Here is a 144179-nt window from a genome sequence, read left to right as displayed (position 1 = left end):
CAAGAGAGAAAACAAACAGGCCAGAGGCCTTTACTTGCTACACCTGTGCCCTCTGCAACGCCATCCCGGTGGCCTTCCAGAGCACATCAATGCTGCTGCAGAGCTGGGAAAAACGTAACCTTACTTTCAGTTCATGCCTAGGTGCCACCTAGTCTCCCTGTGTTCCTGCTTCACAGGTCACCCCCCCTGGCTGGAACATCTGTGCCATGCTTTGCAACCCCCATTTCCTCATATGTTCACCTCCGGGCCATGTACAACGTGCCCTTGTCTCCCAGATAAGTCTACATGCAAAGCCAGAATATGCCCAAGCACTGTGCCCATGTTCCAGCATGTGCCATTTTATCGCCAAGTAGTGCCATTATGGCAGTGCCCGGAACATGTGGCAGAATATGCCCAAGCACTGTGCCCATGTTCCAGCTTTTGCAATCTTATCGCCAAGTAGTGCCATTATGCCAGTGCCAGGAACATGTGGCAGAATATGGCCAAGCACTGTGCCCATGTTCCAGCTTTTGCCATCTTATCGCCAAGTAGTGCCATTATGGCAGTGCCCGGAACATGTGGCAGAATATGCCCAAGCACTGTGCCCATGTTCCAGCTTTTGTCATCTTATCGCCAAGTAGTGCCATTATGGCAGTGCCCGGGAACATGTGGCAGAATATGCCCAAGCACTGTGGCCATGTTCCAGCTTTTGCCATCTTATCGCCAAGTAGTGCCATTATGGCAGTGCTTGGAACATGTGGCAGAATATGCCCCAGCACTGTGCCCATGTTCCAGCTTTTTCCATTTTATCGCCAAGTAGTGCCATTATGGCAGTGCCCGGAACATGTGGCAGAATATGCCAAAGCACTGTGCCCATGTTCCAGCATGTGCCATCTTATCGCCAAGTAGTGCCATTATGCCAGTGCTTGGAACATGTGGCAGAATATGCCCAAGCACTGTGCCCATGTTCCAGCTTTTGCCATCTTATCGCCAAGTAGTGCCATTATGGCAGTGCCCGGAACATGTGGCAGAATATGCCCAAGCACTGTGCCCATGTTCCAGCTTTTGCCATTGTATCGCCAAGTAGTGCCATTATGGCAGTGCCCGCAACATGTGCCAGAATATGCCTAAGCACTGTGCCCATGTCCGGGCTTTTGCCATTTTATAGCCAAGTAGTGCCATTATGGCAGTGCTCGGAACATGTGGCAGAATATGCCCAAGCACTGTGCCCATGTTCCAGCTTTTGCCATTTTATCGCCAAGTAGTGCCATTATGGCAGTGCCCGGAACATGTGGCAGAATATGCCCAAGCACTGTGCCCATGTTCCAGCTTTTGCCATCTTATCGCCAAGTAGTGCCATTATGGCAGTGCCCGGAACATGTGGCAGAATATGCCCAAGCACTGTGCCCATGTTCCAGCATGTGCCATCTTATCGCCAAGTAGTGCCATTATGGCAGTGCCCGGAACATGTGGCAGAATATGCCCAAGCACCGTGCCCATGTTCCAGCTTTTACCATTTTATAGCCAAGTAGTGCCATTATGGCAGTGCCCGGAACATGTGGCAGAATATGCCCAAGCACTGTGCCCATGTTCCAGCATGTGCCATCTTATCGCCAAGTAGTGCCATTATGCCAATGCTTGGAACACGTGGCAGAATATGCCCAAGCACTGTGCCCATGTTCCAGCATGTGCCATCTTATCGCCAAGTAGTGCCATTATGCCAGTGCTTGGATAATGTGGCAGAATATGCCCAAGCACTGTGCCCATGTTCCAGCTTTTGCCATCTTATCGCCAAGTAATGCCATTATGGCAGTGCTCGGAACATGTGGCAGAATATGCCCAAGCACTGTGCCCGTGTTCCAGCTTTTGCCATCTTATCGCCAAGTAGTGCCATTATGCCAGTGCTCGGAACACGTGGCAGAATATGCCCAAGCACTGTGCCCATGTTCCAGCATGTGCCATCTTATCGCCAAGTAGTGCCATTATGCCAGTGCTTGGAACACGTGGCAGAATATGCCCAAGCACTGTGCCCATGTTCCAGCATGTGCCATCTTGTCGCCAAGTAGTGCCATTATGCCAGTGCTTGGAACACGTGGCAGAATATGCCCAAACACTGTGCCCATGTCCCAGCTTTTGCCATCTTATCGCCAAGTAGTGCCATTATGGCAGTGCCCGGAACATGTGGCAGAATATGCCCAAGCACTGTGCCCATGTTCCAGCTTTTGCCATCTTATCGCCAAGTAGTGCCATTATGCCATTTCTTGGAACATGTGGCAGAATATGCCCAAGTACTGTGGCCATGTTCCAGCATGTGCCATCTTATCGCCAAGTAGTGCAATTATGCCAGTGCTTGGAACACGTGGCAGAATATGCCCAAGCAATGTGCCCATGTTCCAGCTTTTGCCATCTTATCGCCAAGTAGTGCCATTATGGCAGTGCCCGCAACATGTGGCAGAATATGCCCAAGCACTGTGCCCATGTTCCAGCATGTGCCATTTTATCGCCAAGTAGTGCCATTATGGCAGTGCCCAGAACATGTGGCAGAATATGCCCAAGCACTGTGCCCATGTTCCAGCATGTGCCATTTTATCGCCAAGTAGTGCCATTATGGCAGTGCCCGGAACACGTGGCAGAATATGCCCAAGCACTGTGCCCATGTTCCAGCTTTTGCCATCTTATCTCCAAGTAGTGCCATTATGGCAGTGCCCGCAACATGTGGCAGAATATGCCCAAGCACTGTGCCCATGTTCCAGCTTTTGCCATCTTATCGCCAAGTAGTGCCATTATGGCAGTGCCCGCAACATGTGGCAGAATATGCCCAAGCACTGTGCCCATGTTCCAGCTTTTGCCATTTTATCGCCAAGTAGTGCCATTATGGCAGTGCCCGCAACATGTGGCAGAATATGCCCAAGCACTGTGCCCATGTTCCAGCATGTGCCATTTTATCGCCAAGTAGTGCCATTATGGCAGTGCCCGGAACATGTGGCAGAATATGCCCAAGCACGGTGCCCATGTTCCAGCATGTGCCATCTTATCGCCAAGTAGTGCCATTATGGCAGTGCCTGGAACACGTGGCAGAATATGCACAAGCACTGTGCCCATGTTCCAGCTTTTGCCATCTTATCGCCAAGTAGTGCCATTATGGCAGTGCCCGCAACATGTGGCAGAATATGCCCAAGCACTGTGCCCATGTTCCAGCATGTGCCATTTTATCGCCAAGTAGTGCCATTATGGCAGTGCCCGCAACACGTGGCAGAATATGCCCAAGCAAGTAGTGCCATTATAGCAGTGCCCGGAACATGTGGCAGAATATGCCCAAGCACTGTGCCCATGTTCCAGCTTTTGCCATCTTATCGCCAAGTAGTGCCATTATGGCAGTGCCCGCAACATGTGGCAGAATATGCCCAAGCACTGTGCCCATGTTCCAGCATGTGCCATTTTATCGCCAAGTAGTGCCATTATGGCAGTGCCCGCAACACGTGGCAGAATATGCCCAAGCAAGTAGTGCCATTATAGCAGTGCCCGGAACACGTGGCAGAATATGCCCAAGCACTGTGCCCATGTTCCAGCTTTTGCCATCTTATCGCCAAGTAGTGCCATTATGGCAGTGCCCGGAACATGTGGCAGAATATGCCCAAGCACTGTGCCCATGTTCCAGCTTTCGCCATCTTACCGCCAAGTAGTGCCATTATGGCAGTGCCCGCAACATGTGGCAGAATATGCCCAAGCACTGTGCCCATGTTCCAGCTTTTGCCATCGTATCGCCAAGTAGTGCCATTATGGCAGTGCCCGGAACATGTGGCAGAATATGCCCAAGCACCGTGCCCATGTTCCAGCTTTTGCCATCTTATCGCCAAGTAGTGCCATTATGCCAGTGCCCAGAACATGTGGCAGAATATGCCCAAGCACTGTGCCCATGTTCCAGCATGTGCCATCTTATCGCCAAGTAGTGCCATTATGGCAGTGCCCAGAACATGTGGCAGAATATGCCCAAGCACCGTGCCCATGTTCCAGCATGTGCCATCTTATCGCCAAGTAGTGCCATTATGGCAGTGCCCGGAACATGTGGCAGAATATGCCCAAGCACTGTGCCCATGTTCCAGTATGTGCCATCTTATCGCCAAGTAGTGCCATTATGGCAGTGCCCGCAACATGTGGCAGAATATGCCCAAGCACTGTGCCCATGTTCCAGCATGTGCCATCTTATCGCCAAATAGTGCCACTATGGCAGTGCCCGGAACATGTGGCAGAATATGCCCAAGCACTGTGCCCATGTTCCAGCTTTTTCCATTTTATCGCCAAGTAGTGCCATTATGGCAGTGCCTGGAACATGTGGCAGAATATGCCCAAGCACTGTGCCCATGTTCCAGCATGTGCCATCGTATCGCCAAGTAGTGCCATTATGGCAGTGCCCGGAACACGTGGCAGAATATGCCCAAGCACTGTGCCCATGTTCCAGCATGTGCCATCTTATCGCCAAATAGTGCCATTATGGCAGTGCCCGGAACATGTGGCAGAATATGCCCAAGCACTGTGCCCATGTTCCAGCATGTGTCATCTTATCGCCAAGTAGTGCCATTATGGCAGTGCCCGGAACATGTGGCAGAATATGCCCAAGCACTGTGCCCATGTTCCAGCATGTGCCATCTTATCGCCAAGTAGTGCCATTATGGCAGTGCCCGGAACATGTGGCAGAATATGCCCAAGCACTGTGCCCATGTTCCAGCATGTGCCATCTTATCGCCAAGTAGTGCCATTATGGCAGTGCCCGGAACATGTGGCAGAATATGCCCAAGCACTGTGCCCATGTTCCAGCATGTGCCATCTTATCGCCAAGTAGTGCCATTATGGCAGTGCCCGGAACATGTGGCAGAATATGCCCAAGCACTGTGCCCATGTTCCAGCATGTGCCATCTTATCGCCAAGTAGTGCCATTATGGCAGTGCCCGGAACATGTGGCAGAATATGCCCAAGCACTTTGCCCATGTTCCAGCTTTTGCCATCTTATCGCCAAGTAGTGCCATTATGGCAGTGCCCGGAACATGTGGCAGAATATGCCCAAGCACTGTGCCCATGTTCCAGCATTTGCCATCTTATCGCTAAGTAGTGCCATTATGCCAGTGCTTGGAACATGTGGCAGAATATGCCCAAGCACTGTGCCCATGTTCCAGCATGTGCCATCTTATCGCCAAGTAGTGCCATTATGCCAGTGCTTTGAACATGCGGCAGAATATGCCCAAGCACTGTGCCCATGTTCCAGCTTTTGCCATCTTATCGCCAAGTAGTGCCATTATGGCAGTGCCCGGAACATGTGGCAGAATATGCCCAAGCACTGTGCCCATGTTCCAGCTTTCACCATCTTATCGCCAAGTAGTGCCATTATGGCAGTGCCCGGAACATGTGGCAGAATATGCCCAAGCACTGTGCCCATGTTCCAGCTTTTGCCATCGTATCGCCAAGTAGTGCCATTATGGCAGTGCCCGGAACATGTGGCAGAATATGCCCAAGCACCGTGCCCATGTTCCAGCTTTTGCCATCTTATCGCCAAGTAGTGCCATTATGCCAGTGCCCAGAACATGTGGCAGAATATGCCCAAGCACTGTGCCCATGTTCCAGCATGTGCCATCTTATCGCCAAGTAGTGCCATTATGGCAGTGCCCAGAACATGTGGCAGAATATGCCCAAGCACCGTGCCCATGTTCCGGCATGTGCCATCTTATCGCCAAGTAGTGCCATTATGGCAGTGCCCAGAACATGTGCCAGAATATGCCCAAGCACCGTGCCCATGTTCCAGCATATGCCATCTTATCGCCAAGTAGTGCCATTATGCCAGTGCTTGGAACATGTGGCAGAATATGCCCAAGCACTGTGCCCATGTTCCAGCATGTGCCATCTTATCGCCAAATAGTGCCATTATGGCAGTGCCCGGAACATGTGGCAGAATATGCCCAAGCACTGTGCCCATGTTCCAGCTTTTTCCATTTTATCGCCAAGTAGTGCCATTATGGCAGTGCCCGGAACATGTGGCAGAATATGCCCAAGCACTGTGCCCATGTTCCAGCATGTGCCATCTTATCGCCAAGTAGTGCCATTATGGCAGTGCCCGCAACATGGGGCAGAATATGCCCAAGCACTGTGCCCATGTTCCAGCATGTGCCATCTTATCGCCAAATAGTGCCACTATGGCAGTGCCCGGAACATGTGGCAGAATATGCCCAAGCACTGTGCCCATGTTCCAGCTTTTTCCATTTTATCGCCAAGTAGTGCCATTATAGCAGTGCCCGGAACATGTGGCAGAATATGCCCAAGCACTGTGCCCATGTTCCAGCATGTGCCATCGTATCGCCAAGTAGTGCCATTATGGCAGTGCCCGGAACACGTGGCAGAATATGCCCAAGCACTGTGCCCATGTTCCAGCATGTGCCATCTTATCGCCAAATAGTGCCATTATGGCAGTGCCGGAACTTGTGGCAGAATATGCCCAAGCACTGTGCCCATGTTCCAGCATGTGTCATCTTATCGCCAAGTAGTGACATTATGGGAGTGCCCGGAACATGTGGCAGAATATTCCCAAGCACTGTGCCCATGTTCCAGCATGTGCCATCTTATCGCCAAGTAGTGCCATTATGGCAGTGCCCGGAACATGTGGCAGAATATGCCCAAGCACTGTGCCCATGTTCCAGCATGTGCCATCTTATCGCCAAGTAGTGCCATTATGGCAGTGCCCGGAACATGTGGCAGAATATGCCCCAGCACTGTGCCCATGTTCCAGCATGTGCCATCTTATTGCCAAGTAGTGCCATTATGGCAGTGCCCGGAACATGTGGCAGAATATGCCCAAGCACTGTGCCCATGTTCCAGCTTTTGCCATCTTATCGCCAAGTAGTGCCATTATGGCAGTGCCCGGAACATGTGGCAGAATATGCCCAAGCACTGTGCCCATGTTCCAGCATGTGCCATCTTATCGCCAAGTAGTGCCATTATGCCAGTGCTTGGAACATGTGGCAGAATATGCCCAAGCACTGTGCCCATGTTCCAGCATGTGCCATCTTATCGCCAAGTAGTGCCATTATGCCAGTGCTTGGAACATGTGGCAGAATATGCCCAAGCACTGTGCCCATGTTCCAGCATGTGCCATTTTATCGCCAAGTAGTGCCATTATGGCAGTACCCGGAACATGTGGCAGAATATGCCCAAGCACTGTGCCCATGTTCCAGCTTTTGCCATCTTATCGCCAAGTAGTGCCATTATGGCAGTGCCCGGAACATGTGGCAGAATATGCCCAAGCACTGTGCCCATGTTCCAGCTTTTGCCATCTTATCGCCAAGTAGTGCCATTATGGCAGTGCCCGGAACATGTGGCAGAATATGCCCCAGCACTGTGCCCATGTTCCAGCATGTGCCATCTTATTGCCAAGTAGTGCCATTATGGCAGTGCCCGGAACATGTGGCAGAATATGCCCAAGCACTGTGCCCATGTTCCAGCTTTTGCCATCTTATCGCCAAGTAGTGCCATTATGGCAGTGCCCGGAACATGTGGCAGAATATGCCCAAGCACTGTGCCCATGTTCCAGCATGTGCCATCTTATCGCCAAGTAGTGCCATTATGCCAGTGCTTGGAACATGTGGCAGAATATGCCCAAGCACTGTGCCCATGTTCCAGCATGTGCCATCTTATCGCCAAGTAGTGCCATTATGCCAGTGCTTGGAACATGTGGCAGAATATGCCCAAGCACTGTGCCCATGTTCCAGCATGTGCCATTTTATCGCCAAGTAGTGCCATTATGGCAGTACCCGGAACATGTGGCAGAATATGCCCAAGCACTGTGCCCATGTTCCAGCTTTTGCCATCTTATCGCCAAGTAGTGCCATTATGGCAGTGCCCGGAACATGTGGCAGAATATGCCCAAGCACTGTGCCCATGTTCCAGCATGTGCCATCTTATCGCCAAGTAGTGCCATTATGCCAGTGCTTGGAACATGTGGCAGAATATGCCCAAGCACTGTGCCCATGTTCCAGCATGTGCCATTTTATCGCCAAGTAGTGCCATTATGGCAGTACCCGGAACATGTGGCAGAATATGCCCAAGCACTGTGCCCATGTTCCAGCTTTTGCCATCTTATCGCCAAGTAGTGCCATTATGGCAGTGCCCGGAACATGTGGCAGAATATGCCCAAGCACTGTGCCCATGTTCCAGCTTTTGCCATCTTATCGCCAAGTAGTGCCATTATGGCAGTGCCCGGAACATGTGGCAGAATATGCCCAAGCACTGTGCCCATGTTCCAGCATTTGCCATCTTATCGCCAAGTAGTGCCATTATGCCAGTGCCCGGAACATGTGGCAGAATATGCCCAAGCACTGTGCCCATGTTCCAGCATGTGCCATTTTATCTCCAAATAGTGCCATTATGGAAGTGCCCGGAACATGTGGCAGAATATGCCCAAGCACTGTGCCCATGTTCCAGCTTTTGCCATCGTATCGCCAAGTAGTGCCATTAGGGCAGTGCCCGGAACATGTGGCAGAATATGCCCAAGCACTGTGCCCATGTTCCAGCTTTTGCCATTTTATCGCCAAGTAGTGCCATTATGGCAGTGCCCGGAACACGTGGCAGAATATGCCCAAGCACTGTGCCCATGTTCCAGCATGTGCCATCTTATCGCCAAGTAGTGCCATTATGGCAGTGCCCGGAACACGTGGCAGAATATGCCCAAGCACTGTGCCCATGTTCCAGCATGTGCCATCTTATCGCCAAGTAGTGCCATTATGGAAGTGCCCGCAACATGTGGCAGAATATGCCCCAGCACTGTGCCCATGTTCCAGCTTTTTCCATTTTATCGCCAAGTAGTGCCATTATGGCAGTGCCCGGAACATGTGGCAGAATATGCCAAAGCACTGTGCCCATGTTCCAGCATGTGCCATCTTATCGCCAAGTAGTGCCATTATGCCAGTGCTTGGAACATGTGGCAGAATATGCCCAAGCACTGTGCCCATGTTCCAGCTTTTGCCATCTTATCGCCAAGTAGTGCCATTATGGCAGTGCCCGGAACATGTGGCAGAATATGCCCAAGCACTGTGCCCATGTTCCAGCTTTTGCCATTGTATCGCCAAGTAGTGCCATTATGGCAGTGCCCGCAACATGTGCCAGAATATGCCTAAGCACTGTGCCCATGTCCGGGCTTTTGCCATTTTATAGCCAAGTAGTGCCATTATGGCAGTGCTCGGAACATGTGGCAGAATATGCCCAAGCACTGTGCCCATGTTCCAGCTTTTGCCATTTTATCGCCAAGTAGTGCCATTATGGCAGTGCCCGGAACATGTGGCAGAATATGCCCAAGCACTGTGCCCATGTTCCAGCTTTTGCCATCTTATCGCCAAGTAGTGCCATTATGGCAGTGCCCGGAACATGTGGCAGAATATGCCCAAGCACTGTGCCCATGTTCCAGCATGTGCCATCTTATCGCCAAGTAGTGCCATTATGGCAGTGCCCGGAACATGTGGCAGAATATGCCCAAGCACCGTGCCCATGTTCCAGCTTTTACCATTTTATAGCCAAGTAGTGCCATTATGGCAGTGCCCGGAACATGTGGCAGAATATGCCCAAGCACTGTGCCCATGTTCCAGCATGTGCCATCTTATCGCCAAGTAGTGCCATTATGCCAATGCTTGGAACACGTGGCAGAATATGCCCAAGCACTGTGCCCATGTTCCAGCATGTGCCATCTTATCGCCAAGTAGTGCCATTATGCCAGTGCTTGGATAATGTGGCAGAATATGCCCAAGCACTGTGCCCATGTTCCAGCTTTTGCCATCTTATCGCCAAGTAATGCCATTATGGCAGTGCTCGGAACATGTGGCAGAATATGCCCAAGCACTGTGCCCGTGTTCCAGCTTTTGCCATCTTATCGCCAAGTAGTGCCATTATGCCAGTGCTCGGAACACGTGGCAGAATATGCCCAAGCACTGTGCCCATGTTCCAGCATGTGCCATCTTATCGCCAAGTAGTGCCATTATGCCAGTGCTTGGAACACGTGGCAGAATATGCCCAAGCACTGTGCCCATGTTCCAGCATGTGCCATCTTGTCGCCAAGTAGTGCCATTATGCCAGTGCTTGGAACACGTGGCAGAATATGCCCAAACACTGTGCCCATGTCCCAGCTTTTGCCATCTTATCGCCAAGTAGTGCCATTATGGCAGTGCCCGGAACATGTGGCAGAATATGCCCAAGCACTGTGCCCATGTTCCAGCTTTTGCCATCTTATCGCCAAGTAGTGCCATTATGCCATTTCTTGGAACATGTGGCAGAATATGCCCAAGTACTGTGGCCATGTTCCAGCATGTGCCATCTTATCGCCAAGTAGTGCAATTATGCCAGTGCTTGGAACACGTGGCAGAATATGCCCAAGCAATGTGCCCATGTTCCAGCTTTTGCCATCTTATCGCCAAGTAGTGCCATTATGGCAGTGCCCGCAACATGTGGCAGAATATGCCCAAGCACTGTGCCCATGTTCCAGCATGTGCCATTTTATCGCCAAGTAGTGCCATTATGGCAGTGCCCAGAACATGTGGCAGAATATGCCCAAGCACTGTGCCCATGTTCCAGCATGTGCCATTTTATCGCCAAGTAGTGCCATTATGGCAGTGCCCGGAACACGTGGCAGAATATGCCCAAGCACTGTGCCCATGTTCCAGCTTTTGCCATCTTATCTCCAAGTAGTGCCATTATGGCAGTGCCCGCAACATGTGGCAGAATATGCCCAAGCACTGTGCCCATGTTCCAGCTTTTGCCATCTTATCGCCAAGTAGTGCCATTATGGCAGTGCCCGCAACATGTGGCAGAATATGCCCAAGCACTGTGCCCATGTTCCAGCTTTTGCCATTTTATCGCCAAGTAGTGCCATTATGGCAGTGCCCGCAACATGTGGCAGAATATGCCCAAGCACTGTGCCCATGTTCCAGCATGTGCCATTTTATCGCCAAGTAGTGCCATTATGGCAGTGCCCGGAACATGTGGCAGAATATGCCCAAGCACGGTGCCCATGTTCCAGCATGTGCCATCTTATCGCCAAGTAGTGCCATTATGGCAGTGCCTGGAACACGTGGCAGAATATGCACAAGCACTGTGCCCATGTTCCAGCTTTTGCCATCTTATCGCCAAGTAGTGCCATTATGGCAGTGCCCGCAACATGTGGCAGAATATGCCCAAGCACTGTGCCCATGTTCCAGCATGTGCCATTTTATCGCCAAGTAGTGCCATTATGGCAGTGCCCGCAACACGTGGCAGAATATGCCCAAGCAAGTAGTGCCATTATAGCAGTGCCCGGAACATGTGGCAGAATATGCCCAAGCACTGTGCCCATGTTCCAGCTTTTGCCATCTTATCGCCAAGTAGTGCCATTATGGCAGTGCCCGCAACATGTGGCAGAATATGCCCAAGCACTGTGCCCATGTTCCAGCATGTGCCATTTTATCGCCAAGTAGTGCCATTATGGCAGTGCCCGCAACACGTGGCAGAATATGCCCAAGCAAGTAGTGCCATTATAGCAGTGCCCGGAACACGTGGCAGAATATGCCCAAGCACTGTGCCCATGTTCCAGCTTTTGCCATCTTATCGCCAAGTAGTGCCATTATGGCAGTGCCCGGAACATGTGGCAGAATATGCCCAAGCACTGTGCCCATGTTCCAGCTTTCGCCATCTTACCGCCAAGTAGTGCCATTATGGCAGTGCCCGCAACATGTGGCAGAATATGCCCAAGCACTGTGCCCATGTTCCAGCTTTTGCCATCGTATCGCCAAGTAGTGCCATTATGGCAGTGCCCGGAACATGTGGCAGAATATGCCCAAGCACCGTGCCCATGTTCCAGCTTTTGCCATCTTATCGCCAAGTAGTGCCATTATGCCAGTGCCCAGAACATGTGGCAGAATATGCCCAAGCACTGTGCCCATGTTCCAGCATGTGCCATCTTATCGCCAAGTAGTGCCATTATGGCAGTGCCCAGAACATGTGGCAGAATATGCCCAAGCACCGTGCCCATGTTCCAGCATGTGCCATCTTATCGCCAAGTAGTGCCATTATGGCAGTGCCCGGAACATGTGGCAGAATATGCCCAAGCACTGTGCCCATGTTCCAGTATGTGCCATCTTATCGCCAAGTAGTGCCATTATGGCAGTGCCCGCAACATGTGGCAGAATATGCCCAAGCACTGTGCCCATGTTCCAGCATGTGCCATCTTATCGCCAAATAGTGCCACTATGGCAGTGCCCGGAACATGTGGCAGAATATGCCCAAGCACTGTGCCCATGTTCCAGCTTTTTCCATTTTATCGCCAAGTAGTGCCATTATGGCAGTGCCTGGAACATGTGGCAGAATATGCCCAAGCACTGTGCCCATGTTCCAGCATGTGCCATCGTATCGCCAAGTAGTGCCATTATGGCAGTGCCCGGAACACGTGGCAGAATATGCCCAAGCACTGTGCCCATGTTCCAGCATGTGCCATCTTATCGCCAAATAGTGCCATTATGGCAGTGCCCGGAACATGTGGCAGAATATGCCCAAGCACTGTGCCCATGTTCCAGCATGTGTCATCTTATCGCCAAGTAGTGCCATTATGGCAGTGCCCGGAACATGTGGCAGAATATGCCCAAGCACTGTGCCCATGTTCCAGCATGTGCCATCTTATCGCCAAGTAGTGCCATTATGGCAGTGCCCGGAACATGTGGCAGAATATGCCCAAGCACTGTGCCCATGTTCCAGCATGTGCCATCTTATCGCCAAGTAGTGCCATTATGGCAGTGCCCGGAACATGTGGCAGAATATGCCCAAGCACTGTGCCCATGTTCCAGCATGTGCCATCTTATCGCCAAGTAGTGCCATTATGGCAGTGCCCGGAACATGTGGCAGAATATGCCCAAGCACTGTGCCCATGTTCCAGCATGTGCCATCTTATCGCCAAGTAGTGCCATTATGGCAGTGCCCGGAACATGTGGCAGAATATGCCCAAGCACTTTGCCCATGTTCCAGCTTTTGCCATCTTATCGCCAAGTAGTGCCATTATGGCAGTGCCCGGAACATGTGGCAGAATATGCCCAAGCACTGTGCCCATGTTCCAGCATTTGCCATCTTATCGCTAAGTAGTGCCATTATGCCAGTGCTTGGAACATGTGGCAGAATATGCCCAAGCACTGTGCCCATGTTCCAGCATGTGCCATCTTATCGCCAAGTAGTGCCATTATGCCAGTGCTTTGAACATGCGGCAGAATATGCCCAAGCACTGTGCCCATGTTCCAGCTTTTGCCATCTTATCGCCAAGTAGTGCCATTATGGCAGTGCCCGGAACATGTGGCAGAATATGCCCAAGCACTGTGCCCATGTTCCAGCTTTCACCATCTTATCGCCAAGTAGTGCCATTATGGCAGTGCCCGGAACATGTGGCAGAATATGCCCAAGCACTGTGCCCATGTTCCAGCTTTTGCCATCGTATCGCCAAGTAGTGCCATTATGGCAGTGCCCGGAACATGTGGCAGAATATGCCCAAGCACCGTGCCCATGTTCCAGCTTTTGCCATCTTATCGCCAAGTAGTGCCATTATGCCAGTGCCCAGAACATGTGGCAGAATATGCCCAAGCACTGTGCCCATGTTCCAGCATGTGCCATCTTATCGCCAAGTAGTGCCATTATGGCAGTGCCCAGAACATGTGGCAGAATATGCCCAAGCACCGTGCCCATGTTCCGGCATGTGCCATCTTATCGCCAAGTAGTGCCATTATGGCAGTGCCCAGAACATGTGCCAGAATATGCCCAAGCACCGTGCCCATGTTCCAGCATATGCCATCTTATCGCCAAGTAGTGCCATTATGCCAGTGCTTGGAACATGTGGCAGAATATGCCCAAGCACTGTGCCCATGTTCCAGCATGTGCCATCTTATCGCCAAATAGTGCCATTATGGCAGTGCCCGGAACATGTGGCAGAATATGCCCAAGCACTGTGCCCATGTTCCAGCTTTTTCCATTTTATCGCCAAGTAGTGCCATTATGGCAGTGCCCGGAACATGTGGCAGAATATGCCCAAGCACTGTGCCCATGTTCCAGCATGTGCCATCTTATCGCCAAGTAGTGCCATTATGGCAGTGCCCGCAACATGGGGCAGAATATGCCCAAGCACTGTGCCCATGTTCCAGCATGTGCCATCTTATCGCCAAATAGTGCCACTATGGCAGTGCCCGGAACATGTGGCAGAATATGCCCAAGCACTGTGCCCATGTTCCAGCTTTTTCCATTTTATCGCCAAGTAGTGCCATTATAGCAGTGCCCGGAACATGTGGCAGAATATGCCCAAGCACTGTGCCCATGTTCCAGCATGGGCCATCGTATCGCCAAGTAGTGCCATTATGGCAGTGCCCGGAACACGTGGCAGAATATGCCCAAGCACTGTGCCCATGTTCCAGCATGTGCCATCTTATCGCCAAATAGTGCCATTATGGCAGTGCCGGAACTTGTGGCAGAATATGCCCAAGCACTGTGCCCATGTTCCAGCATGTGTCATCTTATCGCCAAGTAGTGACATTATGGGAGTGCCCGGAACATGTGGCAGAATATTCCCAAGCACTGTGCCCATGTTCCAGCATGTGCCATCTTATCGCCAAGTAGTGCCATTATGGCAGTGCCCGGAACATGTGGCAGAATATGCCCAAGCACTGTGCCCATGTTCCAGCATGTGCCATCTTATCGCCAAGTAGTGCCATTATGGCAGTGCCCGGAACATGTGGCAGAATATGCCCCAGCACTGTGCCCATGTTCCAGCATGTGCCATCTTATTGCCAAGTAGTGCCATTATGGCAGTGCCCGGAACATGTGGCAGAATATGCCCAAGCACTGTGCCCATGTTCCAGCTTTTGCCATCTTATCGCCAAGTAGTGCCATTATGGCAGTGCCCGGAACATGTGGCAGAATATGCCCAAGCACTGTGCCCATGTTCCAGCATGTGCCATCTTATCGCCAAGTAGTGCCATTATGCCAGTGCTTGGAACATGTGGCAGAATATGCCCAAGCACTGTGCCCATGTTCCAGCATGTGCCATCTTATCGCCAAGTAGTGCCATTATGCCAGTGCTTGGAACATGTGGCAGAATATGCCCAAGCACTGTGCCCATGTTCCAGCATGTGCCATTTTATCGCCAAGTAGTGCCATTATGGCAGTACCCGGAACATGTGGCAGAATATGCCCAAGCACTGTGCCCATGTTCCAGCTTTTGCCATCTTATCGCCAAGTAGTGCCATTATGGCAGTGCCCGGAACATGTGGCAGAATATGCCCAAGCACTGTGCCCATGTTCCAGCTTTTGCCATCTTATCGCCAAGTAGTGCCATTATGGCAGTGCCCGGAACATGTGGCAGAATATGCCCCAGCACTGTGCCCATGTTCCAGCATGTGCCATCTTATTGCCAAGTAGTGCCATTATGGCAGTGCCCGGAACATGTGGCAGAATATGCCCAAGCACTGTGCCCATGTTCCAGCTTTTGCCATCTTATCGCCAAGTAGTGCCATTATGGCAGTGCCCGGAACATGTGGCAGAATATGCCCAAGCACTGTGCCCATGTTCCAGCATGTGCCATCTTATCGCCAAGTAGTGCCATTATGCCAGTGCTTGGAACATGTGGCAGAATATGCCCAAGCACTGTGCCCATGTTCCAGCATGTGCCATCTTATCGCCAAGTAGTGCCATTATGCCAGTGCTTGGAACATGTGGCAGAATATGCCCAAGCACTGTGCCCATGTTCCAGCATGTGCCATTTTATCGCCAAGTAGTGCCATTATGGCAGTACCCGGAACATGTGGCAGAATATGCCCAAGCACTGTGCCCATGTTCCAGCTTTTGCCATCTTATCGCCAAGTAGTGCCATTATGGCAGTGCCCGGAACATGTGGCAGAATATGCCCAAGCACTGTGCCCATGTTCCAGCATGTGCCATCTTATCGCCAAGTAGTGCCATTATGCCAGTGCTTGGAACATGTGGCAGAATATGCCCAAGCACTGTGCCCATGTTCCAGCATGTGCCATTTTATCGCCAAGTAGTGCCATTATGGCAGTACCCGGAACATGTGGCAGAATATGCCCAAGCACTGTGCCCATGTTCCAGCTTTTGCCATCTTATCGCCAAGTAGTGCCATTATGGCAGTGCCCGGAACATGTGGCAGAATATGCCCAAGCACTGTGCCCATGTTCCAGCTTTTGCCATCTTATCGCCAAGTAGTGCCATTATGGCAGTGCCCGGAACATGTGGCAGAATATGCCCAAGCACTGTGCCCATGTTCCAGCATTTGCCATCTTATCGCCAAGTAGTGCCATTATGCCAGTGCCCGGAACATGTGGCAGAATATGCCCAAGCACTGTGCCCATGTTCCAGCATGTGCCATCTTATCTCCAAATAGTGCCATTATGGAAGTGCCCGGAACATGTGGCAGAATATGCCCAAGCACTGTGCCCATGTTCCAGCTTTTGCCATCGTATCGCCAAGTAGTGCCATTAGGGCAGTGCCCGGAACATGTGGCAGAATATGCCCAAGCACTGTGCCCATGTTCCAGCTTTTGCCATTTTATCGCCAAGTAGTGCCATTATGGCAGTGCCCGGAACACGTGGCAGAATATGCCCAAGCACTGTGCCCATGTTCCAGCATGTGCCATCTTATCGCCAAGTAGTGCCATTATGGCAGTGCCCGGAACACGTGGCAGAATATGCCCAAGCACTGTGCCCATGTTCCAGCATGTGCCATCTTATCGCCAAGTAGTGCCATTATGGAAGTGCCCGCAACATGTGGCAGAATATGCCCAAGCACTGTGCCCATGTTCCAGCATGTGCCATCTTATCGTAAAGTAGTGCCATTATGGCAGTGCCCGCAACATGTGGCAGAATATGCCCAAGCACTGTGCCCATGTTCCAGCATGTGCCATCTTATCGCCAAGCAGTGCCATTATGGCAGTGCCCGGAACATGTGGCAGAATATGCCCAAGCACTGTGCCCATGTTCCAGCTTTTGCCATCGTATCGCCATGTAGTGCCATTATGCCAGTGCCCGGAACATGTGGCAGAATATGCCCAAGCACTGTGCCCATGTTCCAGCATGTGCCATCTTATCGCCAAGTAGTGCCATTATGGCAGTGCCCGGAACATGTGGCAGAATATGCCCAAACACTGTGCCCGTGTTCCAGCATGTGCCATCTTATCGCCAAGTAGTGCCATTATGGCAGTGCCCGGAACATGTGGCAGAATATGCCCAAGCACTGTGCCCATGTTCCAGCTTTTGCCATTTTATCGCCAAGTAGTGCCATTATGGCAGTGCCCGGAACATGTGGCAGAATATGCCCAAGCACTGTGCCCATGTTCCAGCTTTTGCCATCTTATCGCCAAGTAGTGCCATTATGGCAGTGCCCGGAACATGTGGCAGAATATGCCCAAGCACTGTGCCCATGTTCCAGCATGTGCCATCTTATCACCAAGTAGTGCCATTATGCCAGTGCCCGGAACATGTGGCAGAATATGCCCAAGCACTGTGCCCATGTTCCAGCATGTGCCATCTTATCGCCAAATAGTGCCATTATGGCAGTGCCCAGAACATGTGGCAGAATATGCCCAAGCACTGTGCCCATGTTCCAGCTTTTGCCATTTTATCGCCAAGTAGTGCCATTATGGCAGTGCTTGGAACATGTGGCAGAATATGCCCAAGCACCGTGCCCATGTTCCAGCATGTGCCATCTTATCGCCAAGTAGTGCCATTATGGCAGTGCCCGGAACATGTGGCAGAATATGCCCAAGCACTGTGCCCATGTTCCAGCATGTGCCATCTTATCGCCAAGTAGTGCCATTATGGCAGTGCCCGCAACATGTGGCAGAATATGCCCAAGCACTGTGCCCATGTTCTAGCTTTTGCCATCGTATCGCCAAGTAGTGCCATTATGGCAGTGCCCGGAACATGTGGCAGAATATGCCCAAGCACTGTGCCCATGTTCCAGCTTTTGCCATTTTATCGCCAAGTAGTGCCATTATGGCAGTGCCCGGAAAACGTGGCAGAATATGCCCAAGCACTGTGCCCATGTTCCAGCATGTGCCATCTTATCGCCAAGTAGTGCCATTATGGCAGTGCCCGGAACATGTGGCAGAATATGCCCAAGCACTGTGCCCATGTTCCAGCATGTGCCATCTTATCGCCAAGTAGTGCCATTATGGCAGTGCCCGCAACATGTGGCAGAATATGCCCAAGCACTGTGCCCATGTTCCAGCATGTGCCATCTTATCGCAAAGTAGTGCCATTATGGCAGTGACCGCAACATGTGGCAGAATATGCCCAAGCAATGTGCCCATGTTCCAGCATGTGCCATCTTATCGCCAAGTAGTGCCATTATGGCAGTGCTCGGAACATGTGGCAGAATATGCCCAAGCACTGTGCCCATGTTCCAGCATGTGCCATCTTATCGCCAAGTAGTGCCATTATGCCAGTGCTTGGAACATGTGGCAGAATATGCCCAAGCACTGTGCCCATGTTCCAGCTTTTGCCATCTTATCGCCAAGTAGTGCCATTATGGCAGTGCCCGGAACATGTGGCAGAATATGCCCAAGCACTGTGCCCATGTTCCAGCATGTGCCATCTTATCGCCAAGTAGTGCCATTATGTCAGTGCCCGGAACATGTGGCAGAATATGCCCAAGCACTGTGCCCATGTTCCAGCATGTGCCATCTTATCGTCAAGTAGTGCCATTATGGCAGTGCCCGGAACACGTGGCAGAATATGCCCAAGCACTGTGCCCATGTTCCAGCTTTTGCCATTTTATAGCCAAGTAGTGCCATTATGGCAGTGCCCGCAACATGTGGCAGAATCTGCCCAAGCACTGTGCTCATGTTCCAGCTTTTGCCATCATATCGCCAAGTAGTGCCATTATGCCAGTGCCCAGAACATGTGGCAGAATATGCCAAAGCACTGTGCCCATGTCCCAGCTTTTGCCATTTTATCGCCAAGTAGTGCCATTATGGCAGTGCCCGCAACATGTGGCAGAATATGCCCAAGCACTGTGCCCATGTTCCAGCATGTGCCATCTTATCGCCAAGTAGTGCCATTATGGCAGTGCCCAGAACATGTGGCAGAATATGCCCAAGCACTGTGCTCATGTTCCAGCATGTGCCATCTTATAGCCAAGTAGTGCCATTATGGCCGTGCCCGCAACATGTGGCAGAATATACCCAAGCACTGTGCCCATGTCCCAGCTTTTTGCCATTTTATTGCCAAGTAGTGCCATTATGGCAGTGCTTGGAACATGTTGCAGAATATGCCCAAGCACTGTGCCCATGTCCCATTTTTTGCCATTTTATCGCCAAGTAGTGCCATTATGCCAATGCCCGGAACATGTGGTAGAATATGCCCAAGCACTGTGCCCATGTTCCAGCATGTGCCATCTTATCGCCAAGTAGTGCCATTATGGCAGTGCCCGCAACATGTGGCAGAATATGCCCAAGCACTGTGCCCATGTTCCAGCTTTTGCCATTTTATAGCCAAGTAGTGCCATTATGCCAGTGCCCGGAACATGTGGCAGAATATGCCCAAGCACTGTGCCCATGTCCCAGCTTTTGCCATTTTATCGCCAAGTAGTGCCATTATGCTAGTGCCCGGAACATGTGGCAGAATATGCCCAAGCACTGTGCCCATGTCCCAGCTTTTGCCATTTTATCGCCAAGTAGTGCCATTATGCCAGTGTCCGGAACATGTGGCAGAATATGCCCAAGCACTGTGCCCATGTTCCAGCATGTGCCATCTTATCGCCAAGTAGTGCCATTATGGCAGTGCCCGCAACATGTGGCAGAATATGCCCAAGCACTGTGCCCATGTCCCAGCTTTTGCCATTTTATAGCCAAGTAGTGCCATTATGGCAGTGCCCACAACATGTGGCAGAATATGCCCAAGCACTGTGCCCATGTTCCAGGTTTTGCCATTTTATAGCCAAGTAGTGCCATTATGCCAGTGCTTGGAACATGTGGCAGAATATGCCCAAGCACCGTGCCCATGTTCCAGCTTTTGCCACCTTATCGCCAAGTAGTGCCATTATGCCAGTGCTTGGAACATGTGGCAGAATATGCCCAAGCACTGTGCCCATGTTCCAGCATGTGCCATCTTATCGCCAAGTAGTGCCATTATGTCAGTGCCCGGAACATGTGGCACAATATGCCCAAGAACTGTGCCCATGTTCCAGCTTTTGCCATTTTATAGCCAAGTAGTGCCATTATGGCAGTGCCCGCAACATGTGGCAGAATATGCCCAAGCACTGTGCCCATGTTCCAGCTTTTGCCATCGTATCGCCATGTAGTGCCATTATGCCAGTGCCCGGAACATGTGGCAGAATATGCCCAAGCACTGTGCCCATGTTCCAGCATGTGCCATCTTATCGCCAAGTAGTGCCATTATGGCAGTGCCCGGAACATGTGGCAGAATATGCCCAAACACTGTGCCCGTGTTCCAGCATGTGCCATCTTATCGCCAAGTAGTGCCATTATGGCAGTGCCCGGAACATGTGGCAGAATATGCCCAAGCACTGTGCCCATGTTCCAGCTTTTGCCATTTTATCGCCAAGTAGTGCCATTATGGCAGTGCCCGGAACATGTGGCAGAATATGCCCAAGCACTGTGCCCATGTTCCAGCTTTTGCCATCTTATCGCCAAGTAGTGCCATTATGGCAGTGCCCGGAACATGTGGCAGAATATGCCCAAGCACTGTGCCCATGTTCCAGCATGTGCCATCTTATCACCAAGTAGTGCCATTATGCCAGTGCCCGGAACATGTGGCAGAATATGCCCAAGCACTGTGCCCATGTTCCAGCATGTGCCATCTTATCGCCAAATAGTGCCATTATGGCAGTGCCCAGAACATGTGGCAGAATATGCCCAAGCACTGTGCCCATGTTCCAGCTTTTGCCATTTTATCGCCAAGTAGTGCCATTATGGCAGTGCTTGGAACATGTGGCAGAATATGCCCAAGCACCGTGCCCATGTTCCAGCATGTGCCATCTTATCGCCAAGTAGTGCCATTATGGCAGTGCCCGGAACATGTGGCAGAATATGCCCAAGCACCGTGCCCATGTTCCAGCATGTGCCATCTTATCGCCAAGTAGTGCCATTATGGCAGTTACCGCAACATGTGGCAGAATATGCCCAAGCACTGTGCCCATGTTCTAGCTTTTGCCATCGTATCGCCAAGTAGTGCCATTATGGCAGTGCCCGGAACATGTGGCAGAATATGCCCAAGCACTGTGCCCATGTTCCAGCTTTTGCCATTTTATCGCCAAGTAGTGCCATTATGGCAGTGCCCGGAAAACGTGGCAGAATATGCCCAAGCACCGTGCCCATGTTCCAGCATGTGCCATCTTATCGCCAAGTAGTGCCAATATGGCAGTGCCCGGAACATGTGGCAGAATATGCCCAAGCACTGTGCCCATGTTCCAGCATGTGCCATCTTATCGCCAAGTAGTGCCATTATGGCAGTGCCCGGAACATGTGGCAGAATATGCCCAAGCACTGTGCCCATGTTCCAGCATGTGCCATCTTATCGCCAAGTAGTGCCATTATGGCAGTGCCCGGAACATGTGGCAGAATATGCCCAAGCACTGTGCCCATGTTCCAGCATGTGCCATCTTATCGCAAAGTAGTGCCATTATGGCAGTGACCGCAACATGTGGCAGAATATGCCCAAGCACTGTGCCCATGTTCCAGCATGTGCCATCTTATCGCCAAGTAGTGCCATTATGGCAGTGCCCGGAACATGTGGCAGAATATGCCCAAGCACTGTGCCCATTTTCCAGCATGTGCCATCTTATCGCCAAGTAGTGCCATTATGCCAGTGCTTGGAACATGTGGCAGAATATGCCCAAGCACTGTGCCCATGTTCCAGCTTTTGCCATCTTATCGCCAAGTAGTGCCATTATGGCAGTGCCCGGAACATGTGGCAGAATATGCCCAAGCACTGTGCCCATGTTCCAGCATGTGCCATCTTATCGCCAAGTAGTGCCATTATGTCAGTGCCCGGAACATGTGGCAGAATATGCCCAAGCACTGTGCCCATGTTCCAGCATGTGCCATCTTATTGTCAAGTAGTGCCATTATGGCAGTGCCCGGAACACGTGGCAGAATATGCCCAAGCACTGTGCCCATGTTCCAGCTTTTGCCATTTTATAGCCAAGTAGTGCCATTATGGCAGTGCCCGCAACATGTGGCAGAATCTGCCCAAGCACTGTGCTCATGTTCCAGCTTTTGCCATCATATCGCCAAGTAGTGCCATTATGCCAGTGCCCAGAACATGTGGCAGAATATGCCAAAGCACTGTGCCCATGTCCCAGCTTTTGCCATTTTATCGCCAAGTAGTGCCATTATGGCATTGCCCGGAACATGTGGCAGAATATGCCCAAGCACTGTGCCCATGTTCCAGCATGTGCCATCTTATCGCCAAGTAGTGCCATTATGGCAGTGCCCAGAACATGTGGCAGAATATGCCCAAGCACTGTGCTCATGTTCCAGCATGTGCCATCTTATAGCCAAGTAGTGCCATTATGGCCGTGCCCGCAACATGTGGCAGAATATACCCAAGCACTGTGCCCATGTCCCAGCTTTTGCCATTTTATTGCCAAGTAGTGCCATTATGGCAGTGCTTGGAACATGTTGCAGAATATGCCCAAGCACTGTGCCCATGTCCCATTTTTTGCCATTTTATCGCCAAGTAGTGCCATTATGCCAATGCCCGGAACATGTGGTAGAATATGCCCAAGCACTGTGCCCATGTTCCAGCATGTGCCATCTTATCGCCAAGTAGTGCCATTATGGCAGTGCCCGCAACATGTGGCAGAATATGCCCAAGCACTGTGCCCATGTTCCAGCTTTTGCCATTTTATAGCCAAGTAGTGTCATTATGCCAGTGCCCGGAACATGTGGCAGAATATGCCCAAGCACTGTGCCCATGTCCCAGCTTTTGCCATTTTATCGCCAAGTAGTGCCATTATGCCAGTGCCCGGAACATGTGGCAGAATATGCCCAAGCACTGTGCCCATGTCCCAGCTTTTGCCATTTTATCGCCAAGTAGTGCCATTATGCCAGAGTCCGGAACATGTGGCAGAATATGCCCAAGCACTGTGCCCATGTTCCAGCATGTGCCATCTTATCGCCAAGTAGTGCCATTATGGCAGTGCCCGCAACATGTGGCAGAATATGCCCAAGCACTGTGCCCATGTCCCAGCTTTTGCCATTTTATAGCCAAGTAGTGCCATTATGGCAGTGCCCACAACATGTGGCAGAATATGCCCAAGCACTGTGCCCATGTTCCAGGTTTTGCCATTTTATAGCCAAGTAGTGCCATTATGCCAGTGCTTGGAACATGTGGCAGAATATGCCCAAGCACCGTGCCCATGTTCCAGCTTTTGCCACCTTATCGCCAAGTAGTGCCATTATGCCAGTGCTTGGAACATGTGGCAGAATATGCCCAAGCACTGTGCCCATGTTCCAGCATGTGCCATCTTATCGCCAAGTAGTGCCATTATGCCAGTGCTTGGAACATGTGGCAGAATATGCCCAAGCACTGTGCCCATGTTCCAGCATGTGCCATCTTATCGCCAAGTAGTGCCATTATGCCAGTGCTTGAAACATGTGGCAGAATATCCCCAAGCACTGTGCCCATGTTCCAGCATGTGCCATCTTATCGCCAAGTAGTGCCATTATGCCAGTGCTTGGAACATGTGGCAGAATATGCCCAAGCACTGTGCCCATGTTCCAGCATGTGCCATCTTATCGCCAGGTAGTGCCATTATGCCAGTGCTTGGAACATGTGGCAGAATATGCCCAAGCACTGTGCCCATGTCCCAGCTTTTTACATTTTATCGCCAAGTAGTGCCATTATGGCAGTGCACGGAACATGTGGCAGAATATGCCCAAGCACTGTGCCCATGTTCCAGCATGTGCCATCTTATCGCCAAGTAGTGCCATTATGCCAGTGCTTGGAACATGTGGCAGAATATGCCCAAGCTCTGTGCCCATGTTCCAGCTTTTGCTATCTTATCGCCAAGTAGTGCCATTATGGCAGTGCCCGGAACACGGGGCAGAATATGCCCAAGCACTGTGCCCATGTTCCAGCTTTTGCCATTTTATCGCCAAGTAGTGCCATTATGCCAGTGCTTGGAACATGTGGCAGAATATGTCCAAGCACCGTGCCCATGTTCCAGCATGTGCCATCTTATCGCCAAGTAGTGCCATTATGGCAGTGCCTGGAACATGTGGCAGAATATGCCCAAGCACTGTGCCCATGTTCCAGCATGTGCCATCTTATCGCCAAGTAGTGCCATTATGGCAGTGCCCGCAACATGTGGCAGAATATGCCCAAGCACTGTGCCCATGTTCCAGCTTTTGCCATTGTATCGCCAAGTAGTGCCATTATGGCAGTGCCTGGAACATGTGGCAGAATATGCCCAAGCACTGTGCCCATGTCCCAGCTTTTGCCATTTTATCGCCAAGTAGTGCCATTATGGCAGTGCCCGGAACACGTGGCAGAATATGCCCAAGCACTGTGCCCATATTCCAGCATGTGCCATCTTATCGCCAAAGAGTGCCATTATGGCAGTGCCCGGAACAAGTGGCAGAATATGCCCAAGCACTGTGCCCATGTTCCAGCATGTGCCATCTTATCGCAAAGTAGTGCCATTATGGCAGTGCCCGGAACATGTGGCAGAATATGCCCAAGCACTGTGCCCATGTTCCAGCATGTGCCATCTTATCGCCAAGTAGTGCCATTATGGCAGTGCCCGGAACATGTGGCAGAATATGTCCAAGCACTGTGCCCATGTTCCAGCATGTGCCATCTTATCGCCAAGTAGTGCCATTATGCCAGTGCTTGGAACATGTGGCAGAATATGCCCAAGCACTGTGCCCATGTTCCAGCATGTGCCATCTTATCGCCAAATAGTGCCATTATGGCAGTGCCCAGAACATGTGGCAGAATATGCCCAAGCACTGTGCCCATGTTCCAGCTTTTGCCATTTTATCGCCAAGTAGTGCCATTATGGCAGTGCTTGGAACATGTGGCAGAATATGCCCAAGCACCGTGCCCATGTTCCAGCATGTGCCATCTTATCGCCAAGTAGTGCCATTATGGCAGTGCCCGGAACATGTGGCAGAATATGCCCAAGCACTGTGCCCATGTTCCAGCATGTGCCATCTTATCGCCAAGTAGTGCCATTATGGCAGTGCCCGCAACATGTGGCAGAATATGCCCAAGCACTGTGCCCATGTTCTAGCTTTTGCCATCATATCGCCAAGTAGTGCCATTATGGCAGTGCCCGGAACATGTGGCAGAATATGCCCAAGCACTGTGCCCATGTTCCAGCTTTTGCCATTTTATCGCCAAGTAGTGCCATTATGGCAGTGCCCGGAATACGTGGCAGAATATGCCCAAGCACTGTGCCCATGTTCCAGCATGTGCCATCTTATCGCCAAGTAGTGCCATAATGGCAGTGCCCGGAACATGTGGCAGAATATGCCCAAGCACTGTGCCCATGTTCCAGCATGTGCCATCTTATCGCCAAGTAGTGCCATTATGGCAGTGCCCGCAACATGTGGCAGAATATGCCCAAGCACTGTGCCCATGTTCCAGCATGTGCCATCTTATCGCAAAGTAGTGCCATTATGGCAGTGACCGCAACATGTGGCAGAATATGTCCAAGCACTGTGCCCATGTTCCAGCATGTGCCATCTTATCGCCAAGTAGTGCCATTATGGCAGTGCCCGGAACATGTGGCAGAATATGCCCAAGCACTGTGCCCATGTTCCAGCATGTGCCATCTTATCGCCAAGTAGTGCCATTATGCCAGTGCTTGGAACATGTGGCAGAATATGCCCAAGCACTGTGCCCATGTTCCAGCTTTTGCCATCTTATCGCCAAGTAGTGCCATTATGGCAGTGCCCGGAACATGTGGCAGAATATGCCCAAGCACTGTGCCCATGTTCCAGCATGTGCCATCTTATCCCCAAGTAGTGCCATTATGTCAGTGCCCGGAACATGTGGCAGAATATGCCCAAGCACTGTGCCCATGTTCCAGCATGTGCCATCTTATCGTCAAGTAGTGCCATTATGGCAGTGCCCGGAACACGTGGCAGAATATGCCCAAGCACTGTGCCCATGTTCCAGCTTTTGCCATTTTATAGCCAAGTAGTGCCATTATGGCAGTGCCCGCAACATGTGGCAGAATCTGCCCAAGCACTGTGCTCATGTTCCAGCTTTTGCCATCATATCGCCAAGTAGTGCCATTATGCCAGTGCCCAGAACATGTGGCAGAATATGCCAAAGCACTGTGCCCATGTCCCAGCTTTTGCCATTTTATCGCCAAGTAGTGCCATTATGGCAGTGCCCGGAACATGTGGCAGAATATGCCCAAGCACTGTGCCCATGTTCCAGCATGTGCCATCTTATCGCCAAGTAGTGCCATTATGGCAGTGCCCAGAACATGTGGCAGAATATGCCCAAGCACTGTGCTCATGTTCCAGCATGTGCCATCTTATAGCCAAGTAGTGCCATTATGGCCGTGCCCGCAACATGTGGCAGAATATACCCAAGCACTGTGCCCATGTCCCAGCTTTTGCCATTTTATTGCCAAGTAGTGCCATTATGGCAGTGCTTGGAACATGTTGCAGAATATGCCCAAGCACTGTGCCCATGTCCCATTTTTTGCCATTTTATCGCCAAGTAGTGCCATTATGCCAATGCCCGGAACATGTGGTAGAATATGCCCAAGCACTGTGCCCATGTTCCAGCATGTGCCATCTTATCGCCAAGTAGTGCCATTATGGCAGTGCCCGCAACATGTGGCAGAATATGCCCAAGCACTGTGCCCATGTTCCAGCTTTTGCCATTTTATAGCCAAGTAGTGCCATTATGCCAGTGCCCGGAACATGTGGCAGAATATGCCCAAGCACTGTGCCCATGTCCCAGCTTTTGCCATTTTATCGCCAAGTAGTGCCATTATGCCAGTGCCCGGAACATGTGGCAGAATATGCCCAAGCACTGTGCCCATGTCCCAGCTTTTGCCATTTTATCGCCAAGTAGTGCCATTATGCCAGTGTCCGGAACATGTGGCAGAATATGCCCAAGCACTGTGCCCATGTTCCAGCATGTGCCATCTTATCGCCAAGTAGTGCCATTATGGCAGTGCCCGCAACATGTGGCAGAATATGCCCAAGCACTGTGCCCATGTCCCAGCTTTTGCCATTTTATAGCCAAGTAGTGCCATTATGGCAGTGCCCACAACATGTGGCAGAATATGCCCAAGCACTGTGCCCATGTTCCAGGTTTTGCCATTTTATAGCCAAGTAGTGCCATTATGCCAGTGCTTGGAACATGTGGCAGAATATGCCCAAGCACCGTGCCCATGTTCCAGCTTTTGCCACCTTATCGCCAAGTAGTGCCATTATGCCAGTGCTTGGAACATGTGGCAGAATATGCCCAAGCACTGTGCCCATGTTCCAGCATGTGCCATCTTATCGCCAAGTAGTGCCATTATGCCAGTGCTTGGAACATGTGGCAGAATATGCCCAAGCACTGTGCCCATGTTCCAGCATGTGCCATCTTATCGCCAAGTAGTGCCATTATGCCAGTGCTTGGAACATGTGGCAGAATATGCCCAAGCACTGTGCCCATGTTCCAGCATGTGCCATCTTATCGCCAGGTAGTGCCATTATGCCAGTGCTTGGAACATGCGGCAGAATATGCCCAAGCACTGTGCCATGTCCCAGCTTTTTACATTTTATCGCCAAGTAGTGCCATTATGGCAGTGCACGGAACATGTGGCAGAATATGCCCAAGCACTGTGCCCATGTTCCAGCATGTGCCATCTTATCGCCAAGTAGTGCCATTATGCCAGTGCTTGGAACATGTGGCAGAATATGCCCAAGCACTGTGCCCATGTTCCAGCTTTTGCTATCTTATCGCCAAGTAGTGCCATTATGGCAGTGCCCGGAACACGTGGCAGAATATGCCCAAGCACTGTGCCCATGTTCCAGCTTTTGCCATTTTATCGCCAAGTAGTGCCATTATGCCAGTGCTTGGAACATGTGGCAGAATATGTCCAAGCACCGTGCCCATGTTCCAGCATGTGCCATCTTATCGCCAAGTAGTGTCATTATGGCAGTGCCTGGAACATGTGGCAGAATATGCCCAAGCACTGTGCCCATGTTCCAGCATGTGCCATCTTATCGCCAAGTAGTGCCATTATGGCAGTGCCCGCAACATGTGGCAGAATATGCCCAAGCACTGTGCCCATGTTCCAGCTTTTGCCATTGTATCGCCAAGTAGTGCCATTATGGCAGTGCACGGAACATGTGGCAGAATATGCCCAAGCACTGTGCCCATGTTCCAGCATGTGCCATCTTATCGCCAAGTAGTGCCATTATGCCAGTGCTTGGAACATGTGGCAGAATATGCCGAAGCACTGTGCCCATGTTCCAGCATGTGCCATCTTATCGCAAAGTAGTGCCATTATGGCAGTGACCGCAACATGTGGCAGAATATGCCCAAGCACTGTGCCCATGTTCCAGCATGTGCCATCTTATCGCCAAGTAGTGCCATTATGCCAGTGCTTGGAACATGTGGCAGAATATGCCCAAGCACTGTGCCCATGTTCCAGCTTTTGCCATCTTATCGCCAAGTAGTGCCATTATGGCAGTGCCCGGAACATGTGGCAGAATATGCCCAAGCACTGTGCCCATGTTCCAGCATGTGCCATCTTATCGCCAAGTAGTGCCATTATGTCCGTGCCCGGAACATGTGGCAGAATATGCCCAAGCACTGTGCCCATGTTCCAGCATGTGCCATCTTATCGTCAAGTAGTGCCATTATGGCAGTGCCCGGAACACGTGGCAGAATATGCCCAAGCACTGTGCCCATGTTCCAGCTTTTGCCATTTTATAGCCAAGTAGTGCCATTATGGCAGTGCCCGCAACATGTGGCAGAATCTGCCCAAGCACTGTGCTCATGTTCCAGCTTTTGCCATCATATCGCCAAGTAGTGCCATTATGCCAGTGCCCAGAACATGTGGCAGAATATGCCAAAGCACTGTGCCCATGTCCCAGCTTTTGCCATTTTATCGCCAAGTAGTGCCATTATGGCAGTGCCCGGAACATGTGGCAGAATATGCCCAAGCACTGTGCCCATGTTCCAGCATGTGCCATCTTATCGCCAAGTAGTGCCATTATGGCAGTGCCCAGAACATGTGGCAGAATATGCCCAAGCACTGTGCTCATGTTCCAGCATGTGCCATCTTATAGCCAAGTAGTGCCATTATGGCCGTGCCCGCAACATGTGGCAGAATATACCCAAGCACTGTGCCCATGTCCCAGCATGTGCCATCTTATCGCCAAGTAGTGCCATTATGCCAGTGCTTGGAACATGTGGCAGAATATGCCCAAGCACTGTGCCCATGTTCCAGCATGTGCCATCTTATCGCCAAATAGTGCCATTATGGCAGTGCCCAGGACATGTGGCAGAATATGCCCAAGCACTGTGCCCATGTTCCAGATTTTGCCATTTTATCGCCAAGTAGTGCCATTATGGCAGTGCTTGGAACATGTGGCAGAATATGCCCAAGCACCGTGCCCATGTTCCAGCATGTGCCATCTTATCGCCAAGTAGTGCCATTATGGCAGTGCCCGGAACATGTGGCAGAATATGCCCAAGCACTGTGCCCATGTTCCAGCATGTGCCATCTTATCGCCAAGTAGTGCCATTATGGCAGTGCCCGCAACATGTGGCAGAATATGCCCAAGCACTGTGCCCATGTTCTAGCTTTTGCCATCGTATCGCCAAGTAGTGCCATTATGGCAGTGCCCGGAACATGTGGCAGAATATGCCCAAGCACTGTGCCCATGTTCCAGCTTTTGCCATTTTATCGCCAAGTAGTGCCATTATGGCAGTGCCCGGAATACGTGGCAGAATATGCCCAAGCACTGTGCCCATGTTCCAGCATGTGCCATCTTATCGCCAAGTAGTGCCATTATGGCAGTGCCTGGAACATGTGGCAGAATATGCCCAAGCACTGTGCCCATGTTCCAGCATGTGCCATCTTATCGCCAAGTAGTGCCATTATGGCAGTGCCCGCAACATGTGGCAGAATATGCCCAAGCACTGTGCCCATGTTCCAGCATGTGCCATCTTATCGCAAAGTAGTGCCATTATGGCAGTGACCGCAACATGTGGCAGAATATGCCCAAGCACTGTGCCCATGTTCCAGCATGTGCCATCTTATCGCCAAGTAGTGCCATTATGGCAGTGCCCGGAACATGTGGCAGAATATGCCCAAGCACTGTGCCCATGTTCCAGCATGTGCCATCTTATCGCCAAGTAGTGCCATTATGCCAGTGCTTGGAACATGTGGCAGAATATGCCCAAGCACTGTGCCCATGTTCCAGCTTTTGCCATCTTATCGCCAAGTAGTGCCATTATGGCAGTGCCCGGAACATGTGGCAGAATATGCCCAAGCACTGTGCCCATGTTCCAGCATGTGCCATCTTATCGCCAAGTAGTGCCATTATGTCAGTGCCCGGAACATGTGGCAGAATATGCCCAAGCACTGTGCCCATGTTCCAGCATGTGCCATCTTATCGTCAAGTAGTGCCATTATGGCAGTGCCCGGAACACGTGGCAGAATATGCCCAAGCACTGTGCCCATGTTCCAGCTTTTGCCATTTTATAGCCAAGTAGTGCCATTATGGCAGTGCCCGCAACATGTGGCAGAATCTGCCCAAGCACTGTGCTCATGTTCCAGCTTTTGCCATCATATCGCCAAGTAGTGCCATTATGCCAGTGCCCAGAACATGTGGCAGAATATGCCAAAGCACTGTGCCCATGTCCCAGCTTTTGCCATTTTATCGCCAAGTAGTGCCATTATGGCAGTGCCCGGAACATGTGGCAGAATATGCCCAAGCACTGTGCCCATGTTCCAGCATGTGCCATCTTATCGCCAAGTAGTGCCATTATGGCAGTGCCCAGAACATGTGGCAGAATATGCCCAAGCACTGTGCTCATGTTCCAGCATGTGCCATCTTATAGCCAAGTAGTGCCATTATGGCCGTGCCCGCAACATGTGGCAGAATATACCCAAGCACTGTGCCCATGTCCCAGCTTTTGCCATTTTATTGCCAAGTAGTGCCATTATGGCAGTGCTTGGAACATGTTGCAGAATATGCCCAAGCACTGTGCCCATGTCCCATTTTTTGCCATTTTATCGCCAAGTAGTGCCATTATGCCAATGCCCGGAACATGTGGTAGTATATGCCCAAGCACTGTGCCCATGTTCCAGCATGTGCCATCTTATCGCCAAGTAGTGCCATTATGGCAGTGCCCGCAACATGTGGCAGAATATGCCCAAGCACTGTGCCCATGTTCCAGCTTTTGCCATTTTATAGCCAAGTAGTGCCATTATGCCAGTGCCCGGAACATGTGGCAGAATATGCCCAACCACTGTGCCCATGTCCCAGCTTTTGCCATTTTATCGCCAAGTAGTGCCATTATGCCAGTGCCCGGAACATGTGGCAGAATATGCCCAAGCACTGTGCCCATGTCCCAGCTTTTGCCATTTTATCGCCAAGTAGTGCCATTATGCCAGTGTCCGGAACATGTGGCAGAATATGCCCAAGCACTGTGCCCATGTTCCAGCATGTGCCATCTTATCGCCAAGTAGTGCCATTATGGCAGTGCCCGCAACATGTGGCAGAATATGCCCAAGCACTGTGCCCATGTCCCAGCTTTTGCCATTTTATAGCCAAGTAGTGCCATTATGGCAGTGCTCACAACATGTGGCAGAATATGCCCAAGCACTGTGCCCATGTTCCAGGTTTTGCCATTTTATAGCCAAGTAGTGCCATTATGCCAGTGCTTGGAACATGTGGCAGAATATGCCCAAGCACCGTGCCCATGTTCCAGCTTTTGCCACCTTATCGCCAAGTAGTGCCATTATGCCAGTGCTTGGAACATGTGGCAGAATATGCCCAAGCACTGTGCCCATGTTCCAGCATGTGCCATCTTATCGCCAAGTAGTGCCATTATGCCAGTGCTTGGAACATGTGGCAGAATATGCCCAAGCACTGTGCCCATGTTCCAGCATGTGCCATCTTATCGCCAAGTAGTGCCATTATGCCAGTGCTTGAAACATGTGGCAGAATATCCCCAAGCACTGTGCCCATGTTCCAGCATGTGCCATCTTATCGCCAAGTAGTGCCATTATGCCAGTGCTTGGAACATGTGGCAGAATATGCCCAAGCACTGTGCCCATGTTCCAGCATGTGCCATCTTATCGCCAGGTAGTGCCATTATGCCAGTGCTTGGAACATGTGGCAGAATATGCCCAAGCACTGTGCCCATGTTCCAGCTTTTGCTATCTTATCGCCAAGTAGTGCCATTATGGCAGTGCCCGGAACACGTGGCAGAATATGCCCAAGCACTGTGCCCATGTTCCAGCTTTTGCCATTTTATCGCCAAGTAGTGCCATTATGCCAGTGCTTGGAACATGTGGCAGAATATGTCCAAGCACCGTGCCCATGTTCCAGCATGTGCCATCTTATCGCCAAGTAGTGCCATTATGGCAGTGCCTGGAACATGTGGCAGAATATGCCCAAGCACTGTGCCCATGTTCCAGCATGTGCCATCTTATCGCCAAGTAGTGCCATTATGGCAGTGCCCGCAACATGTGGCAGAATATGCCCAAGCACTGTGCCCATGTTCCAGCTTTTGCCATTGTATCGCCAAGTAGTGCCATTATGGCAGTGCACGGAACATGTGGCAGAATATGCCCAAGCACTGTGCCCATGTTCCAGCATGTGCCATCTTATCGCCAAGTAGTGCCATTATGTCAGTGCTTGGAACATGTGGCAGAATATGCCCAAGCACTGTGCCCATGTTCCAGCTTTTGCTATCTTATCGCCAAGTAGTGCCATTATGGCAGTGCCCGGAACACGTGGCAGAATATGCCCAAGCACTGTGCCCATGTTCCAGCTTTTGCCATTTTATCGCCAAGTAGTGCCATTATGCCAGTGCTTGGAACATGTGGCAGAATATGTCCAAGCACCGTGCCCATGTTCCAGCATGTGCCATCTTATCGCCAAGTAGTGCCATTATGGCAGTGCCTGGAACATGTGGCAGAATATGCCCAAGCACTGTGCCCATGTTCCAGCATGTGCCATCTTATCGCCAAGTAGTGCCATTATGGCAGTGCCCGCAACATGTGGCAGAATATGCCCAAGCACTGTGCCCATGTTCCAGCTTTTGCCATTGTATCGCCAAGTAGTGCTATTATGGCAGTGCCTGGAACATGTGACAGAATATGCCCAAGCACTGTGCCCATGTCCCAGCTTTTGCCATTTTATCGCCAAGTAGTGCCATTATGGCAGTGCCCGGAACACGTGGCAGAATATGCCCAAGCACTGTGCCCATATTCCAGCATGTGCCATCTTATCGCCAAAGAGTGCCATTATGGCAGTGCCCGGAACAAGTGGCAGAATATGCCCAAGCACTGTGCCCATGTTCCAGCATGTGCCATCTTATCGCAAAGTAGTGCCATTATGGCAGTGCCCGGAACATGTGGCAGAATATGCCCAAGCACTGTGCCCATGTTCCAGCATGTGCCATCTTATCGCCAAGTAGTGCCATTATGGCAGTGCCCGGAACATGTGGCAGAATATGTCCAAGCACTGTGCCCATGTTCCAGCATGTGCCATCTTATCGCCAAGTAGTGCCATTATGCCAGTGCTTGGAACATGTGGCAGAATATGCCCAAGCACTGTGCCCATGTTCCAGCATGTGCCATCTTATCGCCAAATAGTGCCATTATGGCAGTGCCCAGAACATGTGGCAGAATATGCCCAAGCACTGTGCCCATGTTCCAGCTTTTGCCATTTTATCGCCAAGTAGTGCCATTATGGCAGTGCTTGGAACATGTGGCAGAATATGCCCAAGCACCGTGCCCATGTTCCAGCATGTGCCATCTTATCGCCAAGTAGTGCCATTATGGCAGTGCCCGGAACATGTGGCAGAATATGCCCAAGCACTGTGCCCATGTTCCAGCATGTGCCATCTTATCGCCAAGTAGTGCCATTATGGCAGTGCCCGCAACATGTGGCAGAATATGCCCAAGCACTGTGTCCATGTTCTAGCTTTTGCCATCGTATCGCCAAGTAGTGCCATTATGGCAGTGCCCGGAACATGTGGCAGAATATGCCCAAGCACTGTGCCCATGTTCCAGCTTTTGCCATTTTATCGCCAAGTAGTGCCATTATGGCAGTGCCCGGAATACGTGGCAGAATATGCCCAAGCACTGTGCCCATGTTCCAGCATGTGCCATCTTATCGCCAAGTAGTGCCATTATGGCAGTGCCCGGAACATGTGGCAGAAAATGCCCAAGCACTGTGCCCATGTTCCAGCATGTGCCATCTTATCGCCAAGTAGTGCCATTATGGCAGTGCCCAGAACATGTGGCAGAATATGCCAAAGCACTGTGCCCATGTCCCAGCTTTTGCCATTTTATCGCCAAGTAGTGCCATTATGGCAGTGCCCGGAACATGTGGCAGAATATGCCCAAGCACTGTGCCCATGTTCCAGCATGTGCCATCTTATCGCCAAGTAGTGCCATTATGGCAGTGCCCAGAACATGTGGCAGAATATGCCCAAGCACTGTGCTCATGTTCCAGCATGTGCCATCTTATAGCCAAGTAGTGCCATTATGGCCGTGCCCGCAACATGTGGCAGAATATACCCAAGCACTGTGCCCATGTCCCAGCTTTTGCCATTTTATTGCCAAGTAGTGCCATTATGGCAGTGCTTGGAACATGTTGCAGAATATGCCCAAGCACTGTGCCCATGTCCCATTTTTTGCCATTTTATCGCCAAGTAGTGCCATTATGCCAATGCCCGGAACATGTGGTAGAATATGCCCAAGCACTGTGCCCATGTTCCAGCATGTGCCATCTTATCGCCAAGTAGTGCCATTATGGCAGTGCCCGCAACATGTGGCAGAATATGCCCAAGCACTGTGCCCATGTTCCAGCTTTTGCCATTTTATAGCCAAGTAGTGCCATTATGCCAGTGCCCGGAACATGTGGCAGAATATGCCCAAGCACTGTGCCCATGTCCCAGCTTTTGCCATTTTATCGCCAAGTAGTGCCATTATGCCAGTGCCCGGAACATGTGGCAGAATATGCCCAAGCACTGTGCCCATGTCCCAGCTTTTGCCATTTTATTGCCAAGTAGTGCCATTATGCCAGTGTCCGGAACATGTGGCAGAATATGCCCAAGCACTGTGCCCATGTTCCAGCATGTGCCATCTTATCGCCAAGTAGTGCCATTATGGCAGTGCCCGCAACATGTGGCAGAATATGCCCAAGCACTGTGCCCATGTCCCAGCTTTTGCCATTTTATAGCCAAGTAGTGCCATTATGGCAGTGCCCACAACATGTGGCAGAATATGCCCAAGCACTGTGCCCATGTTCCAGGTTTTGCCATTTTATAGCCAAGTAGTGCCATTATGCCAGTGCTTGGAACATGTGGCAGAATATGCCCAAGCACCGTGCCCATGTTCCAGCTTTTGCCACCTTATCGCCAAGTAGTGCCATTATGCCAGTGCTTGGAACATGTGGCAGAATATGCCCAAGCACTGTGCCCATGTTCCAGCATGTGCCATCTTATCGCCAAGTAGTGCCATTATGCCAGTGCTTGGAAAATGTGGCAGAATATGCCCAAGCACTGTGCCCATGTTCCAGCATGTGCCATCTTATCGCCAAGTAGTGCCATTATGCCAGTGCTTGAAACATGTGGCAGAATATCCCCAAGCACTGTGCCCATGTTCCAGCATGTGCCATCTTATCGCCAAGTAGTGCCATTATGCCAGTGCTTGGAACATGTGGCAGAATATGCCCAAGCACTGTGCCCATGTTCCAGCATGTGCCATCTTATCGCCAGGTAGTGCCATTATGCCAGTGCTTGGAACATGTGGCAGAATATGCCCAAGCACTGTGCCCATGTCCGAGCTTTTTACATTTTATCGCCAAGTAGTGCCATTATGGCAGTGCACGGAACATGTGGCAGAATATGCCCAAGCACTGTGCCCATGTTCCAGCATGTGCCATCTTATCGCCAAGTAGTGCCATTATGCCAGTGCTTGGAACATGTGGCAGAATATGCCCAAGCACTGTGCCCATGTTGCAGCTTTTGCTATCTTATCGCCAAGTAGTGCCATTATGGCAGTGCCCGGAACACGTGGCAGAATATGCCCAAGCACTGTGCCCATGTTCCAGCTTTTGCCATTTTATCGCCAAGTAGTGCCATTATGCCAGTGCTTGGAACATGTGGCAGAATATGTCCAAGCACCGTGCCCATGTTCCAGCATGTGCCATCTTATCGCCAAGTAGTGCCATTATGGCAGTGCCTGGAACATGTGGCAGAATATGCCCAAGCACTGTGCCCATGTTCCAGCATGTGCCATCTTATCGCCAAGTAGTGCCATTATGGCAGTGCCCGCAACATGTGGCAGAATATGCCCAAGCACTGTGCCCATGTTCCAGCTTTTGCCATTGTATCGCCAAGTAGTGCCTTTATGGCAGTGCACGGAACATGTGGCAGAATATGCCCAAGCACTGTGCCCATGTTCCAGCATGTGCCATCTTATCGCCAAGTAGTGCCATTATGTCAGTGCTTGGAACATGTGGCAGAATATGCCCAAGCACTGTGCCCATGTTCCAGCTTTTGCTATCTTATCGCCAAGTAGTGCCATTATGGCAGTGCCCGGAAAACGTGGCAGAATATGCCCAAGCACTGTGCCCATGTTCCAGCTTTTGCCATTTTATCGCCAAGTAGTGCCATTATGCCAGTGCTTGGAACATGTGGCAGAATATGTCCAAGCACCGTGCCCATGTTCCAGCATGTGCCATCTTATCGCCAAGTAGTGCCATTATGGCAGTGCCTGGAACATGTGGCAGAATATGCCCAAGCACTGTGCCCATGTTCCAGCATGTGCCATCTTATCGCCAAGTAGTGCCATTATGGCAGTGCCCGCAACATGTGGCAGAATATGCCCAAGCACTGTGCCCATGTTCCAGCTTTTGCCATTGTATCGCCAAGTAGTGCCATTATGGCAGTGCCTGGAACATGTGGCAGAATATGCCCAAGCACTGTGCCCATGTCCCAGCTTTTGCCATTTTATCGCCAAGTAGTGCCATTATGGCAGTGCCCGGAACACGTGGCAGAATATGCCCAAGCACTGTGCCCATATTCCAGCATGTGCCATCTTATCGCCAAAGAGTGCCATTATGGCAGTGCCCGGAACAAGTGGCAGAATATGCCCAAGCACTGTGCCCATGTTCCAGCATGTGCCATCTTATCGCAAAGTAGTGCCATTATGGCAGTGCCCGGAACATGTGGCAGAATATGCCCAAGCACTGTGCCCATGTTCCAGCATGTGCCATCTTATCGCCAAGTAGTGCCATTATGGCAGTGCCCGGAACATGTGGCAGAATATGTCCAAGCACTGTGCCCATGTTCCAGCATGTGCCATCTTATCGCAAAGTAGTGCCATTATGCCAGTGCTTGGAACATGTGGCAGAATATGCCCAAGCACTGTGCCCATGTTCCAGCATGTGCCATCTTATCGCCAAATAGTGCCATTATGGCAGTGCCCAGAACATGTGGCAGAATATGCCCAAGCACTGTGCCCATGTTCCAGCTTTTGCCATTTTATCGCCAAGTAGTGCCATTATGGCAGTGCTTGGAACATGTGGCAGAATATGCCCAAGCACCGTGCCCATGTTCCAGCATGTGCCATCTTATCGCCAAGTAGTGCCATTATGGCAGTGCCCGGAACATGTGGCAGAATATGCCCAAGCACTGTGCCCATGTTCCAGCATGTGCCATCTTATCGCCAAGTAGTGCCATTATGGCAGTGCCCGCAACATGTGGCAGAATATGCCCAAGCACTGTGCCCATGTTCTAGCTTTTGCCATCGTATCGCCAAGTAGTGCCATTATGGCAGTGCCCGGAACATGTGGCAGAATATGCCCAAGCACTGTGCCCATGTTCCAGCTTTTGCCATTTTATCGCCAAGTAGTGCCATTATGGCAGTGCCCGGAATACGTGGCAGAATATGCCCAAGCACTGTGCCCATGTTCCAGCATGTGCCATCTTATCGCCAAGTAGTGCCATTATGGCAGTGCCCGGAACATGTGGCAGAATATGCCCAAGCACTGTGCCCATGTTCCAGCATGTGCCATCTTATCGCCAAGTAGTGCCATTATGGCAGTGCCCGCAACATGTGGCAGAATATGCCCAAGCACTGTGCCCATGTTCCAGCATGTGCCATCTTATCGCAAAGTAGTGCCATTATGGCAGTGACCGCAACATGTGGCAGAATATGCCCAAGCACTGTGCCCATGTTCCAGCATGTGCCATCTTATCGCCAAGTAGTGCCATTATGGTAGTGCCTGGAACATGTGGCAGAATATGCCCAAGCACTGTGCCCATGTTCCAGCATGTGCCATCTTATCGCCAAGTAGTGCCATTATGCCAGTGCTTGGAACATGTGGCAGAATATGCCCAAGCACTGTGCCCATGTTCCAGCTTTTGCCATCTTATCGCCAAGTAGTGCCATTATGGCAGTGCCCGGAACATGTGGCAGAATATGCCCAAGCACTGTGCCCATGTTCCAGCATGTGCCATCTTATCGCCAAGTAGTGCCATTATGTCAGTGCCCGGAACATGTGGCAGAATATGCCCAAGCACTGTGCCCATGTTCCAGCATGTGCCATCTTATCGTCAAGTAGTGCCATTATGGCAGTGCCCGGAACACGTGGCAGAATATGCCCAAGCACTGTGCCCATGTTCCAGCTTTTGCCATTTTATAGCCAAGTAGTGCCATTATGGCAGTGCCCGCAACATGTGGCAGAATCTGCCCAAGCACTGTGCTCATGTTCCAGCTTTTGCCATCATATCGCCAAGTAGTGCCACTATGCCAGTGCCCAGAACATGTGGCAGAATATGCCAAAGCACTGTGCCCATGTCCCAGCTTTTGCCATTTTATCGCCAAGTAGTGCCATTATGGCAGTGCCCGGAACATGTGGCAGAATATGCCCAAGCACTGTGCTCATGTTCCAGCATGTGCCATCTTATCGCCAAGTAGTGCCATTATGGCAGTGCCCAGAACATGTGGCAGAATATGCCCGAGCACTGTGCTCATGTTCCAGCATGTGCCATCTTATAGCCAAGTAGTGCCATTATGGCCGTGCCCGCAACATGTGGCAGAATATACCCAAGCACTGTGCCCATGTCCCAGCTTTTGCCATTTTATTGCCAAGTAGTGCCATTATGGCAGTGCTTGGAACATGTTGCAGAATATGCCCAAGCACTGTGCCCATGTCCCATTTTTTGCCATTTTATCGCCAAGTAGTGCCATTATGCCAATGCCCGGAACATGTGGTAGAATATGCCCAAGCACTGTGCCCATGTTCCAGCATGTGCCATCTTATCGCCAAGTAGTGCCATTATGGCAGTGCCCGCAACATGTGGCAGAATATGCCCAAGCACTGTGCCCATGTTCCAGCTTTTGCCATTTTATAGCCAAGTAGTGCCATTATGCCAGTGCCCGGAACATGTGGCAGAATATGCCCAAGCACTGTGCCCATGTCCCAGCTTTTGCCATTTTATCGCCAAGTAGTGCCATTATGCCAGTGCCCGGAACATGTGGCAGAATATGCCCAAGCACTGTGCCCATGTCCCAGCTTTTGCCATTTTATCGCCAAGTAGTGCCATTATGCCAGTGTCCGGAACATGTGGCAGAATATGCCCAAGCACTGTGCCCATGTTCCAGCATGTGCCATCTTATCGCCAAGTAGTGCCATTATGGCAGTGCCCGCAACATGTGGCAGAATATGCCCAAGCACTGTGCCCATGTCCCAGCTTTTGCCATTTTATAGCCAAGTAGTGCCATTATGCCAGTGCTTGGAACATGTGGCAGAATATGCCCAAGCACCGTGCCCATGTTCCAGCTTTTGCCACCTTATCGCCAAGTAGTGCCATTATGCCAGTGCTTGGAACATGTGGCAGAATATGCCCAAGCACTGTGCCCATGTTCCAGCATGTGCCATCTTATCGCCAAGTAGTGCCTCTATGCCAGTGCTTGGAACATGTGGCAGAATATGCCCAAGCACTGTGCCCATGTTCCAGCATATGCCATCTTATCGCCAAGTAGTGCCATTATGCCAGTGCTTGAAACATGTGGCAGAATATCCCCAAGCACTGTGCCCATGTTCCAGCATGTGCCATCTTATCGCCAAGTAGTGCCATTATGCCAGTGCTTGGAACATGTGGCAGAATATGCCCAAGCACTGTGCCCATGTTCCAGCTTTTGCCATCTTATCGCCAAGTAGTGCCATTATGGCAGTGCCCGGAACATGTGGCAGAATATGCCCAAGCACTGTGCCCATGTTCCAGCATGTGCCATCTTATCGCCAAGTAGTGCCATTATGTCAGTGCCCGGAACATGTGGCAGAATATGCCCAAGCACTGTGCCCATGTTCCAGCATGTGCCATCTTATCGTCAAGTAGTGCCATTATGGCAGTGCCCGGAACACGTGGCAGAATATGCCCAAGCACTGTGCCCATGTTCCAGCTTTTGCCATTTTATAGCCAAGTAGTGCCATTATGGCAGTGCCCGCAACATGTGGCAGAATCTGCCCAAGCACTGTGCTCATGTTCCAGCTTTTGCCATCATATCGCCAAGTAGTGCCATTATGCCAGTGCCCAGAACATGTGGCAGAATATGCCCAAGCACTGTGCTCATGTTCCAGCATGTGCCATCTTATCGCCAAGTAGTGCCATTATGGCAGTGCCCAGAACATGTGGCAGAATATGCCCGAGCACTGTGCTCATGTTCCAGCATGTGCCATCTTATAGCCAAGTAGTGCCATTATGGCCGTGCCCGCAACATGTGGCAGAATATACCCAAGCACTGTGCCCATGTCCCAGCTTTTGCCATTTTATTGCCAAGTAGTGCCATTATGGCAGTGCTTGGAACATGTTGCAGAATATGCCCAAGCACTGTGCCCATGTCCCATTTTTTGCCATTTTATCGCCAAGTAGTGCCATTATGCCAATGCCCGGAACATGTGGTAGAATATGCCCAAGCACTGTGCCCATGTTCCAGCATGTGCCATCTTATCGCCAAGTAGTGCCATTATGGCAGTGCCCGCAACATGTGGCAGAATATGCCCAAGCACTGTGCCCATGTTCCAGCTTTTGCCATTTTATAGCCAAGTAGTGCCATTATGCCAGTGCCCGGAACATGTGGCAGAATATGCCCAAGCACTGTGCCCATGTCCCAGCTTTTGCCATTTTATCGCCAAGTAGTGCCATTATGCCAGTGCCCGGAACATGTGGCAGAATATGCCCAAGCACTGTGCCCATGTCCCAGCTTTTGCCATTTTATCGCCAAGTAGTGCCATTATGCCAGTGTCCGGAACATGTGGCAGAATATGCCCAAGCACTGTGCCCATGTTCCAGCATGTGCCATCTTATCGCAAAGTAGTGCCATTATGGCAGTGCCCGGAACAAGTGGCAGAATATGCCCAAGCACTGTGCCCATGTTCCAGCATGTGCCATCTTATCGCAAAGTAGTGCCATTATGGCAGTGCCCGGAACATGTGGCAGAATATGCCCAAGCACTGTGCCCATGTTCCACTATGTGCCATCTTATCGCCAAGTAGTGCCATTATGGCAGTGCCCGGAACATGTGGCAGAATATGTCCAAGCACTGTGCCCATGTTCCAGCATGTGCCATCTTATCGCAAAGTAGTGCCATTATGCCAGTGCTTGGAACATGTGGCAGAATATGCCCAAGCACTGTGCCCATGTTCCAGCATGTGCCATCTTATCGCCAAATAGTGCCATTATGGCAGTGCCCAGAACATGTGGCAGAATATGCCCAAGCACTGTGCCCATGTTCCAGCTTTTGCCATTTTATCGCCAAGTAGTGCCATTATGGCAGTGCTTGGAACATGTGGCAGAATATGCCCAAGCACCGTGCCCATGTTCCAGCATGTGCCATCTTATCGCCAAGTAGTGCCATTATGGCAGTGCCCGGAACATGTGGCAGAATATGCCCAAGCACTGTGCCCATGTTCCAGCATGTGCCATCTTATCGCCAAGTAGTGCCATTATGGCAGTGCCCGCAACATGTGGCAGAATATGCCCAAGCACTGTGCCCATGTTCCAGCATGTGCCATCTTATCGCCAAGTAGTGCCATTATGGCAGTGCCCGCAACATGTGGCAGAATATGCCCAAGCACTGTGCCCATGTTCCAGCTTTTGCCATTGTATCGCCAAGTAGTGCCATTATGGCAGTGCCTGGAACATGTGGCAGAATATGCCCAAGCACTGTGCCCATGTCCCAGCTTTTGCCATTTTATCGCCAAGTAGTGCCATTATGGCAGTGCCCGGAACACGTGGCAGAATATGCCCAAGCACTGTGCCCATATTCCAGCATGTGCCATCTTATCGCCAAAGAGTGCCATTATGGCAGTGCCCGGAACAAGTGGCAGAATATGCCCAAGCACTGTGCCCATGTTCCAGCATGTGCCATCTTATCGCAAAGTAGTGCCATTATGGCAGTGCCCGGAACATGTGGCAGAATATGCCCAAGCACTGTGCCCATGTTCCACTATGTGCCATCTTATCGCCAAGTAGTGCCATTATGGCAGTGCCCGGAACATGTGGCAGAATATGTCCAAGCACTGTGCCCATGTTCCAGCATGTGCCATCTTATCGCAAAGTAGTGCCATTATGCCAGTGCTTGGAACATGTGGCAGAATATGCCCAAGCACTGTGCCCATGTTCCAGCATGTGCCATCTTATCGCCAAATAGTGCCATTATGGCAGTGCCCAGAACATGTGGCAGAATATGCCCAAGCACTGTGCCCATGTTCCAGCTTTTGCCATTTTATCGCCAAGTAGTGCCATTATGGCAGTGCTTGGAACATGTGGCAGAATATGCCCAAGCACCGTGCCCATGTTCCAGCATGTGCCATCTTATCGCCAAGTAGTGCCATTATGGCAGTGCCCGGAACATGTGGCAGAATATGCCCAAGCACTGTGCCCATGTTCCAGCATGTGCCATCTTATCGCCAAGTAGTGCCATTATGGCAGTGCCCGCAACATGTGGCAGAATATGCCCAAGCACTGTGCCCATGTTCTAGCTTTTGCCATCGTATCGCCAAGTAGTGCCATTATGGCAGTGCCCGGAACATGTGGCAGAATATGCCCAAGCACTGTGCCCATGTTCCAGCTTTTGCCATTTTATCGCCAAGTAGTGCCATTATGGCAGTGCCCGGAATACGTGGCAGAATATGCCCAAGCACTGTGCCCATGTTCCAGCATGTGCCATCTTATCGCCAAGTAGTGCCATTATGGCAGTGCCCGGAACATGTGGCAGAATATGCCCAAGCACTGTGCCCATGTTCCAGCATGTGCCATCTTATCGCCATGTAGTGCCATTATGGCAGTGCCCGCAACATGTGGCAGAATATGCCCAAGCACTGTGCCCATGTTCCAGCATGTGCCATCTTATCGCAAAGTAGTGCCATTATGGCAGTGACCGCAACATGTGGCAGAATATGCCCAAGCACTGTGCCCATGTTCCAGCATGTGCCATCTTATCGGCAAGTAGTGCCATTATGGCAGTGCCCGGAACATGTGGCAGAATATGCCCAAGCACTGTGCCCATGTTCCAGCATGTGCCATCTTATCGCCAAGTAGTGCCATTATGCCAGTGCTTGGAACATGTGGCAGAATATGCCCAAGCACTGTGCCCATGTTCCAGCTTTTGCCATCTTATCGCCAAGTAGTGCCATTATGGCAGTGCCCGGAACATGTGGCAGAATATGCCCAAGCACTGTGCCCATGTTCCAGCATGTGCCATCTTATCGCCAAGTAGTGCCATTATGTCAGTGCCCGGAACATGTGGCAGAATATGCCCAAGCACTGTGCCCATGTTCCAGCATGTGCCATCTTATCGTCAAGTAGTGCCATTATGGCAGTGCCCGGAACACGTGGCAGAATATGCCCAAGCACTGTGCCCATGTTCCAGCTTTTGCCATTTTATAGCCAAGTAGTGCCATTATGGCAGTGCCCGCAACATGTGGCAGAATCTGCCCAAGCACTGTGCTCATGTTCCAGCTTTTGCCATCATATCGCCAAGTAGTGCCATTATGCCAGTGCCCAGAACATGTGGCAGAATATGCCCAAGCACTGTGCTCATGTTCCAGCATGTGCCATCTTATCGCCAAGTAGTGCCATTATGGCAGTGCCCAGAACATGTGGCAGAATATGCCCGAGCACTGTGCTCATGTTCCAGCATGTGCCATCTTATAGCCAAGTAGTGCCATTATGGCCGTGCCCGCAACATGTGGCAGAATATACCCAAGCACTGTGCCCATGTCCCAGCTTTTGCCATTTTATTGCCAAGTAGTGCCATTATGGCAGTGCTTGGAACATGTTGCAGAATATGCCCAAGCACTGTGCCCATGTCCCATTTTTTGCCATTTTATCGCCAAGTAGTGCCATTATGCCAATGCCCGGAACATGTGGTAGAATATGCCCAAGCACTGTGCCCATGTTCCAGCATGTGCCATCTTATCGCCAAGTAGTGCCATTATGGCAGTGCCCGCAACATGTGGCAGAATATGCCCAAGCACTGTGCCCATGTTCCAGCTTTTGCCATTTTATAGCCAAGTAGTGCCATTATGCCAGTGCCCGGAACATGTGGCAGAATATGCCCAAGCACTGTGCCCATGTCCCAGCTTTTGCCATTTTATCGCCAAGTAGTGCCATTATGCCAGTGCCCGGAACATGTGGCAGAATATGCCCAAGCACTGTGCCCATGTCCCAGCTTTTGCCATTTTATCGCCAAGTAGTGCCATTATGCCAGTGTCCGGAACATGTGGCAGAATATGCCCAAGCACTGTGCCCATGTTCCAGCATGTGCCATCTTATCGCAAAGTAGTGCCATTATGGCAGTGCCCGGAACAAGTGGCAGAATATGCCCAAGCACTGTGCCCATGTTCCAGCATGTGCCATCTTATCGCAAAGTAGTGCCATTATGGCAGTGCCCGGAACATGTGGCAGAATATGCCCAAGCACTGTGCCCATGTTCCACTATGTGCCATCTTATCGCCAAGTAGTGCCATTATGGCAGTGCCCGGAACATGTGGCAGAATATGTCCAAGCACTGTGCCCATGTTCCAGCATGTGCCATCTTATCGCAAAGTAGTGCCATTATGCCAGTGCTTGGAACATGTGGCAGAATATGCCCAAGCACTGTGCCCATGTTCCAGCATGTGCCATCTTATCGCCAAATAGTGCCATTATGGCAGTGCCCAGAACATGTGGCAGAATATGCCCAAGCACTGTGCCCATGTTCCAGCTTTTGCCATTTTATCGCCAAGTAGTGCCATTATGGCAGTGCTTGGAACATGTGGCAGAATATGCCCAAGCACCGTGCCCATGTTCCAGCATGTGCCATCTTATCGCCAAGTAGTGCCATTATGGCAGTGCCCGGAACATGTGGCAGAATATGCCCAAGCACTGTGCCCATGTTCCAGCATGTGCCATCTTATCGCCAAGTAGTGCCATTATGGCAGTGCCCGCAACATGTGGCAGAATATGCCCAAGCACTGTGCCCATGTTCTAGCTTTTGCCATCGTATCGCCAAGTAGTGCCATTATGGCAGTGCCCGGAACATGTGGCAGAATATGCCCAAGCACTGTGCCCATGTTCCAGCTTTTGCCATTTTATCGCCAAGTAGTGCCATTATGGCAGTGCCCGGAATACGTGGCAGAATATGCCCAAGCACTGTGCCCATGTTCCAGCATGTGCCATCTTATCGCCAAGTAGTGCCATTATGGCAGTGCCCGGAACATGTGGCAGAATATGCCCAAGCACTGTGCCCATGTTCCAGCATGTGCCATCTTATCGCCAAGTAGTGCCATTATGGCAGTGCCCGCAACATGTGGCAGAATATGCCCAAGCACTGTGCCCATGTTCCAGCATGTGCCATCTTATCGCAAAGTAGTGCCATTATGGCAGTGACCGCAACATGTAGCAGAATATGCCCAAGCACTGTGCCCATGTTCCAGCATGTGCCATCTTATCGGCAAGTAGTGCCATTATGGCAGTGCCCGGAACATGTGGCAGAATATGCCCAAGCACTGTGCCCATGTTCCAGCATGTGCCATCTTATCGCCAAGTAGTGCCATTATGCCAGTGCTTGGAACATGTGGCAGAATATGCCCAAGCACTGTGCCCATGTTCCAGCTTTTGCCATCTTATCGCCAAGTAGTGCCATTATGGCAGTGCCCGGAACATGTGGCAGAATATGCCCAAGCACTGTGCCCATGTTCCAGCATGTGCCATCTTATCGCCAAGTAGTGCCATTATGTCAGTGCCCGGAACATGTGGCAGAATATGCCCAAGCACTGTGCCCATGTTCCAGCATGTGCCATCTTATCGTCAAGTAGTGCCATTATGGCAGTGCCCGGAACACGTGGCAGAATATGCCCAAGCACTGTGCCCATGTTCCAGCTTTTGCCATTTTATAGCCAAGTAGTGCCATTATGGCAGTGCCCGCAACATGTGGCAGAATCTGCCCAAGCACTGTGCTCATGTTCCAGCTTTTGCCATCATATCGCCAAGTAGAGCCATTATGCCAGTGCCCAGAACATGTGGCAGAATATGCCCAAGCACTGTGCTCATGTTCCAGCATGTGCCATCTTATCGCCAAGTAGTGCCATTATGGCAGTGCCCAGAACATGTGGCAGAATATGCCCGAGCACTGTGCTCATGTTCCAGCATGTGCCATCTTATAGCCAAGTAGTGCCATTATGGCCGTGCCCGCAACATGTGGCAGAATATACCCAAGCACTGTGCCCATGTCCCAGCTTTTGCCATTTTATTGCCAAGTAGTGCCATTATGGCAGTGCTTGGAACATGTTGCAGAATATGCCCAAGCACTGTGCCCATGTCCCATTTTTTGCCATTTTATCGCCAAGTAGTGCCATTATGCCAATGCCCGGAACATGTGGTAGAATATGCCCAAGCACTGTGCCCATGTTCCAGCATGTGCCATCTTATCGCCAAGTAGTGCCATTATGGCAGTGCCCGCAACATGTGGCAGAATATGCCCAAGCACTGTGCCCATGTTCCAGCTTTTGCCATTTTATAGCCAAGTAGTGCCATTATGCCAGTGCCCGGAACATGTGGCAGAATATGCCCAAGCACTGTGCCCATGTCCCAGCTTTTGCCATTTTATCGCCAAGTAGTGCCATTATGCCAGTGCCCGGAACATGTGGCAGAATATGCCCAAGCACTGTGCCCATGTCCCAGCTTTTGCCATTTTATCGCCAAGTAGTGCCATTATGCCAGTGTCCGGAACATGTGGCAGAATATGCCCAAGCACTGTGCCCATGTTCCAGCATGTGCCATCTTATCGCCAAGTAGTGCCATTATGGCAGTGCCCGCAACATGTGGCAGAATATGCCCAAGCACTGTGCCCATGTCCCAGCTTTTGCCATTTTATAGCCAAGTAGTGCCATTATGGCAGTGCCCACAACATGTGGCAGAATATGCCCAAGCACTGTGCCCATGTTCCAGGTTTTGCCATTTTATAGCCAAGTAGTGCCATTATGCCAGTGCTTGGAACATGTGGCAGAATATGCCCAAGCACCGTGCCCATGTTCCAGCTTTTGCCACCTTATCGCCAAGTAGTGCCATTATGCCAGTGCTTGGAACATGTGGCAGAATATGCCCAAGCACTGTGCCCATGTTCCAGCATGTGCCATCTTATCGCCAAGTAGTGCCTCTATGCCAGTGCTTGGAACATGTGGCAGAATATGCCCAAGCACTGTGCCCATGTTCCAGCATATGCCATCTTATCGCCAAGTAGTGCCATTATGCCAGTGCTTGAAACATGTGGCAGAATATCCCCAAGCACTGTGCCCATGTTCCAGCATGTGCCATCTTATCGCCAAGTAGTGCCATTATGCCAGTGCTTGGAACATGTGGCAGAATATGCCCAAGCACTGTGCCCATGTTCCAGCATGTGCCATCTTATCGCCAGGTAGTGCCATTATGCCAGTGCTTGGAACATGTGGCAGAATATGCCCAAGCACTGTGCCCATGTCCCAGCTTTTTACATTTTATCGCCAAGTAGTGCCATTATGGCAGTGCACGGAACATGTGGCAGAATATGCCCAAGCACTGTGCCCATGTTCCAGCATGTGCCATCTTATCGCCAAGTAGTGCCATTATGCCAGTGCTTGGAACATGTGGCAGAATATGCCCAAGCACTGTGCCCATGTTCCAGCTTTTGCTATCTTATCGCCAAGTAGTGCCATTATGGCAGTGCCCGGAACACGTGGCAGAATATGCCCAAGCACTGTGCCCATGTTCCAGCTTTTGCCATTTTATCGCCAAGTAGTGCCATTATGCCAGTGCTTGGAACATGTGGCAGAATATGTCCAAGCACCGTGCCCATGTTCCAGCATGTGCCATCTTATCGCCAAGTTGTGCCATTATGGCAGTGCCTGGAACATGTGGCAGAATATGCCCAAGCACTGTGCCCATGTTCCAGCATGTGCCATCTTATCGCCAAGTAGTGCCATTATGGCAGTGCCCGCAACATGTGGCAGAATATGCCCAAGCACTGTGCCCATGTTCCAGCTTTTGCCATTGTATCGCCAAGTAGTGCCATTATGGCAGTGCCTGGAACATGTGGCAGAATATGCCCAAGCACTGTGCCCATGTCCCAGCTTTTGCCATTTTATCGCCAAGTAGTGCCATTATGGCAGTGCCCGGAACACGTGGCAGAATATGCCCAAGAACTGTGCCCATATTCCAGCATGTGCCATCTTATCGCCAAAGAGTGCCATTATGGCAGTGCCCGGAACAAGTGGCAGAATATGCCCAAGCACTGTGCCCATGTTCCAGCATGTGCCATCTTATCGCCAAGTAGTGCCATTATGGCAGTGCCCGGAACATGTGGCAGAATATGCCCAAGCACTGTGCCCATGTTCCAGCATGTGCCATCTTATCGCCAAGTAGTGCCATTATGGCAGTGCCCGGAACATGTGGCAGAATATGTCCAAGCACTGTGCCCATGTTCCAGCATGTGCCATCTTATCGCCAAGTAGTGCCATTATGCCAGTGCTTGGAACATGTGGCGGAATATGCCCAAGCACTGTGCCCATGTTCCAGCTTTTGCCATCTTATCGCCAAGTAGTGCCATTATGGCAGTGCCCGGAACATTTGGCAGAATATGCCCAAGCACTGTGCCCATGTTCCAGCATGTGCCATCTTATCGCCAAGTAGTGCCATTATGTCAGTGCCCGGACCATGTGGCAGAATATGCCAAGCACTGTGCCCATGTTCCAGCATGTGCCATCTTATCGTCAAGTAGTGCCATTATGGCAGTGCCCGGAACACGTGGCAGAATATGCCCAAGTACTGTGCCCATGTTCCAGCTTTTGCCATTTTATAGCCAAGTAGTGCCATTATGGCAGTGCCCGCAACATGTGACAGAATATGCCCAAGCACTGTGCCCATGTTCCAGCTTTTGCCATCGTATCGCCAAGTAGTGCCATTATGCCAGTGCCCGGAACATGTGGCAGAATATGCCCAAGCACTGTGCCCATGTCCCAGCTTTTGCCATTTTATCGCCAAGTAGTGCCATTATGGCAGTGCCGGGAACATGTGGCAGAATATGCCCAAGCACTGTGCCCATGTTCCAGCATGTGCCATCTTATCGCCAAGTAGTGCCATTATGGCAGTGCCCGGAACATGTGGCAGAATATGCCCAAGCACTGTGCCCATGTTCCAGCATGTGCCATCTTATAGCCAAGTAGTGCCATTATGGCAGTGCCCGCAACATGTGGCAGAATATGCCCAAGCACTGTGCCCATGTCCCAGCTTTTGCCATTTTAACGCCAAGTAGTGCCATTATGCCAGTGCCCGGAACATGTGGTAGAATATGCCCAAGCACTGTGCCCCTGTTCCAGCTTTTGCCATTTTATAGCCAAGTAGTACCATTATGGCAGTGCCCGCAACATGTGGCAGAATATGCCCAAGCACTGTGCCCATGTTCCAGATTTTGCCATTTTATTGCCAACTAGTGCCATTATGCCAGTGCCCGGAACATGTGGCAGAATATGCCCAAGCACTGTGCCCATGTTCCAGCTTTTGCCATTTTATAGCCAAGTAGTGCCATTATGGCAGTGCCCGCAACATGTGGCAGAATATGCCCAAGCACTGTGCCCATGTTCCAGCTTTTGCCATTTTATAGCCAAGTAGTGCCATTATGCCAGTGCCCGGAACATGTGGCAGAATATGCCCAAGCACTGTGCCCATGTCCCAGCTTTTGCCATTTTATCGCCAAGTAGTGCCATTATGCCAGTGCCCGGAAGATGTGGCAGAATATGCCCAAGCACTGTGCCCATGTTCCAGCATATGCCATCTTATCGCCAAGTAGTGCCATTATGGCAGTGCCCGCAACATGTGGCAGAATATGCCCAAGCACTGTGCCCATGTCCCAGCTTTTGCCATTTTATAGCCAAGTAGTGCCATTATGGCAGTGCCCGCAACATGTGGCAGAATATGCCCAAGCACTGTGCCCATGTTCCAGCTTTTGCCATTTTATAGCCAAGTAGTGCCATTATGCCAGTGCCCGGAACATGTGGCAGAATATGCCCAAGCACCGTGCCCATGTTCCAGCTTTTGCCATTTTTTCGCCAAGTAGTGCCATTATGGCAGTGCCAGGAACACGTGGCAGAATATGCCCAAGCACTGTGCCCATGCCCCAGCTTTTGCCATTGTATCGCCAAGTAGTGCCATTATGCCAGTGCTTGGAACATGTAGCAGAATATGCCCAAGCACCGTGCCCATGTTCCAGCATGTGCCATTGTATCGCCAAGTAGTGCCATTATGCCAGTGCTTGGAACATGTGGCAGAATATGCCCAAGCACTGTGCCCATGTTGCAGCATGTGCCATCTTATCGCCAAGTAGTGCCATTATGCCAGTGCTTGGAACATGTGGCAGAATATGCCCAAGCACTGTGCCCATGTTCCAGCATGTGCCATCTTATCGCCAAGTAGTGCCATTATGGCAGTGCCCGCAACATGTGGCAGAATATGCCCAAGCACTGTGCCCATGTTCCAGCATGTGCCATCTTATCGCCAAGTAGTGCCATTATGGCAGTGCCCGGAACACGTGGCAGAATATGCCCAAGCACTGTGCCCATGTTCCAGCTTGTGCCATCTTATCGCCAAGTAGTGCCATCATGGCAGTGCCCGCAACATGTGGCAGAATATGCCCAAGCACTGTGCACATGTTCCAGCATGTGCCATCTTATCGCCAAGTAGTGCCTCTATGCCAGTGCTTGGAACATGTGGCAGAATATGCCCAAGCACTGTGCCCATGTTCCAGCATATGCCATCTTATCGCCAAGTAGTGCCATTATGCCAGTGCTTGAAACATGTGGCAGAATATCCCCAAGCACTGTGCCCATGTTCCAGCATGTGCCATCTTATCGCCAAGTAGTGCCATTATGCCAGTGCTTGGAACATGTGGCAGAATATGCCCAAGCACTGTGCCCATGTTCCAGCATGTGCCATCTTATCGCCAGGTAGTGCCATTATGCCAGTGCTTGGAACATGTGGCAGAATATGCCCAAGCACTGTGCCCATGTCCCAGCTTTTTACATTTTATCGCCAAGTAGTGCCATTATGGCAGTGCACGGAACATGTGGCAGAATATGCCCAAGCACTGTGCCCATGTTCCAGCATGTGCCATCTTATTGCCAAGTAGTGCCATTATGCCAGTGCTTGGAACATGTGGCAGAATATGCCCAAGCACTGTGCCCATGTTCCAGCTTTTGCTATCTTATCGCCAAGTAGTGCCATTATGGCAGTGCCCGGAACACGTGGCAGAATATGCCCAAGCACTGTGCCCATGTTCCAGCTTTTGCCATTTTATCGCCAAGTAGTGCCATTATGCCAGTGCTTGGAACATGTGGCAGAATATGTCCAAGCACCGTGCCCATGTTCCAGCATGTGCCATCTTATCGCCAAGTTGTGCCATTATGGCAGTGCCTGGAACATGTGGCAGAATATGCCCAAGCACTGTGCCCATGTTCCAGCATGTGCCATCTTATCGCCAAGTAGTGCCATTATGGCAGTGCCCGCAACATGTGGCAGAATATGCCCAAGCACTGTGCCCATGTTCCAGCTTTTGCCATTGTATCGCCAAGTAGTGCCATTATGGCAGTGCCTGGAACATGTGGCAGAATATGCCCAAGCACTGTGCCCATGTCCCAGCTTTTGCCATTTTATCACCAAGTAGTGCCATTATGGCAGTGCCCGGAACACGTGGCAGAATATGCCCAAGAACTGTGCCCATATTCCAGCATGTGCCATCTTATCGCCAAAGAGTGCCATTATGGCAGTGCCCGGAACAAGTGGCAGAATATGCCCAAGCACTGTGCCCATGTTCCAGCATGTGCCATCTTATCGCCAAGTAGTGCCATTATGGCAGTGCCCGGAACATGTGGCAGAATATGCCCAAGCACTGTGCCCATGTTCCAGCATGTGCCATCTTATCGCCAAGTAGTGCCATTATGGCAGTGCCCGGAACATGTGGCAGAATATGTCCAAGCACTGTGCCCATGTTCCAGCATGTGCCATCTTATCGCCAAGTAGTGCCATTATGCCAGTGCTTGGAACATGTGGCGGAATATGCCCAAGCACTGTGCCCATGTTCCAGCTTTTGCCATCTTATCGCCAAGTAGTGCCATTATGGCAGTGCCCGGAACATTTGGCAGAATATGCCCAAGCACTGTGCCCATGTTCCAGCATGTGCCATCTTATCGCCAAGTAGTGCCATTATGTCAGTGCCCGGACCATGTGGCAGAATATGCCAAGCACTGTGCCCATGTTCCAGCATGTGCCATCTTATCGTCAAGTAGTGCCATTATGGCAGTGCCCGGAACACGTGGCAGAATATGCCCAAGCACTGTGCCCATGTTCCAGCTTTTGCCATTTTATAGCCAAGTAGTGCCATTATGGCAGTGCCCGCAACATGTGACAGAATATGCCCAAGCACTGTGCCCATGTTCCAGCTTTTGCCATCGTATCGCCAAGTAGTGCCATTATGCCAGTGCCCGGAACATGTGGCAGAATATGCCCAAGCACTGTGCCCATGTCCCAGCTTTTGCCATTTTATCGCCAAGTAGTGCCATTATGGCAGTGCCGGGAACATGTGGCAGAATATGCCCAAGCACTGTGCCCATGTTCCAGCATGTGCCATCTTATCGCCAAGTAGTGCCATTATGGCAGTGCCCGGAACATGTGGCAGAATATGCCCAAGCACTGTGCCCATGTTCCAGCATGTGCCATCTTATAGCCAAGTAGTGCCATTATGGCAGTGCCCGCAACATGTGGCAGAATATGCCCAAGCACTGTGCCCATGTCCCAGCTTTTGCCATTTTAACGCCAAGTAGTGCCATTATGCCAGTGCCCGGAACATGTGGTAGAATATGCCCAAGCACTGTGCCCCTGTTCCAGCTTTTGCCATTTTATAGCCAAGTAGTACCATTATGGCAGTGCCCGCAACATGTGGCAGAATATGCCCAAGCACTGTGCCCATGTTCCAGATTTTGCCATTTTATTGCCAACTAGTGCCATTATGCCAGTGCCCGGAACATGTGACAGAATATGCCCAAGCACTGTGCCCATGTTCCAGCTTTTGCCATTTTATAGCCAAGTAGTGCCATTATGGCAGTGCCCGCAACATGTGGCAGAATATGCCCAAGCACTGTGCCCATGTTCCAGCTTTTGCCATTTTATAGCCAAGTAGTGCCATTATGCCAGTGCCCGGAACATGTGGCAGAATATGCCCAAGCACTGTGCCCATGTCCCAGCTTTTGCCATTTTATCGCCAAGTAGTGCCATTATGCCAGTGCCCGGAAGATGTGGCAGAATATGCCCAAGCACTGTGCCCATGTTCCAGCATATGCCATCTTATCGCCAAGTAGTGCCATTATGGCAGTGCCCGCAACATGTGGCAGAATATGCCCAAGCACTGTGCCCATGTCCCAGCTTTTGCCATTTTATAGCCAAGTAGTGCCATTATGGCAGTGCCCGCAACATGTGGCAGAATATGCCCAAGCACTGTGCCCATGTTCCAGCTTTTGCCATTTTATAGCCAAGTAGTGCCATTATGCCAGTGCCCGGAACATGTGGCAGAATATGCCCAAGCACCGTGCCCATGTTCCAGCTTTTGCCATTTTTTCGCCAAGTAGTGCCATTATGGCAGTGCCAGGAACACGTGGCAGAATATGCCCAAGCACTGTGCCCATGCCCCAGCTTTTGCCATTGTATCGCCAAGTAGTGCCATTATGCCAGTGCTTGGAACATGTAGCAGAATATGCCCAAGCACCGTGCCCATGTTCCAGCATGTGCCATTGTATCGCCAAGTAGTGCCATTATGCCAGTGCTTGGAACATGTGGCAGAATATGCCCAAGCACTGTGCCCATGTTGCAGCATGTGCCATCTTATCGCCAAGTAGTGCCATTATGCCAGTGCTTGGAACATGTGGCAGAATATGCCCAAGCACTGTGCCCATGTTCCAGCATGTGCCATCTTATCGCCAAGTAGTGCCATTATGGCAGTGCCCGCAACATGTGGCAGAATATGCCCAAGCACTGTGCCCATGTTCCAGCATGTGCCATCTTATCGCCAAGTAGTGCCATTATGGCAGTGCCCGGAACACGTGGCAGAATATGCCCAAGCACTGTGCCCATGTTCCAGCTTGTGCCATCTTATCGCCAAGTAGTGCCATCATGGCAGTGCCCGCAACATGTGGCAGAATATGCCCAAGCACTGTGCACATGTTCCAGCATGTGCCATCTTATCGCCAAGTAGTGCCATTATGGCAGTGCCCGGAACACGTGGCAGAATATGCCCAAGCACTATGCCCATGTTCCAAATTTTTGCCATTTTATCGCCAAGTAGTGCCATTATGGCACTGCCCGGAACATGTGGCAGAATATGCCCAAGCACTGTGCCCATGTCCCAGCTTCTGCTATTTTATCACCAAGTAGTGCCATTATGGCAGTGCCCGCAACACGTGGCAGAATATGCCCAAGCACCGTGCCCATGTTCCAGCTTTTGCCATCTTATCGCCAAGTAGTGCCATTATGGCAGTGCCCGGAACATGTGGCAGAATATGCCCAAGCACTGTGCCCATGTTCCAGCTTTTTCCATTTTATCGCCAAGTAGTGCCATTATGGCAGTGCCCGGAACATGTGGAAGAATATGCCCAAGCACTGTGCCCATGTTCCAGCTTTTTCTATTTTATCGCCAAGTAGTGCCATTATGCCAGTGCTTGGAACATGTGGCAGAATATGCCCAAGCACTGTGCCCATGTTCCAGCATGTGCCACCTTATCGCCAAGTAGTGCCATTATGGCAGTGCTCGGAACATGTGGCAGAATATGCCCAAGCACTGTGCCCATGTTCCAGCTTTTTCCATTTTATCGCCAAGTAGTGCCATTATGGCAGTGCCCGGAACACGTGGCAGAATATGCCCAAGCACTGTGCCCATGTTCCAGCATGTGCCATCGTATCGCCAAGTAGTGCCATTATGCCAGTGCTTGGAACATGTGGCAGAATATGCCCAAGCACTGTGCCCATGTTCCAGCTTTTGCCATTTTATCGCCAAGTAGTGCCATTATGCCAGTGCTTTGAACATGTGGCAGAATATGCCCAAGCACTGTGCCCATGTTCCAGCTTTTTCCATTTTATCGCCAAGTAGTGCCATTATGGCAGTGCCCGGAACATGTGGCAGAATATGCCCAAGCACTGTGCCCATGTTCCAGCATGTGCCATCTTATCGCCAAATAGTGCCATTATGGCAGTGCCCGGAACATGTGGCAGAATATGCCCAAGCACCGTGCCCATGTTCCAGCATGTGCCATTTTATCGCCAAGTAGTGCCATTATGGCAGTGCCCGGAACATGTGGCAGAATATGCCCAAGCACTGTGCCCATGTTCCAGCTTTTTCCATTTTATCGCCAAGTAGCGCCATTATTGCAGTTCCCGGAACACGTGGCAGAATATGCCCAAGCACTGTGCCCATGTTCCAGCATGTGCCATCTTATCGCCAAGTAGTGCCATTATGGCAGTGCCCGGAACATGTGGCAGAATATGCCACATGTTCCAGCTTTTGCCATCGTATCGCCAAGTAGTGCCATTATGCCAGTGCTTGGAACACGTGGCAGAATATGCCCAAGCACTGTGCCCATGTTCCAGCTTTCGCCATCTTATCGCCAAGTAGTGCCATTATGCCAGTGCTTGGAACACGTGGCAGAATATGCCCAAGCACTGTGCCCATGTTCCAGCTTTTGCCATCTTATCGCCAAGTAGTGCCATTATGCCAGTGCTTGGAACACGTGGCAGAATATGCCCAAGCACTGTGCCCATGTTCCAGCTTTTGCCATTTTATCGCCAAGTAGTGCCATTATGGCAGTGCCCGGAACATGTGGCAGAATATGCCCAAGCACTGTGCCCATGTTCCAGCTTTTGCCATTTTATAGCCAAGTAGTGCCATTATGGCAGTGCCCGCAACATGTGGCAGAATATGCCCAAGCACTGTGCCCATGTTCCAGCTTTTGCCATTTTATAGCCAAGTAGTGCCATTATGCCAGTGCCCGGAACATGTGGCAGAATATGCCCAAGCACTGTGCCCATGTCCCAGCTTTTGGCATTTTATCACCAAGTAGTGCCATTATGCCAGTGCCCGGAACATGTGGCAGAATATGCCCAAGCACTGTGCCCATGTTCCAGCATGTGCCATCTTATCGCCAAGTAGTGCCATTATGCCAGTGCCCGGAACATGTGGCAGAATATGCCCAAGCACTGTGCCCATGTTCCAGCTTTTGCCATTTTATCGCCAAGTAGTGCCATTATGGCAGTGCCCGGAACATGTGGCAGAATATGCCCAAACACTGTGCCCATGTTCCAGCATGTGCCATTTTATCGCCAAGTAGTGCCATTATGGCAGTGCCCGGAACATGTGGCAGAATATGCCCAAGCACTGTGCCCATGTTCCAGCTTTTGCCATTTTATCGCCAAGTAGTGCCATTATGGCAGTGCCCGGAACATGTGGCAGAATATGCCCAAGCACTGTGCCCATGTTCCAGCTTTTGCCATCTTATCGCCAAGTAGTGCCATTATGGCAGTGCCCGGAACATGTGGCAGAATATGCCCAAGCACTGTGCCCATGTTCCAGCATGTGCCATCTTATCACCAAGTAGTGCCATTATGCCAGTGCCCGGAACATGTGGCAGAATATGCCCAAGCACTGTGCCCATGTTCCAGCATGTGCCATCTTATCGCCAAATAGTGCCATTATGGCAGTGCCCAGAACATGTGGCAGAATATGCCCAAGCACTGTGCCCATGTTCCAGCTTTTGCCATTTTATCGCCAAGTAGTGCCATTATGGGGGGCGTGGCTTGGTAGCCATGTGAAAGGACGTGCTTGTACGGGAGCTCCCGCTGATCCGTACATAATCCGACTGATACCGCGCAAGGACCGCTGTGATTTGGCGAAAATTGGAAGACTGTGTACATGAAGTCCGGCTGCACGCGAGGACACATTTTTATATGGGTCCGTAGTGCGCACGGACATTTAAGAGCCGAATGAAGCACTGGCGGCCAAACCTCGGCGGATGACAAAATGGCCGCCGCCGCTTGAAGAGGGGACAAAGGAGCGGTAGATCGGGACCACAACATACGAGCGCCCTCTCAGCGGTACGAAGGGGGCAGCGCGACCCTGCCCACCTGGGGGGAGCGCCGGATAACAGCGGTGCCTGAGACTGCTGGGCGAGCTGAGACTCTCAACAGAGTCGTGGTGTATGGGCACAGTGCCTCCCTGGTTGGGACCGGGGCGCGACCGGAGGGACGCTCCTGACTGGAGACATGTCGAACAAGCCTCTGAGGGCGAAGAATAAACAGCCCACGCTCGACGAATACGCCAAGACGTCGCCTGGCCTGGAGGGCGCCAGGAGCAAGGATAAGGCTCAGACCAAGGAGATGGCCGCCGGTGGTGCGAACCAGGAGGTTCTCGCTGCGATCGCGGATCTGAAGGCGACGTGGGAGACCAGGCTTCAACTTGCTGTGGTCGAATTGAAAACCGCGTTGGAACTACAGGTTGGAGCGGTGCAGGAGGACGTGAACCTCCTGAGGCAGGATGTGCGAGCCCTGGCTGAGCGCACGGAAACTTTGGAAAAGGAGATGAGCCCTACTGTAGCGGACTGCACTGCACATAAACGCGATATCCATGCCCTGGTGCAGCGGGTGGGCAACTTGGAAAGTAGGGCTGAAGAGGCGGAAGGACGTGCCCGGAGAAACAACGTTCGCATCGTGGGCCTGCCGGAGGGGGCTGAAGGCCGGAATCCCACGGAGTTTATTGAGAACTTGCTGCTGCAGGAGATCACTGGGGGAGCCCTGTCGCAGGGGTTTGCGGTGGAGAGGGCGCACAGGGCCTTGAGTAGAAGACCACCGCCGGGGAACCCACCTAGGCCTGTGATCGCCAAGATCCTCAATTATCGGGATCGGGAAAGGATCCTTGAGCACTTTCGTAAGGGGGGCACCATACGGCGAGGAGAGGCGACCATTACTGCTTACCCCGATTACACCTTGCAAGTGCAGCGCAGTCGCATGAACTTTGGGGCGGTCAAGAGGCGATTGCGGGCAGCAGGGTACAAGTATATGCTGCTTTACCCGGCCAGATTGAAGGTTTTCTTCAAGACTAAGATGCTGTTCTTTGACACTCCGGAAGAGGCCATGGAATGGCTCGATGCACAAAACTGTCCTCAGGAGCCAGATGAGCGGACGGCGGATGGAACGGGAAGAGATAAGTGATGCTGCGGGCCCGGTTGGGCTATGAACATTGGGACTGGAATATAGTCGGGATGACTCTGTTTGGTAGTGTATGCGTTAGGACTTTGAAACATGGTCCGTGTGCGCGGATACGGAAGTGCGGGAGGGGAGCCTCCGAGGGCTGGCCCTTGTACCCCAGTTTGAGTTTAGTTTAGTCACTGCGTGTGGGGTGACACCCTGTCGGGTTCTCTACTTGGGTCCCAGAGAGAACCGAACACAGGGATGCCTGAGATCCAGGGATGGAGCTGGGCAGTTGGTTGGGTTAAGGGGGTTAGGGGGGTGGGGTGGGTCAGTTTTTATATGAGCCTGAGAGAGAAACTGGTGATGGGGGCCCTTGCGGTAGGGGGGAGGCGAGTGGTCCTGGGAGAGGGATGGGAGCTACGGATGCGTCATGGGGGACCTTAGGATACTAACGTGGAACGTTAGAGGTCTTAACAGCTATCTTAAGCGTAACAAGGTCATGTTGTACCTAAAAAGACAAAGGATAGATATCACCCTGTTACAGGAGACACATCTGACACGGGATAAGTTGGAACTGGTGGGGAGAAAGTGGAGAGGGACTGTAGTTGGATCCACATATTCTGCCTATGCTAGAGGTGTGCTGATTTGGGTTGCACCACATGTCCCGTTTAAGCTACTTGGGGAGGTTGTGGAGGCTGATGGGAGGCTGGTCATGGTAAGGGGGCTTGTGGAAAATAAAGTAGTGTGCGTTATAAATACCTATGCCCCCAACCGTGACACGGCGACATATTTCAGGACACTGACCACTAGACTGGGCGAGGGGATGGGGGGGCCTGTGATTTGGGGAGGGGACTTTAATTGTGTACTAGACCCCAAGGAGGACAGGTCAGACGACAGGGTGGACAGGCCCAGCCCGGCGGCTAGGGTACTGCAGGCGCTGTTGGTAGACCTTGGCCTGGCAGATGTGTGGAGGACGAGACACCCTGGCGTGAGGCAATATTCACATTACTCGGCCCCGCACCAGTTGCACACAAGGCTGGATTACTTTTTCGCCACTCCGGACATTGTCGCGGAGTGTGACCAGATAGACTACAGGGCGAGAGTCCTTTCGGACCACTCGCCCCTGGTCATGCGTTGGCAGCTTTGTCCCCCACGTGCGCGTATTCCAACATGGCGCCTCAGGGCAGAGGCGCTCAGGGATCCAGTCTTCAGAGAAGAAGTGAGGGAGGAGATTGTTGCTTATTTTGAAACGAACACAGGCAGCGTCAAGTCGGCTGGTACTTTGTGGGAGGCCTTTAAGGTTGTAATGAGGGGGGTTGCCATTGCTAAATCCAAAGGACTAATGGGAGGAGTCCTGGCAGATCTGCGTAGAGCCGAGACTGAGTTGGAGAGAGAGCTGGGGGAGGGGGGGACGGACATGGAGGAGGTCATTAAACTGCAACAGAGGTGCGCAGAACATTGGGACAGGCTTTGTAACCTGAATTACAAGAAGTACGTTGAGAGGTTGCATGCCGGGGGAGACAAGACGGGCAGACTTCTTGCTTGGCTGTATAAGAGCGAGACCCCAAGACCCCCGATCCGGTCAGTTATCACTGAAAAGGGAGTGGAACAGAACACCCAGGAAGGGGTGAATGGAGCGTTCGCAGAATATTATCAAGCATTATATGAGGATCGAGAGGGGGGAAGCCGGGAGGATATAGAAGTAGTACTTGAAGACATAGGCCTGCCCAAGATAAGTGACGAAGAGCGAGAGGAGATGGATGCTCCGATCACTCTGGAGGAGCTGCAGGAGATTGTGCGGCAGCTACCCACTTGCAAGGCCCCAGGAGCGGATGGGTTCCCCAGTGAATTTTATAAAGCATATGGGGAGGAGGTGCTCCCGCCCATGCTGGAGATGTTTCATGAAGCATTCGAGGTGGGGCGGTTGCCGGAAACACTCAGGGAGGCGATTATAGTACCGCTCCCCAAACCCAATAAACCGGGACATGATTGTGGCTCCTACCGACCCCTGTCGATGCTGAACCAGGACAGCAAGATCCTAACAGCTGTCCTGGCGGCCAGAATGCGGAGGGTAATAGGCAAGCTGATCCATCCTGACCAGACGGGCTATGTCCCGAACAGGAATATTACCCACAACCACAGGCGCCTTCACAGGGTGGTGGAAAAGGGGGGCAGTGACGACAGCGAAATGGCAATAGTGGCGCTGGACGCGGTTAAAGCGTTCGACTCCGTCCGATGGCCATGGCTCCTGGCGGCTTTGGGGCGGTTCGGACTGGGACCATGCTACATGAGGTGGGCCGAGCTATTATATAGTGCGCCTTTGGCTAGGGTCCGTACGGGTGCAGTAGTGTCAGACAGATGGCAGTTAGGCAGAGGTACCAGGCAGGGATGTCCTTGGTCTCCAATGTTGTACATACTGGCCCTTGAACCCTTAGCAGTTTACCTCCGGCAGCAGTATGATCCGGTGGGCATAGAGGTGGGAGGAGAGTGTCATCTTATATCCCTGTACGCAGACGATATGCTGTTATACCTGAAACACCCGGAAGAGAACTTGCAGTATATCTTGGAGGTATTGGAGAGGTACGCCTGGTTGTCTGGCATAGCGGTTAACCCTCAGAAATCCGTAATATTCCCACTGGGCAGTTATGTGGGGATACCGGCGGAGAGGTTGCCGGTGCTGCGGATTCCGTGGGCAACGAGCTCCTTCCGGTACTTGGGCATTGACGTGTATCACACGACCGACGAAGAACACAAGTATAATACCGAACTAGCTGTGGGAAAGATTGAGAGGTGCATGAGGTTCTGGGAAAGATTGCCTTTAGCAATGATGGGTCGCGGAGCTCTGCTTAAAATGGTGGTGTTGCCCAGACTCCTGCATTATTTTAATAACATCCCGCATATGATACCTAGGAAGTTTTTCGCCAGGTTGCATAGCGTGTGTAGGAATTTCCTGTGGCACGGCACGCGCAACAGGGTTGCATTATGGAAATTGCAGAACTCTTACGAGAAAGGTGGCGTGAAGCTGCCGAACTTTGAGGCCTATTATATCGCGGCGCAACTGCAATATGTGGCCAGGTGGCTTTCAGATGAAGAGACCCCCGAACATAGGCTGCTAGGGAAAGACTGTTCCCCCTTCTATCTGCGGGAGGTGATTTGGGTGACTGGCTCATGGATGAGAGAGCGTCCTAAGATGCTGGCCCTTGGTAGAAACATATGGCGGCGTGCCTGTCGGATGATGGGTGACCCCGCGCCGTGTATGCCGCAGTTTCCTCTGATCGCCCTGGCAAAGGAGGACGGGCAGCTGAGAACTATTATCCGGACGTATTGGGAGTCAGTGGGATTGATTACAATGGGCGACATCTGGCAGGAGGGGACCCTGATGGAGTTCGATGAACTGGAGGCAGGGTCGGGACTACACAGGGGTCAATATGTAACATATCACAGGGTGACCCGGGAGGTCCGGAGCACGTGGCCCGAAACTACTTTGGCCAATGAACCGGATGCCACGCTGGAGACGATGTATGACGCATCAGAGGGCGGACACGAGGTCTCTAGGTTGTACGAGATGTTGATGACAAAGGTTGGGAAGGATTTAGGGTACCTGAGACTGGAGTGGGATGCAGAGGTGGGGGCTCCGATGTCGGATGGGATGTGGGAAAGCGCCCTGGGGTACCATAAAAGGGTATCGAGGAACGCCAGGTTCAAGCAGATACAGCTCTATATTACGCACAGGGCATATATGACCCCCCTCAGAATTTCCAAATTCCTGGGTAGTGGGCGCCAGGCGTGCCCCAAGTGTAACGAAGAGAATGCGGACATGATACATATGTTCTGGGCGTGCCCGGTGATCGCAACTTATTGGGGTGAAGTGGCGCAGAGGCTGGCAGGAAGGGGTATTACACTTAAGGTAGATTCGGTGTGGGCTTGTCTGCTGGGAGGGTATCCCAGGGCGCGTAAGCTTCGGCATATTGATAAACTTAAAGATCTGGCCTATGTGCTTGCAAAACGTAGGATAGCCATGGAGTGGAAGAAATGTCACAAGCCGCGAGTGGAGGTCTGGTGGCGGGATCTCCAAAAATGGGCGGATGCTGAAACGACAGCGTGGCAAGATGGCAGTATGGCAGGCGATGGGGAAGAAATAGGCTCTCTCATGGCATGGAAGTTGTTGTTAGCCGAACTGTTTTGTGCGGGATCGGCCTCGGCTGGACTTGAGAGCGATGAGGCCCCACCGCACGGAACGGACACTGATGGTGAACACTCTACAGGCTCATAGGGGGGAGGGATGGGGATTGCAGTGCCTTACTTTTTGTTCGTATGGCTTTGTTGTTTGAAGTGTTTTATTCATGTTTCGTTGTAATGTTGTTTGGTTGAGATAAAATAAAAATACATTTAAAAAAAAAAAAAAGTAGTGCCATTATGGCAGTGCTTGGAACATGTGGCAGAATATGCCCAAGCACCGTGCCCATGTTCCAGCATGTGCCATCTTATCGCCAAGTAGTGCCATTATGGCAGTGCCCGAAACATGTGGCAGAATATGCCCAAGCACTGTGCCCATGTTCCAGCATGTGCCATCTTATCGCCAAATAGTGCCATTATGGCAGTGCCCGCAACATGTGGCAGAATATGCCCAAGCACTGTGCCCATGTTCCAGCTTTTGCCATCGTATCGCCAAGTAGTGCCATTATGGCAGTGCCCGGAACATGTGGCAGAATATGCCCAAGCACTGTGCCCATGTTCCAGCTTTTGCCATTTTATCGCCAAGTAGTGCCATTATGGCAGTGCCCGGAAAACGTGGCAGAATATGCCCAAGCACTGTGCCCATGTTCCAGCATGTGCCATCTTATCGCCAAGTAGTGCCATTATGGCAGTGCCCGGAACATGTGGCAGAATATGCCCAAGCACTGTGCCCATGTTGCAGCATGTGCCATCTTATCGCCAAGTAGTGCCATTATGGCAGTGCCCGCAACATGTGGCAGAATATGCCCAAGCACTGTGCCCATGTTCCAGCATGTGCCATCTTATCGCAAAGTAGTGCCATTATGGCAGTGACCGCAACATGTGGCAGAATATGCCCAAGCACTGTGCCCATGTTCCAGCATGTGCCATCTTATCGCCAAGTAGTGCCATTATGGCAGTGCCCGGAACATGTGGCAGAATATGCCCAAGCACTGGGCCCATGTTCCAGCATGTGCCATCTTATCGCCAAGTAGTGCCATTATGCCAGTGCTTGGAACATGTGGCAGAATATGCCCAAGCACTGTGCCCATGTTCCAGCTTTTGCCATCTTATCGCCAAGTAGTGCCATTATGGCAGTGCCCGGAACATGTGGCAGAATATGCTCAAGCACTGTGCCCATGTTCCAGCATGTGCCATCTTATCGCCAAGTAGTGCCATTATGTCAGTGCCCGGAACATGTGGCAGAATATGCCCAAGCACTGTGCCCATGTTCCAGCATGTGCCATCTTATCGTCAAGTAGTGCCATTATGGCAGTGCCCGGAACACGTGGCAGAATATGCCCAAGCACTGTGCCCATTTTCCAGCTTTTGCCATTTTATAGCCAAGTAGTGCCATTATGGCAGTGCCCGCAACACGTGGCAGAATCTGCCCAAGCACTGTGCTCATGTTCCAGCTTTTGCCATCGTATCGCCAAGTAGTGCCATTATGCCAGTGCCCAGAACATGTGGCAGAATATGCCAAAGCACTGTGCCCATGTCCCAGCTTTTGCCATTTTATCGCCAAGTAGTGCCATTATGGCAGTGCCCGGAACATGTGGCAGAATATGCCCAAGCACTGTGCCCATGTTCCAGCATGTGCCATCTTATCGCCAAGTAGTGCCATTATGGCAGTGCCCAGAACATGTGGCAGAATATGCCCAAGCACTGTGCTCATGTTCCAGCATGTGCCATCTTATAGCCAAGTAGTGCCATTATGGCCGTGCCCGCAACATGTGGCAGAATATACCCAAGCACTGTGCCCATGTCCCAGCTTTTGCCATTTTATTGCCAAGTAGTGCCATTATGGCAGTGCTTGGAACATGTGGCAGAATATGCCCAAGCACTGTGCCCATGTCCCAGCTTTTGCCATTTTATCGCCAAGTAGTGCCATTATGCCAGTGCCCGGAACATGTGGTAGAATATGCCCAAGCACTGTGCCCATGTTCCAGCATGTGCCATCTTATCGCCAAGTAGTGCCATTATGGCAGTGCCCGCAACATGTGGCAGAATATGCCCAAGCACTGTGCCCATGTTCCAGCTTTTGCCATTTTATAGCGAAGTAGTGCCATTATGGCAGTGCCCGCAACATGTGGCAGAATATGCCCAAGCACTGTGCCCATTTTCCAGATTTTGCCATTTTATTGCCAAGTAGTGCCATTATGCCAGTGCCCGGAACATGTGGCAGAATATGCCCAAGCACTGTGCCCATGTTCCAGCTTTTGCCATTTTATAGCCAAGTAGTGCCATTATGCCAGTGCCCGGAACATGTGGCAGAATATGCCCAAGCACTGTGCCCATGTCCCAGCTTTTGCCATTTTATCGCCAAGTAGTGCCATTATGCCAGTGCCCGGAACATGTGGCAGAATATGCCCAAGCACTGTGCCCATGTCCCAGCTTTTGCCATTTTATCGCCAAGTAGTGCCATTATGCCAGTGTCCGGAACATGTGGCAGAATATGCCCAAGCACTGTGCCCATGTTCCAGCATGTGCCATCTTATCGCCCAGTAGTGCCATTATGGCAGTGCCCGCAACATGTGGCAGAATATGCCCAAGCACTGTGCCCATGTCCCAGCTTTTGCCATTTTATAGCCAAGTAGTGCCATTATGGCAGTGCCCGCAACATGTGGCAGAATATGCCCAAGCACTGTGCCCATGTTCCAGGTTTTGCCATTTTATAGCCAAGTAGTGCCATTATGCCAGTGCTTGGAACATGTGGCAGAATATGCCCAAGCACCGTGCCCATGTTCCAGCTTTTGCCACCTTATCGCCAAGTAGTGCCATTATGCCAGTGCTTGGAACATTTGGCAGAATATGCCCAAGCACTGTGCCCATGTTCCAGCATGTGCCATCTTTTCGCCAAGTAGTTCCATTATGCCAGTGCTTGGAACATGGGGCAGAATATGCCCAAGCACTGTGCCCATGTTCCAGCATGTGCCATCTTATCGCCAAGTAGTGCCATTATGCCAGTGCTTGAAACATGTGGCAGAATATCCCCAAGCACTGTGCCCATGTTCCAGCATGTGCCATCTTATCGCCAAGTAGTGCCATTATGCCAGTGCTTGGAACATGTGGCAGAATATGCCCAAGCACTGTGCCCATGTTCCAGCATGTGCCATCTTATCGCCAGGTAGTGCCATTATGCCAGTGCTTGGAACATGTGGCAGAATATGCCCAAGCACTGTGCCCATGTCCCAGCTTTTTCCATTTTATCGCCAAGTAGTGCCATTATGGCAGTGCCCGGAACATGTGGCAGAATATGCCCAAGCACTGTGCCCATGTTCCAGCATGTGCCATCTTATCGCCAAGTAGTGCCATTATGCCAGTGCTTGGAACATGTGGCAGAATATGCCCAAGCACTGTGCCCATGTTCCAGCTTTTGCTATCTTATCGCCAAGTAGTGCCATTATGGCAGTGCCCGGAACACGTGGCAGAATATGCCCAAGCACTGTGCCCATGTTCCAGCTTTTGCCATTTTATCGCCAAGTAGTGCCATTATGCCAGTGCTTGGAACATGTGGCAGAATATGCCCAAGCACCGTGCCCATGTTCCAGCATGTGCCATCTTATCGCCAAGTAGTGCCATTATGGCAGTGCCTGGAACATGTGGCAGAATATGCCCAAGCACTGTGCCCATGTTCCAGCATGTGCCATCTTATCGCCAAGTAGTGCCATTATGGCAGTGCCCGCAACATGTGGCAGAATATGCCCAAGCACTGTGCCCATGTTCCAGCTTTTGCCATCGTATCGCCAAGTAGTGCCATTATGGCAGTGCCTGGAACATGTGGCAGAATATGCCCAAGCACTGTGCCCATGTCCCAGCTTTTGCCATTTTATCGCCAAGTAGTGCCATTATGGCAGTGCCCGGAACACGTGGCAGAATATGCCCAAGCACTGTGCCCATGTTCCAGCATGTGCCATCTTATCGCCAAAGAGTGCCATTATGGCAGTGCCCGGAACAAGTGGCAGAATATGCCCAAGCACTGTGCCCATGTTCCAGCATGTGCCATCTTATCGCCAAGTAGTGCCATTATGGCAGTGCCCGGAACATGTGGCAGAATATGCCCAAGCACTGTGCCCATGTTCCAGCATGTGCCATCTTATCGCCAAGTAGTGCCATTATGGCAGTGCCCGGAACATGTGGCAGAATATGTCCAAGCACTGTGCCCATGTTCCAGCATGTGCCATCTTATCGCCAAGTAGTGCCATTATGCCAGTGCTTGGAACATGTGGCAGAATATGCCCAAGCACGGTGCCCATGTTCCAGCTTTTGCCATCTTATCGCCAAGTAGTGCCATTATGGCAGTGCCCGGAACATTTGGCAGAATATGCCCAAGCACTGTGCCCATGTTCCAGCATGTGCCATCTTATCGCCAAGTAGAGCCATTATGTCAGTGCCCGGAACATGTGGCAGAATATGCCAAGCACTGTGCCCATGTTCCAGCATGTGCCATCTTATCGTCAAGTAGTGCCATTATGGCAGTGCCCGGAACACGTGGCAGAATATGCCCAAGCACTGTGCCCATGTTCCAGCTTTTGCCATTTTATAGCCAAGTAGTGCCATTATGGCAGTGCCCGCAACATGTGACAGAATATGCCCAAGCACTGTGCCCATGTTCCAGCTTTTGCCATCGTATCGCCAAGTAGTGCCATTATGCCAGTGCCCGGAACATGTGGCAGAATATGCCCAAGCACTGTGCCCATGTCCCAGCTTTTGCCATTTTATTGCCAAGTAGTGCCATTATGGCAGTGCCCGGAACATGTCACAGAATATGCCCAAGCACTGTGCCCATGTTCCAGTATGTGCCATCTTATCGCCAAGTAGTGCCATTATGGCAGTGCCCGGAACATGTGGCAGAATATGCCCAAGCACTGTGCCCATGTTCCAGCATGTGCCATCTTATAGCCAAGTAGTGCCATTATGGCAGTGCCCGCAACATGTGGCAGAATATGCCCAAGCACTGTGCCCATGTCCCAGCTTTTGCTATTTTATTGCCAAGTAGTGCCATTATGCCAGTGCTTGGAACATGTGGCAGAATATGCCCAAGCACTGTGCCCATGTCCCAGCTTTTGCCATTTTATCGCCAAGTAGTGCCATTATGCCAGTGCCCGGAACATGTGGTAGAATATGCCCAAGCACTGTGCCCATGTTCCAGCATGTGCCATCTTATCGCCAAGTAGTGCCATTATGGCAGTGCCCGCAACATGTGGCAGAATATGTCCAAGCACTGTGCCCCTGTTCCAGCTTTTGCCATTTTATAGCCAAGTAGTACCATTATGGCAGTGCCCGCAACATGTGGCAGAATATGCCCAAGCACTGTGCCCATGTTCCAGATTTTGCCATTTTATTGCCAAGTAGTGCCATTATGCCAGTGCCCGGAACATGTGGCAGAATATGCCCAAGCACTGTGCCCATGTTCCAGCTTTTGCCATTTTATAGCCAAGTAGTGCCATTATGGCAGTGCCCGCAACATGTGGCAGAATATGCCCAAGCACTGTGCCCATGTTCCAGCTTTTGCCATTTTATAGCCAAGTAGTGCCATTATGCCAGTGCCCGGAACATGTGGCAGAATATGCCCAAGCACTGTGCCCATGTCCCAGCTTTTGCCATTTTATCGCCAAGTAGTGCCATTATGCCAGTGCCCAGAACATGTGGCAGAATATGCCCAAGCACTGTGCCCATGTTCCAGCATATGCCATCTTATCGCCAAGTAGTGCCATTATGGCAGTGCCCGCAACATGTGGCAGAATATGCCCAAGCACTGTGCCCATGTCCCAGCTTTTGCCATTTTATAGCCAAGTAGTGCCATTATGGCAGTGCCCGCAACATGTGGCAGAATATGCCCAAGCACTGTGCCCATGTTCCAGCTTTTGCCATTTTATAGCCAAGTAGTGCCATTATGCCAGTGCCCGGAACATGTGGCAGAATATGCCCAAGCACCGTGCCCATGTTCCAGCTTTTGCCATTTTATCGCCAAGTAGTGCCATTATGGCAGTGCCCGGAACACGTCGCAGAATATGCCCAAGCACTGTGCCCATGCCCCAGCTTTTGCCATTGTATCGCCAAGTAGTGCCATTATGCCAGTGCTTGGAACATGTAGCAGAATATGCCCAAGCACCGTGCCCATGTTCCAGCATGTGCCATTGTATCGCCAAGTAGTGCCATTATGCCAGTGCTTGGAACATGTGGCAGAATATGCCCAAGCACTGTGCCCATGTTGCAGCATGTGCCATCTTATCGCCAAGTAGTGCCATTATGGCAGTGCCCGGAACACGTGGCAGAATATGCCCAAGCACTGTGCCCATGTTCCAGCTTGTGCCATCTTATCGCCAAGTAGTGCCATCATGGCAGTGCCCGCAACATGTGGCAGAATATGCCCAAGCACTGTGCCCATGTTCCAGCATGTGCCATCTTATCGCCAAGTAGTGCCATTATGGCAGTGCCCGGAACACGTGGCAGAATATGCCCAAGCACTATGCCCATGTTCCAGCTTTTGCCATTTTATCGCCAAGTAGTGCCATTATGGCACTGCCCGGAACATGTGGCAGAATATGCCCAAGCACTGTGCCCATGTCCCAGCTTTTGCTATTTTATCACCAAGTAGTGCCATTATGGCAGTGCCCGCAACACGTGGCAGAATATGCCCAAGCACCGTGCCCATGTTCCAGCTTTTGCCATCTTATCGCCAAGTAGTGCCATTATGGCAGTGCCCGGAACATGTGGCAGAATATGCCCAAGCACTGTGCCCATGTTCCAGCTTTTTCCATTTTATCGCCAAGTAGTGCCATTATGGCAGTGCCCGGAACATGTGGCAGAATATTCCCAAGCACTGTGCCCATGTTCCAGCTTTTTCCATTTTATCGCCAAGTAGTGCCATTATGCCAGTGCTTGGAACATGTGGCAGAATATGCCCAAGCACTGTGCCCATGTTCCAGCATGTGCCACCTTATCGCCAAGTAGTGCCATTATGGCAGTGCCCGGAACATGTGGCAGAATATGCCCAAGCACTGTGCCCATGTTCCAGCTTTTTCCATTTTATCGCCAAGTAGTGCCATTATGGCAGTGCCCGGAACACGTGGCAGAATATGCCCAAGCACTGTGCCCATGTTCCAGCATGTGCCATCGTATCGCCAAGTAGTGACATTATGCCAGTGCTTGGAACATGTGGCAGAATATGCCCAAGCACTGTGCCCATGTTCCAGCTTTTGCCATTTTATCGCCAAGTAGTGCCATTATGCCAGTGCTTTGAACATGTGGCAGAATATGCCCAAGCACTGTGCCCATGTTCCAGCTTTTTCAATTTTATCGCCAAGTAGTGCCATTATGGCAGTGCCCGGAACATGTGGCAGAATATGCCCAAGCACTGTGCCCATGTTCCAGCATGTGCCATCTTATCGCCAAATAGTGCCATTATGGCAGTGCCCGGAACATGTGGCAGAATATGCCCAAGCACCGTGCCCATGTTCCAGCATGTGCCATCTTATCGCCAAGTAGTGCCATTATGGCAGTGCCCGGAACATGTGGCAGAATATGCCCAAGCACTGTGCCCATGTTCCAGCTTTTTCCATTTTATCGCCAAGTAGTGCCATTATGGCAGTGCCCGGAACACGTGGCAGAATATGCCCAAGCACTGTGCCCATGTTCCAGCATGTGCCATCTTATCGCCAAGTAGTGCCATTATGGCAGTGCCCGGAACATGTGGCAGAATATGCCACATGTTCCAGCTTTTGCCATCGTATCGCCAAGTAGTGCCATTATGCCAGTGCTTGGAACACGTGGCAGAATATGCCCAAGCACTGTGCCCATGTTCCAGCTTTTGCCATCTTATCGCCAAGTAGTGCCATTATACCAGTGCTTGGAACATGTGGCAGAATATGCCCAAGCACTGTGCCCATGTTCCAGCTTTTGCCATCTTATCGCCAAGTAGTGCCATTATGCCAGTGCTTGGAACATGTGGCAGAATATGCCCAAGCACTGTGCCCATGTTCCAGCTTTTGCCATTTTATCGCCAAGTAGTGCCATTATGGCAGTGCCCGGAACATGTGGCAGAATATGCCCAAGCACTGTGCCCATGTTCCAGCTTTTGCCATTTTATAGCCAAGTAGTGCCATTATGGCAGTGCCCGCAACATGTGGCAGAATATGCCCAAGCACTGTGCCCATGTTCCAGCTTTTGCCATTTTATAGCCAAGTAGTGCCATTATGCCAGTGCCCGGAACATGTGGCAGAATATGCCCAAGCACTGTGCCCATGTCCCAGCTTTTGGCATTTTATCGCCAAGTAGTGCCATTATGCCAGTGCCCGGAACATGTGGCAGAATATGCCCAAGCACTGTGCCCATGTTCCAGCATGTGCCATCTTATCGCCAAGTAGTGCCATTATGCCAGTGCCCGGAACATGTGGCAGAATATGCCCAAGCACTGTGCCCATGTTCCAGCTTTTGCCATTTTATCGCCAAGTAGTGCCATTATGGCAGTGCCCGGAACATGTGGCAGAATATGCCCAAGCACTGTGCCCCTGTTCCAGCTTTTGCCATTTTATAGCCAAGTAGTGCCATTATGCCAGTGCCCGGAACATGTGGCAGAATATGCCCAAGCACTGTGCCCATGTTCCAGCTTTTGCCATTTTATAGCCAAGTAGTGCCATTATGGCAGTGCCCGCAACATGTGGCAGAATATGCCCAAGCACTGTGCCCATGTTCCAACTTTTGCCATTTTATAGCCAAGTAGTGCCATTATGCCAGTGCCCGGAACATGTGGCAGAATATGCCCAAGCACTGTGCCCATGTCCCAGCTTTTGCCATTTTATCGCCAAGTAGTGCCATTATGCCAGTGCCCGGAACATGTGGCAGAATATGCCCAAGCACTGTGCCCATGTTCCAGCATGTGCCATCTTATCGCCAAGTAGTGCCATTATGGCAGTGCCCGCAACATGTGGCAGAATATGCCCAAGCACTGTGCCCATGTTCCAGCATGTGCCATCTTATCGCCAAGTAGTGCCATTATGGCAGAGCCCGGAACACGTGGCAGAATATGCCCAAGCACTGTGCCCATGTTCCAGCTTGTGCCATCTTATCGCCAAGTAGTGCCATCATGGCAGTGCCCGCAACATGTGGCAGAATATGCCCAAGCACTGTGCCCATGTTCCAGCATGTGCCATCTTATCGCCAAGTAGTGCCATTATGGCAGTGCCCGGAACACGTGGCAGAATATGCCCAAGCACTATGCCCATGTTCCAGCTTTTGCCATTTTATAGCCAAGTAGTGCCATTATGGCAGTGCCCGCAACATGTGGCAGAATATGCCCAAGCACTGTGCCCATGTTCCAGCTTTTGCCATTTTATAGCCAAGTAGTGCCATTATGCCAGTGCCCGGAACATGTGGCAGAATATGCCCAAGCACTGTGCCCATGTCCCAGCTTTTGGCATTTTATCGCCAAGTAGTGCCATTATGCCAGTGCCCGGAACATGTGGCAGAATATGCCCAAGCACTGTGCCCATGTTCCAGCATGTGCCATCTTATCGCCAAGTAGTGCCATTATGCCAGTGCCCGGAACATGTGGCAGAATATGCCCAAGCACTGTGCCCATGTTCCAGCTTTTGCCATTTTATCGCCAAGTAGTGCCATTATGGCAGTGCCCGGAACATGTGGCAGAATATGCCCAAGCACTGTGCCCCTGTTCCAGCTTTTGCCATTTTATAGCCAAGTAGTGCCATTATGCCAGTGCCCGGAACATGTGGCAGAATATGCCCAAGCACTGTGCCCATGTTCCAGCTTTTGCCATTTTATAGCCAAGTAGTGCCATTATGGCAGTGCCCGCAACATGTGGCAGAATATGCCCAAGCACTGTGCCCATGTTCCAACTTTTGCCATTTTATAGCCAAGTAGTGCCATTATGCCAGTGCCCGGAACATGTGGCAGAATATGCCCAAGCACTGTGCCCATGTCCCAGCTTTTGCCATTTTATCGCCAAGTAGTGCCATTATGCCAGTGCCCGGAACATGTGGCAGAATATGCCCAAGCACTGTGCCCATGTTCCAGCATGTGCCATCTTATCGCCAAGTAGTGCCATTATGGCAGTGCCCGCAACATGTGGCAGAATATGCCCAAGCACTGTGCCCATGTTCCAGCATGTGCCATCTTATCGCCAAATAGTGCCACTATGGCAGTGCCCGGAACATGTGGCAGAATATGCCCAAGCACTGTGCCCATGTTCCAGCTTTTGCCATTTTATAGCCAAGTAGTGCCATTATGGCAGTGCCCGGAACATGTGGCAGAATATGCCCAAGCACCGTGCCCATGTCCCAGCTTTTGCCATTTTATAGCCAAGTAGTGCCATTATGCCAGTGCCCGCAACATGTGGCAGAATATGCCCAAGCACTGTGCCCATGTTCCAGCTTTTGCCATTTTATAGCCAAGTAGTGCCATTATGCCAGTGCCCGGAACATGTGGCAGAATATGCCCAAGCACCGTGCCCATGTTCCAGCTTTTGCCATTTTATCGCCAAGTAGTGCCATTATGGCAGTGCCCGGAACACGTGGCAGAATATGCCCAAGCACTGTGCCCATGCCCCAGCTTTTGCCATTGTATCGCCAAGTAGTGCCATTATGCCAGTGCTTGGAACATGTAGCAGAATATGCCCAAGCACCGTGCCCATGTTCCAGCATGTGCCATTGTATCGCCAAGTAGTGCCATTATGCCAGTGCTTGGAACATGTGGCAGAATATGCCCAAGCACCGTGCCCATGTTGCAGCATGTGCCATCTTATCGCCAAGTAGTGCCATTATACCAGTGCTTGGAACATGTGGCAGAATATGCCCAAGCACTGTGCCCATGTTCCAGCATGTGCCATCTTATCGCCAAGTAGTGCCATTATGGCAGTGCCCGCAACATGTGGCAGAATATGCCCAAGCACTGTGCCCATGTTCCAGCATGTGCCATCTTATCGCCAAGTAGTGCCATTATGGCAGTGCCCGGAACACGTTGCAGAATATGCCCAAGCACTGTGCCCATGTTCCAGCATGTGCCATCTTATCGCCAAGTAGTGCCATCATGGCAGTGCCCGCAACATGTGGCAGAATATGCCCAAGCACTGTGCCCATGTTCCAGCATGTGCCATCTTATCGCCAAGTAGTGCCATTATGGCAGTGCCCGGAACACGTGGCAGAATATGCCCAAGCACTGTGCCCATGTTCCAGCATGTGCCATCTTATCGCCAAGTAGTGCCATTATGCCAGTGCCCGGAACATGTGGCAGAATATGCCCAAGCACTGTGCCCATGTCCCAGCTTTTGCCATTTTATCGCCAAGTAGTGCCATTATGCCAGTGCCCGGAACATGTGGCAGAATATGCCCAAGCACTGTGCCCATGTTCCAGCATGTGCCATCTTATCGCCAAGTAGTGCCATTATGGCAGTGCCCGCAACATGTGGCAGAATATGCCCAAGCACTGTGCCCATGTTCCAGCATGTGCCATCTTATCGCCAAATAGTGCCACTATGGCAGTGCCCGGAACATGTGGCAGAATATGCCCAAGCACTGTGCCCATGTTCCAGCTTTTGCCATTTTATAGCCAAGTAGTGCCATTATGGCAGTGCCCGGAACATGTGGCAGAATATGCCCAAGCACCGTGCCCATGTCCCAGCTTTTGCCATTTTATAGCCAAGTAGTGCCATTATGCCAGTGCCCGCAACATGTGGCAGAATATGCCCAAGCACTGTGCCCATGTTCCAGCTTTTGCCATTTTATAGCCAAGTAGTGCCATTATGCCAGTGCCCGGAACATGTGGCAGAATATGCCCAAGCACCGTGCCCATGTTCCAGCTTTTGCCATTTTATCGCCAAGTAGTGCCATTATGGCAGTGCCCGGAACACGTGGCAGAATATGCCCAAGCACTGTGCCCATGCCCCAGCTTTTGCCATTGTATCGCCAAGTAGTGCCATTATGCCAGTGCTTGGAACATGTAGCAGAATATGCCCAAGCACCGTGCCCATGTTCCAGCATGTGCCATTGTATCGCCAAGTAGTGCCATTATGCCAGTGCTTGGAACATGTGGCAGAATATGCCCAAGCACCGTGCCCATGTTGCAGCATGTGCCATCTTATCGCCAAGTAGTGCCATTATACCAGTGCTTGGAACATGTGGCAGAATATGCCCAAGCACTGTGCCCATGTTCCAGCATGTGCCATCTTATCGCCAAGTAGTGCCATTATGGCAGTGCCCGCAACATGTGGCAGAATATGCCCAAGCACTGTGCCCATGTTCCAGCATGTGCCATCTTATCGCCAAGTAGTGCCATTATGGCAGTGCCCGGAACACGTTGCAGAATATGCCCAAGCACTGTGCCCATGTTCCAGCATGTGCCATCTTATCGCCAAGTAGTGCCATCATGGCAGTGCCCGCAACATGTGGCAGAATATGCCCAAGCACTGTGCCCATGTTCCAGCATGTGCCATCTTATCGCCAAGTAGTGCCATTATGGCAGTGCCCGGAACACGTGGCAGAATATGCCCAAGCACTATGCCCATGTTCCAGCTTTTGCCATTTTATCGCCAAGTAGTGCCATTATGGCAGTGCCCGGAACATGTGGCAGAATATGCCCAAGCACTGTGCCCATGTCCCAGCTTTTGCTATTTTATCACCAAGTAGTGCCATTATGGCAGTGCCCGCAACACATGGCAGAATATGCCCAAGCACCGTGCCCATGTTCCAGCTTTTGCCATCTTATCGCCAAGTAGTGCCATTATGGCAGTGCCCAGAACATGTGGCAGAATATGCCCAAGCACTGTGCCCATGTTCCAGCTTTTTCCATTTTATCGCCAAGTAGTGCCATTATGGCAGTGCCCGGAACATGTGGCAGAATATGCCCAAGCACTGTGCCCATGTTCCAGCTTTTTCCATTTTATCGCCAAGTAGTGCCATTATGCCAGTGCTTGGAACATGTGGCAGAATATGCCCAAGCACTGTGCCCATGTTCCAGCATGTGCCACCTTATCGCCAAGTAGTGCCATTATGGCAGTGCCCGGAACATGTGGCAGAATATGCCCAAGCACTGTGCCCATGTTCCAGCTTTTTCCATTTTATCGCCAAGTAGTGCCATTATGGCAGTGCCCGGAACACGTGGCAGAATATGCCCAAGCACTGTGCCCATGTTCCAGCATGTGCCATCGTATCGCCAAGTAGTACCATTATGGCAGTGCCCGCAACATGTGGCAGAATATGCCCAAGCACTGTGCCCATGTTCCAGATTTTGCCATTTTATTGCCAAGTAGTGCCATTATGCCAGTGCCCGGAACATGTGGCAGAATATGCCCAAGCACTGTGCCCATGTTCCAGCTTTTGCCATTTTATAGCCAAGTAGTGCCATTATGGCAGTGCCCGCAACATGTGGCAGAATATGCCCAAGCACTGTGCCCATGTTCCAGCTTTTGCCATTTTATAGCCAAGTAGTGCCATTATGCCAGTGCCCGGAACATGTGGCAGAATATGCCCAAGCACTGTGCCCATGTCCCAGCTTTTGCCATTTTATCTCCAAGTAGTGCCATTATGCCAGTGCCCGGAACATGTGGCAGAATATGCCCAAGCACTGTGCCCATGTTCCAGCATATGCCATCTTATCGCCAAGTAGTGCCATTATGGCAGTGCCCGCAACATGTGGCAGAATATGCCCAAGCACTGTGCCCATGTCCCAGCTTTTGCCATTTTATAGCCAAGTAGTGCCATTATGGCAGTGCCCGCAACATGTGGCAGAATATGCCCAAGCACTGTGCCCATGTTCCAGCTTTTGCCATTTTATAGCCAAGTAGTGCCATTATGCCAGTGCCCGGAACATGTGGCAGAATATGCCCAAGCACCGTGCCCATGTTCCAGCTTTTGCCATTTTATCGCCAAGTAGTGCCATTATGGCAGTGCCCGGAACACGTCGCAGAATATGCCCAAGCACTGTGCCCATGCCCCAGCTTTTGCCATTGTATCGCCAAGTAGTGCCATTATGCCAGTGCTTGGAACATGTAGCAGAATATGCCCAAGCACCGTGCCCATGTTCCAGCATGTGCCATTGTATCGCCAAGTAGTGCCATTATGCCAGTGCTTGGAACATGTGGCAGAATATGCCCAAGCACTGTGCCCATGTTGCAGCATGTGCCATCTTATCGCCAAGTAGTGCCATTATGCCAGTGCTTGGAACATGTGGCAGAATATGCCCAAGCACTGTGCCCATGTTCCAGCATGTGCCATCTTATCGCCAAGTAGTGCCATTATGGCAGTGCCCGCAACATGTGGCAGAATATGCCCAAGCACTGTGCCCATGTTCCAGCATGTGCCATCTTATCGCCAAGTAGTGCCATTATGGCAGTGCCCGGAACACGTGGCAGAATATGCCCAAGCACTGTGCCCATGTTCCAGCTTGTGCCATCTTATCGCCAAGTAGTGCCATCATGGCAGTGCCCGCAACATGTGGCAGAATATGCCCAAGCACTGTGCCCATGTTCCAGCATGTGCCATCTTATCGGCAAGTAGTGCCATTATGGCAGTGCCCGGAACACGTGGCAGAATATGCCCAAGCACTATGCCCATGTTCCAGCTTTTGCCATTTTATCGCCAAGTAGTGCCATTATGGTGCTGCCCGGAACATGTGGCAGAATATGCCCAAGCACTGTGCCCATGTCCCAGCTTTTGCTATTTTATCACCAAGTAGTGCCATTATTGCAGTGCCCGCAACACGTGGCAGAATATGCCCAAGCACCGTGCCCATGTTCCAGCTTTTGCCATCTTATCGCCAAGTAGTGCCATTATGGCAGTGCCCGGAACATGTGGCAGAATATGCCCAAGCACTGTGCCCATGTTCCAGCTTTTTCCATTTTATCGCCAAGTAGTGCCATTATGGCAGTGCCCGGAACATGTGGCAGAATATGCCCAAGCACTGTGCCCATGTTCCAGCTTTTTCCATTTTATCGCCAAGTAGTGCCATTATGGCAGTGCCCGGAACACGTGGCAGAATATGCCCAAGCACTGTGCCCATGTTCCAGCATGTGCCATCGTATCGCCAAGTAGTGACATTATGCCAGTGCTTGGAACATGTGGCAGAATATGCCCAAGCACTGTGCCCATGTTCCAGCTTTTGCCATTTTATCGCCAAGTAGTGCCATTATGCCAGTGCTTTGAACATGTGGCAGAATATGCCCAAGCACTGTGCCCATGTTCCAGCTTTTTCAATTTTATCGCCAAGTAGTGCCATTATGGCAGTGCCCGGAACATGTGGCAGAATATGCCCAAGCACTGTGCCCATGTTCCAGCATGTGCCATCTTATCGCCAAATAGTGCCATTATGGCAGTGCCCGGAACATGTGGCAGAATATGCCCAAGCACCGTGCCCATGTTCCAGCATGTGCCATCTTATCGCCAAGTAGTGCCATTATGGCAGTGCCCGGAACATGTGGCAGAATATGCCCAAGCACTGTGCCCATGTTCCAGCTTTTTCCATTTTATCGCCAAGTAGTGCCATTATGGCAGTGCCCGGAACACGTGGCAGAATATGCCCAAGCACTGTGCCCATGTTCCAGCATGTGCCATCTTATCGCCAAGTAGTGCCATTATGGCAGTGCCCGGAACATGTGGCAGAATATGCCACATGTTCCAGCTTTTGCCATCGTATCGCCAAGTAGTGCCATTATGCCAGTGCTTGGAACACGTGGCAGAATATGCCCAAGCACTGTGCCCATGTTCCAGCTTTTGCCATCTTATCGCCAAGTAGTGCCATTATACCAGTGCTTGGAACATGTGGCAGAATATGCCCAAGCACTGTGCCCATGTTCCAGCTTTTGCCATCTTATCGCCAAGTAGTGCCATTATGCCAGTGCTTGGAACATGTGGCAGAATATGCCCAAGCACTGTGCCCATGTTCCAGCTTTTGCCATTTTATCGCCAAGTAGTGCCATTATGGCAGTGCCCGGAACATGTGGCAGAATATGCCCAAGCACTGTGCCCATGTTCCAGCTTTTGCCATTTTATAGCCAAGTAGTGCCATTATGGCAGTGCCCGCAACATGTGGCAGAATATGCCCAAGCACTGTGCCCATGTTCCAGCTTTTGCCATTTTATAGCCAAGTAGTGCCATTATGCCAGTGCCCGGAACATGTGGCAGAATATGCCCAAGCACTGTGCCCATGTCCCAGCTTTTGGCATTTTATCGCCAAGTAGTGCCATTATGCCAGTGCCCGGAACATGTGGCAGAATATGCCCAAGCACTGTGCCCATGTTCCAGCATGTGCCATCTTATCGCCAAGTAGTGCCATTATGCCAGTGCCCGGAACATGTGGCAGAATATGCCCAAGCACTGTGCCCATGTTCCAGCTTTTGCCATTTTATCGCCAAGTAGTGCCATTATGGCAGTGCCCGGAACATGTGGCAGAATATGCCCAAGCACTGTGCCCCTGTTCCAGCTTTTGCCATTTTATAGCCAAGTAGTGCCATTATGCCAGTGCCCGGAACATGGGGCAGAATATGCCCAAGCACTGTGCCCATGTTCCAGCTTTTGCCATTTTATAGCCAAGTAGTGCCATTATGGCAGTGCCCGCAACATGTGGCAGAATATGCCCAAGCACTGTGCCCATGTTCCAACTTTTGCCATTTTATAGCCAAGTAGTGCCATTATGCCAGTGCCCGGAACATGTGGCAGAATATGCCCAAGCACTGTGCCCATGTCCCAGCTTTTGCCATTTTATCGCCAAGTAGTGCCATTATGCCAGTGCCCGGAACATGTGGCAGAATATGCCCAAGCACTGTGCCCATGTTCCAGCATGTGCCATCTTATCGCCAAGTAGTGCCATTATGGCAGTGCCCGCGACATGTGGCAGAATATGCCCAAGCACTGTGCCCATGTTCCAGCATGTGCCATCTTATCGCCAAATAGTGCCACTATGGCAGTGCCCGGAACATGTGGCAGAATATGCCCAAGCACTGTGCCCATGTTCCAGCTTTTGCCATTTTATAGCCAAGTAGTGCCATTATGGCAGTGCCCGGAACATGTGGCAGAATATGCCCAAGCACCGTGCCCATGTCCCAGCTTTTGCCATTTTATAGCCAAGTAGTGCCATTATGCCAGTGCCCGCAACATGTGGCAGAATATGCCCAAGCACTGTGCCCATGTTCCAGCTTTTGCCATTTTATAGCCAAGTAGTGCCATTATGCCAGTGCCCGGAACATGTGGCAGAATATGCCCAAGCACCGTGCCCATGTTCCAGCTTTTGCCATTTTATCGCCAAGTAGTGCCATTATGGCAGTGCCCGGAACACGTGGCAGAATATGCCCAAGCACTGTGCCCATGCCCCAGCTTTTGCCATTGTATCGCCAAGTAGTGCCATTATGCCAGTGCTTGGAACATGTAGCAGAATATGCCCAAGCACCGTGCCCATGTTCCAGCATGTGCCATTGTATCGCCATGTAGTGCCATTATGCCAGTGCTTGGAACATGTGGCAGAATATGCCCAAGCACCGTGCCCATGTTGCAGCATGTGCCATCTTATCGCCAAGTAGTGCCATTATACCAGTGCTTGGAACATGTGGCAGAATATGCCCAAGCACTGTGCCCATGTTCCAGCATGTGCCATCTTATCGCCAAGTAGTGCCATTATGGCAGTGCCCGCAACATGTGGCAGAATATGCCCAAGCACTGTGCCCATGTTCCAGCATGTGCCATCTTATCGCCAAGTAGTGCCATTATGGCAGTGCCCGGAACACGTTGCAGAATATGCCCAAGCACTGTGCCCATGTTCCAGCATGTGCCATCTTATCGCCAAGTAGTGCCATCATGGCAGTGCCCGCAACATGTGGCAGAATATGCCCAAGCACTGTGCCCATGTTCCAGCATGTGCCATCTTATCGCCAAGTAGTGCCATTATGGCAGTGCCCGGAACACGTGGCAGAATATGCCCAAGCACTGTGCCCATGTTCCAGCATGTGCCATCTTATCGCCAAGTAGTGCCATTATGCCAGTGCCCGGAACATGTGGCAGAATATGCCCAAGCACTGTGCCCATGTCCCAGCTTTTGCCATTTTATCGCCAAGTAGTGCCATTATGCCAGTGCCCGGAACATGTGGCAGAATATGCCCAAGCACTGTGCCCATGTTCCAGCATGTGCCATCTTATCGCCAAGTAGTGCCATTATGGCAGTGCCCGCAACATGTGGCAGAATATGCCCAAGCACTGTGCCCATGTTCCAGCATGTGCCATCTTATCGCCAAATAGTGCCACTATGGCAGTGCCCGGAACATGTGGCAGAATATGCCCAAGCACTGTGCCCATGTTCCAGCTTTTGCCATTTTATAGCCAAGTAGTGCCATTATGGCAGTGCCCGGAACATGTGGCAGAATATGCCCAAGCACCGTGCCCATGTCCCAGCTTTTGCCATTTTATAGCCAAGTAGTGCCATTATGCCAGTGCCCGCAACATGTGGCAGAATATGCCCAAGCACTGTGCCCATGTTCCAGCTTTTGCCATTTTATAGCCAAGTAGTGCCATTATGCCAGTGCCCGGAACATGTGGCAGAATATGCCCAAGCACCGTGCCCATGTTCCAGCTTTTGCCATTTTATCGCCAAGTAGTGCCATTATGGCAGTGCCCGGAACACGTGGCAGAATATGCCCAAGCACTGTGCCCATGCCCCAGCTTTTGCCATTGTATCGCCAAGTAGTGCCATTATGCCAGTGCTTGGAACATGTAGCAGAATATGCCCAAGCACCGTGCCCATGTTCCAGCATGTGCCATTGTATCGCCAAGTAGTGCCATTATGCCAGTGCTTGGAACATGTGGCAGAATATGCCCAAGCACCGTGCCCATGTTGCAGCATGTGCCATCTTATCGCCAAGTAGTGCCATTATACCAGTGCTTGGAACATGTGGCAGAATATGCCCAAGCACTGTGCCCATGTTCCAGCATGTGCCATCTTATCGCCAAGTAGTGCCATTATGGCAGTGCCCGCAACATGTGGCAGAATATGCCCAAGCACTGTGCCCATGTTCCAGCATGTGCCATCTTATCGCCAAGTAGTGCCATTATGGCAGTGCCCGGAACACGTTGCAGAATATGCCCAAGCACTGTGCCCATGTTCCAGCATGTGCCATCTTATCGCCAAGTAGTGCCATCATGGCAGTGCCCGCAACATGTGGCAGAATATGCCCAAGCACTGTGCCCATGTTCCAGCATGTGCCATCTTATCGCCAAGTAGTGCCATTATGGCAGTGCCCGGAACACGTGGCAGAATATGCCCAAGCACTATGCCCATGTTCCAGCTTTTGCCATTTTATCGCCAAGTAGTGCCATTATGGCAGTGCCCGGAACATGTGGCAGAATATGCCCAAGCACTGTGCCCATGTCCCAGCTTTTGCTATTTTATCACCAAGTAGTGCCATTATGGCAGTGCCCGCAACACATGGCAGAATATGCCCAAGCACCGTGCCCATGTTCCAGCTTTTGCCATCTTATCGCCAAGTAGTGCCATTATGGCAGTGCCCAGAACATGTGGCAGAATATGCCCAAGCACTGTGCCCATGTTCCAGCTTTTTCCATTTTATCGCCAAGTAGTGCCATTATGGCAGTGCCCGGAACATGTGGCAGAATATGCCCAAGCACTGTGCCCATGTTCCAGCTTTTTCCATTTTATCGCCAAGTAGTGCCATTATGCCAGTGCTTGGAACATGTGGCAGAATATGCCCAAGCACTGTGCCCATGTTCCAGCATGTGCCACCTTATCGCCAAGTAGTGCCATTATGGCAGTGCCCGGAACATGTGGCAGAATATGCCCATGCACTGTGCCCATGTTCCAGCTTTTTCCATTTTATCGCCAAGTAGTGCCATTATGGCAGTGCCCGGAACACGTGGCAGAATATGCCCAAGCACTGTGCCCATGTTCCAGCATGTGCCATCGTATCGCCAAGTAGTACCATTATGGCAGTGCCCGCAACATGTGGCAGAATATGCCCAAGCACTGTGCCCATGTTCCAGATTTTGCCATTTTATTGCCAAGTAGTGCCATTATGCCAGTGCCCGGAACATGTGGCAGAATATGCCCAAGCACTGTGCCCATGTTCCAGCTTTTGCCATTTTATAGCCAAGTAGTGCCATTATGGCAGTGCCCGCAACATGTGGCAGAATATGCCCAAGCACTGTGCCCATGTTCCAGCTTTTGCCATTTTATAGCCAAGTAGTGCCATTATGCCAGTGCCCGGAACATGTGGCAGAATATGCCCAAGCACTGTGCCCATGTCCCAGCTTTTGCCATTTTATCTCCAAGTAGTGCCATTATGCCAGTGCCCGGAACATGTGGCAGAATATGCCCAAGCACTGTGCCCATGTTCCAGCATATGCCATCTTATCGCCAAGTAGTGCCATTATGGCAGTGCCCGCAACATGTGGCAGAATATGCCCAAGCACTGTGCCCATGTCCCAGCTTTTGCCATTTTATAGCCAAGTAGTGCCATTATGGCAGTGCCCGCAACATGTGGCAGAATATGCCCAAGCACTGTGCCCATGTTCCAGCTTTTGCCATTTTATAGCCAAGTAGTGCCATTATGCCAGTGCCCGGAACATGTGGCAGAATATGCCCAAGCACCGTGCCCATGTTCCAGCTTTTGCCATTTTATCGCCAAGTAGTGCCATTATGGCAGTGCCCGGAACACGTCGCAGAATATGCCCAAGCAATGTGCCCATGCCCCAGCTTTTGCCATTGTATCGCCAAGTAGTGCCATTATGCCAGTGCCCGGAACATGTGGCAGAATATGCCCAAGCACTGTGCCCATGTTCCAGCATGTGCCATCTTATCGCCAAGTAGTGCCATTATGGCAGTGCCCGCAACATGTGGCAGAATATGCCCAAGCACTGTGCCCATGTTCCAGCATGTGCCATCTTATCGCCAAATAGTGCCACTATGGCAGTGCCCGGAACATGTGGCAGAATATGCCCAAGCACTGTGCCCATGTTCCAGCTTTTGCCATTTTATAGCCAAGTAGTGCCATTATGGCAGTGCCCGGAACATGTGGCAGAATATGCCCAAGCACCGTGCCCATGTCCCAGCTTTTGCCATTTTATAGCCAAGTAGTGCCATTATGCCAGTGCCCGCAACATGTGGCAGAATATGCCCAAGCACTGTGCCCATGTTCCAGCTTTTGCCATTTTATAGCCAAGTAGTGCCATTATGCCAGTGCCCGGAACATGTGGCAGAATATGCCCAAGCACCGTGCCCATGTTCCAGCTTTTGCCATTTTATCGCCAAGTAGTGCCATTATGGCAGTGCCCGGAACACGTGGCAGAATATGCCCAAGCACTGTGCCCATGCCCCAGCTTTTGCCATTGTATCGCCAAGTAGTGCCATTATGCCAGTGCTTGGAACATGTAGCAGAATATGCCCAAGCACCGTGCCCATGTTCCAGCATGTGCCATTGTATCGCCAAGTAGTGCCATTATGCCAGTGCTTGGAACATGTGGCAGAATATGCCCAAGCACCGTGCCCATGTTGCAGCATGTGCCATCTTATCGCCAAGTAGTGCCATTATACCAGTGCTTGGAACATGTGGCAGAATATGCCCAAGCACTGTGCCCATGTTCCAGCATGTGCCATCTTATCGCCAAGTAGTGCCATTATGGCAGTGCCCGCAACATGTGGCAGAATATGCCCAAGCACTGTGCCCATGTTCCAGCATGTGCCATCTTATCGCCAAGTAGTGCCATTATGGCAGTGCCCGGAACACGTTGCAGAATATGCCCAAGCACTGTGCCCATGTTCCAGCATGTGCCATCTTATCGCCAAGTAGTGCCATCATGGCAGTGCCCGCAACATGTGGCAGAATATGCCCAAGCACTGTGCCCATGTTCCAGCATGTGCCATCTTATCGCCAAGTAGTGCCATTATGGCAGTGCCCGGAACACGTGGCAGAATATGCCCAAGCACTATGCCCATGTTCCAGCTTTTGCCATTTTATCGCCAAGTAGTGCCATTATGGCAGTGCCCGGAACATGTGGCAGAATATGCCCAAGCACTGTGCCCATGTCCCAGCTTTTGCTATTTTATCACCAAGTAGTGCCATTATGGCAGTGCCCGCAACACATGGCAGAATATGCCCAAGCACCGTGCCCATGTTCCAGCTTTTGCCATCTTATCGCCAAGTAGTGCCATTATGGCAGTGCCCAGAACATGTGGCAGAATATGCCCAAGCACTGTGCCCATGTTCCAGCTTTTTCCATTTTATCGCCAAGTAGTGCCATTATGGCAGTGCCCGGAACATGTGGCAGAATATGCCCAAGCACTGTGCCCATGTTCCAGCTTTTTCCATTTTATCGCCAAGTAGTGCCATTATGCCAGTGCTTGGAACATGTGGCAGAATATGCCCAAGCACTGTGCCCATGTTCCAGCATGTGCCACCTTATCGCCAAGTAGTGCCATTATGGCAGTGCCCGGAACATGTGGCAGAATATGCCCAAGCACTGTGCCCATGTTCCAGCTTTTTCCATTTTATCGCCAAGTAGTGCCATTATGGCAGTGCCCGGAACACGTGGCAGAATATGCCCAAGCACTGTGCCCATGTTCCAGCATGTGCCATCGTATCGCCAAGTAGTACCATTATGGCAGTGCCCGCAACATGTGGCAGAATATGCCCAAGCACTGTGCCCATGTTCCAGATTTTGCCATTTTATTGCCAAGTAGTGCCATTATGCCAGTGCCCGGAACATGTGGCAGAATATGCCCAAGCACTGTGCCCATGTTCCAGCTTTTGCCATTTTATAGCCAAGTAGTGCCATTATGGCAGTGCCCGCAACATGTGGCAGAATATGCCCAAGCACTGTGCCCATGTTCCAGCTTTTGCCATTTTATAGCCAAGTAGTGCCATTATGCCAGTGCCCGGAACATGTGGCAGAATATGCCCAAGCACTGTGCCCATGTCCCAGCTTTTGCCATTTTATCTCCAAGTAGTGCCATTATGCCAGTGCCCGGAACATGTGGCAGAATATGCCCAAGCACTGTGCCCATGTTCCAGCATATGCCATCTTATCGCCAAGTAGTGCCATTATGGCAGTGCCCGCAACATGTGGCAGAATATGCCCAAGCACTGTGCCCATGTCCCAGCTTTTGCCATTTTATAGCCAAGTAGTGCCATTATGGCAGTGCCCGCAACATGTGGCAGAATATGCCCAAGCACTGTGCCCATGTTCCAGCTTTTGCCATTTTATAGCCAAGTAGTGCCATTATGCCAGTGCCCGGAACATGTGGCAGAATATGCCCAAGCACCGTGCCCATGTTCCAGCTTTTGCCATTTTATCGCCAAGTAGTGCCATTATGGCAGTGCCCGGAACACGTCGCAGAATATGCCCAAGCACTGTGCCCATGCCCCAGCTTTTGCCATTGTATCGCCAAGTAGTGCCATTATGCCAGTGCTTGGAACATGTAGCAGAATATGCCCAAGCACCGTGCCCATGTTCCAGCATGTGCCATTGTATCGCCAAGTAGTGCCATTATGCCAGTGCTTGGAACATGTGGCAGAATATGCCCAAGCACTGTGCCCATGTTGCAGCATGTGCCATCTTATCGCCAAGTAGTGCCATTATGCCAGTGCTTGGAACATGTGGCAGAATATGCCCAAGCACTGTGCCCATGTTCCAGCATGTGCCATCTTATCGCCAAGTAGTGCCATTATGGCAGTGCCCGCAACATGTGGCAGAATATGCCCAAGCACTGTGCCCATGTTCCAGCATGTGCCATCTTATCGCCAAGTAGTGCCATTATGGCAGTGCCCGGAACACGTGGCAGAATATGCCCAAGCACTGTGCCCATGTTCCAGCTTGTGCCATCTTATCGCCAAGTAGTGCCATCATGGCAGTGCCCGCAACATGTGGCAGAATATGCCCAAGCACTGTGCCCATGTTCCAGCATGTGCCATCTTATCGGCAAGTAGTGCCATTATGGCAGTGCCCGGAACACGTGGCAGAATATGCCCAAGCACTATGCCCATGTTCCAGCTTTTGCCATTTTATCGCCAAGTAGTGCCATTATGGTGCTGCCCGGAACATGTGGCAGAATATGCCCAAGCACTGTGCCCATGTCCCAGCTTTTGCTATTTTATCACCAAGTAGTGCCATTATTGCAGTGCCCGCAACACGTGGCAGAATATGCCCAAGCACCGTGCCCATGTTCCAGCTTTTGCCATCTTATCGCCAAGTAGTGCCATTATGGCAGTGCCCGGAACATGTGGCAGAATATGCCCAAGCACTGTGCCCATGTTCCAGCTTTTTCCATTTTATCGCCAAGTAGTGCCATTATGGCAGTGCCCGGAACATGTGGCAGAATATGCCCAAGCACTGTGCCCATGTTCCAGCTTTTTCCATTTTATCGCCAAGTAGTGCCATTATGGCAGTGCCCGGAACACGTGGCAGAATATGCCCAAGCACTGTGCCCATGTTCCAGCATGTGCCATCGTATCGCCAAGTAGTGACATTATGCCAGTGCTTGGAACATGTGGCAGAATATGCCCAAGCACTGTGCCCATGTTCCAGCTTTTGCCATTTTATCGCCAAGTAGTGCCATTATGCCAGTGCTTTGAACATGTGGCAGAATATGCCCAAGCACTGTGCCCATGTTCCAGCTTTTTCAATTTTATCGCCAAGTAGTGCCATTATGGCAGTGCCCGGAACATGTGGCAGAATATGCCCAAGCACTGTGCCCATGTTCCAGCATGTGCCATCTTATCGCCAAATAGTGCCATTATGGCAGTGCCCGGAACATGTGGCAGAATATGCCCAAGCACCGTGCCCATGTTCCAGCATGTGCCATCTTATCGCCAAGTAGTGCCATTATGGCAGTGCCCGGAACATGTGGCAGAATATGCCCAAGCACTGTGCCCATGTTCCAGCTTTTTCCATTTTATCGCCAAGTAGTGCCATTATGGCAGTGCCCGGAACACGTGGCAGAATATGCCCAAGCACTGTGCCCATGTTCCAGCATGTGCCATCTTATCGCCAAGTAGTGCCATTATGGCAGTGCCCGGAACATGTGGCAGAATATGCCACATGTTCCAGCTTTTGCCATCGTATCGCCAAGTAGTGCCATTATGCCAGTGCTTGGAACACGTGGCAGAATATGCCCAAGCACTGTGCCCATGTTCCAGCTTTTGCCATCTTATCGCCAAGTAGTGCCATTATACCAGTGCTTGGAACATGTGGCAGAATATGCCCAAGCACTGTGCCCATGTTCCAGCTTTTGCCATCTTATCGCCAAGTAGTGCCATTATGCCAGTGCTTGGAACATGTGGCAGAATATGCCCAAGCACTGTGCCCATGTTCCAGCTTTTGCCATTTTATCGCCAAGTAGTGCCATTATGGCAGTGCCCGGAACATGTGGCAGAATATGCCCAAGCACTGTGCCCATGTTCCAGCTTTTGCCATTTTATAGCCAAGTAGTGCCATTATGGCAGTGCCCGCAACATGTGGCAGAATATGCCCAAGCACTGTGCCCATGTTCCAGCTTTTGCCATTTTATAGCCAAGTAGTGCCATTATGCCAGTGCCCGGAACATGTGGCAGAATATGCCCAAGCACTGTGCCCATGTCCCAGCTTTTGGCATTTTATCGCCAAGTAGTGCCATTATGCCAGTGCCCGGAACATGTGGCAGAATATGCCCAAGCACTGTGCCCATGTTCCAGCATGTGCCATCTTATCGCCAAGTAGTGCCATTATGCCAGTGCCCGGAACATGTGGCAGAATATGCCCAAGCACTGTGCCCATGTTCCAGCTTTTGCCATTTTATCGCCAAGTAGTGCCATTATGGCAGTGCCCGGAACATGTGGCAGAATATGCCCAAGCACTGTGCCCCTGTTCCAGCTTTTGCCATTTTATAGCCAAGTAGTGCCATTATGCCAGTGCCCGGAACATGTGGCAGAATATGCCCAAGCACTGTGCCCATGTTCCAGCTTTTGCCATTTTATAGCCAAGTAGTGCCATTATGGCAGTGCCCGCAACATGTGGCAGAATATGCCCAAGCACTGTGCCCATGTTCCAACTTTTGCCATTTTATAGCCAAGTAGTGCCATTATGCCAGTGCCCGGAACATGTGGCAGAATATGCCCAAGCACTGTGCCCATGTCCCAGCTTTTGCCATTTTATCGCCAAGTAGTGCCATTATGCCAGTGCCCGGAACATGTGGCAGAATATGCCCAAGCACTGTGCCCATGTTCCAGCATGTGCCATCTTATCGCCAAGTAGTGCCATTATGGCAGTGCCCGCAACATGTGGCAGAATATGCCCAAGCACTGTGCCCATGTTCCAGCATGTGCCATCTTATCGCCAAATAGTGCCACTATGGCAGTGCCCGGAACATGTGGCAGAATATGCCCAAGCACTGTGCCCATGTTCCAGCTTTTGCCATTTTATAGCCAAGTAGTGCCATTATGGCAGTGCCCGGAACATGTGGCAGAATATGCCCAAGCACCGTGCCCATGTCCCAGCTTTTGCCATTTTATAGCCAAGTAGTGCCATTATGCCAGTGCCCGCAACATGTGGCAGAATATGCCCAAGCACTGTGCCCATGTTCCAGCTTTTGCCATTTTATAGCCAAGTAGTGCCATTATGCCAGTGCCCGGAACATGTGGCAGAATATGCCCAAGCACCGTGCCCATGTTCCAGCTTTTGCCATTTTATCGCCAAGTAGTGCCATTATGGCAGTGCCCGGAACACGTGGCAGAATATGCCCAAGCACTGTGCCCATGCCCCAGCTTTTGCCATTGTATCGCCAAGTAGTGCCATTATGCCAGTGCTTGGAACATGTAGCAGAATATGCCCAAGCACCGTGCCCATGTTCCAGCATGTGCCATTGTATCGCCATGTAGTGCCATTATGCCAGTGCTTGGAACATGTGGCAGAATATGCCCAAGCACCGTGCCCATGTTGCAGCATGTGCCATCTTATCGCCAAGTAGTGCCATTATACCAGTGCTTGGAACATGTGGCAGAATATGCCCAAGCACTGTGCCCATGTTCCAGCATGTGCCATCTTATCGCCAAGTAGTGCCATTATGGCAGTGCCCGCAACATGTGGCAGAATATGCCCAAGCACTGTGCCCATGTTCCAGCATGTGCCATCTTATCGCCAAGTAGTGCCATTATGGCAGTGCCCGGAACACGTTGCAGAATATGCCCAAGCACTGTGCCCATGTTCCAGCATGTGCCATCTTATCGCCAAGTAGTGCCATCATGGCAGTGCCCGCAACATGTGGCAGAATATGCCCAAGCACTGTGCCCATGTTCCAGCATGTGCCATCTTATCGCCAAGTAGTGCCATTATGGCAGTGCCCGGAACACGTGGCAGAATATGCCCAAGCACTGTGCCCATGTTCCAGCATGTGCCATCTTATCGCCAAGTAGTGCCATTATGCCAGTGCCCGGAACATGTGGCAGAATATGCCCAAGCACTGTGCCCATGTCCCAGCTTTTGCCATTTTATCGCCAAGTAGTGCCATTATGCCAGTGCCCGGAACATGTGGCAGAATATGCCCAAGCACTGTGCCCATGTTCCAGCATGTGCCATCTTATCGCCAAGTAGTGCCATTATGGCAGTGCCCGCAACATGTGGCAGAATATGCCCAAGCACTGTGCCCATGTTCCAGCATGTGCCATCTTATCGCCAAATAGTGCCACTATGGCAGTGCCCGGAACATGTGGCAGAATATGCCCAAGCACTGTGCCCATGTTCCAGCTTTTGCCATTTTATAGCCAAGTAGTGCCATTATGGCAGTGCCCGGAACATGTGGCAGAATATGCCCAAGCACCGTGCCCATGTCCCAGCTTTTGCCATTTTATAGCCAAGTAGTGCCATTATGCCAGTGCCCGCAACATGTGGCAGAATATGCCCAAGCACTGTGCCCATGTTCCAGCTTTTGCCATTTTATAGCCAAGTAGTGCCATTATGCCAGTGCCCGGAACATGTGGCAGAATATGCCCAAGCACCGTGCCCATGTTCCAGCTTTTGCCATTTTATCGCCAAGTAGTGCCATTATGGCAGTGCCCGGAACACGTGGCAGAATATGCCCAAGCACTGTGCCCATGCCCCAGCTTTTGCCATTGTATCGCCAAGTAGTGCCATTATGCCAGTGCTTGGAACATGTAGCAGAATATGCCCAAGCACCGTGCCCATGTTCCAGCATGTGCCATTGTATCGCCAAGTAGTGCCATTATGCCAGTGCTTGGAACATGTGGCAGAATATGCCCAAGCACCGTGCCCATGTTGCAGCATGTGCCATCTTATCGCCAAGTAGTGCCATTATACCAGTGCTTGGAACATGTGGCAGAATATGCCCAAGCACTGTGCCCATGTTCCAGCATGTGCCATCTTATCGCCAAGTAGTGCCATTATGGCAGTGCCCGCAACATGTGGCAGAATATGCCCAAGCACTGTGCCCATGTTCCAGCATGTGCCATCTTATCGCCAAGTAGTGCCATTATGGCAGTGCCCGGAACACGTTGCAGAATATGCCCAAGCACTGTGCCCATGTTCCAGCATGTGCCATCTTATCGCCAAGTAGTGCCATCATGGCAGTGCCCGCAACATGTGGCAGAATATGCCCAAGCACTGTGCCCATGTTCCAGCATGTGCCATCTTATCGCCAAGTAGTGCCATTATGGCAGTGCCCGGAACACGTGGCAGAATATGCCCAAGCACTATGCCCATGTTCCAGCTTTTGCCATTTTATCGCCAAGTAGTGCCATTATGGCAGTGCCCGGAACATGTGGCAGAATATGCCCAAGCACTGTGCCCATGTCCCAGCTTTTGCTATTTTATCACCAAGTAGTGCCATTATGGCAGTGCCCGCAACACATGGCAGAATATGCCCAAGCACCGTGCCCATGTTCCAGCTTTTGCCATCTTATCGCCAAGTAGTGCCATTATGGCAGTGCCCAGAACATGTGGCAGAATATGCCCAAGCACTGTGCCCATGTTCCAGCTTTTTCCATTTTATCGCCAAGTAGTGCCATTATGGCAGTGCCCGGAACATGTGGCAGAATATGCCCAAGCACTGTGCCCATGTTCCAGCTTTTTCCATTTTATCGCCAAGTAGTGCCATTATGCCAGTGCTTGGAACATGTGGCAGAATATGCCCAAGCACTGTGCCCATGTTCCAGCATGTGCCACCTTATCGCCAAGTAGTGCCATTATGGCAGTGCCCGGAACATGTGGCAGAATATGCCCATGCACTGTGCCCATGTTCCAGCTTTTTCCATTTTATCGCCAAGTAGTGCCATTATGGCAGTGCCCGGAACACGTGGCAGAATATGCCCAAGCACTGTGCCCATGTTCCAGCATGTGCCATCGTATCGCCAAGTAGTACCATTATGGCAGTGCCCGCAACATGTGGCAGAATATGCCCAAGCACTGTGCCCATGTTCCAGATTTTGCCATTTTATTGCCAAGTAGTGCCATTATGCCAGTGCCCGGAACATGTGGCAGAATATGCCCAAGCACTGTGCCCATGTTCCAGCTTTTGCCATTTTATAGCCAAGTAGTGCCATTATGGCAGTGCCCGCAACATGTGGCAGAATATGCCCAAGCACTGTGCCCATGTTCCAGCTTTTGCCATTTTATAGCCAAGTAGTGCCATTATGCCAGTGCCCGGAACATGTGGCAGAATATGCCCAAGCACTGTGCCCATGTCCCAGCTTTTGCCATTTTATCTCCAAGTAGTGCCATTATGCCAGTGCCCGGAACATGTGGCAGAATATGCCCAAGCACTGTGCCCATGTTCCAGCATATGCCATCTTATCGCCAAGTAGTGCCATTATGGCAGTGCCCGCAACATGTGGCAGAATATGCCCAAGCACTGTGCCCATGTCCCAGCTTTTGCCATTTTATAGCCAAGTAGTGCCATTATGGCAGTGCCCGCAACATGTGGCAGAATATGCCCAAGCACTGTGCCCATGTTCCAGCTTTTGCCATTTTATAGCCAAGTAGTGCCATTATGCCAGTGCCCGGAACATGTGGCAGAATATGCCCAAGCACCGTGCCCATGTTCCAGCTTTTGCCATTTTATCGCCAAGTAGTGCCATTATGGCAGTGCCCGGAACACGTCGCAGAATATGCCCAAGCACTGTGCCCATGCCCCAGCTTTTGCCATTGTATCGCCAAGTAGTGCCATTATGCCAGTGCTTGGAACATGTAGCAGAATATGCCCAAGCACCGTGCCCATGTTCCAGCATGTGCCATTGTATCGCCAAGTAGTGCCATTATGCCAGTGCTTGGAACATGTGGCAGAATATGCCCAAGCACTGTGCCCATGTTGCAGCATGTGCCATCTTATCGCCAAGTAGTGCCATTATGCCAGTGCTTGGAACATGTGGCAGAATATGCCCAAGCACTGTGCCCATGTTCCAGCATGTGCCATCTTATCGCCAAGTAGTGCCATTATGGCAGTGCCCGCAACATGTGGCAGAATATGCCCAAGCACTGTGCCCATGTTCCAGCATGTGCCATCTTATCGCCAAGTAGTGCCATTATGGCAGTGCCCGGAACACGTGGCAGAATATGCCCAAGCACTGTGCCCATGTTCCAGCTTGTGCCATCTTATCGCCAAGTAGTGCCATCATGGCAGTGCCCGCAACATGTGGCAGAATATGCCCAAGCACTGTGCCCATGTTCCAGCATGTGCCATCTTATCGGCAAGTAGTGCCATTATGGCAGTGCCCGGAACACGTGGCAGAATATGCCCAAGCACTATGCCCATGTTCCAGCTTTTGCCATTTTATCGCCAAGTAGTGCCATTATGGTGCTGCCCGGAACATGTGGCAGAATATGCCCAAGCACTGTGCCCATGTCCCAGCTTTTGCTATTTTATCACCAAGTAGTGCCATTATTGCAGTGCCCGCAACACGTGGCAGAATATGCCCAAGCACCGTGCCCATGTTCCAGCTTTTGCCATCTTATCGCCAAGTAGTGCCATTATGGCAGTGCCCGGAACATGTGGCAGAATATGCCCAAGCACTGTGCCCATGTTCCAGCTTTTTCCATTTTATCGCCAAGTAGTGCCATTATGGCAGTGCCCGGAACATGTGGCAGAATATGCCCAAGCACTGTGCCCATGTTCCAGCTTTTTCCATTTTATCGCCAAGTAGTGCCATTATGCCAGTGCTTGGAACATGTGGCAGAATATGCCCAAGCACTGTGCCCATGTTCCAGCATGTGCCACCTTATCGCCAAGTAGTGCCATTATGGCAGTGCCCGGAACATGTGGCAGAATATGCCCAAGCACTGTGCCCATGTTCCAGCTTTTTCCATTTTATCGCCAAGTAGTGCCATTATGGCAGTGCCCGGAACACGTGGCAGAATATGCCCAAGCACTGTGCCCATGTTCCAGCATGTGCCATCGTATCGCCAAGTAGTGACATTATGCCAGTGCTTGGAACATGTGGCAGAATATGCCCAAGCACTGTGCCCATGTTCCAGCTTTTGCCATTTTATCGCCAAGTAGTGCCATTATGCCAGTGCTTTGAACATGTGGCAGAATATGCCCAAGCACTGTGCCCATGTTCCAGCTTTTTCAATTTTATCGCCAAGTAGTGCCATTATGGCAGTGCCCGGAACATGTGGCAGAATATGCCCAAGCACTGTGCCCATGTTCCAGCATGTGCCATCTTATCGCCAAATAGTGCCATTATGGCAGTGCCCGGAACATGTGGCAGAATATGCCCAAGCACCGTGCCCATGTTCCAGCATGTGCCATCTTATCGCCAAGTAGTGCCATTATGGCAGTGCCCGGAACATGTGGCAGAATATGCCCAAGCACTGTGCCCATGTTCCAGCTTTTTCCATTTTATCGCCAAGTAGTGCCATTATGGCAGTGCCCGGAACACGTGGCAGAATATGCCCAAGCACTGTGCCCATGTCCCAGCTTTTGCCATTTTATAGCCAAGTAGTGCCATTATGGCAGTGCCCGCAACATGTGGCAGAATATGCCCAAGCACTGTGCCCATGTTCCAGCTTTTGCCATTTTATAGCCAAGTAGTGCCATTATGCCAGTGCCCGGAACATGTGGCAGAATATGCCCAAGCACCGTGCCCATGTTCCAGCTTTTGCCATTTTATTGCCAAGTAGTGCCATTATGGCAGTGCCCGGAACACGTCGCAGAATATGCCCAAGCACTGTGCCCATGCCCCAGCTTTTGCCATTGTATCGCCAAGTAGTGCCATTATGCCAGTGCTTGGAACATGTAGCAGAATATGCCCAAGCACCGTGCCCATGTTCCAGCATGTGCCATTGTATCGCCAAGTAGTGCCATTATGCCAGTGCTTGGAACATGTGGCAGAATATGCCCAAGCACTGTGCCCATGTTGCAGCATGTGCCATCTTATCGCCAAGTAGTGCCATTATGCCAGTGCTTGGAACATGTGGCAGAATATGCCCAAGCACTGTGCCCATGTTCCAGCATGTGCCATCTTATCGCCAAGTAGTGCCATTATGGCAGTGCCCGCAACATGTGGCAGAATATGCCCAAGCACTGTGCCCATGTTCCAGCATGTGCCATCTTATCGCCAAGTAGTGCCATTATGGCAGAGCCCGGAACACGTGGCAGAATATGCCCAAGCACTGTGCCCATGTTCCAGCTTGTGCCATCTTATCGCCAAGTAGTGCCATCATGGCAGTGCCCGCAACATGTGGCAGAATATGCCCAAGCACTGTGCCCATGTTCCAGCATGTGCCATCTTATCGCCAAGTAGTGCCATTATGGCAGTGCCCGGAACACGTGGCAGAATATGCCCAAGCACTATGCCCATGTTCCAGCTTTTGCCATTTTATCGCCAAGTAGTGCCATTATGGCACTGCCCGGAACATGTGGCAGAATATGCCCAAGCACTGTGCCCATGTCCCAGCTTTTGCTATTTTATCACCAAGTAGTGCCATTATTGCAGTGCCCGCAACACGTGGCAGAATATGCCCAAGCACCGTGCCCATGTTCCAGCTTTTGCCATCTTATCGCCAAGTAGTGCCATTATGGCAGTGCCCGGAACATGTGGCAGAATATGCCCAAGCACTGTGCCCATGTTCCAGCTTTTTCCATTTTATCGCCAAGTAGTGCCATTATGGCAGTGCCCGGAACATGTGGCAGAATATGCCCAAGCACTGTGCCCATGTTCCAGCTTTTTCCATTTTATCGCCAAGTAGTGCCATTATGCCAGTGCTTGGAACATGTGGCAGAATATGCCCAAGCACTGTGCCCATGTTCCAGCATGTGCCACCTTATCGCCAAGTAGTGCCATTATGGCAGTGCCCGGAACATGTGGCAGAATATGCCCAAGCACTGTGCCCATGTTCCAGCTTTTTCCATTTTATCGCCAAGTAGTGCCATTATGGCAGTGCCCGGAACACGTGGCAGAATATGCCCAAGCACTGTGCCCATGTTCCAGCATGTGCCATCGTATCGCCAAGTAGTGACATTATGCCAGTGCTTGGAACATGTGGCAGAATATGCCCAAGCACTGTGCCCATGTTCCAGCTTTTGCCATTTTATCGCCAAGTAGTGCCATTATGCCAGTGCTTTGAACATGTGGCAGAATATGCCCAAGCACTGTGCCCATGTTCCAACTTTTGCCATTTTATAGCCAAGTAGTGCCATTATGCCAGTGCCCGGAACATGTGGCAGAATATGCCCAAGCACTGTGCCCATGTCCCAGCTTTTGCCATTTTATCGCCAAGTAGTGCCATTATACCAGTGCTTGGAACATGTGGCAGAATATGCCCAAGCACTGTGCCCATGTTCCAGCATGTGCCATCTTATCGCCAAGTAGTGCCATTATGGCAGTGCCCGCAACATGTGGCAGAATATGCCCAAGCACTGTGCCCATGTTCCAGCATGTGCCATCTTATCGCCAAGTAGTGCCATTATGGCAGTGCCCGGAACACGTTGCAGAATATGCCCAAGCACTGTGCCCATGTTCCAGCATGTGCCATCTTATCGCCAAGTAGTGCCATCATGGCAGTGCCCGCAACATGTGGCAGAATATGCCCAAGCACTGTGCCCATGTTCCAGCATGTGCCATCTTATCGCCAAGTAGTGCCATTATGGCAGTGCCCGGAACACGTGGCAGAATATGCCCAAGCACTATGCCCATGTTCCAGCTTTTGCCATTTTATCGCCAAGTAGTGCCATTATGGCAGTGCCCGGAACATGTGGCAGAATATGCCCAAGCACTGTGCCCATGTCCCAGCTTTTGCTATTTTATCACCAAGTAGTGCCATTATGGCAGTGCCCGCAACACATGGCAGAATATGCCCAAGCACCGTGCCCATGTTCCAGCTTTTGCCATCTTATCGCCAAGTAGTGCCATTATGGCAGTGCCCAGAACATGTGGCAGAATATGCCCAAGCACTGTGCCCATGTTCCAGCTTTTTCCATTTTATCGCCAAGTAGTGCCATTATGGCAGTGCCCGGAACATGTGGCAGAATATGCCCAAGCACTGTGCCCATGTTCCAGCTTTTTCCATTTTATCGCCAAGTAGTGCCATTATGCCAGTGCTTGGAACATGTGGCAGAATATGCCCAAGCACTGTGCCCATGTTCCAGCATGTGCCACCTTATCGCCAAGTAGTGCCATTATGGCAGTGCCCGGAACATGTGGCAGAATATGCCCATGCACTGTGCCCATGTTCCAGCTTTTTCCATTTTATCGCCAAGTAGTGCCATTATGGCAGTGCCCGGAACACGTGGCAGAATATGCCCAAGCACTGTGCCCATGTTCCAGCATGTGCCATCGTATCGCCAAGTAGTACCATTATGGCAGTGCCCGCAACATGTGGCAGAATATGCCCAAGCACTGTGCCCATGTTCCAGATTTTGCCATTTTATTGCCAAGTAGTGCCATTATGCCAGTGCCCGGAACATGTGGCAGAATATGCCCAAGCACTGTGCCCATGTTCCAGCTTTTGCCATTTTATAGCCAAGTAGTGCCATTATGGCAGTGCCCGCAACATGTGGCAGAATATGCCCAAGCACTGTGCCCATGTTCCAGCTTTTGCCATTTTATAGCCAAGTAGTGCCATTATGCCAGTGCCCGGAACATGTGGCAGAATATGCCCAAGCACTGTGCCCATGTCCCAGCTTTTGCCATTTTATCTCCAAGTAGTGCCATTATGCCAGTGCCCGGAACATGTGGCAGAATATGCCCAAGCACTGTGCCCATGTTCCAGCATATGCCATCTTATCGCCAAGTAGTGCCATTATGGCAGTGCCCGCAACATGTGGCAGAATATGCCCAAGCACTGTGCCCATGTCCCAGCTTTTGCCATTTTATAGCCAAGTAGTGCCATTATGGCAGTGCCCGCAACATGTGGCAGAATATGCCCAAGCACTGTGCCCATGTTCCAGCTTTTGCCATTTTATAGCCAAGTAGTGCCATTATGCCAGTGCCCGGAACATGTGGCAGAATATGCCCAAGCACCGTGCCCATGTTCCAGCTTTTGCCATTTTATCGCCAAGTAGTGCCATTATGGCAGTGCCCGGAACACGTCGCAGAATATGCCCAAGCACTGTGCCCATGCCCCAGCTTTTGCCATTGTATCGCCAAGTAGTGCCATTATGCCAGTGCTTGGAACATGTAGCAGAATATGCCCAAGCACCGTGCCCATGTTCCAGCATGTGCCATTGTATCGCCAAGTAGTGCCATTATGCCAGTGCTTGGAACATGTGGCAGAATATGCCCAAGCACTGTGCCCATGTTGCAGCATGTGCCATCTTATCGCCAAGTAGTGCCATTATGCCAGTGCTTGGAACATGTGGCAGAATATGCCCAAGCACTGTGCCCATGTTCCAGCATGTGCCATCTTATCGCCAAGTAGTGCCATTATGGCAGTGCCCGCAACATGTGGCAGAATATGCCCAAGCACTGTGCCCATGTTCCAGCATGTGCCATCTTATCGCCAAGTAGTGCCATTATGGCAGTGCCCGGAACACGTGGCAGAATATGCCCAAGCACTGTGCCCATGTTCCAGCTTGTGCCATCTTATCGCCAAGTAGTGCCATCATGGCAGTGCCCGCAACATGTGGCAGAATATGCCCAAGCACTGTGCCCATGTTCCAGCATGTGCCATCTTATCGGCAAGTAGTGCCATTATGGCAGTGCCCGGAACACGTGGCAGAATATGCCCAAGCACTATGCCCATGTTCCAGCTTTTGCCATTTTATCGCCAAGTAGTGCCATTATGGTGCTGCCCGGAACATGTGGCAGAATATGCCCAAGCACTGTGCCCATGTCCCAGCTTTTGCTATTTTATCACCAAGTAGTGCCATTATTGCAGTGCCCGCAACACGTGGCAGAATATGCCCAAGCACCGTGCCCATGTTCCAGCTTTTGCCATCTTATCGCCAAGTAGTGCCATTATGGCAGTGCCCGGAACATGTGGCAGAATATGCCCAAGCACTGTGCCCATGTTCCAGCTTTTTCCATTTTATCGCCAAGTAGTGCCATTATGGCAGTGCCCGGAACATGTGGCAGAATATGCCCAAGCACTGTGCCCATGTTCCAGCTTTTTCCATTTTATCGCCAAGTAGTGCCATTATGCCAGTGCTTGGAACATGTGGCAGAATATGCCCAAGCACTGTGCCCATGTTCCAGCATGTGCCACCTTATCGCCAAGTAGTGCCATTATGGCAGTGCCCGGAACATGTGGCAGAATATGCCCAAGCACTGTGCCCATGTTCCAGCTTTTTCCATTTTATCGCCAAGTAGTGCCATTATGGCAGTGCCCGGAACACGTGGCAGAATATGCCCAAGCACTGTGCCCATGTTCCAGCATGTGCCATCGTATCGCCAAGTAGTGACATTATGCCAGTGCTTGGAACATGTGGCAGAATATGCCCAAGCACTGTGCCCATGTTCCAGCTTTTGCCATTTTATCGCCAAGTAGTGCCATTATGCCAGTGCTTTGAACATGTGGCAGAATATGCCCAAGCACTGTGCCCATGTTCCAGCTTTTTCAATTTTATCGCCAAGTAGTGCCATTATGGCAGTGCCCGGAACATGTGGCAGAATATGCCCAAGCACTGTGCCCATGTTCCAGCATGTGCCATCTTATCGCCAAATAGTGCCATTATGGCAGTGCCCGGAACATGTGGCAGAATATGCCCAAGCACCGTGCCCATGTTCCAGCATGTGCCATCTTATCGCCAAGTAGTGCCATTATGGCAGTGCCCGGAACATGTGGCAGAATATGCCCAAGCACTGTGCCCATGTTCCAGCTTTTTCCATTTTATCGCCAAGTAGTGCCATTATGGCAGTGCCCGGAACACGTGGCAGAATATGCCCAAGCACTGTGCCCATGTCCCAGCTTTTGCCATTTTATAGCCAAGTAGTGCCATTATGGCAGTGCCCGCAACATGTGGCAGAATATGCCCAAGCACTGTGCCCATGTTCCAGCTTTTGCCATTTTATAGCCAAGTAGTGCCATTATGCCAGTGCCCGGAACATGTGGCAGAATATGCCCAAGCACCGTGCCCATGTTCCAGCTTTTGCCATTTTATTGCCAAGTAGTGCCATTATGGCAGTGCCCGGAACACGTCGCAGAATATGCCCAAGCACTGTGCCCATGCCCCAGCTTTTGCCATTGTATCGCCAAGTAGTGCCATTATGCCAGTGCTTGGAACATGTAGCAGAATATGCCCAAGCACCGTGCCCATGTTCCAGCATGTGCCATTGTATCGCCAAGTAGTGCCATTATGCCAGTGCTTGGAACATGTGGCAGAATATGCCCAAGCACTGTGCCCATGTTGCAGCATGTGCCATCTTATCGCCAAGTAGTGCCATTATGCCAGTGCTTGGAACATGTGGCAGAATATGCCCAAGCACTGTGCCCATGTTCCAGCATGTGCCATCTTATCGCCAAGTAGTGCCATTATGGCAGTGCCCGCAACATGTGGCAGAATATGCCCAAGCACTGTGCCCATGTTCCAGCATGTGCCATCTTATCGCCAAGTAGTGCCATTATGGCAGAGCCCGGAACACGTGGCAGAATATGCCCAAGCACTGTGCCCATGTTCCAGCTTGTGCCATCTTATCGCCAAGTAGTGCCATCATGGCAGTGCCCGCAACATGTGGCAGAATATGCCCAAGCACTGTGCCCATGTTCCAGCATGTGCCATCTTATCGCCAAGTAGTGCCATTATGGCAGTGCCCGGAACACGTGGCAGAATATGCCCAAGCACTATGCCCATGTTCCAGCTTTTGCCATTTTATCGCCAAGTAGTGCCATTATGGCACTGCCCGGAACATGTGGCAGAATATGCCCAAGCACTGTGCCCATGTCCCAGCTTTTGCTATTTTATCACCAAGTAGTGCCATTATTGCAGTGCCCGCAACACGTGGCAGAATATGCCCAAGCACCGTGCCCATGTTCCAGCTTTTGCCATCTTATCGCCAAGTAGTGCCATTATGGCAGTGCCCGGAACATGTGGCAGAATATGCCCAAGCACTGTGCCCATGTTCCAGCTTTTTCCATTTTATCGCCAAGTAGTGCCATTATGGCAGTGCCCGGAACATGTGGCAGAATATGCCCAAGCACTGTGCCCATGTTCCAGCTTTTTCCATTTTATCGCCAAGTAGTGCCATTATGCCAGTGCTTGGAACATGTGGCAGAATATGCCCAAGCACTGTGCCCATGTTCCAGCATGTGCCACCTTATCGCCAAGTAGTGCCATTATGGCAGTGCCCGGAACATGTGGCAGAATATGCCCAAGCACTGTGCCCATGTTCCAGCTTTTTCCATTTTATCGCCAAGTAGTGCCATTATGGCAGTGCCCGGAACACGTGGCAGAATATGCCCAAGCACTGTGCCCATGTTCCAGCATGTGCCATCGTATCGCCAAGTAGTGACATTATGCCAGTGCTTGGAACATGTGGCAGAATATGCCCAAGCACTGTGCCCATGTTCCAGCTTTTGCCATTTTATCGCCAAGTAGTGCCATTATGCCAGTGCTTTGAACATGTGGCAGAATATGCCCAAGCACTGTGCCCATGTTCCAACTTTTGCCATTTTATAGCCAAGTAGTGCCATTATGCCAGTGCCCGGAACATGTGGCAGAATATGCCCAAGCACTGTGCCCATGTCCCAGCTTTTGCCATTTTATCGCCAAGTAGTGCCATTATGCCAGTGCCCGGAACATGTGGCAGAATATGCCCAAGCACTGTGCCCATGTTCCAGCATGTGCCATCTTATCGCCAAGTAGTGCCATTATGGCAGTGCCCGGAACATGTGGCAGAATATGCCCAAGCACTGTGCCCATGTTCCAGCTTTTTCCATTTTATCGCCAAGTAGTGCCATTATGGCAGTGCCCGGAACACGTGGCAGAATATGCCCAAGCACTGTGCCCATGTTCCAGCATGTGCCATCTTATCGCCAAGTAGTGCCATTATGGCAGTGCCCGGAACATGTGGCAGAATATGCCACATGTTCCAGCTTTTGCCATCGTATCGCCAAGTAGTGCCATTATGCCAGTGCTTGGAACACGTGGCAGAATATGCCCAAGCACTGTGCCCATGTTCCAGCTTTTGCCATCTTATCGCCAAGTAGTGCCATTATGCCAGTGCTTGGAACATGTGGCAGAATATGCCCAAGCACTGTGCCCATGTTCCAGCTTTTGCCATCTTATCGCCAAGTAGTGCCATTATGCCAGTGTTTGGAACATGTGGCAGCATATGCCCAAGCACTGTGCCCATGTTCCAGCTTTTGCCATTTTATCGCCAAGTAGTGCCATTATGGCAGTGCCCGGAACATGTGGCAGAATATGCCCAAGCACTGTGCCCATGTTCCAGCTTTTGCCATTTTATAGCCAAGTAGTGCCATTATGGCAGTGCCCGCAACATGTGGCAGAATATGCCCAAGCACTGTGCCCATGTTCCAGCTTTTGCCATTTTATAGCCAAGTAGTGCCATTATGCCAGTGCCCGGAACATGTGGCAGAATATGCCCAAGCACTGTGCCCATGTCCCAGCTTTTGGCATTTTATCGCCAAGTAGTGCCATTATGCCAGTGCCCGGAACATGTGGCAGAATATGCCCAAGCACTGTGCCCATGTTCCAGCATGTGCCATCTTATCGCCAAGTAGTGCCATTATGCCAGTGCCCGGAACATGTGGCAGAATATGCCCAAGCACTGTGCCCATGTTCCAGCTTTTGCCATTTTATCGCCAAGTAGTGCCATTATGGCAGTGCCCGGAACATGTGGCAGAATATGCCCAAGCACTGTGCCCCTGTTCCAGCTTTTGCCATTTTATAGCCAAGTAGTACCATTATGGCAGTGCCCGCAACATGTGGCAGAATATGCCCAAGCACTGTGCCCATGTTCCAGATTTTGCCATTTTATTGCCAAGTAGTGCCATTATGCCAGTGCCTGGAACATGTGGCAGAATATGCCCAAGCACTGTGCCCATGTTCCAGCTTTTGCCATTTTATAGCCAAGTAGTGCCATTATGGCAGTGCCCGCAACATGTGGCAGAATATGCCCAAGCACTGTGCCCATGTTCCAACTTTTGCCATTTTATAGCCAAGTAGTGCCATTATGCCAGTGCCCGGAACATGTGGCAGAATATGCCCAAGGACTGTGCCCATGTCCCAGCTTTTGCCATTTTATCGCCAAGTAGTGCCATTATGCCAGTGCCCGGAACATGTGGCAGAATATGCCCAAGCACTGTGCCCATGTTCCAGCATGTGCCATCTTATCGCCAAGTAGTGCCCTTTTGGCAGTGCCCGCAACATGTGGCAGAATATGCCCAAGCACTGTGCCCATGTTCCAGCATGTGCCATCTTATCGCCAAATAGTGCCACTATGGCAGTGCCCGGAACATGTGGCAGAATATGCCCAAGCACTGTGCCCATGTTCCAGCTTTTGCCATTTTATAGCCAAGTAGTGCCATTATGGCAGTGCCCGGAACATGTGGCAGAATATGCCCAAGCACCGTGCCCATGTCCCAGCTTTTGCCATTTTATAGCCAAGTAGTGCCATTATGCCAGTGCCCGCAACATGTGGCAGAATATGCCCAAGCACTGTGCCCATGTTCCAGCTTTTGCCATTTTATAGCCAAGTAGTGCCATTATGCCAGTGCCCGGAACATGTGGCAGAATATGCCCAAGCACCGTGCCCATGTTCCAGCTTTTGCCATTTTATCGCCAAGTAGTGCCATTATGGCAGTGCCCGGAACACGTGGCAGAATATGCCCAAGCACTGTGCCCATGCCCCAGCTTTTGCCATTGTATCGCCAAGTAGTGCCATTATGCCGGTGCTTGGAACATGTAGCAGAATATGCCCAAGCACCGTGCCCATGTTCCAGCATGTGCCATTGTATCGCCAAGTAGTGCCATTATGCCAGTGCTTGGAACATGTGGCAGAATATGCCCAAGCACCGTGCCCATGTTGCAGCATGTGCCATCTTATCGCCAAGTAGTGCCATTATACCAGTGCTTGGAACATGTGGCAGAATATGCCCAAGCACTGTGCCCATGTTCCAGCATGTGCCATCTTATCACCAAGTAGTGCCATTATGGCAGTGCCCGCAACATGTGGCAGAATATGCCCAAGCACTGTGCCCATGTTCCAGCATTTGCCATCTTATCGCCAAGTAGTGCCATTATGGCAGTGCCCGGAACACGTGGCAGAATATGCCCAAGCACTGTGCCCATGTTCCAGCATGTGCCATCTTATCGCCAAGTAGTGCCATCATGGCAGTGCCCGCAACATGTGGCAGAATATGCCCAAGCACTGTGCCCATGTTCCAGCATGTGCCATCTTATCGCCAAGTAGTGCCATTATGGCAGTGCCCGGAACACGTGGCAGAATATGCCCAAGCACTATGCCCATGTTCCAGCTTTTGCCATTTTATCGCCAAGTAGTGCCATTATGGCAGTGCCCGGAACATGTGGCAGAATATGCCCAAGCACTGTGCCCATGTCCCAGCTTTTGCTATTTTATCACCAAGTAGTGCCATTATGGCAGTGCCCGCAACACATGGCAGAATATGCCCAAGCACCGTGCCCATGTTCCAGCTTTTGCCATCTTATCGCCAAGTAGTGCCATTATGGCAGTGCCCAGAACATGTGGCAGAATATGCCCAAGCACTGTGCCCATGTTCCAGCTTTTTCCATTTTATCGCCAAGTAGTGCCATTATGGCAGTGCCCGGAACATGTGGCAGAATATGCCCAAGCACTGTGCCCATGTTCCAGCTTTTTCCATTTTATCGCCAAGTAGTGCCATTATGCCAGTGCTTGGAACATGTGGCAGAATATGCCCAAGCACTGTGCCCATGTTCCAGCATGTGCCACCTTATCGCCAAGTAGTGCCATTATGGCAGTGCCCGGAACATGTGGCAGAATATGCCCAAGCACTGTGCCCATGTTCCAGCTTTTTCCATTTTATCGCCAAGTAGTGCCATTATGGCAGTGCCCGGAACACGTGGCAGAATATGCCCAAGCACTGTGCCCATGTTCCAGCATGTGCCATCGTATCGCCAAGTAGTGCCATTATGCCAGTGCTTGGAACATGTGGTAGAATATGCCCAAGCACTGTGCCCATGTTCCAGCTTTTGCCATTTTATCGCCAAGTAGTGCCATTATGCCAGTGCTTTGAACATGTGGCAGAATATGCCCAAGCACTGTGCCCATGTTCCAGCTTTTTCCATTTTATCGCCAAGTAGTGCCATTATGGCAGTGCCCGGAACATGTGGCAGAATATGCCCAAGCACTGTGCCCATGTTCCAGCATGTGCCATCTTATCGCCAAATAGTGCCATTATGGCAGTGCCCGGAACATGTGGCAGAATATGCCCAAGCACCGTGCCCATGTTCCAGCATGTGCCATCTTATCGCCAAGTAGTGCCATTATGGCAGTGCCCGGAACATGTGGCAGAATATGCCCAAGCACTGTGCCCATGTTCCAGCTTTTGCCATTTTATCGCCAAGTAGTGCCATTATGCCAGTGCTTGGAACATGTGGCAGAATATGCCCAAGCACTGTGCCCATGTTCCAGCTTTTTCCATTTTATCGCCAAGTAGTGCCATTATGGCAGTGCCCGGAACATGTGGCAGAATATGCCCAAACACTGTGCCCATGTTCCAGCATGTGCCATCTTATCGCCAAATAGTGCCATTATGGCAGTGCCCGGAACATGTGGCAGAATATGCCCAAGCACCGTGCCCATGTTCCAGCATGTGCCATCTTATCGCCAAGTAGTGCCATTATGGCAGTGCCCGGAACATGTGGCAGAATATGCCCAAGCACTGTGCCCATGTTCCAGCTTTTTCCATTTTATCGCCAAGTAGTGCCATTATGGCAGTGCCCGGAACACGTGGCAGAATATGCCCAAGCACTGTGCCCATGTTCCAGCATGTGCCATCTTATCGCCAAGTAGTGCCATTATGGCAATGCCCGGAACATGTGGCAGAATATGCCACATGTTCCAGCTTTTGCCATCGTATCGCCAAGTAGTGCCATTATGCCAGTGCTTGGAACATGTGGCAGAATATGCCCAAGCACTGTGCCCATGTTCCAGCTTTTGCCATCTTATCGCCAAGTAGTGCCATTATGCCAGTGCTTGGAACATGTGGCAGAATATGCCCAAGCACTGTGCCCATGTTCCAGCTTTTGCCATCTTATCGCCAAGTAGTGCCATTATGCCAGTGCTTGGAACATGTGGCAGAATATGCCCAAGCACTGTGCCCATGTTCCAGCATGTGCCATCTTATCGCCAAGTAGTGCCATTATGGCAGTGCCCGGAACACGTTGCAGAATATGCCCAAGCACTGTGCCCATGTTCCAGCATGTGCCATCTTATCGCCAAGTAGTGCCATCATGGCAGTGCCCGCAACATGTGGCAGAATATGCCCAAGCACTGTGCCCATGTTCCAGCATGTGCCATCTTATCGCCAAGTAGTGCCATTATGGCAGTGCCCGGAACACGTGGCAGAATATGCCCAAGCACTGTGCCCATGTTCCAGCATGTGCCATCTTATCGCCAAGTAGTGCCATTATGCCAGTGCCCGGAACATGTGGCAGAATATGCCCAAGCACTGTGCCCATGTCCCAGCTTTTGCCATTTTATCGCCAAGTAGTGCCATTATGCCAGTTCCCGGAACATGTGGCAGAATATGCCCAAGCACTGTGCCCATGTTCCAGCATGTGCCATCTTATCGCCAAGTAGTGCCATTATGGCAGTGCCCGCAACATGTGGCAGAATATGCCCAAGCACTGTGCCCATGTTCCAGCATGTGCCATCTTATCGCCAAATAGTGCCACTATGGCAGTGCCCGGAACATGTGGCAGAATATGCCCAAGCACCGTGCCCATGTCCCAGCTTTTGCCATTTTATAGCCAAGTAGTGCCATTATGCCAGTGCCCGCAACATGTGGCAGAATATGCCCAAGCACTGTGCCCATGTTCCAGCTTTTGCCATTTTATAGCCAAGTAGTGCCATTATGCCAGTGCCCGGAACATGTGGCAGAATATGCCCAAGCACCGTGCCCATGTTCCAGCTTTTGCCATTTTATCGCCAAGTAGTGCCATTATGGCAGTGCCCGGAACACGTGGCAGAATATGCCCAAGCACTGTGCCCATGCCCCAGCTTTTGCCATTGTATCGCCAAGTAGTGCCATTATGCCAGTGCTTGGAACATGTAGCAGAATATGCCCAAGCACCGTGCCCATGTTCCAGCATGTGCCATTGTATCGCCAAGTAGTGCCATTATGCCAGTGCTTGGAACATGTGGCAGAATATGCCCAAGCACCGTGCCCATGTTGCAGCATGTGCCATCTTATCGCCAAGTAGTGCCATTATACCAGTGCTTGGAACATGTGGCAGAATATGCCCAAGCACTGTGCCCATGTTCCAGCATGTGCCATCTTATCGCCAAGTAGTGCCATTATGGCAGTGCCCGCAACATGTGGCAGAATATGCCCAAGCACTGTGCCCATGTTCCAGCATGTGCCATCTTATCGCCAAGTAGTGCCATTATGGCAGTGCCCGGAACACGTTGCAGAATATGCCCAAGCACTGTGCCCATGTTCCAGCATGTGCCATCTTATCGCCAAGTAGTGCCATCATGGCAGTGCCCGCAACATGTGGCAGAATATGCCCAAGCACTGTGCCCATGTTCCAGCATGTGCCATCTTATCGCCAAGTAGTGCCATTATGGCAGTGCCCGGAACACGTGGCAGAATATGCCCAAGCACTATGCCCATGTTCCAGCTTTTGCCATTTTATCGCCAAGTAGTGCCATTATGGCAGTGCCCGGAACATGTGGCAGAATATGCCCAAGCACTGTGCCCATGTCCCAGCTTTTGCTATTTTATCACCAAGTAGTGCCATTATGGCAGTGCCCGCAACACATGGCAGAATATGCCCAAGCACCGTGCCCATGTTCCAGCTTTTGCCATCTTATCGCCAAGTAGTGCCATTATGGCAGTGCCCAGAACATGTGGCAGAATATGCCCAAGCACTGTGCCCATGTTCCAGCTTTTTCCATTTTATCGCCAAGTAGTGCCATTATGGCAGTGCCCGGAACATGTGGCAGAATATGCCCAAGCACTGTGCCCATGTTCCAGCTTTTTCCATTTTATCGCCAAGTAGTGCCATTATGCCAGTGCTTGGAACATGTGGCAGAATATGCCCAAGCACTGTGCCCATGTTCCAGCATGTGCCACCTTATCGCCAAGTAGTGCCATTATGGCAGTGCCCGGAACATGTGGCAGAATATGCCCATGCACTGTGCCCATGTTCCAGCTTTTTCCATTTTATCGCCAAGTAGTGCCATTATGGCAGTGCCCGGAACACGTGGCAGAATATGCCCAAGCACTGTGCCCATGTTCCAGCATGTGCCATCGTATCGCCAAGTAGTACCATTATGGCAGTGCCCGCAACATGTGGCAGAATATGCCCAAGCACTGTGCCCATGTTCCAGATTTTGCCATTTTATTGCCAAGTAGTGCCATTATGCCAGTGCCCGGAACATGTGGCAGAATATGCCCAAGCACTGTGCCCATGTTCCAGCTTTTGCCATTTTATAGCCAAGTAGTGCCATTATGGCAGTGCCCGCAACATGTGGCAGAATATGCCCAAGCACTGTGCCCATGTTCCAGCTTTTGCCATTTTATAGCCAAGTAGTGCCATTATGCCAGTGCCCGGAACATGTGGCAGAATATGCCCAAGCACTGTGCCCATGTCCCAGCTTTTGCCATTTTATCTCCAAGTAGTGCCATTATGCCAGTGCCCGGAACATGTGGCAGAATATGCCCAAGCACTGTGCCCATGTTCCAGCATATGCCATCTTATCGCCAAGTAGTGCCATTATGGCAGTGCCCGCAACATGTGGCAGAATATGCCCAAGCACTGTGCCCATGTCCCAGCTTTTGCCATTTTATAGCCAAGTAGTGCCATTATGGCAGTGCCCGCAACATGTGGCAGAATATGCCCAAGCACTGTGCCCATGTTCCAGCTTTTGCCATTTTATAGCCAAGTAGTGCCATTATGCCAGTGCCCGGAACATGTGGCAGAATATGCCCAAGCACCGTGCCCATGTTCCAGCTTTTGCCATTTTATCGCCAAGTAGTGCCATTATGGCAGTGCCCGGAACACGTCGCAGAATATGCCCAAGCACTGTGCCCATGCCCCAGCTTTTGCCATTGTATCGCCAAGTAGTGCCATTATGCCAGTGCTTGGAACATGTAGCAGAATATGCCCAAGCACCGTGCCCATGTTCCAGCATGTGCCATTGTATCGCCAAGTAGTGCCATTATGCCAGTGCTTGGAACATGTGGCAGAATATGCCCAAGCACTGTGCCCATGTTGCAGCATGTGCCATCTTATCGCCAAGTAGTGCCATTATGCCAGTGCTTGGAACATGTGGCAGAATATGCCCAAGCACTGTGCCCATGTTCCAGCATGTGCCATCTTATCGCCAAGTAGTGCCATTATGGCAGTGCCCGCAACATGTGGCAGAATATGCCCAAGCACTGTGCCCATGTTCCAGCATGTGCCATCTTATCGCCAAGTAGTGCCATTATGGCAGTGCCCGGAACACGTGGCAGAATATGCCCAAGCACTGTGCCCATGTTCCAGCTTGTGCCATCTTATCGCCAAGTAGTGCCATCATGGCAGTGCCCGCAACATGTGGCAGAATATGCCCAAGCACTGTGCCCATGTTCCAGCATGTGCCATCTTATCGGCAAGTAGTGCCATTATGGCAGTGCCCGGAACACGTGGCAGAATATGCCCAAGCACTATGCCCATGTTCCAGCTTTTGCCATTTTATCGCCAAGTAGTGCCATTATGGTGCTGCCCGGAACATGTGGCAGAATATGCCCAAGCACTGTGCCCATGTCCCAGCTTTTGCTATTTTATCACCAAGTAGTGCCATTATTGCAGTGCCCGCAACACGTGGCAGAATATGCCCAAGCACCGTGCCCATGTTCCAGCTTTTGCCATCTTATCGCCAAGTAGTGCCATTATGGCAGTGCCCGGAACATGTGGCAGAATATGCCCAAGCACTGTGCCCATGTTCCAGCTTTTTCCATTTTATCGCCAAGTAGTGCCATTATGGCAGTGCCCGGAACATGTGGCAGAATATGCCCAAGCACTGTGCCCATGTTCCAGCTTTTTCCATTTTATCGCCAAGTAGTGCCATTATGCCAGTGCTTGGAACATGTGGCAGAATATGCCCAAGCACTGTGCCCATGTTCCAGCATGTGCCACCTTATCGCCAAGTAGTGCCATTATGGCAGTGCCCGGAACATGTGGCAGAATATGCCCAAGCACTGTGCCCATGTTCCAGCTTTTTCCATTTTATCGCCAAGTAGTGCCATTATGGCAGTGCCCGGAACACGTGGCAGAATATGCCCAAGCACTGTGCCCATGTTCCAGCATGTGCCATCGTATCGCCAAGTAGTGACATTATGCCAGTGCTTGGAACATGTGGCAGAATATGCCCAAGCACTGTGCCCATGTTCCAGCTTTTGCCATTTTATCGCCAAGTAGTGCCATTATGCCAGTGCTTTGAACATGTGGCAGAATATGCCCAAGCACTGTGCCCATGTTCCAGCTTTTTCAATTTTATCGCCAAGTAGTGCCATTATGGCAGTGCCCGGAACATGTGGCAGAATATGCCCAAGCACTGTGCCCATGTTCCAGCATGTGCCATCTTATCGCCAAATAGTGCCATTATGGCAGTGCCCGGAACATGTGGCAGAATATGCCCAAGCACCGTGCCCATGTTCCAGCATGTGCCATCTTATCGCCAAGTAGTGCCATTATGGCAGTGCCCGGAACATGTGGCAGAATATGCCCAAGCACTGTGCCCATGTTCCAGCTTTTTCCATTTTATCGCCAAGTAGTGCCATTATGGCAGTGCCCGGAACACGTGGCAGAATATGCCCAAGCACTGTGCCCATGTCCCAGCTTTTGCCATTTTATAGCCAAGTAGTGCCATTATGGCAGTGCCCGCAACATGTGGCAGAATATGCCCAAGCACTGTGCCCATGTTCCAGCTTTTGCCATTTTATAGCCAAGTAGTGCCATTATGCCAGTGCCCGGAACATGTGGCAGAATATGCCCAAGCACCGTGCCCATGTTCCAGCTTTTGCCATTTTATTGCCAAGTAGTGCCATTATGGCAGTGCCCGGAACACGTCGCAGAATATGCCCAAGCACTGTGCCCATGCCCCAGCTTTTGCCATTGTATCGCCAAGTAGTGCCATTATGCCAGTGCTTGGAACATGTAGCAGAATATGCCCAAGCACCGTGCCCATGTTCCAGCATGTGCCATTGTATCGCCAAGTAGTGCCATTATGCCAGTGCTTGGAACATGTGGCAGAATATGCCCAAGCACTGTGCCCATGTTGCAGCATGTGCCATCTTATCGCCAAGTAGTGCCATTATGCCAGTGCTTGGAACATGTGGCAGAATATGCCCAAGCACTGTGCCCATGTTCCAGCATGTGCCATCTTATCGCCAAGTAGTGCCATTATGGCAGTGCCCGCAACATGTGGCAGAATATGCCCAAGCACTGTGCCCATGTTCCAGCATGTGCCATCTTATCGCCAAGTAGTGCCATTATGGCAGAGCCCGGAACACGTGGCAGAATATGCCCAAGCACTGTGCCCATGTTCCAGCTTGTGCCATCTTATCGCCAAGTAGTGCCATCATGGCAGTGCCCGCAACATGTGGCAGAATATGCCCAAGCACTGTGCCCATGTTCCAGCATGTGCCATCTTATCGCCAAGTAGTGCCATTATGGCAGTGCCCGGAACACGTGGCAGAATATGCCCAAGCACTATGCCCATGTTCCAGCTTTTGCCATTTTATCGCCAAGTAGTGCCATTATGGCACTGCCCGGAACATGTGGCAGAATATGCCCAAGCACTGTGCCCATGTCCCAGCTTTTGCTATTTTATCACCAAGTAGTGCCATTATTGCAGTGCCCGCAACACGTGGCAGAATATGCCCAAGCACCGTGCCCATGTTCCAGCTTTTGCCATCTTATCGCCAAGTAGTGCCATTATGGCAGTGCCCGGAACATGTGGCAGAATATGCCCAAGCACTGTGCCCATGTTCCAGCTTTTTCCATTTTATCGCCAAGTAGTGCCATTATGGCAGTGCCCGGAACATGTGGCAGAATATGCCCAAGCACTGTGCCCATGTTCCAGCTTTTTCCATTTTATCGCCAAGTAGTGCCATTATGCCAGTGCTTGGAACATGTGGCAGAATATGCCCAAGCACTGTGCCCATGTTCCAGCATGTGCCACCTTATCGCCAAGTAGTGCCATTATGGCAGTGCCCGGAACATGTGGCAGAATATGCCCAAGCACTGTGCCCATGTTCCAGCTTTTTCCATTTTATCGCCAAGTAGTGCCATTATGGCAGTGCCCGGAACACGTGGCAGAATATGCCCAAGCACTGTGCCCATGTTCCAGCATGTGCCATCGTATCGCCAAGTAGTGACATTATGCCAGTGCTTGGAACATGTGGCAGAATATGCCCAAGCACTGTGCCCATGTTCCAGCTTTTGCCATTTTATCGCCAAGTAGTGCCATTATGCCAGTGCTTTGAACATGTGGCAGAATATGCCCAAGCACTGTGCCCATGTTCCAACTTTTGCCATTTTATAGCCAAGTAGTGCCATTATGCCAGTGCCCGGAACATGTGGCAGAATATGCCCAAGCACTGTGCCCATGTCCCAGCTTTTGCCATTTTATCGCCAAGTAGTGCCATTATGCCAGTGCCCGGAACATGTGGCAGAATATGCCCAAGCACTGTGCCCATGTTCCAGCATGTGCCATCTTATCGCCAAGTAGTGCCATTATGGCAGTGCCCGGAACATGTGGCAGAATATGCCCAAGCACTGTGCCCATGTTCCAGCTTTTTCCATTTTATCGCCAAGTAGTGCCATTATGGCAGTGCCCGGAACACGTGGCAGAATATGCCCAAGCACTGTGCCCATGTTCCAGCATGTGCCATCTTATCGCCAAGTAGTGCCATTATGGCAGTGCCCGGAACATGTGGCAGAATATGCCACATGTTCCAGCTTTTGCCATCGTATCGCCAAGTAGTGCCATTATGCCAGTGCTTGGAACACGTGGCAGAATATGCCCAAGCACTGTGCCCATGTTCCAGCTTTTGCCATCTTATCGCCAAGTAGTGCCATTATGCCAGTGCTTGGAACATGTGGCAGAATATGCCCAAGCACTGTGCCCATGTTCCAGCTTTTGCCATCTTATCGCCAAGTAGTGCCATTATGCCAGTGCTTGGAACATGTGGCAGCATATGCCCAAGCACTGTGCCCATGTTCCAGCTTTTGCCATTTTATCGCCAAGTAGTGCCATTATGGCAGTGCCCGGAACATGTGGCAGAATATGCCCAAGCACTGTGCCCATGTTCCAGCTTTTGCCATTTTATAGCCAAGTAGTGCCATTATGGCAGTGCCCGCAACATGTGGCAGAATATGCCCAAGCACTGTGCCCATGTTCCAGCTTTTGCCATTTTATAGCCAAGTAGTGCCATTATGCCAGTGCCCGGAACATGTGGCAGAATATGCCCAAGCACTGTGCCCATGTCCCAGCTTTTGGCATTTTATCGCCAAGTAGTGCCATTATGCCAGTGCCCGGAACATGTGGCAGAATATGCCCAAGCACTGTGCCCATGTTCCAGCATGTGCCATCTTATCGCCAAGTAGTGCCATTATGCCAGTGCCCGGAACATGTGGCAGAATATGCCCAAGCACTGTGCCCATGTTCCAGCTTTTGCCATTTTATCGCCAAGTAGTGCCATTATGGCAGTGCCCGGAACATGTGGCAGAATATGCCCAAGCACTGTGCCCCTGTTCCAGCTTTTGCCATTTTATAGCCAAGTAGTACCATTATGGCAGTGCCCGCAACATGTGGCAGAATATGCCCAAGCACTGTGCCCATGTTCCAGATTTTGCCATTTTATTGCCAAGTAGTGCCATTATGCCAGTGCCCGGAACATGTGGCAGAATATGCCCAAGCACTGTGCCCATGTTCCAGCTTTTGCCATTTTATAGCCAAGTAGTGCCATTATGGCAGTGCCCGCAACATGTGGCAGAATATGCCCAAGCACTGTGCCCATGTTCCAACTTTTGCCATTTTATAGCCAAGTAGTGCCATTATGCCAGTGCCCGGAACATGTGGCAGAATATGCCCAAGGACTGTGCCCATGTCCCAGCTTTTGCCATTTTATCGCCAAGTAGTGCCATTATGCCAGTGCCCGGAACATGTGGCAGAATATGCCCAAGCACTGTGCCCATGTTCCAGCATGTGCCATCTTATCGCCAAGTAGTGCCCTTTTGGCAGTGCCCGCAACATGTGGCAGAATATGCCCAAGCAATGTGCCCATGTTCCAGCATGTGCCATCTTATCGCCAAATAGTGCCACTATGGCAGTGCCCGGAACATGTGGCAGAATATGCCCAAGCACTGTGCCCATGTTCCAGCTTTTGCCATTTTATAGCCAAGTAGTGCCATTATGGCAGTGCCCGGAACATGTGGCAGAATATGCCCAAGCACCGTGCCCATGTCCCAGCTTTTGCCATTTTATAGCCAAGTAGTGCCATTATGCCAGTGCCCGCAACATGTGGCAGAATATGCCCAAGCACTGTGCCCATGTTCCAGCTTTTGCCATTTTATAGCCAAGTAGTGCCATTATGCCAGTGCCCGGAACATGTGGCAGAATATGCCCAAGCACCGTGCCCATGTTCCAGCTTTTGCCATTTTATCGCCAAGTAGTGCCATTATGGCAGTGCCCGGAACACGTGGCAGAATATGCCCAAGCACTGTGCCCATGCCCCAGCTTTTGCCATTGTATCGCCAAGTAGTGCCATTATGCCGGTGCTTGGAACATGTAGCAGAATATGCCCAAGCACCGTGCCCATGTTCCAGCATGTGCCATTGTATCGCCAAGTAGTGCCATTATGCCAGTGCTTGGAACATGTGGCAGAATATGCCCAAGCACCGTGCCCATGTTGCAGCATGTGCCATCTTATCGCCAAGTAGTGCCATTATACCAGTGCTTGGAACATGTGGCAGAATATGCCCAAGCACTGTGCCCATGTTCCAGCATGTGCCATCTTATCGCCAAGTAGTGCCATTATGGCAGTGCCCGCAACATGTGGCAGAATATGCCCAAGCACTGTGCCCATGTTCCAGCATTTGCCATCTTATCGCCAAGTAGTGCCATTATGGCAGTGCCCGGAACACGTGGCAGAATATGCCCAAGCACTGTGCCCATGTTCCAGCATGTGCCATCTTATCGCCAAGTAGTGCCATCATGGCAGTGCCCGCAACATGTGGCAGAATATGCCCAAGCACTGTGCCCATGTTCCAGCATGTGCCATCTTATCGCCAAGTAGTGCCATTATGGCAGTGCCCGGAACACGTGGCAGAATATGCCCAAGCACTATGCCCATGTTCCAGCTTTTGCCATTTTATCGCCAAGTAGTGCCATTATGGCAGTGCCCGGAACATGTGGCAGAATATGCCCAAGCACTGTGCCCATGTCCCAGCTTTTGCTATTTTATCACCAAGTAGTGCCATTATGGCAGTGCCCGCAACACATGGCAGAATATGCCCAAGCACCGTGCCCATGTTCCAGCTTTTGCCATCTTATCGCCAAGTAGTGCCATTATGGCAGTGCCCAGAACATGTGGCAGAATATGCCCAAGCACTGTGCCCATGTTCCAGCTTTTTCCATTTTATCGCCAAGTAGTGCCATTATGGCAGTGCCCGGAACATGTGGCAGAATATGCCCAAGCACTGTGCCCATGTTCCAGCTTTTTCCATTTTATCGCCAAGTAGTGCCATTATGCCAGTGCTTGGAACATGTGGCAGAATATGCCCAAGCACTGTGCCCATGTTCCAGCATGTGCCACCTTATCGCCAAGTAGTGCCATTATGGCAGTGCCCGGAACATGTGGCAGAATATGCCCAAGCACTGTGCCCATGTTCCAGCTTTTTCCATTTTATCGCCAAGTAGTGCCATTATGGCAGTGCCCGGAACACGTGGCAGAATATGCCCAAGCACTGTGCCCATGTTCCAGCATGTGCCATCGTATCGCCAAGTAGTGCCATTATGCCAGTGCTTGGAACATGTGGTAGAATATGCCCAAGCACTGTGCCCATGTTCCAGCTTTTGCCATTTTATCGCCAAGTAGTGCCATTATGCCAGTGCTTTGAACATGTGGCAGAATATGCCCAAGCACTGTGCCCATGTTCCAGCTTTTTCCATTTTATCGCCAAGTAGTGCCATTATGGCAGTGCCCGGAACATGTGGCAGAATATGCCCAAGCACTGTGCCCATGTTCCAGCATGTGCCATCTTATCGCCAAATAGTGCCATTATGGCAGTGCCCGGAACATGTGGCAGAATATGCCCAAGCACCGTGCCCATGTTCCAGCATGTGCCATCTTATCGCCAAGTAGTGCCATTATGGCAGTGCCCGGAACATGTGGCAGAATATGCCCAAGCACTGTGCCCATGTTCCAGCTTTTGCCATTTTATCGCCAAGTAGTGCCATTATGCCAGTGCTTGGAACATGTGGCAGAATATGCCCAAGCACTGTGCCCATGTTCCAGCTTTTTCCATTTTATCGCCAAGTAGTGCCATTATGGCAGTGCCCGGAACATGTGGCAGAATATGCCCAAACACTGTGCCCATGTTCCAGCATGTGCCATCTTATCGCCAAATAGTGCCATTATGGCAGTGCCCGGAACATGTGGCAGAATATGCCCAAGCACCGTGCCCATGTTCCAGCATGTGCCATCTTATCGCCAAGTAGTGCCATTATGGCAGTGCCCGGAACATGTGGCAGAATATGCCCAAGCACTGTGCCCATGTTCCAGCTTTTTCCATTTTATCGCCAAGTAGTGCCATTATGGCAGTGCCCGGAACACGTGGCAGAATATGCCCAAGCACTGTGCCCATGTTCCAGCATGTGCCATCTTATCGCCAAGTAGTGCCATTATGGCAATGCCCGGAACATGTGGCAGAATATGCCACATGTTCCAGCTTTTGCCATCGTATCGCCAAGTAGTGCCATTATGCCAGTGCTTGGAACATGTGGCAGAATATGCCCAAGCACTGTGCCCATGTTCCAGCTTTTGCCATCTTATCGCCAAGTAGTGCCATTATGCCAGTGCTTGGAACATGTGGCAGAATATGCCCAAGCACTGTGCCCATGTTCCAGCTTTTGCCATCTTATCGCCAAGTAGTGCCATTATGCCAGTGCTTGGAACATGTGGCAGAATATGCCCAAGCACTGTGCCCATGTTCCAGCTTTTGCCATTTTATCGCCAAGTAGTGCCATTATGGCAGTGCCCGGAACATGTGGCAGAATATGCCCAAGCACTGTGCCCATGTTCCAGCTTTTGCCATCGTATCGCCAAGTAGTGCCATTATGGCAGTGCCCGGAACATGTGGCAGAATATGCCCAAGCACTGTGCCCATGTTGCAGCATGTGCCATCTTATCGCCAAGTAGTGCCATTATGCCAGTGCTTGGAACATGTGGCAGAATATGCCCAAGCACTGTGCCCATGTTCCAGCATGTGCCATCTTATCGCCAAGTAGTGCCATTATGGCAGTGCCCGCAACATGTGGCAGAATATGCCCAAGCACTGTGCCCATGTTGCAGCATGTGCCATCTTATCGCCAAGTAGTGCCATTATGCCAGTGCTTGGAACATGTGGCAGAATATGCCCAAGCACTGTGCCCATGTTCCAGCATGTGCCATCTTATCGCCAAGTAGTGCCATTATGGCAGTGCCCGCAACATGTGGCAGAATATGCCCAAGCACTGTGCCCATGTTCCAGCATGTGCCATCTTATCGCCAATTAGTGCCATTATGGCAGTGCCCGGAACACGTGGCAGAATATGCCCAAGCACTGTGCCCATGTTCCAGCTTGTGCCATCTTATCGCCAAGTAGTGCCATCATGGCAGTGCCCGCAACATGTGGCAGAATATGCCCAAGCACTGTGCCCATGTTCCAGCATGTGCCATCTTATCGCCAAGTAGTGCCATTATGGCAGTGCCCGGAACACGTGGCAGAATATGCCCAAGCACTATGCCCATGTTCCAGCTTTTGCCATTTTATCGCCAAGTAGTGCCATTATGGCACTGCCCGGAACATGTGGCAGAATATGCCCAAGCACTGTGCCCATTTCCCAGCTTTTGCTATTTTATCACCAAGTAGTGCCATTATGGCAGTGCCCGCAACACGTGGCAAAATATGCCCAAGCACCGTGCCCATGTTCCAGCTTTTGCCATCTTATCGCCAAGTAGTGCCATTATGGCAGTGCCCGGAACATGTGGCAGAATATGCCCAAGCACTGTGCCCATGTTCCAGCTTTTTCCATTTTATCGCCAAGTAGTGCCATTATGGCAGTGCCCGGAACATGTGGCAGAATATGCCCAAGCACTGTGCCCATGTTCCAGCTTTTTCCATTTTATCGCCAAGTAGTGCCATTATGCCAGTGCTTGGAACATGTGGCAGAATATGCCCAAGCACTGTGCCCATGTTCCAGCATGTGCCACCTTATCGCCAAGTAGTGCCATTATGGCAGTGCCCGGAACATGTGGCAGAATATGCCCAAGCACTGTGCCCATGTTCCAGCTTTTTCCATTTTATCGCCAAGTAGTGCCATTATGGCAGTGCCCGGAACACGTGGCAGAATATGCCCAAGCACTGTGCCCATGTTCCAGCATGTGCCATTGTATCGCCAAGTAGTGACATTATGCCAGTGCTTGGAACATGTGGCAGAATATGCCCAAGCACTGTGCCCATGTTCCAGCTTTTGCCATTTTATCGCCAAGTAGTGCCATTATGCCAGTGCTTTGAACATGTGGCAGAATATGCCCAAGCACTGTGCCCATGTTCCAGCTTTTTCAATTTTATCGCCAAGTAGTGCCATTATGGCAGTGCCCGGAACATGTGGCAGAATATGCCCAAGCACTGTGCCCATGTTCCAGCATGTGCCATCTTATCGCCAAATAGTGCCATTATGGCAGTGCCCGGAACATGTGGCAGAATATGCCCAAGCACCGTGCCCATGTTCCAGCATGTGCCATCTTATCGCCAAGTAGTGCCATTATGGCAGTGCCCGGAACATGTGGCAGAATATGCCCAAGCACTGTGCCCATGTTCCAGCTTTTTCCATTTTATCGCCAAGTAGTGCCATTATGGCAGTGCCCGGAACACGTGGCAGAATATGCCCAAGCACTGTGCCCATGTTCCAGCATGTGCCATCTTATCGCCAAGTAGTGCCATTATGGCAGTGCCCGGAACATGTGGCAGATTATGCCACATGTTCCAGCTTTTGCCATCGTATCGCCAAGTAGTGCCATTATGCCAGTGCTTGGAACACGTGGCAGAATATGCCCAAGCACTGTGCCCATGTTCCAGCTTTTGCCATCTTATCGCCAAGTAGTGCCATTATGCCAGTGCTTGGAACATGTGGCAGAATATGCCCAAGCACTGTGCCCATGTTCCAGCTTTTGCCATCTTATCGCCAAGTAGTGCCATTATGCCAGTGCTTGGAACATGTGGCAGAGTATGCCCAAGCACTGTGCCCATGTTCCAGCTTTTGCCATTTTATCGCCAAGTAGTGCCATTATGGCACTGCCCGGAACATGTGGCAGAATATGCCCAAGCACTGTGCCCATGTTCCAGCTTTTGCCATTTTATAGCCAAGTAGTGCCATTATGGCAGTGCCCGCAACATGTGGCAGAATATGCCCAAGCACTGTGCCCATGTTCCAGCTTTTGCCATTTTATAGCCAAGTAGTGCCATTATGCCAGTGCCCGGAACATGTGGCAGAATATGCCCAAGCACTGTGCCCATGTCCCAGCTTTTGGCATTTTATCGCCAAGTAGTGCCATTATGCCAGTGCCCGGAACATGTGGCAGAATATGCCCAAGCACTGTGCCCATGTTCCAGCATGTGCCATCTTATCGCCAAGTAGTGCCATTATGCCAGTGCCCGGAACATGTGGCAGAATATGCCCAAGCACTGTGCCCATGTTCCAGCTTTTGCCATTTTATCGCCAAGTAGTGCCATTATGGCAGTGCCCGGAACATGTGGCAGAATATGCCCAAGCACTGTGCCCCTGTTCCAGCTTTTGCCATTTTATAGCCAAGTAGTACCATTATGGCAGTGCCCGCAACATGTGGCAGAATATGCCCAAGCACTGTGCCCATGTTCCAGATTTTGCCATTTTATTGCCAAATAGTGCCATTATGCCAGTGCCCGGAACATGTGGCAGAATATGCCCAAGCACTGTGCCCATGTTCCAGCTTTTGCCATTTTATAGCCAAGTAGTGCCATTATGGCAGTGCCCGCAACATGTGGCAGAATATGCCCAAGCACTGTGCCGATGTTCCAACTTTTGCCATTTTATAGCCAAGTAGTGCCATTATGCCAGTGCCCGGAACATGTGGCAGAATATGCCCAAGCACTGTGCCCATGTCCCAGCTTTTGCCATTTTATCGCCAAGTAGTGCCATTATGCCAGTGCCCGGAACATGTGGCAGAATATGCCCAAGCACTGTGCCCATGTGCCAGCATGTGCCATCTTATCGCCAAGTAGTGCCATTATGGCAGTGCCCGCAACATGTGGCAGAATATGCCCAAGCACTGTGCCCATGTTCCAGCATGTGCCATCTTATCGCCAAATAGTGCCACTATGGCAGTGCCCGGAACATGTGGCAGAATATGCCCAAGCACTGTGCCCATGTTCCAGCTTTTGCCATTTTATAGCCAAGTAGTGCCATTATGGCAGTGCCCGGAACATGTGGCAGAATATGCCCAAGCACCGTGCCCATGTCCCAGCTTTTGCCATTTTATAGCCAAGTAGTGCCATTATGCCAGTGCCCGCAACATGTGGCAGAATATGCCCAAGCACTGTGCCCATGGTCCAGCTTTTGCCATTTTATAGCCAAGTAGCTCCATTATGCCAGTGCCCGGAACATGTGGCAGAATATGCCCAAGCACCGTGCCCATGTTCCAGCTTTTGCCATTTTATCGCCAAGTAGTGCCATTATGGCAGTGCCCGGAACACGTGGCAGAATATGCCCAAGCACTGTGCCCATGCCCCAGCTTTTGCCATTGTATCGCCAAGTAGTGCCATTATGCCAGTGCTTGGAACATGTAGCAGAATATGCCCAAGCACCGTGCCCATGTTCCAGCATGTGCCATTGTATCGCCAAGTAGTGCCATTATGCCAGTGCTTGGAACATGTGGCAGAATATGCCCAAGCACCGTGCCCATGTTGCAGCATGTGCCATCTTATCGCCAAGTAGTGCCATTATACCAGTGCTTGGAACATGTGGCAGAATATGCCCAAGCACTGTGCCCATGTTCCAGCATGTGCCATCTTATCGCCAAGTAGTGCCATTATGGCAGTGCCCGCAACATGTGGCAGAATATGCCCAAGCACTGTGCCCATGTTCCAGCATGTGCCATCTTATCGCCAAGTAGTGCCATTATGGCAGTGCCCGGAACACGTTGCAGAATATGCCCAAGCACTGTGCCCATGTTCCAGCATGTGCCATCTTATCGCCAAGTAGTGCCATCATGGCAGTGCCCGCAACATGTGGCAGAATATGCCCAAGCACTGTGCCCATGTTCCAGCATGTGCCATCTTATCGCCAAGTAGTGCCATTATGGCAGTGCCCGGAACACGTGGCAGAATATGCCCAAGCACTATGCCCATGTTCCAGCTTTTGCCATTTTATCGCCAAGTAGTGCCATTATGGCAGTGCCCGGAACATGTGGCAGAATATGCCCAAGCACTGTGCCCATGTCCCAGCTTTTGCTATTTTATCACCAAGTAGTGCCATTATGGCAGTGCCCGCAACACATGGCAGAATATGCCCAAGCACCGTGCCCATGTTCCAGCTTTTGCCATCTTATCGCCAAGTAGTGCCATTATGGCAGTGCCCAGAACATGTGGCAGAATATGCCCAAGCACTGTGCCCATGTTCCAGCTTTTTCCATTTTATCGCCAAGTAGTGCCATTATGGCAGTGCCCGGGAACATGTGGCAGAATATGCCCAAGCACTGTGCCCATGTTCCAGCTTTTTCCATTTTATCGCCAAGTAGTGCCATTATGCCAGTGCTTGGAACATGTGGCAGAATATGCCCAAGCACTGTGCCCATGTTCCAGCATGTGCCACCTTATCGCCAAGTAGTGCCATTATGGCAGTGCCCGGAACATGTGGCAGAATATGCCCAAGCACTGTGCCCATGTTCCAGCTTTTTCCATTTTATCGCCAAGTAGTGCCATTATGGCAGTGCCCGGAACACGTGGCAGAATATGCCCAAGCACTGTGCCCATGTTCCAGCATGTGCCATCGTATCGCCAAGTAGTACCATTATGGCAGTGCCCGCAACATGTGGCAGAATATGCCCAAGCACTGTGCCCATGTTCCAGATTTTGCCATTTTATTGCCAAGTAGTGCCATTATGGCAGTGCCCGCAACATGTGGCAGAATATGCCCAAGCACTGTGCCCATGTTCCAGCTTTTGCCATTTTATAGCCAAGTAGTGCCATTATGCCAGTGCCCGGAACATGTGGCAGAATATGCCCAAGCACTGTGCCCATGTCCCAGCTTTTGCCATTTTATCTCCAAGTAGTGCCATTATGCCAGTGCCCGGAACATGTGGCAGAATATGCCCAAGCACTGTGCCCATGTTCCAGCATATGCCATCTTATCGCCAAGTAGTGCCATTATGGCAGTGCCCGCAACATGTGGCAGAATATGCCCAAGCACTGTGCCCATGTCCCAGCTTTTGCCATTTTATAGCCAAGTAGTGCCATTATGGCAGTGCCCGCAACATGTGGCAGAATATGCCCAAGCACTGTGCCCATGTTCCAGCTTTTGCCATTTTATAGCCAAGTAGTGCCATTATGCCAGTGCCCGGAACATGTGGCAGAATATGCCCAAGCACCGTGCCCATGTTCCAGCTTTTGCCATTTTATCGCCAAGTAGTGCCATTATGGCAGTGCCCGGAACACGTCGCAGAATATGCCCAAGCACTGTGCCCATGCCCCAGCTTTTGCCATTGTATCGCCAAGTAGTGCCATTATGCCAGTGCTTGGAACATGTAGCAGAATATGCCCAAGCACCGTGCCCATGTTCCAGCATGTGCCATTGTATCGCCAAGTAGTGCCATTATGCCAGTGCTTGGAACATGTGGCAGAATATGCCCAAGCACTGTGCCCATGTTGCAGCATGTGCCATCTTATCGCCAAGTAGTGCCATTATGCCAGTGCTTGGAACATGTGGCAGAATATGCCCAAGCACTGTGCCCATGTTCCAGCATGTGCCATCTTATCGCCAAGTAGTGCCATTATGGCAGTGCCCGCAACATGTGGCAGAATATGCCCAAGCACTGTGCCCATGTTCCAGCATGTGCCATCTTATCGCCAAGTAGTGCCATTATGGCAGTGCCCGGAACACGTGGCAGAATATGCCCAAGCACTGTGCCCATGTTCCAGCTTGTGCCATCTTATCGCCAAGTAGTGCCATCATGGCAGTGCCCGCAACATGTGGCAGAATATGCCCAAGCACTGTGCCCATGTTCCAGCATGTGCCATCTTATCGGCAAGTAGTGCCATTATGGCAGTGCCCGGAACACGTGGCAGAATATGCCCAAGCACTATGCCCATGTTCCAGCTTTTGCCATTTTATCGCCAAGTAGTGCCATTATGGTGCTGCCCGGAACATGTGGCAGAATATGCCCAAGCACTGTGCCCATGTCCCAGCTTTTGCTATTTTATCACCAAGTAGTGCCATTATTGCAGTGCCCGCAACACGTGGCAGAATATGCCCAAGCACCGTGCCCATGTTCCAGCTTTTGCCATCTTATCGCCAAGTAGTGCCATTATGGCAGTGCCCGGAACATGTGGCAGAATATGCCCAAGCACTGTGCCCATGTTCCAGCTTTTTCCATTTTATCGCCAAGTAGTGCCATTATGGCAGTGCCCGGAACATGTGGCAGAATATGCCCAAGCACTGTGCCCATGTTCCAGCTTTTTCCATTTTATCGCCAAGTAGTGCCATTATGCCAGTGCTTGGAACATGTGGCAGAATATGCCCAAGCACTGTGCCCATGTTCCAGCATGTGCCACCTTATCGCCAAGTAGTGCCATTATGGCAGTGCCCGGAACATGTGGCAGAATATGCCCAAGCACTGTGCCCATGTTCCAGCTTTTTCCATTTTATCGCCAAGTAGTGCCATTATGGCAGTGCCCGGAACACGTGGCAGAATATGCCCAAGCACTGTGCCCATGTTCCAGCATGTGCCATCGTATCGCCAAGTAGTGACATTATGCCAGTGCTTGGAACATGTGGCAGAATATGCCCAAGCACTGTGCCCATGTTCCAGCTTTTGCCATTTTATCGCCAAGTAGTGCCATTATGCCAGTGCTTTGAACATGTGGCAGAATATGCCCAAGCACTGTGCCCATGTTCCAGCTTTTTCAATTTTATCGCCAAGTAGTGCCATTATGGCAGTGCCCGGAACATGTGGCAGAATATGCCCAAGCACTGTGCCCATGTTCCAGCATGTGCCATCTTATCGCCAAATAGTGCCATTATGGCAGTGCCCGGAACATGTGGCAGAATATGCCCAAGCACCGTGCCCATGTTCCAGCATGTGCCATCTTATCGCCAAGTAGTGCCATTATGGCAGTGCCCGGAACATGTGGCAGAATATGCCCAAGCACTGTGCCCATGTTCCAGCTTTTTCCATTTTATCGCCAAGTAGTGCCATTATGGCAGTGCCCGGAACACGTGGCAGAATATGCCCAAGCACTGTGCCCATGTCCCAGCTTTTGCCATTTTATAGCCAAGTAGTGCCATTATGGCAGTGCCCGCAACATGTGGCAGAATATGCCCAAGCACTGTGCCCATGTTCCAGCTTTTGCCATTTTATAGCCAAGTAGTGCCATTATGCCAGTGCCCGGAACATGTGGCAGAATATGCCCAAGCACCGTGCCCATGTTCCAGCTTTTGCCATTTTATTGCCAAGTAGTGCCATTATGGCAGTGCCCGGAACACGTCGCAGAATATGCCCAAGCACTGTGCCCATGCCCCAGCTTTTGCCATTGTATCGCCAAGTAGTGCCATTATGCCAGTGCTTGGAACATGTAGCAGAATATGCCCAAGCACCGTGCCCATGTTCCAGCATGTGCCATTGTATCGCCAAGTAGTGCCATTATGCCAGTGCTTGGAACATGTGGCAGAATATGCCCAAGCACTGTGCCCATGTTGCAGCATGTGCCATCTTATCGCCAAGTAGTGCCATTATGCCAGTGCTTGGAACATGTGGCAGAATATGCCCAAGCACTGTGCCCATGTTCCAGCATGTGCCATCTTATCGCCAAGTAGTGCCATTATGGCAGTGCCCGCAACATGTGGCAGAATATGCCCAAGCACTGTGCCCATGTTCCAGCATGTGCCATCTTATCGCCAAGTAGTGCCATTATGGCAGAGCCCGGAACACGTGGCAGAATATGCCCAAGCACTGTGCCCATGTTCCAGCTTGTGCCATCTTATCGCCAAGTAGTGCCATCATGGCAGTGCCCGCAACATGTGGCAGAATATGCCCAAGCACTGTGCCCATGTTCCAGCATGTGCCATCTTATCGCCAAGTAGTGCCATTATGGCAGTGCCCGGAACACGTGGCAGAATATGCCCAAGCACTATGCCCATGTTCCAGCTTTTGCCATTTTATCGCCAAGTAGTGCCATTATGGCACTGCCCGGAACATGTGGCAGAATATGCCCAAGCACTGTGCCCATGTCCCAGCTTTTGCTATTTTATCACCAAGTAGTGCCATTATTGCAGTGCCCGCAACACGTGGCAGAATATGCCCAAGCACCGTGCCCATGTTCCAGCTTTTGCCATCTTATCGCCAAGTAGTGCCATTATGGCAGTGCCCGGAACATGTGGCAGAATATGCCCAAGCACTGTGCCCATGTTCCAGCTTTTTCCATTTTATCGCCAAGTAGTGCCATTATGGCAGTGCCCGGAACATGTGGCAGAATATGCCCAAGCACTGTGCCCATGTTCCAGCTTTTTCCATTTTATCGCCAAGTAGTGCCATTATGCCAGTGCTTGGAACATGTGGCAGAATATGCCCAAGCACTGTGCCCATGTTCCAGCATGTGCCACCTTATCGCCAAGTAGTGCCATTATGGCAGTGCCCGGAACATGTGGCAGAATATGCCCAAGCACTGTGCCCATGTTCCAGCTTTTTCCATTTTATCGCCAAGTAGTGCCATTATGGCAGTGCCCGGAACACGTGGCAGAATATGCCCAAGCACTGTGCCCATGTTCCAGCATGTGCCATCGTATCGCCAAGTAGTGACATTATGCCAGTGCTTGGAACATGTGGCAGAATATGCCCAAGCACTGTGCCCATGTTCCAGCTTTTGCCATTTTATCGCCAAGTAGTGCCATTATGCCAGTGCTTTGAACATGTGGCAGAATATGCCCAAGCACTGTGCCCATGTTCCAGCTTTTTCAATTTTATCGCCAAGTAGTGCCATTATGGCAGTGCCCGGAACATGTGGCAGAATATGCCCAAGCACTGTGCCCATGTTCCAGCATGTGCCATCTTATCGCCAAATAGTGCCATTATGGCAGTGCCCGGAACATGTGGCAGAATATGCCCAAGCACCGTGCCCATGTTCCAGCATGTGCCATCTTATCGCCAAGTAGTGCCATTATGGCAGTGCCCGGAACATGTGGCAGAATATGCCCAAGCACTGTGCCCATGTTCCAGCTTTTTCCATTTTATCGCCAAGTAGTGCCATTATGGCAGTGCCCGGAACACGTGGCAGAATATGCCCAAGCACTGTGCCCATGTTCCAGCATGTGCCATCTTATCGCCAAGTAGTGCCATTATGGCAGCGCCCGGAACATGTGGCAGAATATGCCACATGTTCCAGCTTTTGCCATCGTATCGCCAAGTAGTGCCATTATGCCAGTGCTTGGAACACGTGGCAGAATATGCCCAAGCACTGTGCCCATGTTCCAGCTTTTGCCATCTTATCGCCAAGTAGTGCCATTATGCCAGTGCTTGGAACATGTGGCAGAATATGCCCAAGCACTGTGCCCATGTTCCAGCTTTTGCCATCTTATCGCCAAGTAGTGCCATTATGCCAGTGCTTGGAACATGTGGCAGCATATGCCCAAGCACTGTGCCCATGTTCCAGCTTTTGCCATTTTATCGCCAAGTAGTGCCATTATGGCAGTGCCCGGAACATGTGGCAGAATATGCCCAAGCACTGTGCCCATGTTCCAGCTTTTGCCATTTTATAGCCAAGTAGTGCCATTATGGCAGTGCCCGCAACATGTGGCAGAATATGCCCAAGCACTGTGCCCATGTTCCAGCTTTTGCCATTTTATAGCCAAGTAGTGCCATTATGCCAGTGCCCGGAACATGTGGCAGAATATGCCCAAGCACTGTGCCCATGTCCCAGCTTTTGGCATTTTATCGCCAAGTAGTGCCATTATGCCAGTGCCCGGAACATGTGGCAGAATATGCCCAAGCACTGTGCCCATGTTCCAGCATGTGCCATCTTATCGCCAAGTAGTGCCATTATGCCAGTGCCCGGAACATGTGGCAGAATATGCCCAAGCACTGTGCCCATGTTCCAGCTTTTGCCATTTTATCGCCAAGTAGTGCCATTATGGCAGTGCCCGGAACATGTGGCAGAATATGCCCAAGCACTGTGCCCCTGTTCCAGCTTTTGCCATTTTATAGCCAAGTAGTACCATTATGGCAGTGCCCGCAACATGTGGCAGAATATGCCCAAGCACTGTGCCCATGTTCCAGATTTTGCCATTTTATTGCCAAGTAGTGCCATTATGCCAGTGCCCGGAACATGTGGCAGAATATGCCCAAGCACTGTGCCCATGTTCCAGCTTTTGCCATTTTATAGCCAAGTAGTGCCATTATGGCAGTGCCCGCAACATGTGGCAGAATATGCCCAAGCACTGTGCCCATGTTCCAACTTTTGCCATTTTATAGCCAAGTAGTGCCATTATGCCAGTGCCCGGAACATGTGGCAGAATATGCCCAAGGACTGTGCCCATGTCCCAGCTTTTGCCATTTTATCGCCAAGTAGTGCCATTATGCCAGTGCCCGGAACATGTGGCAGAATATGCCCAAGCACTGTGCCCATGTTCCAGCATGTGCCATCTTATCGCCAAGTAGTGCCATTATGGCAGTGCCCGCAACATGTGGCAGAATATGCCCAAGCACTGTGCCCATGTTCCAGCATGTGCCATCTTATCGCCAAATAGTGCCACTATGGCAGTGCCCGGAACATGTGGCAGAATATGCCCAAGCACTGTGCCCATGTTCCAGCTTTTGCCATTTTATAGCCAAGTAGTGCCATTATGGCAGTGCCCGGAACATGTGGCAGAATATGCCCAAGCACCGTGCCCATGTCCCAGCTTTTGCCATTTTATAGCCAAGTAGTGCCATTATGCCAGTGCCCGCAACATGTGGCAGAATATGCCCAAGCACTGTGCCCATGTTCCAGCTTTTGCCATTTTATAGCCAAGTAGTGCCATTATGCCAGTGCCCGGAACATGTGGCAGAATATGCCCAAGCACCGTGCCCATGTTCCAGCTTTTGCCATTTTATCGCCAAGTAGTGCCATTATGGCAGTGCCCGGAACACGTGGCAGAATATGCCCAAGCACTGTGCCCATGCCCCAGCTTTTGCCATTGTATCGCCAAGTAGTGCCATTAGGCCAGTGCTTGGAACATGTAGCAGAATATGCCCAAGCACCGTGCCCATGTTCCAGCATGTGCCATTGTATCGCCAAGTAGTGCCATTATGCCAGTGCTTGGAACATGTGGCAGAATATGCCCAAGCACCGTGCCCATGTTGCAGCATGTGCCATCTTATCGCCAAGTAGTGCCATTATACCAGTGCTTGGAACATGTGGCAGAATATGCCCAAGCACTGTGCCCATGTTCCAGCATGTGCCATCTTATCGCCAAGTAGTGCCATTATGGCAGTGCCCGCAACATGTGGCAGAATATGCCCAAGCACTGTGCCCATGTTCCAGCATTTGCCATCTTATCGCCAAGTAGTGCCATTATGGCAGTGCCCGGAACACGTGGCAGAATATGCCCAAGCACTGTGCCCATGTTCCAGCATGTGCCATCTTATCGCCAAGTAGTGCCATCATGGCAGTGCCCGCAACATGTGGCAGAATATGCCCAAGCACTGTGCCCATGTTCCAGCATGTGCCATCTTATCGCCAAGTAGTGCCATTATGGCAGTGCCCGGAACACGTGGCAGAATATGCCCAAGCACTATGCCCATGTTCCAGCTTTTGCCATTTTATCGCCAAGTAGTGCCATTATGGCAGTGCCCGGAACATGTGGCAGAATATGCCCAAGCACTGTGCCCATGTCCCAGCTTTTGCTATTTTATCACCAAGTAGTGCCATTATGGCAGTGCCCGCAACACATGGCAGAATATGCCCAAGCACCGTGCCCATGTTCCAGCTTTTGCCATCTTATCGCCAAGTAGTGCCATTATGGCAGTGCCCAGAACATGTGGCAGAATATGCCCAAGCACTGTGCCCATGTTCCAGCTTTTTCCATTTTATCGCCAAGTAGTGCCATTATGGCAGTGCCCGGAACATGTGGCAGAATATGCCCAAGCACTGTGCCCATGTTCCAGCTTTTTCCATTTTATCGCCAAGTAGTGCCATTATGCCAGTGCTTGGAACATGTGGCAGAATATGCCCAAGCACTGTGCCCATGTTCCAGCATGTGCCACCTTATCGCCAAGTAGTGCCATTATGGCAGTGCCCGGAACATGTGGCAGAATATGCCCAAGCACTGTGTCCATGTTCCAGCTTTTTCCATTTTATCGCCAAGTAGTGCCATTATGGCAGTGCCCGGAACACGTGGCAGAATATGCCCAAGCACTGTGCCCATGTTCCAGCATGTGCCATCGTATCGCCAAGTAGTGCCATTATGCCAGTGCTTGGAACATGTGGTAGAATATGCCCAAGCACTGTGCCCATGTTCCAGCTTTTGCCATTTTATCGCCAAGTAGTGCCATTATGCCAGTGCTTTGAACATGTGGCAGAATATGCCCAAGCACTGTGCCCATGTTCCAGCTTTTTCCATTTTATCGCCAAGTAGTGCCATTATGGCAGTGCCCGGAACATGTGGCAGAATATGCCCAAGCACTGTGCCCATGTTCCAGCATGTGCCATCTTATCGCCAAATAGTGCCATTATGGCAGTGCCCGGAACATGTGGCAGAATATGCCCAAGCACCGTGCCCATGTTCCAGCATGTGCCATCTTATCGCCAAGTAGTGCCATTATGGCAGTGCCCGGAACATGTGGCAGAATATGCCCAAGCACTGTGCCCATGTTCCAGCTTTTGCCATTTTATCGCCAAGTAGTGCCATTATGCCAGTGCTTGGAACATGTGGCAGAATATGCCCAAGCACTGTGCCCATGTTCCAGCTTTTGCCATTTTATAGCCAAGTAGTGCCATTATGGCAGTGCCCGCAACATGTGGCAGAATATGCCCAAGCACTGTGCCCATGTTCCAGCTTTTGCCATTTTATAGCCAAGTAGTGCCATTATGCCAGTGCCCGGAACATGTGGCAGAATATGCCCAAGCACTGTGCCCATGTCCCAGCTTTTGGCATTTTATCGCCAAGTAGTGCCATTATGCCAGTGCCCGGAACATGTGGCAGAATATGCCCAAGCACTGTGCCCATGTTCCAGCATGTGCCATCTTATCGCCAAGTAGTGCCATTATGCCAGTGCCCGGAACATGTGGCAGAATATGCCCAAGCACTGTGCCCATGTTCCAGCTTTTGCCATTTTATCGCCAAGTAGTGCCATTATGGCAGTGCCCGGAACATGTGGCAGAATATGCCCAAGCACTGTGCCCCTGTTCCAGCTTTTGCCATTTTATAGCCAAGTAGTACCATTATGGCAGTGCCCGCAACATGTGGCAGAATATGCCCAAGCACTGTGCCCATGTTCCAGATTTTGCCATTTTATTGCCAAGTAGTGCCATTATGCCAGTGCCCGGAACATGTGGCAGAATATGCCCAAGCACTGTGCCCATGTTCCAGCTTTTGCCATTTTATAGCCAAGTAGTGCCATTATGGCAGTGCCCGCAACATGTGGCAGAATATGCCCAAGCACTGTGCCCATGTTCCAACTTTTGCCATTTTATAGCCAAGTAGTGCCATTATGCCAGTGCCCGGAACATGTGGCAGAATATGCCCAAGGACTGTGCCCATGTCCCAGCTTTTGCCATTTTATCGCCAAGTAGTGCCATTATGCCAGTGCCCGGAACATGTGGCAGAATATGCCCAAGCACTGTGCCCATGTTCCAGCATGTGCCATCTTATCGCCAAGTAGTGCCATTATGGCAGTGCCCGCAACATGTGGCAGAATATGCCCAAGCACTGTGCCCATGTTCCAGCATGTGCCATCTTATCGCCAAATAGTGCCACTATGGCAGTGCCCGGAACATGTGGCAGAATATGCCCAAGCACTGTGCCCATGTTCCAGCTTTTGCCATTTTATAGCCAAGTAGTGCCATTATGGCAGTGCCCGGAACATGTGGCAGAATATGCCCAAGCACCGTGCCCATGTCCCAGCTTTTGCCATTTTATAGCCAAGTAGTGCCATTATGCCAGTGCCCGCAACATGTGGCAGAATATGCCCAAGCACTGTGCCCATGTTCCAGCTTTTGCCATTTTATAGCCAAGTAGTGCCATTATGCCAGTGCCCGGAACATGTGGCAGAATATGCCCAAGCACCGTGCCCATGTTCCAGCTTTTGCCATTTTATCGCCAAGTAGTGCCATTATGGCAGTGCCCGGAACACGTGGCAGAATATGCCCAAGCACTGTGCCCATGCCCCAGCTTTTGCCATTGTATCGCCAAGTAGTGCCATTATGCCAGTGCTTGGAACATGTAGCAGAATATGCCCAAGCACCGTGCCCATGTTCCAGCATGTGCCATTGTATCGCCAAGTAGTGCCATTATGCCAGTGCTTGGAACATGTGGCAGAATATGCCCAAGCACCGTGCCCATGTTGCAGCATGTGCCATCTTATCGCCAAGTAGTGCCATTATACCAGTGCTTGGAACATGTGGCAGAATATGCCCAAGCACTGTGCCCATGTTCCAGCATGTGCCATCTTATCGCCAAGTAGTGCCATTATGGCAGTGCCCGCAACATGTGGCAGAATATGCCCAAGCACTGTGCCCATGTTCCAGCATTTGCCATCTTATCGCCAAGTAGTGCCATTATGGCAGTGCCCGGAACACGTGGCAGAATATGCCCAAGCACTGTGCCCATGTTCCAGCATGTGCCATCTTATCGCCAAGTAGTGCCATCATGGCAGTGCCCGCAACATGTGGCAGAATATGCCCAAGCACTGTGCCCATGTTCCAGCATGTGCCATCTTATCGCCAAGTAGTGCCATTATGGCAGTGCCCGGAACACGTGGCAGAATATGCCCAAGCACTATGCCCATGTTCCAGCTTTTGCCATTTTATCGCCAAGTAGTGCCATTATGGCAGTGCCCGGAACATGTGGCAGAATATGCCCAAGCACTGTGCCCATGTCCCAGCTTTTGCTATTTTATCACCAAGTAGTGCCATTATGGCAGTGCCCGCAACACATGGCAGAATATGCCCAAGCACCGTGCCCATGTTCCAGCTTTTGCCATCTTATCGCCAAGTAGTGCCATTATGGCAGTGCCCAGAACATGTGGCAGAATATGCCCAAGCACTGTGCCCATGTTCCAGCTTTTTCCATTTTATCGCCAAGTAGTGCCATTATGGCAGTGCCCGGAACATGTGGCAGAATATGCCCAAGCACTGTGCCCATGTTCCAGCTTTTTCCATTTTATCGCCAAGTAGTGCCATTATGCCAGTGCTTGGAACATGTGGCAGAATATGCCCAAGCACTGTGCCCATGTTCCAGCATGTGCCACCTTATCGCCAAGTAGTGCCATTATGGCAGTGCCCGGAACATGTGGCAGAATATGCCCAAGCACTGTGTCCATGTTCCAGCTTTTTCCATTTTATCGCCAAGTAGTGCCATTATGGCAGTGCCCGGAACACGTGGCAGAATATGCCCAAGCACTGTGCCCATGTTCCAGCATGTGCCATCGTATCGCCAAGTAGTGCCATTATGCCAGTGCTTGGAACATGTGGTAGAATATGCCCAAGCACTGTGCCCATGTTCCAGCTTTTGCCATTTTATCGCCAAGTAGTGCCATTATGCCAGTGCTTTGAACATGTGGCAGAATATGCCCAAGCACTGTGCCCATGTTCCAGCTTTTTCCATTTTATCGCCAAGTAGTGCCATTATGGCAGTGCCCGGAACATGTGGCAGAATATGCCCAAGCACTGTGCCCATGTTCCAGCATGTGCCATCTTATCGCCAAATAGTGCCATTATGGCAGTGCCCGGAACATGTGGCAGAATATGCCCAAGCACCGTGCCCATGTTCCAGCATGTGCCATCTTATCGCCAAGTAGTGCCATTATGGCAGTGCCCGGAACATGTGGCAGAATATGCCCAAGCACTGTGCCCATGTTCCAGCTTTTGCCATTTTATCGCCAAGTAGTGCCATTATGCCAGTGCTTGGAACATGTGGCAGAATATGCCCAAGCACTGTGCCCATGTTCCAGCTTTTTCCATTTTATCGCCAAGTAGTGCCATTATGGCAGTGCCCGGAACATGTGGCAGAATATGCCCAAACACTGTGCCCATGTTCCAGCATGTGCCATCTTATCGCCAAATAGTGCCATTATGGCAGTGCCCGGAACATGTGGCAGAATATGCCCAAGCACCGTGCCCATGTTCCAGCATGTGCCATCTTATCGCCAAGTAGTGCCATTATGGCAGTGCCCGGAACATGTGGCAGAATATGCCCAAGCACTGTGCCCATGTTCCAGCTTTTTCCATTTTATCGCCAAGTAGTGCCATTATGGCAGTGCCCGGAACACGTGGCAGAATATGCCCAAGCACTGTGCCCATGTTCCAGCATGTGCCATCTTATCGCCAAGTAGTGCCATTATGGCAATGCCCGGAACATGTGGCAGAATATGCCACATGTTCCAGCTTTTGCCATCGTATCGCCAAGTAGTGCCATTATGCCAGTGCTTGGAACATGTGGCAGAATATGCCCAAGCACTGTGCCCATGTTCCAGCTTTTGCCATCTTATCGCCAAGTAGTGCCATTATGCCAGTGCTTGGAACATGTGGCAGAATATGCCCAAGCACTGTGCCCATGTTCCAGCTTTTGCCATCTTATCGCCAAGTAGTGCCATTATGCCAGTGCTTGGAACATGTGGCAGAATATGCCCAAGCACTGTGCCCATGTTCCAGCTTTTGCCATTTTATCGCCAAGTAGTGCCATTATGGCAGTGCCCGGAACATGTGGCAGAATATGCCCAAGCACTGTGCCCATGTTCCAGCTTTTGCCATCGTATCGCCAAGTAGTGCCATTATGGCAGTGCCCGGAACATGTGGCAGAATATGCCCAAGCACTGTGCCCATGTTGCAGCATGTGCCATCTTATCGCCAAGTAGTGCCATTATGCCAGTGCTTGGAACATGTGGCAGAATATGCCCAAGCACTGTGCCCATGTTCCAGCATGTGCCATCTTATCGCCAAGTAGTGCCATTATGGCAGTGCCCGCAACATGTGGCAGAATATGCCCAAGCACTGTGCCCATGTTGCAGCATGTGCCATCTTATCGCCAAGTAGTGCCATTATGCCAGTGCTTGGAACATGTGGCAGAATATGCCCAAGCACTGTGCCCATGTTCCAGCATGTGCCATCTTATCGCCAAGTAGTGCCATTATGGCAGTGCCCGCAACATGTGGCAGAATATGCCCAAGCACTGTGCCCATGTTCCAGCATGTGCCATCTTATCGCCAATTAGTGCCATTATGGCAGTGCCCGGAACACGTGGCAGAATATGCCCAAGCACTGTGCCCATGTTCCAGCTTGTGCCATCTTATCGCCAAGTAGTGCCATCATGGCAGTGCCCGCAACATGTGGCAGAATATGCCCAAGCACTGTGCCCATGTTCCAGCATGTGCCATCTTATCGCCAAGTAGTGCCATTATGGCAGTGCCCGGAACACGTGGCAGAATATGCCCAAGCACTATGCCCATGTTCCAGCTTTTGCCATTTTATCGCCAAGTAGTGCCATTATGGCACTGCCCGGAACATGTGGCAGAATATGCCCAAGCACTGTGCCCATTTCCCAGCTTTTGCTATTTTATCACCAAGTAGTGCCATTATGGCAGTGCCCGCAACACGTGGCAAAATATGCCCAAGCACCGTGCCCATGTTCCAGCTTTTGCCATCTTATCGCCAAGTAGTGCCATTATGGCAGTGCCCGGAACATGTGGCAGAATATGCCCAAGCACTGTGCCCATGTTCCAGCTTTTTCCATTTTATCGCCAAGTAGTGCCATTATGGCAGTGCCCGGAACATGTGGCAGAATATGCCCAAGCACTGTGCCCATGTTCCAGCTTTTTCCATTTTATCGCCAAGTAGTGCCATTATGCCAGTGCTTGGAACATGTGGCAGAATATGCCCAAGCACTGTGCCCATGTTCCAGCATGTGCCACCTTATCGCCAAGTAGTGCCATTATGGCAGTGCCCGGAACATGTGGCAGAATATGCCCAAGCACTGTGCCCATGTTCCAGCTTTTTCCATTTTATCGCCAAGTAGTGCCATTATGGCAGTGCCCGGAACACGTGGCAGAATATGCCCAAGCACTGTGCCCATGTTCCAGCATGTGCCATTGTATCGCCAAGTAGTGACATTATGCCAGTGCTTGGAACATGTGGCAGAATATGCCCAAGCACTGTGCCCATGTTCCAGCTTTTGCCATTTTATCGCCAAGTAGTGCCATTATGCCAGTGCTTTGAACATGTGGCAGAATATGCCCAAGCACTGTGCCCATGTTCCAGCTTTTTCAATTTTATCGCCAAGTAGTGCCATTATGGCAGTGCCCGGAACATGTGGCAGAATATGCCCAAGCACTGTGCCCATGTTCCAGCATGTGCCATCTTATCGCCAAATAGTGCCATTATGGCAGTGCCCGGAACATGTGGCAGAATATGCCCAAGCACCGTGCCCATGTTCCAGCATGTGCCATCTTATCGCCAAGTAGTGCCATTATGGCAGTGCCCGGAACATGTGGCAGAATATGCCCAAGCACTGTGCCCATGTTCCAGCTTTTTCCATTTTATCGCCAAGTAGTGCCATTATGGCAGTGCCCGGAACACGTGGCAGAATATGCCCAAGCACTGTGCCCATGTTCCAGCATGTGTAGTGCCATTATGCCAGTGCTTGGAACACGTGGCAGAATATGCCCAAGCACTGTGCCCATGTTCCAGCTTTTGCCATCTTATCGCCAAGTAGTGCCATTATGCCAGTGCTTGGAACATGTGGCAGAATATGCCCAAGCACTGTGCCCATGTTCCAGCTTTTGCCATCTTATCGCCAAGTAGTGCCATTATGCCAGTGCTTGGAACATGTGGCAGAGTATGCCCAAGCACTGTGCCCATGTTCCAGCTTTTGCCATTTTATCGCCAAGTAGTGCCATTATGGCACTGCCCGGAACATGTGGCAGAATATGCCCAAGCACTGTGCCCATGTTCCAGCTTTTGCCATTTTATAGCCAAGTAGTGCCATTATGGCAGTGCCCGCAACATGTGGCAGAATATGCCCAAGCACTGTGCCCATGTTCCAGCTTTTGCCATTTTATAGCCAAGTAGTGCCATTATGCCAGTGCCCGGAACATGTGGCAGAATATGCCCAAGCACTGTGCCCATGTCCCAGCTTTTGGCATTTTATCGCCAAGTAGTGCCATTATGCCAGTGCCCGGAACATGTGGCAGAATATGCCCAAGCACTGTGCCCATGTTCCAGCATGTGCCATCTTATCGCCAAGTAGTGCCATTATGCCAGTGCCCGGAACATGTGGCAGAATATGCCCAAGCACTGTGCCCATGTTCCAGCTTTTGCCATTTTATCGCCAAGTAGTGCCATTATGGCAGTGCCCGGAACATGTGGCAGAATATGCCCAAGCACTGTGCCCCTGTTCCAGCTTTTGCCATTTTATAGCCAAGTAGTACCATTATGGCAGTGCCCGCAACATGTGGCAGAATATGCCCAAGCACTGTGCCCATGTTCCAGATTTTGCCATTTTATTGCCAAGTAGTGCCATTATGCCAGTGCCCGGAACATGTGGCAGAATATGCCCAAGCACTGTGCCCATGTTCCAGCTTTTGCCATTTTATAGCCAAGTAGTGCCATTATGGCAGTGCCCGCAACATGTGGCAGAATATGCCCAAGCACTGTGCCGATGTTCCAACTTTTGCCATTTTATAGCCAAGTAGTGCCATTATGCCAGTGCCCGGAACATGTGGCAGAATATGCCCAAGCACTGTGCCCATGTCCCAGCTTTTGCCATTTTATCGCCAAGTAGTGCCATTATGCCAGTGCCCGGAACATGTGGCAGAATATGCCCAAGCACTGTGCCCATGTGCCAGCATGTGCCATCTTATCGCCAAGTAGTGCCATTATGGCAGTGCCCGCAACATGTGGCAGAATATGCCCAAGCACTGTGCCCATGTTCCAGCATGTGCCATCTTATCGCCAAATAGTGCCACTATGGCAGTGCCCGGAACATGTGGCAGAATATGCCCAAGCACTGTGCCCATGTTCCAGCTTTTGCCATTTTATAGCCAAGTAGTGCCATTATGGCAGTGCCCGGAACATGTGGCAGAATATGCCCAAGCACCGTGCCCATGTCCCAGCTTTTGCCATTTTATAGCCAAGTAGTGCCATTATGCCAGTGCCCGCAACATGTGGCAGAATATGCCCAAGCACTGTGCCCATGGTCCAGCTTTTGCCATTTTATAGCCAAGTAGTGCCATTATGCCAGTGCCCGGAACATGTGGCAGAATATGCCCAAGCACCGTGCCCATGTTCCAGCTTTTGCCATTTTATCGCCAAGTAGTGCCATTATGGCAGTGCCCGGAACACGTGGCAGAATATGCCCAAGCACTGTGCCCATGCCCCAGCTTTTGCCATTGTATCGCCAAGTAGTGCCATTATGCCAGTGCTTGGAACATGTAGCAGAATATGCCCAAGCACCGTGCCCATGTTCCAGCATGTGCCATTGTATCGCCAAGTAGTGCCATTATGCCAGTGCTTGGAACATGTGGCAGAATATGCCCAAGCACCGTGCCCATGTTGCAGCATGTGCCATCTTATCGCCAAGTAGTGCCATTATACCAGTGCTTGGAACATGTGGCAGAATATGCCCAAGCACTGTGCCCATGTTCCAGCATGTGCCATCTTATCGCCAAGTAGTGCCATTATGGCAGTGCCCGCAACATGTGGCAGAATATGCCCAAGCACTGTGCCCATGTTCCAGCATGTGCCATCTTATCGCCAAGTAGTGCCATTATGGCAGTGCCCGGAACACGTGGCAGAATATGCCCAAGCACTGTGCCCATGTTCCAGCATGTGCCATCTTATCGCCAAGTAGTGCCATCATGGCAGTGCCCGCAACATGTGGCAGAATATGCCCAAGCACTGTGCCCATGTTCCAGCATGTGCCATCTTATCGCCAAGTAGTGCCATTATGGCAGTGCCCGGAACACGTGGCAGAATATGCCCAAGCACTATGCCCATGTTCCAGCTTTTGCCATTTTATCGCCAAGTAGTGCCATTATGGCAGTGCCCGGAACATGTGGCAGAATATGCCCAAGCACTGTGCCCATGTCCCAGCTTTTGCTATTTTATCACCAAGTAGTGCCATTATGGCAGTGCCCGCAACACATGGCATAATATGCCCAAGCACCGTGCCCATGTTCCAGCTTTTGCCATCTTATCGCCAAGTAGTGCCATTATGGCAGTGCCCAGAACATGTGGCAGAATATGCCCAAGCACTGTGCCCATGTTCCAGCTTTTTCCATTTTATCGCCAAGTAGTGCCATTATGGCAGTGCCCGGAACATGTGGCAGAATATGCCCAAGCACTGTGCCCATGTTCCAGCTTTTTCCATTTTATCGCCAAGTAGTGCCATTATGCCAGTGCTTGGAACATGTGGCAGAATATGCCCAAGCACTGTGCCCATGTTCCAGCATGTGCCACCTTATCGCCAAGTAGTGCCATTATGGCAGTGCCCGGAACATGTGGCAGAATATGCCCAAGCACTGTGCCCATGTTCCAGCTTTTTCCATTTTATCGCCAAGTAGTACCATTATGGCAGTGCCCGGAACACGTGGCAGAATATGCCCAAGCACTGTGCCCATGTTCCAGCATGTGCCATCGTATCGCCAAGTAGTGCCATTATGCCAGTGCTTGGAACATGTGGTAGAATATGCCCAAGCACTGTGCCCATGTTCCAGCTTTTGCCATTTTATCGCCAAGTAGTGCCATTATGCCAGTGCTTTGAACATGTGGCAGAATATGCCCAAGCACTGTGCCCATGTTCCAGCTTTTTCCATTTTATCGCCAAGTAGTGCCATTATGGCAGTGCCCGGAACATGTGGCAGAATATGCCCAAGCACTGTGCCCATGTTCCAGCATGTGCCATCTTATCGCCAAATAGTGCCATTATGGCAGTGCCCGGAACATGTGGCAGAATATGCCCAAGCACCGTGCCCATGTTCCAGCATGTGCCATCTTATCGCCAAGTAGTGCCATTATGGCAGTGCCCGGAACATGTGGCAGAATATGCCCAAGCACTGTGCCCATGTTCCAGCTTTTGCCATTTTATCGCCAAGTAGTGCCATTATGCCAGTGCTTGGAACATGTGGCAGAATATGCCCAAGCACTGTGCCCATGTTCCAGCTTTTTCCATTTTATCGCCAAGTAGTGCCATTATGGCAGTGCCCGGAACATGTGGCAGAATATGCCCAAACACTGTGCCCATGTTCCAGCATGTGCCATCTTATCGCCAAATAGTGCCATTATGGCAGTGCCCGGAACATGTGGCAGAATATGCCCAAGCACCGTGCCCATGTTCCAGCATGTGCCATCTTATCGCCAAGTAGTGCCATTATGGCAGTGCCCGGAACATGTGGCAGAATATGCCCAAGCACTGTGCCCATGTTCCAGCTTTTTCCATTTTATCGCCAAGTAGTGCCATTATGGCAGTGCCCGGAACACGTGGCAGAATATGCCCAAGCACTTTGCCCATGTTCCAGCATGTGCCATCTTATCGCCAAGTAGTGCCATTATGGCAATGCCCGGAACATGTGGAAGAATATGCCCCATGTTCCAGCTTTTGCCATCGTATCGCCAAGTAGTGCCATTATGCCAGTGCTTGGAACATGTGGCAGAATATGCCCAAGCACTGTGCCCATGTTCCAGCTTTTGCCATCTTATCGCCAAGTAGTGCCATTATGCCAGTGCTTGGAACATGTGGCAGAATATGCCCAAGCACTGTGCCCATGTTCCAGCTTTTGCCATCTTATCGCCAAGTAGTGCCATTATGCCAGTGCTTGGAACATGTGGCAGAATATGCCCAAGCACTGTGCCCATGTTCCAGCTTTTGCCATTTTATCGCCAAGTAGTGCCATTATGACAGTGCCCGGAACATGTGGCAGAATATGCCCAAGCACTGTGCCCATGTTCTAGCTTTTGCCATCGTATCGCCAAGTAGTGCCATTATGGCAGTGCCCGGAACATGTGGCAGAATATGCCCAAGCACTGTGCCCATGTTCCAGCATGTGCCATTTTATCGCCAAGTAGTGCCATTATGCCAGTGCTTGGAACACGTGGCAGAATATGCCCAAGCACTGTGCCCATGTTCCAGCATGTGCCATCTTATCGCCAAGTAGTGCCATTATGGCAGTGCCCGCAACATGTGGCAGAATATGCCCAAGCACTGTGCCCATGTTCCAGCTTTTGCCATCTTATCGCCAAGTAGTGCCATTATGGCAGTGCCGGAACATGTGGCAGAATATGCCCAAGCACTGTGCCCATGTTCCAGCTTTTGCCATCGTATCGCCAAGTAGTGCCATTATGGCAGTGCCCGGAACATGTGGCAGAATATGCCCAAACACTGTGCCCATGTTCCAGCATGTGCCATCTTATCGCCAAGTAGTGCCATTATGCCAGTGCTTGGAACATGTGGCAGAATATGCCCAAGCACTGTGCCCATGTTCCAGCATGTGCCATTTTATCGCCAAGTAGTGCCATTATGCCAGTGCTTGGAACATGTGGTAGAATATGCCCAAGCACTGTGCCCATGTTCCAGCATGTGCCATCGTATCGCCAAGTAGTGCCATTATGCCAGTGCTTGGAACACGTGGCAGAATATGCCCAAGCACTGTGCCCATGTTCCAGCTTTTGCCATCTTATCGCCAAGTAGTGCCATTATGGCAGTGCCCGGAACATGTGGCAGAATATGCCCAAGCACTGTGCCCATGTTCCAGCTTTTGCCATCTTATCGCCAAGTAGTGCCATTATGCCAGTGCCCGGAACATGTGGCAGAATATGCCCAAGCACTGTGCCCATGTTCCAGCTTTTGCCATCTTATCGCCAAGTAGTGCCATTATGCCAGTGCCCAGAACATGTGGCAGAATATGCCCAAGCACTGTGCCCATGTTCCAGCTTTTGCCATTTTATCGCCAAGTAGTGCCATTATGCCAGTGCCCGGAACATGTGGCAGAATATGCCCAAGCACTGTGCCCATGTTCCAGCATGTGCCATCTTATCGCCAAATAGTGCCATTATGGCAGTGCCCAGAACATGTGGCAGAATATGCCCAAGCACTGTGCCCATGTTCCAGCTTTTGCCATTTTATCGCCAAGTAGTGCCATTATGGCAGTGCTTGGAACATGTGGCAGAATATGCCCAAGCACTGTGCCCATGTTCCAGCTTTTGCCATTTTATCGCCAAGTAGTACCATTATGGCAGTGCCCGGAAAACGTGGCAGAATATGCCCAAGCACTGTGCCCATGTTCCAGCATGTGCCATCTTATCGCCAAGTAGTGCCATTATGGCAGTGCCCTGAACATGTGGCAGAATATGCCCAAGCACTGTGCCCATGTTCCAGCTTTTGCCATCTTATCGCCAAGTAGTGCCATTATGCAAGTGCCCGGAACATGTGGCAGAATATGCCCAAGCACTGTGCCCATGTTCCAGCTTTTGCCATTTTATCGCCAAGTAGTGCCATTATGGCAGTGCCCGGAACATGTGGCAGAATATGCCCAAGCACTGTGCCCATGTTCCAGCATGTGCCATCTTATCGCCAAGTAGTGCCATTATGGCAGTGCCCGCAACATGTGGCAGAATATGCCCAAGCAATGTGCCCATGTTCCAGCTTTTGCCATCGTATCGCCAAGTAGTGCCATTATGGCAGTGCCCGGAACATGTGGCAGAATATGCCCAAGCACTGTGCCCATGTTCCAGCTTTTGCCATTTTATCGCCAAGTAGTGCCATTATGGCAGTGCCCGGAAAACGTGGCAGAATATGCCCAAGCACTGTGCCCATGTTCCAGCATGTGCCATCTTATCGCCAAGTAGTGCCATTATGGCAGTGCCCGGAACATGTGGCAGAATATGCCCAAGCACTGTGCCCATGTTCCAGCTTTTGCCATTTTATAGCCAAGTAGTGCCATTATGCCAGTGCCCGCAACATGTGGCAGAATATGCCCAAGCACTGTGCCCATGTTCCAGCTTTTGCCATTTTATAGCCAAGTAGTGCCATTATGCCAGTGCCCGGAACATGTGGCAGAATATGCCCAAGCACCGTGCCCATGTTCCAGCTTTTGCCATTTTATCGCCAAGTAGTGCCATTATGGCAGTGCCCGGAACACGTGGCAGAATATGCCCAAGCACTGTGCCCATGCCCCAGCTTTTGCCATTGTATCGCCAAGTAGTGCCATTATGCCAGTGCTTGGAACATGTAGCAGAATATGCCCAAGCACCGTGCCCATGTTCCAGCATGTGCCATTGTATCGCCAAGTAGTGCCATTATGCCAGTGCTTGGAACATGTGGCAGAATATGCCCAAGCACCGTGCCCATGTTGCAGCATGTGCCATCTTATCGCCAAGTAGTGCCATTATACCAGTGCTTGGAACATGTGGCAGAATATGCCCAAGCACTGTGCCCATGTTCCAGCATGTGCCATCTTATCGCCAAGTAGTGCCATTATGGCAGTGCCCGCAACATGTGGCAGAATATGCCCAAGCACTGTGCCCATGTTCCAGCATGTGCCATCTTATCGCCAAGTAGTGCCATTATGGCAGTGCCCGGAACACGTGGCAGAATATGCCCAAGCACTGTGCCCATGTTCCAGCATGTGCCATCTTATCGCCAAGTAGTGCCATCATGGC

This window comes from Ambystoma mexicanum, chromosome 12 (genome assembly GCF_040938575.1).
Source record: "Ambystoma mexicanum isolate Mex_15411 chromosome 12, UKY_AmexF1_1, whole genome shotgun sequence".
Classification (NCBI taxonomy): Eukaryota; Metazoa; Chordata; class Amphibia; order Caudata; family Ambystomatidae; genus Ambystoma; species Ambystoma mexicanum.
The sequence above is the reverse complement of the archived record's forward strand: the minus strand, read 5'-3'. Positions refer to the sequence as shown.